This window comes from Benincasa hispida, chromosome 9 (genome assembly GCF_027475165.1).
Source record: "Benincasa hispida cultivar pf3 chromosome 9, pf3_genome.v1.1, whole genome shotgun sequence".
In the NCBI taxonomy this organism is placed as follows: domain Eukaryota; kingdom Viridiplantae; phylum Streptophyta; class Magnoliopsida; order Cucurbitales; family Cucurbitaceae; genus Benincasa; species Benincasa hispida.
The window spans coordinates 74,294,584-74,438,762 of record NC_143486.1 but is presented as its reverse complement, the minus strand read 5'-3'; the positions used below and the strand labels follow the sequence as shown (position 1 = coordinate 74,438,762).

The 144,179-nt window shown below is 35.1% G+C and overlaps 5 protein-coding genes and 2 long non-coding RNA genes across 15 annotated transcripts; 3 read left to right on the top strand and 4 right to left on the bottom strand.

Moving 5' to 3' along the window:
• Positions 1-45,779: 45,779 nt before the first annotated feature.
• AFB5 (auxin F-box protein 5) lies at positions 45,780-49,262 on the top strand. 2 transcript variants are annotated; one of them, XM_039042248.2, is made up of 4 exons: positions 45,780-45,987; positions 46,112-46,772; positions 47,109-47,610; positions 47,684-49,262. In XM_039042248.2, the coding sequence occupies exons 2-4, from the start codon at positions 46,165-46,167 to the stop codon at positions 48,461-48,463; spliced, it is 1,890 nt and encodes a 629-aa protein (XP_038898176.1). In that variant the 5' UTR covers positions 45,780-45,987; positions 46,112-46,164; the 3' UTR covers positions 48,464-49,262. The 2 variants fall into 2 exon arrangements, with proteins under 2 accessions (XP_038898176.1, XP_090174311.1); XM_090318185.1 differs by lacking the exon at positions 45,780-45,987 and having other exon boundaries at positions 45,990-46,772.
• Positions 49,263-59,590: 10,328 nt separating this feature from the next.
• LOC150034072 (uncharacterized) lies at positions 59,591-60,338 on the bottom strand. The gene is made up of 2 exons (XR_016531968.1): positions 60,199-60,338; positions 59,591-59,816 (listed from the first exon to the last, which is right to left on the bottom strand). It is a non-coding gene; the product is annotated as an uncharacterized LOC150034072 (long non-coding RNA).
• A 111-nt stretch (positions 60,339-60,449) lies between these two features.
• Positions 60,450-70,555, bottom strand: LOC120085976 (pyridoxin (pyrodoxamine) 5'-phosphate oxidase). Of its 4 annotated transcripts, none has more exons than XM_039042337.2 (14): positions 70,284-70,555; positions 70,024-70,191; positions 69,833-69,871; positions 69,152-69,319; positions 68,960-69,065; positions 68,204-68,370; positions 67,840-68,082; positions 67,589-67,677; positions 65,951-66,001; positions 65,765-65,855; positions 62,645-62,749; positions 62,493-62,563; positions 62,158-62,278; positions 60,450-60,700 (listed from the first exon to the last, which is right to left on the bottom strand). In XM_039042337.2, the coding sequence occupies exons 1-13, from the start codon at positions 70,527-70,529 to the stop codon at positions 62,164-62,166; spliced, it is 1,659 nt and encodes a 552-aa protein (XP_038898265.1). In that variant the 5' UTR covers positions 70,530-70,555; the 3' UTR covers positions 60,450-60,700; positions 62,158-62,163. The 4 variants fall into 4 exon arrangements, with proteins under 4 accessions (XP_038898265.1, XP_038898263.2, XP_038898264.1 ...); XM_039042335.2 differs by having other exon boundaries at positions 62,183-62,278; XM_039042336.2 differs by having other exon boundaries at positions 62,183-62,278; positions 70,024-70,179; positions 70,284-70,550.
• Positions 70,556-87,545: 16,990 nt separating this feature from the next.
• LOC120084922 (bet1-like protein At1g29060) lies at positions 87,546-95,665 on the top strand. Its single transcript, XM_039040731.2, has 4 exons — positions 87,546-87,857; positions 88,048-88,171; positions 94,661-94,717; positions 95,268-95,665. The coding sequence occupies exons 1-4, from the start codon at positions 87,790-87,792 to the stop codon at positions 95,427-95,429; spliced, it is 411 nt and encodes a 136-aa protein (XP_038896659.1). The 5' UTR covers positions 87,546-87,789; the 3' UTR covers positions 95,430-95,665.
• A 5,211-nt stretch (positions 95,666-100,876) lies between these two features.
• Positions 100,877-104,718, bottom strand: PEPKR2 (phosphoenolpyruvate carboxylase-related kinase 2). The gene is made up of 4 exons (XM_039043304.2): positions 104,247-104,718; positions 103,230-104,033; positions 101,797-102,093; positions 100,877-101,585 (listed from the first exon to the last, which is right to left on the bottom strand). Exons 2-4 carry the CDS (start codon positions 103,981-103,983, stop codon positions 101,218-101,220), a joined length of 1,419 nt encoding a protein of 472 aa, XP_038899232.1. The 5' UTR covers positions 103,984-104,033; positions 104,247-104,718; the 3' UTR covers positions 100,877-101,217.
• An 8,423-nt stretch (positions 104,719-113,141) lies between these two features.
• On the top strand, positions 113,142-126,731 carry LOC150034071 (uncharacterized). 5 transcript variants are annotated; one of them, XR_016532256.1, is made up of 7 exons: positions 113,178-113,739; positions 113,911-113,966; positions 114,581-114,760; positions 115,742-115,830; positions 116,177-116,243; positions 124,882-125,030; positions 126,371-126,731. It is a non-coding gene; the product is annotated as an uncharacterized LOC150034071 (long non-coding RNA). The 5 variants fall into 5 exon arrangements; XR_016532257.1 differs by having other exon boundaries at positions 113,215-113,739; positions 114,581-115,171; XR_016532255.1 differs by lacking the exon at positions 113,911-113,966 and having other exon boundaries at positions 113,142-113,739.
• Positions 126,732-129,099: 2,368 nt separating this feature from the next.
• On the bottom strand, positions 129,100-130,684 carry LOC120084862 (RING-H2 finger protein ATL11-like). Its single transcript, XM_039040676.2, has one exon. The coding sequence runs from the start codon at positions 130,377-130,379 to the stop codon at positions 129,279-129,281; it is 1,101 nt and encodes a 366-aa protein (XP_038896604.2). The 5' UTR covers positions 130,380-130,684; the 3' UTR covers positions 129,100-129,278.
• Positions 130,685-144,179: the final 13,495 nt, after the last annotated feature.

Here is a 144,179-nt window from a genome sequence, read left to right as displayed (position 1 = left end):
CAGGGGCAAAATGATAATTTGACCTAACTGTACTTACGAGCATATGTGAAAGGTTATCGTACTCGTGATTGGTTATATCCAATGGACACGGAAATATATCTGTGATAAGAAGAGTTCAGTTGTCGGTCTTTAGTGGAATGCATGGTAGTTAATGGATGGTGCATATCGTTACTAAAGAGTTTAGTCAGCTATTCACGTACCGTTAGAGCTTCGAGCCATAGGTTCATAAGGTCCCCTTGGTAGCTTGGATAAAAGTTGAGAATAAGTTTTTGGGTCAATTTGAAATGTTGCAATTTACAAGAGGGAGTTTAATTATATATGATATAATTGAACTAGTTAATTATATATGATATGATTGACTAAGTGTATGAGATACATTATTTTGGAGAATTGGATATAAATATGATTTTCAAGTAGAGGAGAAAACACTATAGTTGATATATGATATCAAACTATAGGTGAATAATGTAATAAGATTATATTCATTATTTAATTAATTAGGCGGTTATAAGATAATTGACCGAAGTTTTCTCCGAATTTGTTCGAAAGTGGGATGTTGAATTCAGTTTTTGTAACTGAAGAATAAAATGAAAATAGTTTCATTTTGCATGTGATACGGAAAATTTGCTCACAGTGTGAAAGCCTTCAATCGCTTAGCGTTGAGAGCCTATACGATAGCGTACACCTTCCTAAACGATCGCACACCCGCATAGCTAAACGATCACCCACGATTATCTAAATGATCGCTTACCTTTGCTAGACGATCGCTTAGCACGCCGAGCGTAACTAAACGATCGCTTACCTTTTGATTGACGATTGCTTAGTGTTTACTATACGATCATGTACCTCGCTCTATACGATCAAGCACACCTAACTATACAATAGTCTTATCCTTTTTCCCATTTGCTTGTTCATAGGACATGATCACTTTTCCTCTTCCCCTCTACCAATTTCATCAAAGTCCACCCTTTGGATTTTTACTCTGAGAATACCAAGGGCTTTGAGTGGTGGTGTCATCCTCGGTTGCTTGTTATTTGTGCGCTGCTGATCGTGTAGACGACCATGGTGTTGCTAGGTGACTGATTGCTGGACGAGTAGGAACGAGAGGAGTTCATTCACGTTGGACTGAGTTCGATTGAAGAAAGTATTCAACTGGTATGTTCTCTCGATCTTTTTTATTTATCTTTAAAAGCATGTCAGTAATTAGTGTTTTCAATGCATATCTGTTTGTTAGAATGTGTGTGTGAAAATTCTGTCACAATGAAATTGGAAAGATCCGCTTCCGTTGATAGGTACTCTTGTATAAGGGTTCCTTCAACAACAACAAGAGATAGAATCCAATCTGAGATGGAGGATATGAAAGCTATGCTCTTACAGCTTATGAAAGATAGATCAAACTAAGTATGAGCTCTTCGACTTTCGTAGTAAACCTAATTATAAGATTGTATATGTTGTTATTCTACAGTTATGGTAACAATATAAACGTATAGTTATGTAAAGTATAGTTAACGTTCTGAAGTTGAGTTTGAATTTCATTTTATGCTAAATTAGATGATTGTGTATGTTGTTATCCTGTAGTTATGGTAACAATATAAACGTATAAATATGTGTTTCAGTTGGTTTGTATATTATAATTGAGAATAATTTTGGGGGGTGAGGGGTAAGGGGGTGTCTCAGTTGAGTGTGTAAGTTAGTTTGTTTCAGTTGATTATATAACTTAGTTTGTTTATTACGATTGGGAATAATTTTGGGGGGTGGGGGGAGGGGGGAGGGGGCATTTAAGTTGATTGTGTATAAGTTAGTTTGTTTGATTGTGTAAGTTAGTTGAGTGTCTCAGTTGAGTGTGTAAGTTAGTTTGATTGTGAAAATAATTTGGAAGGGGGGGGGGGGGTGTTTCAGTTTATTGTGTAAGTTTATTTGTTTGAGTTAGTTAGTTTGTTTCAGTTGATTGCATATCTATATTTAAATACAAGTATGTTTAAGTTTAAGTTATGATTGAGTTGGGTTGTTGGGTTTGTGATTAAGGTAAGTTGGTTTCTTTATGATTTAGGTAAGTTGGTTTGTTTATGATTGAGTTCAATTCATTAATGTTCTTAGTTGGTTTCTTGGTTTTTTGGTTTGTTTATGATTGAGGTAAGTTGGTTTGTTTAGTTGAGATTGGTATATAGTATATTGAGCATTAAACTTATTTAAATTTGTATTTTGTAGGTATCTGGAGATTTTTGTTAAAGATGCATCTCTCGGCAAGCGTATTTAGGTTGTAGATTTTTGTTAATGTTGTTTTGGATTTAGGAATTGTACATCTCCCAATATTTACTTTGTTATCATGTAAAGTTTTTTCCGATTAAGAAATTATGGATGTTATAGAAACTCTTGGATTAAGGTTGTAGATGAAGGATCTTTTATCAAAGAGTACCTATGAGCGAAAGCAAGATCGTTCCAAAGTCATTGTGATAGAAATACTGCATTCACACACATACATACAAGTATGCATTTACTAACAAATTACGGCATGCTTTTAACTTAGAAATATAAAAGACTGAAAGATTCACCTTTGAAGAACACTTCTTCTGCCTTTCTCTTGCTCTCTTCAAAGAAACACACCTCTCGTTGTCCTTGTGCAAGCCAAGCCAATCGTCTACCAAATCTCGCTATCGCTTACCACCGAATGGTCTTCTACACGAACAAGCAGCAAGGAGGATGCCACCACCCAGTAACCTCAGTATTCTTGGAATGAGAATCCAGGAGGTGTGGGCTCTGTTGGATTTGGTAGAAGGGAGGAGAAAACTACGATCATTTACAACGACCAAGCAAGTGGGAGAGGTTTGGAGTCTATCGTATAGACGAGTGCTTGTTCATTTAGAAACAAGTGCACGATCGTTTAGTAAATCAAGGCTGATCGTTTAGACAATCGTTTAGGAAAACTCGCTCTTGCACGCGATCATTTAGAAAATGCTATACAATCGTTTATGTAATCTGCGCATGTACACGATCATTTAGGACAACTTGAGCTATCGTGTATGCTCTCGTTAGCTAGATGATGGATAGTGTACAATTCGTGAAGCGATTATCCGATCTCTTTTGCAAAATAAAAACTATTTTCATTTTATCCTTTGATTATGAAAATTGAATGCAACCTCCCACTATCTCGTACGGTTATGGAGAAAAACCCACAAAAAAATTATCTCATAATTTTTTAATTAAAAATAAATATAATCATATTATATTTATAACCTATAGTTTGAATATCACATCATATGCAACATATAAACCATAGTCCTTTTCTCCTCCAATAGATATAAATCATATTTATATCATTTTCCTTCAATTAATGTATCTCATACATCATGTCAACTATATCATATATAATTAACTAGTTTAATCATATCATATATAATCAAACTTTCTCTTGTCAATTTAAACACTTCAAACTGACCCAAAAACTGATTCTCAACTTGAATCCATTGAGCTACCAATGGGACCTTATGAACCTATGGCTTGAAGCTCTAATGGTACGTGAATAGCTGACTAAACTCTTTAGCCACGAGATCCACCATCCGTTAACAGCCAAGCATTCCACTAAAGACCAACAATTGCACTCTTCTCACCACAGATATATTTCTATGTCCATCGGATATAACTAGTCAACAGTACGATAACCCTTCACAGATGCTCGTAAGTACAGCTGGGCCAATTGATCGTTTTGCCCCTGTAGTTACATCTAACTTCTTAAGTATCACTAATCCCTCTAATGAACAATACAACATAGTCCTACTATGTGTGGACAACTCCCGCGCCATGAGAAGGCGTGTAGTGCGCCACATCATTCAAGTCCAGGAATCAGCCCTTAAGGGAGTAATCTATCTACTTACCTCTGCTTCGAGGAAGGAGATAATTCCATCTTGTGTAGCTGAGTTCCCAGCTCCCAAATCAGATGAATCCCCAAAGTGATAGGTTTGAGTCGGCAATCTGGCCACTGGCACCTATGCAAATCAAAGGACCGCCCTCAAAGGCAGGAGTTCTCAACTCACTCAGGATTAAGGTCATATTACCTATGGTCATCCTAGTGAAGTGAAGTCTTTGTCATGAACGACGTTATATAACGAGACTATAACACTTTGTGGTCCGGTCATATACAAACTCTTTTGTATAGGACGCACCCACTCGCATGTCTCCACATGAATGATCAAGATTGGACCATCTGTAGCAAGTCACAACACTTGTAACTATTCTACAAAGTCGGCCGCATTTGTAGTGTCACGAGGATAAGGTTCCCCTCCTATATCCATATACTAAAGACCATTTTGGTTATCACTTAAGGCATGATCCGCCTGTATATGTCTCCACATATATGCTTAACTTACAACGACAACCAAGGATCTTTTTTTTTGCTTTGTGGTAAAGCAAATAAAACATCCCATGTTTCATAGACAATAGTGAAGAAAATATCATATATTATTACATCACAAGCTTTTGTTCAATACAGTGTTTACAAACTACAGGACCCAATAATTTAGGGCATCATCCCCAACTGTAGATTCAAACGTGTTTTCTATATATTATTGATCTATTATTGACATTTACTTCATTTTGGCAATCTTATTTTAGTTTGATTGATATATGTAAGATTCAAACAGGTATGACATTTGAGGAAAAAAAACAGATATAAAAATAAATAAATAAATAAATTTAAATAGGTATTTAAATATGTTTATTTATTTAAAGAAATCCTAACGGTCTCCCGACGGTAAAAGGGTCGGGCAAAGAACTCCCGTTGGTGACTAGACACCGTCGGGCTTTAAAGATATCCCAACAGTGGCTAGAGACCATCGGGGTTAAGGATATAGCCCGACAGTCCCCAATCATCGGGCGATAGATATATCTCGATGGTCCACGTCACCGTCAGGCGAAAGTAAAATACTCGACGACACCCTCACCGTCGAGATAAATTACCTCATCTCGACAATTCAAAGACCGTCGGGCTAATAGTACCATCCTGATGGTATATCGTCGAGAGTTATGCCATTTTCCCGACGACTTTCTTCAGGGTCAGGGAAAAAACCCCATCCTTCTCTGTCGAGATAATTCTTTTCCCCTACAGTAGGGCTTCCAAATCGTCGGGAAAGGTTTTTCCAACGAAGTTTCCCCGACGGTTCAGGCAACAACATTTAAACCGTCGGGAAAGGTTGTCCCGACGGTGTTCTTAGCTTCTGTCGACGACCCCAGCGTCGAATAAACCCAAATTCTTGTAATGTCTTACTTTGAATTCACCAACTTCCAACACTAACAAACGTTAAAAGAGATGAGAAACAATACTAATACTAAAAAAGAAAAAAGAATGAGAATAAATAAATAAATGACCTATTTATTTGTTAATCTTTAAAAAAAAAATCATTTTGGAGATACTCACTTAACTACTCATGAATATATCTGTTGATACCAAAATTTTGTCAAGGCCTTTGATCTTTGATGGACAACAACAATAAATTTATTTGAATAGAGAAGAAAAATAGCCTGCAAAACGAGAGGAATTATCAAGTGAACTGTCATCAAATAAAACTTACTTCCTTTCCACAATACGCTCATGGTTTATTTATAGATTGCTATGACCTAACATTTTAAGGATTATGTTTCCCAATCTATCTAGGAGAAGTATTAGGGTTCTTTTTTATCATCCAACATGTGAGGAATCGATCTTGGATCGAAATGGTAGGGTAAACCTCGACTGTATCCATTATGGAGGTTTTATTGAACATTCGACATGGAGAGAATCAACCATAGTCAAACGACCAGGCTCAGTCTCGACCTTAGGCCAAGGCTCTTGGGATAGGCTTCGGCTCATTCTTACCTCACCTTCTATTATTTTCATTGGATTTTGTACATCAAATTGGGCCCAACCACTTTCCATTACTTGTTTAAACCTTAGTTGAGCCTCTTAAAATAATTTTACCTTAGGTCCAAATTACCCATAACAATATCAAAGATTTAAAAAAAAATCAAAATTTAATTGATTCGTTCATCATTTACTTTGACAAAAAAGGTCAAAAAAGCAAAAGAAATGGCAAATATTATTAAAAAATAATAGATGACATACTTTATTTTATAACACATTTTTCAATATCAATTGTGAAAAAGAAAAACCTAGTAATTAAAAACAAATATATATCAAAATAACAAATAAATTTCTTGACTAAATGATTTTTTTTAGATATAAAATCTGTTATCAAGATTTGAATATTCATAAAACATATACAAATAACAAACACATTCAACTAAATCTCTATGAACGTGAATTCGATTTCCAACACAAACAAACCTCATAAAGATGAGAAACAATACAAAAAAGAGATAAAAGAAAGAAAAGGAGATAAAAAAATGACATACTTTGATAATTTTTAAAAAGAAATACTTGTGAAGATTCTCCAACATAACTACTTTTGAATATATCACGGATTTAAATAAAAATATCAAATTTTAATCTAAAAAATAACGGAGGCTAATCAAATCAAGGCAAACTCAGTCTAATCTTCATTTTACGATCAAACATATTTTAATTACTATGAAGTAATTCATTCATCACTTACTTCTTGAAAGGGAAAAAAATATTTTATACTTAAAAAATGATGTGATGCACCCGTAACATGGTATAGTCAGGATCTTTCTATAATAAAAAAATGAATACATACATAAAGAGTGTCTATTATCTCATATGAAGCTAATATCTATTAAATTACATATTTATTCACATTGATGAAATTGTAACGATATTAAATAACTTAACTTTTCACAAATAAATAACATAAAAACAAAATGATTATCAACCATCCTCAAACATTAGAAACTACTAAAAATGATATTCTATACTTAAAAAAAATGATAATAACGTCGCAAATCTCAACATAAAAGCAAAAAAAAAAAAAAAAAACCACATGCTGACCTTAACATAATTTTATTGGTTGAACATATTGTAGATTCTAATCTACTTTTCCATTATCTTTTCGTATGATGTAATATTTTAAGATAAAAAAGGATATTTCTGATATTTTATGAAAATCAACTATACGTATGCAAATGCTAACGACCGACCGTCACTCGTTAAGTGGAGTGCCGATTTAAAGCCCAAGCTTAAAGCAGTTACGAACTTTGTAATTTTATTAAATCTCAAGCTTATTATTTAAATTTTAATACGAGGTTGAAGTGATTTTGAAATTGTTAAAATTATTTTTAAAATTTTTGAAATATACTTTTAATCATTCAAAATTTACTCAATGTTTAATTTTATAATTCTAAATGTTGTTATAAAAAAATATCATTAAAAAATTAAAAAATGCATAATTTGGTATATTTGAGAGAATCTGAACCCAACAACTTCACATCACCTTTTAATACAATTTTATTAATTCTAGTTTCATGAGTAATTGTCTTCCAAAATAGAACATATTGTCTTTCTTATAGAAGCAACATTGTGTCCATAAGATTTAACAAATTATATTTTGTAGAAGTAAACTAAACTTGAAAAAAAAAATCATAAAAAGTAGAAAAGTTTTATGGGAGAAAAGTGCTTATGAAAAGGTTTTCAAATGCAATTTGGATAAGAGACATATTTAGTAGTTATGTCGCTTATTCAAATTGTTTAATTACGAAAAGACATATTCATTCATAAAACAATGCAACTCTACACGAATAAACACATACTATTTATTCCAATATTTTTTATATTATTGAAATTAATTTTAAATATTAAAAGCATTTTCCGAGTGATCTTACTCTTTTAAATTCATTATATTTCATTAATAAATCAAATTGTCTTTGTAAGCTTCGCAAGTTTGCATTTCAGAACCTTCCTCCTACCTAAAAAGTAATAACAATATTTAGAGACATCTCAAAACCGATTGCAGCTCAGCTTTTTTTAAGTGGTTCATGTTTTGTTTAATGAAAGTTAGTCTACACTTGAGTATATTGTGGAGGGTTCCTATACAAAAATGAGAATTCATGGATAAATTAACTACAAAAAAAAATACACAAAATTAGGAAATTCAGACCCCAATAGGAAAAGAAATCAAACATACCTCCAAAATAATATTATCGAGCGGTTCGTCGCTACGCTACTTTGCTCACTTATGAATACTATTAGCCTATCTTATTAAGTCAAAAGTGGATTTGGAAGCTTTGGAAGCGGTCTGAATTGACCTCCTATTATCATAGCTCATTTCTCCATTGGATAAATCGAAATGGTTTGTTTTTAAAAAAAAAAAAAATTAATAGAAGATATTTAATTGAAAAATGTTAAAACATTACTTTTTTTCAATAAAAAAAAAAGTTAAAATTAAAAATTTTAAAATGTACACTCGAGACTAACACATGTTGGCCTAAAAATTAGGCAAAAACTCATTTTTATATTTCTATTTAATCTCGAATCAATTTTTACCTCATGAAACTTTTAATTTTATTAAATTAATTCTACGCTGAAAAATTATTATTGCCTCAAACAAATTAGATAATGGAAAACTTAGTCGATGCTAGTTAAAGATTTAAAGTATTTAAGAACAAGAATATAGAAGTGAGTATTTTTTGTCATTATCATCCTAAATATTAGGAGCGTAGGTTGGGTTGGATTGAACAATTTTTAGACCCAACTCAATTGTTATTGTAAATTTCTTCGATCCAAATAATCCTCATTAAAAAATGAATTCAACCCAACCCAATCATGAAACATTTGGGTTAGGTTGGTTCGAGTTACTCGGGTCTTACTTACATAGATAGCCACGTCAGTTAGTCTGAAGACTCACTTATAAATATCATTATCGGACTGTTTGTCGACGTTAGTTTGTTCACAATACTCTTAGCCTATCTTATTAGGTCAAAAGTGGGCTTCTCCTATTATTCTTGTGCTAGTTCATTTGGGATTGGATAAATTGAAATGGTTTGTTTCTAAAAATTAAAAAAAAAAAAAAAAAAAAAAAAAAAAAAAAAAAAAAAAAAAAAAATCTAATAGCGGATGTTTAATTGAAAAATGTTAAAACATTGACTTTTTTTTTAAATAAAAAAATTGAAATTAAAAAATTTATAATGGAAATCGAAGATTAAAACACTATTTCTTCGTGGTATGTTTTCGATTCCGCCATATTTGGCCTAAAAATTGGACAATGGAGACTAAAACTACCCATTCTTCTTCCCGATCTAGTGGTAACTATCTTTATTTGTTCTTTTCTTTTGTTATTTTGTTTTTTTTTTTTTTTTTTTTTCTTTCTTTCATTATATTCTCATTTCTCCGTGCATCCCATCCTTCTACTAATTCTGGTAATTATCTTTATTTGTTCTTTTCTTTTTTTTTCTTGTTGCTTTTAAATAATTTCACTCCATTTTTTGCATTCACTTGTCTTTTCGAGAGTTCCATTCGTTCAAGATCTTCGTTTGGTGTATGTCATCTTAGGTGATAAGTAAAAGTTTGTCTTTAATTTTGTTTTATTTTTTTTTAAAAAAAAATTTACAAACACTAAATTTCTTTTTTCTATTTTTAGCACATCTCATAGATCAACGTGATTAGCGGTGGAGTTCAATAGTTTGGAAACATATTTTTAAGGTAATAGTTTTGAAACATATTGTTTTCTATTTGGAAACATATTGCTTTATATTCAATAAATAATAATACAGTATTGAACAAATTCATTGCCCTAAATCTCGTAGGATCCTATAGTTTGTAAACATTATTAAATAAATTCATTGTTATTTAATAAAATATATGATATTTTTTTTCAAATCCATTGTCTATAAAATATATGATATTTTAGTTGCATTAACTACAAACCAACAAACTAACATCCAAGGTTATCTTTGTAACTTAAACATGTATATAAAGACATACGAGTGGATGGATCATGTTTAAGTGATAACCTAAATAGTCTGTAGTAGATTTATCCGGCTAAATACCTTATCCTGATGACACTATGAGTTTGATCCGCTTTGTAGGTGTTACAATTGTTATAAAGTGCTAGAAATAATATGATCCTCATTATTCATGTATAAACATGTGAGCGGGTATAATATATACAAAGGAGTTTGTATAAGACCGGACCACGAAATGTTTAGTCTCGTTATATAATGTCATTCATAATAAAGACTTACATTTCAGCTGGATGACCATAGGTAACATGACATGAATCCTGAGTGAATTGTGAACTCTTACCTATGAGGGTGATCCTTTGATTTGTATGAGTGAGAGTGGCTAGATCGTCTAATTGGGGAGCTGGGAACACAGCTACACAAGAAGGAATTCACTCCTTCTTTGAGGTCGGAGTAAGTAGATAAATTTCTCCCTTAAGGGCTGATTCCGGGTCTTGAACAATGTGGTGTCATACCCTCTCCTAGCCTGAGAGAAATTTAGTCATAGTTGGATTATGATCTATTATTCATTAGAGGAATCAATGGTACTTAAGAAGTTAGGGGTAAATATAGGGCCAAAATGGTAATTTTGGCCTAGCTGTATTTACAAGCAATTTGTGAAGGGTCATCATACTGTGGATTTATCCAATGAACACAAAAATATATTTGCACTACAAAGAATGCAACTGTCGGTATTTAATGGAGTGCTCGATGGTTAACGGATGGTGAATAATTTAATTAAAAATTTTAATTGATTATTCATGTACCATTAGAGCTTCAAGCTACAAGTTCATGAGGTTCCCTTAGTATCTCAATAAGATTAATGGAGAATCAGCATTTGGATTAATTTGAATTGTTCAAATTAGTAGGGTCCTTTTTAAAAATAAAAATATTCACACTTTATAGCAAAAAGTTCCAAAAATACAAAGCACTTTTAGAACTTTTGCTATAAAGTGTAAATCTTTTTGGGATTTTTCTATTGATAAGAATTTCCCAATTAGTGGAGAGATTTAATTATATATGATATAATTAAGTTGTTTTAATTATATGTGATATAATTATTATAATGTATTTAATACATTATAGCTTAATGAGAGGAAATAAATATTTGAATAAGATTCAAATATAGATTCTATGAATTGGATTCATAGTTGTTAAATTTAATATAAATGTGATTTATATTAAATATCATATAAGAGAGAAAAGAAACTATATGTTATATTGTATGTGATACAATATTAAGTCTATAGGTTATATGTTATATTTGATATAACATATAATTTAATAAATATATTAAATATCATTTTTATTTTAAATAAAAATGAGGAAGAGAGTTACAATTCCTTCCCCCTATTTTCTCTCCACGCCATAAGTGGGTGGTTGTAATATTTAGCATGTTGAAAAAGAAAATTTTTCTTCTTCTTGCAAGGTTGATCGATTGAGATAGTGAGAAAAGACAGAAGAGTTTTATGTGTGTGAATTGGATTTTGTTGTTGAACAATTTCAATTCCTTATTCCTCTCCACAAAATACCCTCAAATCCAAAATAGCCAGAGTCTACCATTCCTGGGTTCTCGACCTGAGAATGTCGAGGAAGTCTTTGTGGTCGTGTTCTAACTTGTTCGAAGTTTTCTTGAAGAAAGTCTTCAAAGGGTTCATAGTTGTTCAAGGGAATCTTGAAGAAAGGTCTTCAAAGGTAGCAGTTCTATCAGTCAGCCACTTCTCATACCCTCAGAAAGTTTGAAGTTTAGGTTTTTCATCATGTTTTATTAATCTAGTCTTTATGTTAATTTCATGGGGAACAAGGCAAACTTATGTCGAATAGTGGTTGTAATAGACTTGGTTTCCTGGAACTATTATGCATGTTGAAGTTGATATTTTGGTTAATAGTAATATGTATGCTTTAAGTTGTTGTTGAGATTGTGTGCTAAAGTGAATTATTGAATTGCTAATCAGGTATAACAGGTGTGAAGGACACAGGTTTACAGAAGTATGTTGAGCAGTAGTTTCCATAAGAGGGTTAGCAACTGCTGTCTTTACATCTCTTCTCGGATTAGGAGGGTAATATGGGGAAGGGTGTGACATAAGACGTACTTGACCTTCACGTGACAAGAATTGTAATTATTTAATTCAAAGAAGAACATGACCTATATAATAGAAAGATCCAAACACAAGTGTAATGTTTGCCACACTAACGATGTGTAAGTTAGAAATGTTGGGTTGTGTGTCCTAAAACTGCGGTTTGTGAACTTAAACACATTCTATTAACAATAAAGATGTTATTCAATATTTCTTCAATAAAGTTGTTATTGAATCTTTAAATTGCATTCATACAGTCTAAATCCAATAAACTAAGATTCATGACTGTTATATGAATACTTGAACTTTATGTAAAGACATAAAGATGGATCAAAGTTCGAGTAAATAGTCAAAACAGTCTATAGTACATGATTAAGGTTGGGTACCTTATTCTAGTAACACTGTTGGATGCGGCCTACTCTACAGTTATTACAACTTGTTGTAAAGGTGCTACAAAAGAAATGATTCTGATTCGTTCATGTATTGACATGAGTAATGGGAACGTCCTATGGAATGAGTTTGCGTAAGATCAGACCAAGAAATAAGTCACTCTTAATATATAATATTGTTTACTAATTAAGACTGACTATTTCACTTAGATGACCTAGGTAACTCGATCTTAATCCTGAGCTAACTATGAACTCCTGTTTATTTGAGATTATTCTTAGATTTACATGGGTGAGGGTTGATTCACATCGCCAGCTTAATAAGCCTTCCATTTTAGGGGTAAGACCAGATAGATAGCTGGGGGCATAGGGTGCAAGATGGAATTCGCACCTACCCGATTTAGAGATAGGAGAAAGGTTGTTCTCTTAAGTACTATATCCAGGTCTTGAACAAGGGGCCCCACCCTCTCATTAGCCCGAGAGGGATTCGATTTAGTGATTAGATCATAAATCAATTATTCATTAGAGGGTCAGTTGGAACTTAAGAAACAAGACATAATATCGGGGGTAAACCAGCATATTGACCCAGTCGTTATTACGAACAACCTGTGAATGGTCGAATTACTGGTTATGGTTAAATCATATGGATACAAATATATTTATAGTGAGGAGAGTGCAACTATCGAGCTATAGTGGTGTGACTTGATAGTTAACGAATACCGATTAATTTGGTCTGAAGAGTTTTAGCCAATTAATCTTAAATCGTTGGAGCTCATGATCTGTAGGTCCATAAGGTCCCTCTACTAGCTCGTAAAACATGAAAACCTTGAATTATTAAATTGAGTGAATTTGGAATGATATCAATTTGAATACGTTCAAATTGAAATTAGGGTTTGAATTTAAATAGGTTCAAATTTGAATTAGGGTTTGTATAATTATATATGATACAATTAACGTTTAATTTATTGAAATTAAACAAAATGGAGATTTTATAATATTTAAATGTTGGTTTAAATATTAACTACATGAATAAGATTCGTGTTTAAAATTAGGTATGTGATTAATTTAATATTTGATATTAAATTAATTAATTAATTAATTATGTTTAGTTAATTAAAATTAAAATTAATTTTCAATTTTATTTGAAGTAGAGAAATTGGATTTTGATATTTTAGATTTGATTAATTATGAATTAATTAAATCATTTTTAATTAATTTTTGAATTAATTGAATTTTGAAATGAAAAATTGAAAATTTTGGATTAAGTGGTTTTACCCACAAACACCTCAAGTAGGAGGTGTTCTTCCTACAAGCATACACAAATCCCACCTTTAGTTGAAATAGGTGTTGGCCATTTGATGGCTGAGGAATGCTTGCATGCTGAAGAAATATAAAACTCTCTCAATTTGCTGAATAGAAGTAGCTAAGAAGATATTCAGCTGGAAAAATTAGTTTTCTACTACTTCATTTTCTTACTCACAAACTCTCTCAATTTCCTTCACCAAATTCACTCATATTCGAGTTCCACCACTCAAATTCAAGGCTGAGAAAAGTAGAGAAGATCTCTTGGTGGTTCACTGTCACACCCCCTCCCAGATTACCCTTTCAATCTGGAAGAGGATATGACCGTGGTAGTTATTAACCCTACTGCCAGCACCCACCACCCAAGCCTTTTAATCTAAATACCAACCCGCTGAAAACATTAGTAATATACGCATACAACAAACCTCCCTTAAGGTTCTACAAAGATTACATAAAAACATGCATACAGCCAAGACATTACTTTTACAGAAAAATATTCACAGATGGCCCAAACGTTCCTAAAGAAGCCTTAGTCCCTCTCGAAACATGTGTACATAAACAGGTCATCAACCTAAGTCTTCTTAATAAGCCGAGTCTTTCAATGGCAAGCAGCAGCAGGAATCAACCTTGAGGAAACTGACTACTACCTGAGAAGGGAAAACACAAAGGTTCCATGAGCTTAAAGTCCAGTGAGTGACTATAACATCGTATAACATTATGCATTACATTACTATAAACATGTAAATATATTAATGAGTGTTTCAAACAATTGTCACTAAATGTAGCTTTACACCATTCTTATATATCATCAAACATCATTATTTCCTAGTTGAGAACGAGCCTAAATGCTCTAACTCCCAACGTTTATTACTGACCAAGAGACCTATATTTCGGCCTCTCATTCAGAACTGCCTATGTGCACGTGGCCATACTAAGTACCATCATATCTTAGGTGCTTCTGTTCAGATACCTTCTCAAATTTGTCCTTCAGTATCAAGCTACTACGATACCTTCTCAAACGTCCTTCGGTATCAAATTGGCCAGATACCTTCTTAAATGTCCTTCGGTATCAAATTGGCCAAGTACCTTCTCAAATGTCCTTCGGTACCAAATTGGTTAGATACCTTCTCAAATGTCCTTCGGTATAATATGTGTATTTTGTAACATCAAATTAAGTTCCATTGCCTAGTATTTACACAAAAACTGTTCCATTGTCACTTATTTACACAAGAACTCATTCTCTCAAAGCCTTCCTCTAGGAAGCATATATCAAAATCAAAACATAGCTTTTGTAACAGTTACACGACATACCTTGGCCTGTGTTACACACATATAAGCTGGAAACATGCATTAAGTTATTCTCCCACCATTTGTTGATGAGGAAGTATAATTTCATCATTAATGTCATTGTGCTTTACTTGATCATATATGTATGAGTATTGGAAACCTTAAGTTTACTTAGTCACTCACTGCTCGTCAGGCTCTTAATGGTTTGTACACTTCCCCTAGCTCTTTTTGGCCTGAAAAGATATAATTCCCGATTAAACTACTTAGAATTCTTAGTAAAATACCTCAATTAATTCATTTATTGAGAGAACTTTCATCAACACAGACAACTTTACTGATGAGATCCCCCTGAGCGAGGTCAGCAAGATCCCCCTGAGTGATGCTAGCAAGATCCTCCAGAACGATGCTAGCGAAATCCTCCAGAGCGATACTAGCGAGATCCTCTAGAGAGAGATCAGGCTTTTCCTGCAAATTTCATCCTAGCGATACTCACCCCAATTCCTAGCGAGATTTCCTTCTAGAGTGAGATTGGCGAGATTCTCTAGAGCGATACCAGTGAGATTTCCTCTATAGGCGAGATCCTCATCCCTACATCTCGCTATAACTCCCACGGTGAACTGGTTGCTTATTCAACCCAAGCAGTTGTTTGCTTATGCACCGTTTCCCTATTACAACTTTAAAAATACATAACTCGAAATTCAGAGCTCTTTTCAAGAAACTTCCTTCTACAAACTTGTTTAGAATTGAATTAGCCAAGAATTCCTTCTAGTTTGGCCTGGAACTTCCAAACTTTACCTCAGGCTCTGATTAACCCAAGATTCTGCCTTCTCTATTCTTTCTTCACTTTTTGTTCTTCTCCTTGTGCAAACTTCCTCCGACAACACAACCTCACAAACTAGCTTCTCTCGGTTTTCGAATGGAACTGATTTTACTAAAATTTGCTCATGTCAATTGCCGAAACTATGCTTTTGAAGTTCTTCTTCCAAAAACTTCCTACTGCCTCCAAAGTTCAAGGATTACTATCACGTCGCCCCTCATTTAGTATGTTTTTCCCTTCCTTTCCATCATAACTCCTATAGACAAATAGGAATTTCTACTTAATAAATATATATTATGACATTCCTTTGGCTAAGCATGCTTATCTAGGAAACCTAGAGTTCGAGGTTTACAATCATTCCCCCCTTAAAAGAAATTTCGTCCTCGAAATTCACCTGATATGTTATTTGAAAATTTGAGGATATCTCTTCCTCGTTTGCTCTTCAGGTTCCCAGTTAGCTTCCTCGATTCCATGATTATGCCATAGCATCTTCACCAAAGGAATCGTCTTATTTCTGAGTACCTGGTCTTTCCTATCCAAGATCTCGATGGCCTCCTCCTCGTAAGATAAATCTTTTTTGAGTTGTACTATTTGTGTTGCTAGTATGTGCATGGGATCAGCACGTATTTCCTTAGCATTGACACATGAAATACGTCGTGAATACGAGCTAGCTCCATCAGCAACTGCAGCTTATAAGCTGCTGGACCAACCCGTTCCACTATTTCATATAGTCCGATGTATCGTGGACTTAACTTCCCTTTTCTCCCAAACTGGAGAATTTCTTTCCATGGGGATAGCCGGAGAAATACCTGTTCTTCAGCTGCAAATTTTAGTTCTCTTCTTCGCTTATCAGCGTAGCTCTTCTGTCTATCGCGAGCCATCTTAAAATTATCCCTGATAAGTTTCATATTCTCTGTTGTTTGTTGAACTAATTCTGGACCCAATAATTGTCGTTCTCCGACTTCATTCCAGCATACTGGGGTCTTGCAAGGTCGGCTGTACAATGCTTCATAGGGAGCCGTTCTAATACTATAATGATAGCTATTGTTGTAGGTAAATTCAATCAATGGTAGGTGTGTATCCCAACTTCCTTTGAATTGTAATACACAAGCTCTTAACATATCTTCCAGTGTCTTTATAGTTCTTTCCGACTATCCATCTGTTTGCGGATGAAAACCCATACTGAAATGAAATTTAGTGCCCATAGCCTTTTTTAAACTACGCCAAAATTTTAAAGTAAATCTCGAGTCTCGATTCGACACTATCGACATTGGGGCTCCATATTGACTAATTATCCTATCCACATAAATCTTAGCTAGACGATCTAGTGTAAAATTAACTTTTACTGGTATGAACTTAGCCGTCTTGGTTAGTCTATCGACTATTACCCAAATGCCATCAAATCCTGAGGGTGTCTTAGGCAATCCAAATAGAAAATCCATTGTCACATGCTCCTATTTCCACCCAGGCACTGGAAGTGGATTGAGTAATTCTGCTGGTCTTTGTCTCTCAGGTTTTACTTGTTGACAGACTATACATCGGTCCATATATTTTGCTATGTCTCTTTTCATCCCAGGCCACCAGTAAGATTTCTTCAAAGTTCTATACATCTTAGTGCTACCTGGATGCATGGCATAAGTGGAACTATGTTCTTCCTCTAGAATGGCTTATTTAAGCTGTAGCTTGTTAGGCACACACATTCTCCCCTCCTTCTTTAATACATTGTATATTCCCAGTTGAAAGTCAACCCCGATGCCCTTACTTACATCATCAGCAATCTTCTGAAAATCAAGGTCTTCCAACTGATCCCGCTTAAGGTTTTCTACTAAGGTCGGCCTTATCTAAAAAGTAGTTATCATTCCTTCTGACGATTTCACTGATAAAGCGGTTCTGGAATTCATGAACTCTTGCAATGGCATTTCTCTTATTGAACCAATAATGGCCTTGGGTCCCGAGGATTTCCTACTTAGTGTATCTGCCACAACATTAGCCTTAGGGTGGTACTAGATGGAACAGTCGTAATCTTTAATCAATTCAATCCATCTTCGTTGTCTTAAATTCAACTCTTTTTTATCAAAGATATATTTTAAGCTTTTGTGATATGTAAATATCCTGCAGTGCTCTCCAAATAGGTAATGTCTTCACAACTTCAGAGCCAAAACAACTGCTGCCAACTCCAGATCATGCGTGGGATAAATGCCCTCTTGTTTCTTAAGTTGACGAGAGGCATATGCAATCACCTTCCCATCCTGCATCAACACACATCTTAATCCTTGTCGGGACGCGTCATAATAAATCTCAAATTCCTTACCTGGAATAGGCAAGGTAAGCACTGATGCTGATACTAGTCTCTGTTTCAGCTCCTGAAAACTATGTTCACACTCCAACGACCATTCAAACCTCACGCCTTTCTTGGTCAGGTTCGTCAATGGAAGGGTTATCTTAGAGAAACCCTCCACAAATCTCCGATAATAACCTGCTAAACCCAGGAAACTGCGTATCTTTGAAACAATCGTGGGTCGTTCCCAATTAACTATTGCTTCCGTCTTCTGGGCATCTGCACTAATACCCTTTGCTGAAACAACATGCCCAAGAAATACCACCCGATCTAACCAAAAATCACATTTACTGAATTTAGCATACAACTGTTTATCTCATAACATCTTCAATACTATCCTCAGATGGGTTGTATGACCCTCCCTACTACCAGAATACACCAGTATATCATCAATGAATACTATCACGAACTGGTCTAAGTAGGGATGAAATATCCTGTTCATAAGATCCATGAATACCGTAGGGGCATTTGTTAATCCAAATGGCATTACTAAAAATTCATAATGTCCATATCTTGTTCTAAATGCGGTTTTAGGAATGTCAGCTAACTTCACTCTCAGTTGATGATAACCTGATCTCAAGTCTATCTTTGAAAACACCGTGGCTCCTCTTAGCTGATCAAATAAATCATCAATGCATGGTAACGGATATTTGTTCTTAATTGTTACCTTATTCAGCTGCCTATAGTCGATACACAATCTAAGTGTACCGTTTTTCTTCCTCACAAACAATACCAGAGCTCTCCAAGGCGATACACTAGGTCGAATGTATCCTTTATCAATTAACTCTTGTAACTGAACCTTTAATTCTTTCAACTCAGTCGGCGCCATTCTATACGGTACCTGCGATATAGGAGTTGTTCCTGAAACTAAGTCAATAGTAAACTCCACCTCCCTGTCGAGTGGTAATCCCGATAGTTCTTCAGGGAATATATCCCGAAACTCATTTACCACAGGGACATCTTCTGGGTTCAGCTTTTTCCCTTGAACAACCACTACATGAGCCAGATAGGCTTTATATCCATTGCTTAACAGCTTTCGAGCTTTCACTATTGATATCAAATTCCCTGCGACTAATCGTTTGCTCCCTGTCAGCATTGCATCCTGGCCATTTGACTCTCTGAGCACCACCTCCTTCTTGTAACAGTCTACTAAAGCATGATACTTACTTAGAAAATCCATCCCCAGGATAGCATCAAACTCTAACAATTCTAAAGGAAGTAAATCAGCATAGAAGTTTTGACCATTGATCAGTTACCTCACAATGATTATAGCATCTATCTACTACTATCACATCTCCCAAAGGGGTAGAGATAAATAACTCTTCAGGCATAGGTTCAACCAACCTATCTATACTAGGTGCATACATGCTAGATATAAATGAATGTGTGGCATCAGGATCAAATAAAACATAAGCAGACAGTCCATATAACATAACATTACCGGTCACAACATCTGGAGACTCCGCTACCTCCTAGTGTGTCACAACATACACTCGCCCCTGCTGTTAGGGTCGACCTACAACATTCTTCTGCTTGGCACCACTCGACCCTTCGCCCCGATTTCTAGCACTCTTTGGTTGGTTAACTTTCTGGGAGGTCGGCTATTATGCTGTTGGAATGTGCCTGTTCATCTGAGGACAGTCCCTCTTGAAATGCCCTGTTTGTCCGCATTGGAAACATGTACCTCTGCCACTATTGCATGCCCCAAAAGACCTCTTGCCACAACTAGGGCATGTTGGTTTCCTATCTGTGCTGGCTACCGACTTATCAGCTCGTGGCATCTCTGATCGGCTAACTACACTGACCAAGGGTCTCGTTTTCCTTTTCTTGGATCCCTGCCAAATGGTTCCCCTGGAATGGCTTTCACTAGTCTGGGTTGCAACTGGAGATCGGAATCCTCTGTCTTTAGGCCCTACTACGGCCTCACTACCTCTTGGTAATTGCTCAACATCTGCCAAACTCCGCTCGACTCGTATTGTCGTTTCTACTAACTGTTTAAAATCTAGCCAATTAGCCGTAGACGTCACCGGAGTTCTAATTTATTTCCTCAAACCTTGTTCAAATTTCCAGCATCTATCTCTTTCCTCAACAATAATCGGCAGAGCATACTGTGATAACTTTGTAAACTTCTGCTCATATTCTGCCACCGACATCGTTCCCTTTGTTAATCTAAGGAACTCATCCTTTTTTGCATCCCGGAACGAGTTGGGGTAATACTTATCTTCAAAGGCCTTCCTGAACTCAGGCCATAACATCACATCTGTACTAGCTAATCTGGCGGATATCACTTTCTACCATTTCTCTGCTCCTTTCTGTCGTAGAAAGGTGGCTAATCCTACTTTTCTGTCCTCTAGACAACTCATAACATTGAAAAAATTTTCAATTACATCGAGCCATAACTCAGCTTCAGCCGGATCTATTGTACCTTCAAATGTCACAGCCCTTAGGGCTTTAAACCTCCCAATACCATATTTCTTCTCTGGGTCGGCTAGTACAGAGCCCATACTGGCTGCTGATCTCTGTACTATCCTGTCAAAAACTACATCTTCTAGCTGAAAATCTGCCCTTGCCTGAGGGGTACTAGACTCTCCCTCAGACATCATTTCCTGACCTACTGGATCATTCACCTTCTTTTTTGTCACCGGTGAGTTCTCTCCAACCTCTGGGCCCCTATTGGTAGGGTCAGTATTCCTGCCACCTGTCTGATTACTCGGTCTGCCACATTGCCTCGGCATTTCACCTAAATCAATGTACACATGTTAAGGACCCACACTTAGAGACTTAGACTTATGCATGAACTACTCCTCTCATTCTCAAAATCTTATGCTCTGATACCAACTTGTCACACCCCCTCCCAGATTACCCTTTCAATCTGGAAGAAGATATGATCGTGGTAGTTACTAGCCCTACTGCCAACACCCACCACCCAAGCTTTCTAATCTAAATACCAACCCGTTGAAAACATGAGTAATATATGCATACAACAAACCTCCCTTAAAGTTCTACAAAGATTACATAAATACATGCATACAGCCAAGACATTACTTTTACAGAAAAATATTCACAGATGGCCCAAACGTTCCTAAAGAAGCGCTAGTCCCTTTTGAAACATGTGTACATAAACAGGTCATCAACCTAAGTCTTCTTAATAAGCCGAGTCTTTCAGTGGCAAGCAGTAGCAGGAATCAACCTTGAGGAAACTGACCGCTACCTGAGAAGGGAAAACACAGAGGTTCTGTGAGCTTAAAGCCTAGTGAATGACTATAAAATCGTATAATATTATGCATTACATTACTATAAACATGTAAATATATTAATGAGTGTTTCAAGCAATTGTCACTAAATGTAGCTTTACACCATTCTTAAATATCATCAAACATCGTTATTTCCTAGTTGAGAACGAGCCTAATGCTCTAACTCCCAACGTTTATTACCGACCAAGAGACCCATATTTCGGCCTCTCATTCAGAACTGCTTACGTGCACATGGTCATACTAAGTACCATCATATCTTAGGTACTTCTACTCAGATACCTTCTCAAATTTTTCCTTCAGTATCGGGCTACTAAGATACCTTCTTAAACATCCTTCAGTATCAAATTGGCAAAATACCTTCTCAAATATCCTTTGGTATCAAATTGGCCAGGTACCTTCTCAATTGTCCTTGGATACCAAATTGGTTAGATACCTTCTCAAATGTCCTTCGGTATAATATGTGTATTTTGTAACATCAAATTAAGTTCCATTGCCTAGTATTTACACAAGAACTGTTCCATTGCCACTCATTTATACAAGAACTCATTCTCTCATAGCCTTCCTCTAGGAAGCATATATCAAAATCAAAACATAGCTTTTGTAATGGTTACACGACATACCTTGGCCTGTGTTACACACATAAAAGCCAGAAATATCCATTAAGTTATTCTCCCACCATTTGTTGCTTGAGGAAGTATAATTTCATCATTAATGTCACTGTGCTTTACTTGATCATATATGCATGAGTATTGGAAACCTTAAGTTTACTTAGTCACTCACCGCTCATCAGGCTCTTAATAGTTTGTACACTTCCCCTAGCTCTTCTTGGCCTGAAAATATATAATTCCCGATTAAACTACTTAGAATTCTTAGTAAAATACCTCAATTAATTCATTTATTGAGAGAACTTTCATCAACACAGACAGCTTAACTGGTAAGATCCCCCTGAGTGAGGTCAGCGAGATCCCTCTTAGCGATGCTAGCGAGATCCCCCTAAACGATGCTAGCGAGATCCTCTAGAACGATGCTAGCAAGATCCTCTAGAGCGAGATCAGGATTTTCCAGGCAAATTTCATCCTAGCGATACTAACCCCAATTCCTAACGACATTTCCTTCTAGAGCGAGATTGGCGAGATTCTTTAGAGCGATACCAGTGAGATTTCCTCTATAGGCGAGATCCTCATCCCCACATCTCGCTATAACTCCCACGGTGACTTGGTTGCTTGTTCAACCCAAGTAGTTGTCTGCTTATGCACCGTTTCCCTATTACAATTTTAAAAATTCATAACTCGAAATTCAGAGCTACTTTCAAGAACTTCCTTCTACAAACTTGTTTAGAATTGAGTTAATTTCTTACCATAAAATTCAGCAAGGAATTCCTTCTAGTTTGGCCTGGAACTTCCAATCTTCACCTTGGGCCCTGATTAACCCAAGATTATGCCTCCTCTGTTCTTTCTTCACTTCTTGTTCTTCTCCTTGTGCAAACTTCCTCCGGCAAGACAACTTCGCAAACTAGCTTCTCTCAGTTTTCGAATGGCACTAATTTTACTAAAATTTGCTCATGTCAATTGTCGAAACCATGCTTTTGAAGTTCTTCTTCCAAAAACTTTCCACCGCCTCCAGATTTCAAGGATTAACTGCCACGACACCTCTCATTTAGTATGTTTTTCCCTTCCCTTCCATCATGACTCCTACAGACAAACAAGAATTGCTACTTAATAAATATATAATATGACATTCCTTTGGCTAAACATGCTTATCTAGGAAACCTAGAGTTCGTGGTTTACATTCACTGTCGATTTGGAGCTGAATCGGAGTTAAGAGCAACTTGGAATTCAAAGGTTTCATCAAGGGTAAGTTCAACTTGAAACCCACTTTAGTTTTTTTTAAATATCATGCTTTAGAGCTCAAATTAAATGTAATTAGAGTGCTTAATGATTTTGTTTGCTTTTGTTGCATGCTTGTGTATTCCAATCAAGAAAGCAAATAAGTTAGTCGAGGATTTTAGTGTCAAAATAGAATTACCTCTCACTATAATTATTATTATGTATATATATAGGTGCAACTGACCTAAATCCTTCATAATAGGATTCTGGAGTTGCATTGGGATTATCCTTTCATTCACTGGGTCGAGACATGTGAAGGGTGTTCCCTGTTTGACATTTTATTTGGCTAAGGTTGAAGACCTTCCCTTGGCCTATTTTGGTCCCTAAGTGATCATTTGGATCGGGGCATGCGTGGGGCCAAATCCATTAGGTACCTTTTAGGCTCGGTTTGACATTTCTCGGGTCCATTTTGGTTCTTGGATACCATTTTCGGCCTAAATCTTATTATATTCTTGTTTAATATTGATTATGTTATTTAATCCAAAATCATTCAAAATTAGTTATTTAACTTTCTTGATTTCAGAAAAAAGTTGGAGCGAATAAAAGAAGAGGGGAAGTTGAAATTTGTAAATAAAAGAGTAAGAATCAAATTGAAATTTAACTCATACTATAAGGCCAAATTCGTAATTTAGAAAATAAAAATTATTTAAAATATTCTGCTTTATGTTAAAGTTAAAACAATGCCTATTTGGTAAAAAAATTTGGACTTTTATGTTTTCTAACTCACTGAATTAATGGGGGGTGTCTAACATTTCAAGGAGAGCATGTTTAGTGGAAAACGATAAAACTTGGATAATTGATTCAGGTGTCGCTAATCATGTCTATACTTTCTCATAGAAAACAAGTTCCTGGAGACAGTTGACAAAAGACAAAACAATCTTTAAGGTAGGGACTGGGAGGTTGTTTCAGCTAAAGTAGTAGGAGATATGAAGTTATCTATAGGAGATAAATACATTTATCTAAAAAATGCTTATTACATTCCTTCTATGAAAAGGAATCTAATATCTATCTCTTGTTTGCTAGAACAAAATTATAAAGTTTCTTTCGAAAATGATGAAATGTTCATCAATTCAAGAAATAACCAAATTTGTTCTACAAAATTAGAAAATAACTTGTATTTGTTAAAACTGGCTGAGGTTAGAGCCGTTTTGAACATAGAGATGTTTAAAATTGCTAAGACTCATAAGAAAGGGAAAGTTTATCCAAATGTCTATCTTTGGCACTTGAGATTGGGTCACATAAATCTCAACAGGATTGAGAAACTGATTAAGAACGGTCATCTAAATAAGTTAGAAGAGAGTTCATTACCACCTTGTGAATCCTGTCTTGAGGGTAAAATGACAAAAAGATCTTTTTCTGGAAAAAGTCTTAGAGCCAAAGAACCCTTAGAACTCATACATTCAGACCTTTGTGGTCCTATGAATGTTAGAGCTAGAAGAGAGTATGAATATTTCATCAGCTTCGTTGATGACAATTCTAGGTATGGACATATTTACCTAATGCACCAAAAGTCTGAAACATTTGAAAAGTTCAAAGAATACAAGGCTGAGATTGAAGACCAATTAGGTAAAAAGCTTAAAATACTTCGATCAGATCGAGTTGGTGAGTATATGGACTTGGAATTCCATAACTATTCGATAGAACATGGAATCCAATCTCAACTCACAGCCCCTAGCACACCTCAACAAAACGGTGTGGCAAAAAGGAGAAATAGAACCTTGTTGGACATGATTCGTTCTATGATGAGTTATGCTTAGTTACCAAATTCTTTTTGGGGACACGCAGTTGAAACTGCAGTGTACATTTTGAACATGGATCCCTTGAAAAGTGTTTTTGAAATATCTTACGAGCTCTAGAAAGGACGTAAAGGAAGTTTACATCAGTTCAGAATTTAGGGTTACCCAGCACATGTGTTGGTGCAAAATCCTAAGAAGTTGGAACATTGTTCAAAAGTATGCCTACTTGTAGGCTACCCAAAAGAAAAAAAAAAGGTTATTTTTTTTATGATCCTTAGGAAGACAAGATATTTGTATCGACAAATGAAACCTTCCTGGAGGAAGACCACATGAAGAATCATCAACCCCACAGTAAGCTAGTAATAGAAGAAATGTCCAGAGAAACAACAAATACATCAATAAGAGTTGTTGACAGAGTAGGTCCATCAACAAGAGTTGTTGATGAAACTTGTAAAACCCGCACCTTACTTTCTTTTTTTTTTAATTTAGATTATTATTTAAGTTAAGCAAAATCATGGGTTAAATATTTAAGTTAGATTGGATTTGTGCATTTTGAGGTAAAAGGTGAGTTGAAGAAGGAAAATGTTTAAGTTTGGAAACTTAGCTCTCAGTTACTTATTAATCTGGCTTTACAAAGAGAATTTCTGGCTAAGTGTTGATCGTGTTGAAAGGTGATTGAGCGTCAAGTGAGCACAAGGAAGGTATCGAGTAAATGCACCCAAGCGTCGAGTACAAATGATCGAGGAAAGGTCAGGCATCGAGTATAAGGAATCGATGAAGGGTCAAGCATTGAGTATAAGTGATCGAGGAAGGGGTCGAGCGTCAAGGGTAAACGAGGAAGGGTCGCACGTTGAGTGTGAGCAATCGAGTAAGGAGTGTGCATCGAGTGAGCTTCCAACACTGAGTTTCCCATCGATATCGAGTCTTTCCATCGAGTATTTAACAGAGAGCGTCGGAATTTCCATCGAGTAAGGACCTTCCTCCATTGAGTTTCCCCAGCGAGGATCGAGTTGCACGATATGATCAGTTTTAAAATTCTCTTTTAATTACCCAGACAGATGGCTTAATCACAACCCTTAATCTCCACTAGTGGGTGAGGTGGCCTAAGGAGATTTCATGCAATGGGTTGGACAATAGTATAAAAAGGGAAGAGAACTTCAAGGGCTCGTTTTGGAAATTTTGGTTGAGCAAACTAATGATGGAAAATTAGAAGTCAATTTTACTCGGCAACTAAAATCTCATGGATGCAGTTGCGATGCATGTTCTTAAGATATGCATTGATAGTCGTGCATCAATGGTTATGCGTTGGAATGATAATGCGTTAATGAATATATGCGATGACCATGAGTCCTGTCACAAGTTTTCTTGCGCTCGCCCCAAGTATAACGCGAACGTAAGTTTCTCGGGTGATCCGAGGTCGAACTCAAGGACTTGTAGCAAAATGACTATGGTGTTTATGCATGCGGCAGATTAAATAAAAGAATGTTGGAGGGGATGCTAAGTTAATCCTACTCCTACTTCTAACTAACAGACGCAATGAGAATATGCATGAGAGGTAGAGATACGACAACTCCTAACTTGAAACAAATGAATGAAAAAACAGATAAAATGTCGAGATGTTTTCATTGCAATACTTAAGGGTGATCGCAAGAGCAACCTTAGTCAATGCAAGCCATACAATCATGCCATACACACGTGAACCTAACTCTAGGACGTATGCGATGTATCTGAGATAGTACCGAGAAGCCTATGCCAGCCTAAACCCCTATAACCCGTTCACGTGCTTCCGTCGCATGAGCGTGCTAGCCGCATGCCACCTTATCCTACTTCCTGGATGCATGCAATATCTTATATGTAGGGCGCATACGCTGTGTCATAGCAAACAAAGCTTATTCCTAAGTTCCCCATTCTTGCTTATGCAAACCTAATCTAGCCCTTCCGAGCATTGATTCTAACCAGCTCTCTCGAGTCAGGTTCTTTCTTTAGACTCTCTCCCGAGTAGCTCTAAAGGTGCAATGGACGCATATGCATACACAAGACAAGGTAACCGCATGAACTTGGCTAACGTAAAATTATTCCTATTCCTAGTGAACAATGCATACATTGCTTAATACGACCAACAACTTATCCTCCCAGGCAGTTAGTTGTTGCTGACTCTACTTATGGACAAGCGTGCTACAGCTTCACACTAAGCAAATAAGGTTACTCACACACTCATGCAACGCATACCTCTCGGTGGGCTGCTACATGCTTCATATCCCTAATCCACATGATTAAGTATGCGATACCCAAGCAATCTCACTAAGTGTTACAATGAAATTAAGGATGCTAAGCAAAGATGACGGAGATGGAATCGAAGGAACACATAAATGCATTGAAAATAAATTGTATTAATTCCTTAATCACAAAATGTCATACAATACAATATAAGAAAAGAAAGGAAATGAAATGATCGACTGGAAGCAAAAACTTGCTTCCAGCGGAGGTGCGTCAAGGCTGTCGGTGGTGCCATGGATGGGAGGTAGAGCTGACTCTCCCGAGATCTAGTTCCAGTCGAAGGCTCCGGTCGTCACTCGGAATGGATTAAGGAGGTGAAGAACTCTCAAGCGTCTTCTCACGCATTTTGTCTGGATCACGGGAAAAATCCTCGGATAACTTGAATTTATGCTCACCAGCTTTTATTATAGAGCTATGGTCGCCGACAACATTAATCGACTGCTTTGAGTCTGACATTCGGTGCGTTACTCCTTTCTGAACCTCTACCACTAATGGCGTGGTAGGTGAAATGTCAACATCATCTTTTGGTTTTCTCGAGGTAGATGCATTGATGCGTTCATTCCACCAACCTTGCATTGCTCCCATTAGTATGCGTTGTCGCATAGCCGCAATCATTCGATGACCACATTCACTTAATACTGCAACTATACACGATGACTGCAATCGCTAGGCGAGTGCAACTCCCATGCGATGGATGCATACGGCTGATTATCGCAACATCCATGCGTTGATCGATGCGTTTGCCTTTATGATGGAGAGTTTTTCCGTATGCGGTCGTCTATGCGGTGGTCCTGTTTCTGTGTTTGCGTTCACTTCCTGTATTAGCTACAAAAATAGAACATTGAACGCATAATTATGCATAATAATGGGTTAGCCGAGATTCATCATGCTGATCGACGCAAACTCATTTTCTCATGAATTCCTAACATGATCGTTGCATATTCTGCTTAACAACCTTTATAATTCTAAGTAAAAGGCCTAAAATGACATGCATTTCTGCATGTCATCACACCCTCAAACTTAAAATCATGCTTGTCCTCAAGCCTTAAAATCATGCTTGTCCTCAAGCATACGTTATATTCAAGAAATTCTAACTTACCTTCATGCTTTCTTTTGCAATGACCAATTTTTCATAATATAATTTCCTCATACCTCTGACCATCGCTCCAAGGCTCTCATCCACTTTGGCTGTTTCTTCAAAAAGATCTTTTCTAAATTTAAATCCAGCAAGCCTTTGCTCAAAAAATTTTTATTCATTCACCGCAATTTTACGTTTAGCTTTTGAGAACGCGTTCGTCAAAATAATTCAAAACTTTGCGATGACTTATTCAAATGCGGCGTTGAACTTGGTTACGCCCTTCGTTTTGGCTTACCCCCATGTGTGTCATGCGAGCTTCCAAATTCGGTTGCGTTCCATATTCAACTCAACTCTTGTCTCGCTGATCCTAGCGACTTGCCTTCGTTTTGGCTTGCCTCCATGTGTGTCATACGGACATCCAACTTCGAGCAAGTGTCTTTCACGGCTTAACTCTTATCAACATGGGTTTCCCTATTCCGTTGATAGTGGAGTTATTATTCTCAAAAAATCGCTTCATTTTTTTTAAAAGAGATCGCAATATAATGAACACACTTCTCCGAGACCGCTGCCACCCCCAAACTTAGAGGTTGGCAGCGTTCTCACCGCAAAGCTAAAAACAAAATTACAAGAATGCGATAATAAATATTTGAACAAAGGTTTGCACAAAATAAAACTTAAGACTTTCAAAATTTAAAGAAGCTAATAAAAGTAAAGAATGTCTTGTATTGATTAGCTAGAAGATGCGGTGAACTATACGTACCATCATAAAAACATCGCAAAACAACGCAATCGGGAAAGAAAGAATTTCAAAAGGATAAAGCATATAAGATAACAGGAAAAGACCTTAGGCGGAACAATGCATGCGATCATATGTTGGAATCCACGCGATTGAAGCCATGCGTTGAAGGGTGAAAGGAATTCTTCTGTTGAACTACGAAACGAGGAGACTTATTGTTGCACCTACAAGAGCAAACGTACCACAACCAAGGATGCAGCTATATATTCAAAATAACACTGAAAATTAAAAAAAAAAAATAACCCATACTAAGAAAGCAAAGTAAAGATATAGTAGAAGACGTCCCTGGAAAAGTAAGAGTGTTGTCACTGCAAGGAGTCTTCCATGCAGGAGATGGTTCTCAACTGCTTGGGTCAAGTTGCCTTGACCATTGGAACTTTGAGCAATTGTTGGGCGCATGCGGCCGTCATGTGCTTAAAATTACCTTCAGCTCTTTTGCGACTGATTGCCCTTCTACCTTGGGGTCAATACTGGCTTTTAGCGCATCGCCTACACTTCAATACTGTTTGCAACCTGGTCGCACAAGCTACAATACTCCCAAGATAAAAAATTTGCTCGCAGAGACACAAAACTTAACAAACATTTAGCTGCCAAGTCCCCGACAACGGTGCCAAAAACTTGATGACGGGAAATTAGAAGTCAATTTTACTCAACAACTAAAATCTTGTGGACGTGTTATGCTATGCATGTTCTTAAGATATGCGTTGATAGTCATGCATCGATGGTCATATGTTGGAATGATTATGCATTAATAAATGTATGTGATGACCATGCGTCCTGTCACAAGTTTTCTTGTGCTCGCGCCAAGTATAACGCGAATGCAAGTTTCTCGGGTGATCCGAGGTCGAACTCAGGGACTTGTAGCAAAATAAATGTGGTGTTTGTGCATGCGGCAGTTTAAATAAAAGAATGTTGGAGGGGTTGCTAAGTTAATCCTACTCCTACTCCTAACTAACAGACAACGCAATGAGAATATGCATGAGAGGTAGAGATACGACAACTCCTAACATGAAACAAATGAATGGGAAAATAGATAAAATGCCAAGATGTTTTCATTGCAATACTTAAGGGTGATCGTAAGAGCAACCTTAGTCAACGCAAGCCATGCAATCATGACACACACATGTGACCCTAACTCTAGGATGTATGCGGTGTATCTACGATAGTGCCGAGAAGCCTATGCCAGCCTAAACCCCTATAACCCGCTCACGTGCTTCCGCCGCATGAGCGTGCTAGCCGCATACCACCTTATCCTACTTCTTGGACGCATGCAATATCTTATCTATATGACGCATATGTTGTGTGATAGCAAACGAAGCTTATTCCTAAGTTCCCCACTCTTGCTTATACAAACCTAATCTAGCCCTTCCGAGCATTGATTCTAACCTAGCTCTCTCTAATCAGGTTCTTTCTTTAGACTCTCTCCCGAGTAGCTCTAAAGGTGCAATGGACGCATACACAAGACAAGTTAACCACATGAACTTGGCTAACGTAAAATTATTTCTTTTCCTAGTGAACAACGCATACATTGCTTAATGCGACCAACCACTTACCCTTCCGGGCAGTTAGCTGTTGCTGACTCTACTCATGGACAAGCGTGCTACAGCTTCACACTAAGAAAATAAGGTTACTTACACACTCACGCAACGCACACCTCTCGGTGGGCTGCTACATGCTTCATATCCCTAATCCACATGACTAAGTATGCGATACCTAAGAATCTCACTAAGTGTTGCAATGAAATTAAGGATGCTAAGCAAAGATGACGGAGATGGAATCGAAGGAAAACATAAATGCATTGAAAACAAATTGCATTAATTCCTTAATCACAAAATGTCATACAATACAATATAAAAAAATAAAGGAAATGAAATGACCAACTGGAAGCAAAAACATGCTTCCAGCGGAGGTGCATCAAGGTTGCCGGTGGTGCCATGGATGGGAGGTAGAGCTAACTCTCCCGAGATCTAGCTCCAGTGGAAGGCTCCGGTCGTCACTCGGAATGGATGAAGGAGGTGAAGAACTCTCAAGCTTCTTCTCAGGCATTTTTTCTGGATCACGAGAAAAATCTCCGGATAACTTGAATTTATTCTCATCGGCTTCTATTTATAGAGCTATGGTCACCGACAACATTAATGGAATGCTCTGAGTCTGACATTCGGTGCGTTAGTCCTTTCTGAACCTCTACCACTAACGGCGTGGTAGGTGAAATGTCAACATCATCTTTTGGTTTTCTCGAGGTAGATGCGTTGATGCATTCATTCCACCAACCTTGCATTGCTCCCATTAGTATGCATTGTCGCATAGCCGCAATCATTCAATGACCGCATTTGCTTAATACTGTAACTATACACAATGACTGCAATCGCTAGGCGAGCGCAACTCCCATGCGATGGATGCATACGGCTGATTATCGCAACATCCATGCATTGATCGATATGTTTGCCTTTATGATGGAGAGTTTCTCCGTATGCGGTCGTCTATGCGGTGGTCCAGTTTCCGTGTTTGCGTCCACTTCCTGTATTAGCTACAAAAACAGAACATTGAACACATAATAACGCATAATAACTGGTTAGCCGAGATTCATGATGTTGATCGACGCACACTCATTTTCTCATGAATTCCTAACATGATTGTTGCATATTCTGCTTAACAACCTTCATAATTCTAAGTAAAATGCCTAAGATGACATGCATTTCTGCATGTCATCACAAACCAAATGAACTTGGTACCATTGGAAAGCTCCTCGAGTCTAGTTTTTGAAATCGGAAGGGATTTCTTGCCGGAAATAGGGCCGGTTAAGGAAGGAAGAGTCGAAGGTTCATTTTCGGGTGTTTCCGGGCACTCGAAGAATAAATGTAGATCTAGACTGAACCACTTGGATTTTCAAGCTGAAACTTTAAGGTATTATCATGAACACCATTTCAAGTAAGTTTGTAGAAGGAACCTTGGCAAGAAAAGGTCTAGGGTTCAAGGTACATATTTTGGAATTTAAACCTAGTATTTTTACAGAAGCAGGGAGTTAAGGTTAGGGATTTCAGGAAATATTTGAAGGCCCAGGTTAAACCACAAGGAGTTTCACGCTAAAACTTTGAGTAACATTGCTCACAAAATTCTGAACATGTTTGAAAAAGGAACTTTCTTAGAATGAGTTCTAGTTTTCAAGTTATTTACGTTAGAAATTGAATCTAGAAATATTGGGAGAATAGGCAACCTCTTACTAAGTATGAGCTTGGTTAAAAGATTAGTCTCAAAAGGGAGGCCAAAGTAGCAATTAAACTCTTATTCTTTTATGTGTAGGAGCTACGTCCATTGGGGAGGCCTACAAAGCTTAGGAAGAACCAAGCCCAAAGATCCGTGAGTGACTAAATGTTTTCAAATATTTTCACGAAAAGGAATATGTGTTCCAAATAAATTTCATGCTAATGTTCATGGGTGTTCCAAGCAACTAAAGTTTATACTTATGTTTTAAAGAGTTCATGGAATTTCCTAAGCATGACGTCTCAAGTTATTTAAATGAGTTTTACTAATCCTAATGTATGCTAAGAATGTATGGAAGAGTATTGCAACTACATGTTTATGATTGTGAAGTATGCATATTGAATGGTAATAATGCTCTTAAGGCGAAAGCTAAGTAAGTGCTAAGCCTAAAGTTTATGATGCTTGAATTTCCTATGAATGTTGTGCTTCTAATATACCGGATACCGAAGGTACAGAAGGTATCCGAGGAAGTACATAAGTTGTTGACGTCCATGTCCACGTAGGTAGTTCTTCATGAGAGGCTGAAGTATGGGTCTCCTAGTTACAATCTTTATAATGGGACTAAAGTATGGTTCTCACGACCATGAATGGACGTTAGGAGCTATGAGAGGCTGAAGTATAGGTCTCCTGGCTACAGTCTTTATAATGGGACCGAAGTATGAGTCTCACGACCATGAATGGACATTGGGAGCTTGAGCTATGAATGCTCGTTCTCAACTAAGGTTTGATAGTATGATTGATTATAACGCTATGATTAATGTATGATAATATACAAGTTACTTGAGATTATTTTCCAGCATGTTTATTTATTTATATTAATGCATACGAAAGGCTTGAGAAGATATATATTTCTATGAGTCACTCACTAGGCAACTAGTGATGACATGCAGAAATGCACATCATCTTAGACCTTTTATTTAGAATTATGAGGGCTATTAAACAAATTATGCGTCAATTATGTTAGGAATTCATAAGAAAATGATTTTGCGTCATTCAGCGTTGAGAATCTCGGCTAACCCACTATTATGCGTTATTATGCGTTCAATTGTCTATTTTTGTAGCTAACACAGGAAGTGGACGCAAACGCGAGAGTCAGGCTATCACATAGACGACCGTATGCGGAGAAACTCTCCATCGCAAAGGCGAATGTATACGATCAATGCATTGGTGTTGTGGTAATCAACCGCATGCATCCATCGCATAGTCAAGCGATTGCGGTCATCATGTAGAAGTTGCAGTAATCAAGTGATTGCAGTCACTACATGATTGCAGCTACACGATAACCATAATAGAGGGATGAACACAAGGTTGGTGGAATGAAGGCATCAACGCATATCTCGGGAAAACCAAAAGATGATGTTGACATTTACCTACCAGGCCGTTAGCAATAGAGACTCAGAAAAGGACCGACGTGCCGCTAATGTCAAAATCACAGCGTATGCACCCTACGGAGAGAACATTGCATGAGTCCAAAAAGTAGGATACGGTGGTGGTATGTGGTCATCTCGACCATTTGCATACACATCGCATACGTCCTAGAAATAGGCTCAAGTGTGTGTAGCATGATTGCATAGCTTGCATTGGCTAAGGTTGCCCTTGCGGTCAATCTTAAGGGTTGCGACGAAGACATCCCTGCATTTTATCTATTTTTCATCCATTTACTTCACGTCAACAGTTGTCGTGTCTCTATCTCTCATTCATACTTCTCATTGCGTTGTCTGTTAGTTAGGAGTAGGAGTATGTTGTAGCTTAAAACCCCCCTATCATTCTCTTATTCAACCGCCGCATACACATTATCGCATACGTTTTGTTACAAGTCCCTGAGTTCGACCTCGGATCACCCAAGAAACTTACGTTCGCGTTGTACTTGGCGCGAGCATAAGAAAACTTGTGACAGGAATGCATTTTCATCGCATACATTCATTAACACATAGTTCATTGCAATGCATGACCATCGACGCATGATAACCAACGCATACCTTAAGACATGCATTGCATATTGCGTTCACCTAATTTTAGTCATTAAGACTTTGACGGCTAATAATTTTTCGTCATCAACTAGCTCAAAACTTTCAAATGTTTTCCTTTTTCCCAGGTAGTGGTCAATTCCCTTGCAGTTGAATCTACTTTAGCTTGCCATCCAAAGTTTGGTGACATTAGGAAGAAGCTTAGGTTAAGCTTGTTTTGATGTACACATATTTGGAAAAGAGTCGGGGATTTGTGAAACTTATTTTCTTCTGGAGCCCATGTTTATTCTTATCATTTTATTTCGTTGGACATATATTTGTTTTTGGAACTATAATTAAGTCTTGCACTGTTTAACTTCATGATTGTGCTTTTGCCAAGTCGTTTTGCATATTGAGTTTATAAGCAGGTTACTTAAGTTAGGCAGTAAGTGCTGGCAAGTAGGTCGGTAACTGTTGCTGTCATATCCTCTTTCGATTTTAGAGGGTAAACCGGGAGTGTGTGTGACAAAACTGGTCCTTCACATCCTTCTCAAGAGTTAAGAATGCCTCATCGTAGTAGAAGGGCTGTGCAACAGCCTGATCGGTACATGGGTTTAATTGAAACTCAAGTCATCATACTAGATAATAGCTTAGAGAATCCATTGACTTTTAAACAAGCAATGAATGATGTGGATAAAGACCAGTGGATTAAAGCCATGGACCTTGAAATGAAATCTATGTATTTCAATTCTATATAGGATCTTATAGAACAACCTGGAGGGGTAAAACCCATCGGTTGCAAATGGATCTACAAGAGAAAACGCGACCAACCTGGTAAGGTACAGACCTACAAAGCTAGACTAGTGGCAACAGGGTTTATCCAAAGAGAGAAGGTAGACTATGAAGAAACCCTCTCTCCAGTTGCCATGATAAAGTCAATTAGAATACTCTTGTCCATAGTTGCATTTTATGATTATGAAATATGGAAAATGGATGACAAGACAGGCTTTCTGAATGGCTATCTACGAGAATGTATCTATATGTCTCAACTAAAAGGGTTTATTGAACGGGGTCAAGAGCAAAAGTTTTGCAAGCTTAATCGATCCATTTATGAGTTGAAACGAGCATCTAGATCCTGGAATATGAGATTTGATTACTGCAATCAAATCTTATGGCTTTGAAAAAAATGTTGAAGAACCTTGTGTTTACAAGAAAATCGTTAACAAAATTGTCATTTTTCTGGTGTTGAATGTTGATGATATTTTACTCGTTGGAAATGAAGTAGAATTTCTAGCTGATATTAAGAGATGACTGGCTACGAAATTCCAAATGAAAGATTTGGGAGAAGCATAGTATGTTTCTCGGGATCCAAATAGTTTGGAACCGTAAGAACAGAAATTTAGCACTATCTCAAACATCTTATATAAACAAAATGTTGTCTAGATATAAAATGCAAAATTCCAAGAAAAGAATGTTGTCTTTCAAACATAGAATTCATCTGTTTAAGGATCAAAGTCCTAAGACACCTCAAGAGGTTGAGGATATGAAACGAATTTCATATGCATCAACAGTAGGGAGTCTTATGTATGCCACGTTATGTACACGTCCCGATATATGCTATGTAGTTGGAATAGTCAACAGGTTTCAGTCCAATCTTGGATATGATCATTGGACTGCCGTTAAGAACATCCTCAAGTATCTTCGGAGAACGAGAAATTATATTCTCATGTATGGTGTTGAGGATCTGATCCTTAGTGAATACACTGATTCTGACTTTCAAACCGATATTGATTCAAGGAAATCAACTTCGGGGTCAGTATTCACTCTGAATGGAGGAACAGTTGTATGAAGAAGCATCAAGCAAAGTTGCATTGCTGACTTTACAATGAAAGCTAAGTATGTAGCTGCAAGTGAAGCAACAAAAGAAGCAGTATGGCTCAGAAAGTTCCTGACTGACCTAGAAGTAGTTTCTAATATGTACCTGTCTGTCACCCTCTATTGTGACAACAGTGGAGCAGTTGCAAATTCAAAGAAACCTCGAAGCCATAAACGAGGAAAGCACATCAAGTGGAAGTACCATCCCATCAGGGAGATTGTACATAGAGGAGACGTGATCATCACGCATATAGCCTCACAACACAACTTAGTTGATCCATTTACAAAATCCCTCTCGGCTAAAGTGGTCGAGGGTCACCTAGTAGGACTAGGTCTACGAGATATTTGTTACTAGGGCAAGTGGGATAATTTATGAGTATCTGATGCGCTAGTTTAATGTATTTATACCTTTTATTCTCTTAGTGTAACTCAACATTGTATATTTGAATATATCGATCCACTAGAGTTTTAGTCCAAGTGGGAGTATTGTTGGGTTGTGTGTCCTAAAACTCGCAGTTTGTAAACTTAAATACATTTTATTATCAATAAGGATGTTATTCAACATTTCTTCAATAAAGTTGTTATTAAATCTTTAAATTGCATTCATACAGTCTAAATCCAATAAACTAAGATCCATGGCTATTATATAAATACTTTAACTTTATGTAGAGATATAAAGATGGATAAAAGTTCTAGTAAATAGCCAAAACGGTCTATAGTACATGATTAAGCTTGGGTACCTTTTCTGGTAACACTATTGGATGCGGCCTACTCTGCAGCTATTACAAGTTGTTGTAAAGATGCTACAAATGAAGTGATCCTGATTCGTTCATGTATTTACATGAGGAGTGAGGGGTCCTTGGAATGAGTTTGCATAAGATCGAACCAAGAAATAAGTCACTTTTAATATATAATGATATTTATTGTTTAAGACTGACTATTTCACTTAGATGACTTAGGTAACATGATCTTAATCCTGAGTTAATTATGAACTCCTGTTTATTCGGGATTATCCTTAGATTTGTATGGGTGAGAGTTGGTTCAACAACGCCGACTCAATAAGCCTCCCATTTCAGGGGTAAGACTAGATAGATAGCTGGGAACATAGGGTGCAAGATGGAATTCATGCCTACCCGATTTAGGGATAGAAGAAATGTTGTTCTCTTAGTACTGTATCCAGGTCTTGAACAAGGGGCTCCACACTCTCACTAGCCCAAGAGGGATTCGGTTTAGTGATTAGATCATAAATTAATTGTTCATTAGAGGATCAGTTGGAACTTAAAGAACAAAACGTAATATCGGGGGTAAGGCAGCATATTGACCCAGTCGTTATTACGAACAACTTGTGAAGGGTCAACTTACTAGTTATGGTTAAATCATGTGGACACAAATATGTCTACAGTGAGGAGAGTACAACTATCGAGCTATAGTGGTGTGACTTGATTGTTAACAAATACTAATTAATTTGGTCTGAAAAGTTCAATTAATCTTAAATCGTTGGAGCTCATGATCTGTAGGTCCATAAAGTCCCTCTACTAGCTCGTAAAACATGAATACTTTGAATTATTAAATTGAGTGAATTTGGAATGATATCAATTTGAATTGTTCAAATTGAGTTTCAATTTGAATATGTTTAAATTGAAATTAGGGTTTGAATTTGAATAGGTTCAAATTCGAATTAGGGTTTGTACAATTATATATGATATAATTAACATTTAATTTATTGAAATTAAACAAAATTGGAAAGTTTATAATATTTAAATGTTGATTTAAATATTAACTACTGAATAGGATTCATGTTTAAAATTAGGTGTGTGATTAATTTAATATTTGATATTAAATTAATTAATTAATTAATTATGTTTAATTAATTAAAATTCAAATTAATTTTCAATTTTAATTCAATTTGAGAAATTGGATTTTGATAGTTTAGATTTGATTAATTATGAATTAATTAAATCATTTTTTAATTAATTTTTGGATTAATTGAATTTTGAAATGAAAAATTGGAAAATTTGAATTAAGTGGGTTTTGCCCACAAACACCTTATGTAGGAGGTGTTCTTCCTACAAGCAGACACAAATCGCACCTTTAGTTAAAGTATGTGTTGGCCATTTGATGTCTGAGGAGTGCTTGCATGCTGAAGAAAATATAAAACTCTCTCAATTTTCTTCACCAAATTCACTCAAATTCGAGTTCCACTACTCAAATTCAAGACTGGGAATAGTAGAGAAGATCTCTTGGTGGTTCAATGTCGATTTGGAGTTGAATCGGAGTGAAGAGCAGCTTGGAATTAGAAGGTTTCATCAAAGGTAAGTTCAACTTGAAACCCATTTTAGTTTTTCTGAAATAGCATACTTTAAAACTCAAATTAAATGTAATTAGAGTGCTTATTGATTCTGTTTGCTTCAGTTGCATGCTTGTGTATTCCATCAAGAAATCGAATAAGTGTAATAAGTTAGTTGAGGATTTGAGTGTCAAAATGGAATTACCTCTCACTATAATTATTATTATGTATTTATAGGTGCAGCTGACCTAAATCCTTCATAATAGGATTCTGGAGTTGCATTGGGATTATCCTTTCATTCATTGGGTCGAGACATGTGAAGGGTGTGCTCTGTTTGACATTTTATTTGGCCAAGGCCAAAGACCTTCCCTTAGCCTATTTTGGTCCCTAAGCGATCATTTGGATCGGGGCATGTGTAGGGCCAAATCCATTAGGTACTTGTTAGGCTTGGTTTGACCTTTCTCGGGTCCATTTTGGTCCTTGGATACCATTTTCGGCTTAAATCTTGTTATATTCTTGTTTAATATTGATTATATCATTTAATCCAAAATCATTCAAAATTAGTTATTAAACTTTCTTGATTTTAGAAAAGGGTTGGAGCGAATAAAAGAAGAGGGGAAGTTGAATTTGTGAATACTAAGAGTAAGAATCAAATTGAAATTTAATTCAAACTACAAGATCGAATTCGTAATTTAGAAAATAAAAATTATTTAAAATGTTCTGCTTTATGTTAAATTTAAAACAATGCCTATTTGGTAAACAATTTGGACTTTTATGTTTTCTAACTCGCTGAATTAATAAGGGGTTTTTTACAATCCAAGGAGAGTTGGGTTGAGTTGGTATTTTTTACAAATCAATGTTTGACAATCAACTTTAAATGTTGATGGGGTTGAGTTGGTTATTTTACTAACTCACCCTAACCCTCCCCAATTCTCTCTCCCTTTAATGTTTTTAATGGTTCCACCCATCGGTCTCCATTGGCAATTACCGCTATCACACTCCAGCGACATACTCCAATGACCACCTTCGGATGGCCAACTCCGACGACCAACTCCGAGCTCCGACAACACTCTAACAACCAATTCCGACAACCACCTTGATACAAAACAACTCTGACTTCCACATTCGCACGACCAACTTCAACGAAAAACTCCGAGCTCCACCAACCACCTCCAACGACAACTCTAGCAACTAACTCCAATGTCTACCTTCGCACAAGCAACTTCAGCGACATACTCCGACTACCACCTTCATGTGCCCAACTTCGACGACAACTGATAAAAATAAAATGGTGAATTTAAATATCCACTATTTTATCACTCTCCCTCTCACCAATTTTCCCATGTGTTTTCATTACTCTCCCAACTCCCTCAATTGCTTTGTCATTTATCTCTCTCTCATGCGTCTCTTCACATTTACTCCCCTTCTCTCATCTTCTCTCTTCTTTCACCTTCTGGTTCGTCTTTTTCATTTTCTCTTTTTTTTCTCGTTTGGCTCGTATGGGTTTTATTTTCCCTTTTCTTTCTCAACTCCTCCTTTTTCTTTTTTATTTTCTTTTTTTGATTGTTCTTCTAGATCTAATTATTCTTCCTCCATTTCATTTTTTTCTTAAATCTAAAAGATATTATATAATTCTAATGAAATAGTAAAATTTAAAATTATGGCTCAAGTTTTTTTTAAAAAAAATGATAGTTTGTACACTGATTCAACATAATAGTAGAAAAATAGAAATCAATATTTATAAATCCATATCCCACAAATTGGTCAATAAAGACTATCTAATAGTCGGTTTTATGTTTTAAATGATAAGATTTATTTTTTTTTTAAGATTAACATTTAAGTGTCACCCCTTTTATCTAAAATAATGCCAATAATTTCATTTGATGGCACTAATCCTTTCAGTTTTTTTTTTTTTTTAACTTTGATGGTAATTAATGATAAGTTGGATTTTTGAATGGAATAATCACTTCTATTTGAGTGTTTAAAAAGTTGAATTCAAAATTTTGTGTTTTGTATATAGAGATGTCCACGAGGCGGGGCCCCCTATTCCATTTCCTAACCTCGCGAATTTCCCCACAGGATTTCTCGGGGATCGGGTTCCCCACGGAAAAAATTTTCTCGCATCATTTTTTATCAATTTTTTTTATTTTAATTCAATATATATTTTTAACAATCCCTTAATCATATCCAATACAATTTTCATTTAAATAAAACAATAGTACACATTCAATTTCAAAAAAAATAATAATAAAATGCTAAATTCTAATAAATTTTATAAATTAAAGGGGTCATTTTAAGTATATAAAAAAAATTAAAAATATTTACACTTTATAACAAAAAGTTGAAAAAGTATTTTGTACTTTTTGTTTTTGAACTTTTTGTATAAAATGTAAATATTTTTAGGATTTTTCTATTTATAAGAATTTCTTTAAATTAAAATTCAACAATTAGACATCTTACATTAAATATTATAACATCTAAAGAATTAAAGTAATAAAATCTTAAACTTAAATAATTAAAACCTCCATAATTATCTTAACAAAGTCTACAATATTAATATTAATATATATATTATAAATTTATAATTTATATACAAAAATCGGGACGGGGCGGGGTCTGGTAATATATTCCCCATTCCCGACCCCAAATTGCAAACAAAGAAAAAAAAATTCTTTACTCCCTCCCCCATTCCCCGTGTATTCAGGGATCTCCCGCCCTATTCGGGGATGGGTCTCCCCAGAGCCCCGACCCCATGGATTTTTTTAATATCTCTATTTATGTATGAATACTTTGTAGAAAATTTGTTATGTTTTGAGAATGGAAAAGAATTCAAAGTTTTTCTGTTTTTACCGTAGAAAAGTTAGGAAAATATGTGTATAGTTGAAAATTAAAATCAACAATAGCAAAAAAACAAAACAAAACAAAATAAATAAATAAATAAATAAAACAAAATCAATTTCATTTACAAAAACAGTACCAGATACTCTAACTCAACTCAACTCAACTATGCCTCCAAACACAGACAATACTTACCAACTCAACTCAACTTTGCACACCAAACACAGACAATGTAACTCTCCAAATAATTTAACTCTCCATATAATAATTATCAATTCAACTCAACTCAATTCTCTGCTTTTACGTCAAACGTCCCTTAAATGTGTATAGATGTGTTTTTAATCATTGTATTCGACTTATGTGATCCATCCAAGTGGCAAGAATCTAAAAGCAACACTTTTATGACTTTTCGTATTTAGATCTCGACTTTGAAAGATTTTAAAACGCATAATTATATATAAAAAATAAAATAAATATTATATTTTAAGTTAAAATTATTCAATATATATCATTATCTTCCCAAATCTTTGTAGTTGGTTTTATTTTATTCTCCGAACTTTATAGTTGTTTAATTTCTGTCATTGGTTTATTTTAATTTGTTAGAGGGAAATAATGAACTCTAAAATATTTATAAAAAAAAAATGAGATTGATAGTTATATAACTACTTTATTTCTATAGTATGAATTGCGATTTTATTGAATTTTTTTTATGCAAGTGCCACGTATCAAAGGTTAGATATTTAAATTAGGTATACTGTATGATTTCTTTTACATAAAAAAACACAATCTTTAAACATTATAACATTTAATAGACTATTCAAGTAGTGTATTAATTATATTCATAAATGTGTAAAAAAAAAATCCTAATCAATTATTTTTTTTAGAACAAAAACTATCCCAATAATGGTACTAAAATAACAATATCAGTAATAATTTGACTAAACACGTTAGAGATGCCATCGTTTTTTGTCTTTATTTCTTTCTTTTTTAAGGATAAGTGGCTTTTGTTAATCCAATTGCTTCCTATTCAAATAGTTGATATATAGTCCATTACCAAAAAAAGCTTTACATTGCATGTATAAGCTGAAAATTATTCTTGTTTGGCAAAACTAAAGAGTCACACTTTTTTTTAAAAAAAACATTAGTCACACACTCTTATTCAATGGCATATCCAAGATTTTTTTAAAATGACATGTTCGGTGAAAATTTAACTTTCAAAATTAGAGGGAACCAACTTTTTTTGCTAGAGAATTTCACATTGGAAAATTTGGTGTTGGAAGTCTCTTTTATGTACTCCAACCTTGTGTTTTGGGTTTGGATCTCAAGGATACCCATGTTTTGGAGAGAGTGAGAAGATAGACCAATGTTGGAAGTCTCCTCCATTTTAACTTTCCGAACAGTGAATTTATAAGGGGTTTTGCTCTTCGCTTGACCATCGTACATAACACAAGTTCATATAAATATAATTTAGATGTATTAATAAAATATTTAAATTATATAATATTACTAAAACGAGCATAACTAACTTATTTACAAACAGTGGTAGCTTCGTTTCATGTTAGATGACACAACTTTATATAAGGTTAAAATTTTAACACATTAACATCTCAATTTGTGTCATATATAGTTATTGAACTTTAAAAAATATATACTTGATCATTAACATTTCAATTGTGTGTCTGATATGTAATATTAGACATTTTTTCTAAATAATAATGTGACTATTGACTACAAAATTGAAATCTTGAGGTTCAGTCTAATACAATAGTTAATTTTTTAAGCATTTTGTATATTTTATGAGATACTTATATACTAAATTGAATCTTTATATCACTTTGTTTATTAGATGCATTTTATAGTTATATTGTTGGTTTTTTAGTTTAACAACTTGTTGAGGTTGAGATTCGAATCTCTTAAATTTTTTGTCAATAATAAATGTTTTAACCAATTGAATTATATATAGTCTAATCTAATCATACCTTCCAATTATAAGACTTTCTTTCTTTCTTTTTTTCTTTTTTCAAATTTTGATGAAGATATATCTTGGTTCATATTTGAAGTTTATATTTTGTATTCTACATTTGGAGCACAATGTTTGCATGGAAGAGAGCCCTTTTCAACCATTTGGGTATACATTTTTATATGTTTATAATTATTATCATTATTATTATTGGTTGTTGTTAATAACTTGAGTAGATCCTCAAAATTGTAATGAAAGTTTTATTTATGGGTTAATTATAACAAATATTTTTTTTTAGCTAACAATGTAGAAATAACTAAACTACCAAACTAACTACTCCCCCACCTCCCATCACAAATGAAAACAAGGATATAATCGAAAAAAAAATCTTTTTCATATCAAATAACAACTTTGAGAGAAAGCTAAAATTGCAGTAGCATAAATATATTTGTTTTTCTCTCTAGGGACATAACAAAAATGACGAGTGTTTACTAGAATCCCAACAAAAATATTATCCTTAATGAGAATCCCGATTTATGCCAACAAAGAATCCTTTCTATTAAATAAATTAATCACTTTCAATGCATCATATTCTACCTCAAGTGGCAAATTACTTCCAAATCTTTCTCGCTCAAATCGCAATCACTTATCTAGCATAGCTTCAACTTCCAGTATACTAATGCTCCAGAACTTCTTGATAAACTTGCAACCCCCAAGATCGATCAACCTTCGTGATCACAAACAATCTACTCAAAGCCTGCTTAAACATCTCTTAGTAGACCAAGCAACATCCACGTTCAGCTTCCAAAAACCCAGCTTTGATGGAGACCAATGAGGACGAAGGTTGGTCTGAAAGGGAAAAGTTATGACGAATACTCTTGAATTATGTCCCTTGTGTAAATAATACTCACATACTTTCAAAAGCTGAAATATTATCTCTCAATTTACATAAATATTTCAAAACTATCCTTGAACTATACATTTTTTAGAATTTAGAATAGAAATTGAGGTTTAGAATTATGTGACAATAAACTAAAATCATGTGTTGATCAATTTCTTTGTTCTAGATCATTGATATACCATTTCTATCTAAATTTATGCTCTAGGTCATTGTCACGCCATTTCTATCTAAAATTTTGTCCAAAATTCTAAAGCATCATTTGATAACCATTTGGTTTTTAAAATAAAGTCTATTTCTTCTCAATTTATCACTGTGATACTCATCCTTTTCGAAAAACAAAAGTTGATTCTTAACTAAATTTTAAAAATAAAAACAAAAACAAAACTTTGATTTTTTAAAACTTGACTTGGTTTTTAAAAATATTAATAGAAAGAGATAATAAAATAAAGAAATTCATAGGTGAAAAAGTTGTTCATAAACTTAAAAAAAAAAAAAACCAAATGATTATTAAAGAGAACCTAAGGGGGTGTTTGTTCTAAGTATTGGGCTTGAGATGGGTTGGGCATCCTAAACCCAACTCTTGTTTGGAACTAGAGTTTTTTATGAAGCTAAGTTTTCCTACACTATTTTTTATAGGTGTGAATAGTAAAAACTATTTAAACCCAGGAGTCATATTTTTTTTTTCTAATTTAATTTAGAAAGTTTGTCGACCAACTCCGACCATCATCTCCGACACCGCCACGGGCCACCTCTGATCTCAACTTTCAGTAGTCATGCCTGCGAACTTCCGGCCACTGACTCTAGCCAAACTTCGGCCGTCACCGACCAACTTCAACTACTACCTTTGACGACTGCTGTCGCTAACTCTGATTGCCACCTCCGACAATCGCTACCGACCACTTTTGGTAGCCACTTTCGACCACCAACTTTGGCCAAACTTCAGCTGCCACCGATCAATTTTGGAAAATATTAATAAAACCACTTGTAGTATATAACAAACTAAACGACCTTGTATAAAAATACTTTTAAGAAATAGATGCTAAACACGTGTGTTTTTATTTTAAGGAGTTTTTTCTTTTTTAATCAAAAGTATTTAGATAAAAATGCTTTTTTGAAAAACAAATTTTCTAAGTCATTCCAGCTTAATTACAATAATAATTTTTTTAATATAAATTTTATCTTTCTTCTAATTCTTTTTTCATTTGGAGATTTTTTAATTATTATTATTTATTATGTTATTTTTTTTAATTCTTTCTCTTCCTTTCTTTGTTTGTATGCTTCTTTATTTTAGGAGATTTCATCTATTTTCTTATATTTCTTCTAGTTGTAAATCGACTACTACAAGAAACATCTCTTATATGCTTTTTTTATTATTATTATTGTCGTTATTATTATTATTATTATAATTATTTAAACACATTTTTAATTATGAATTGATATTTGCCAAGACTGAAGAGTAGTTGTTTTAAGGCAACTAATATTAAGAATTATAATTATAATTAATTATTTGAAAAAAGTAATGAGGTGTGAAATGAAAGGACAAGATTGTTGAGAGGAAAGCCCCTAAAATAATAGAGCAGGTGTGTGGGGAGCCATTTTGAAACAAGAAAAAGAGAGAGAAAATTTTCAAAAAGAGAAAAAAATAATTAATAATAAAAATAAATAGAGAGAGAGGCAAGAAGAATCCCAATGCCCAGAGATACAGACAGGAGAGCCTACTGTTTACACTCCATTGTCCTTGTGATCAGTTAAACTAATCCCTCCAAATTTCCATATCATTTCACACTCCTCTCAAATCACAGGTATGCACTTTCTCTCTCTGGATCTTCATTTTCTCTCTCCCCTTCTTCTTTCTAAACCTAAATCCATTCACTTTCCAACTCTCCTTGATCTGATTCACTGTTGGTTTTCTCCATAATGATTTAGACTGGTTTGTTCTTGACGAGTTTTCAAGAAGGAGGGACTCTGATTTGTTGCACATGAGAGTGGATCAAGCTGAAGAAATGTCCGAAGACGAAGATCGGTCTTTACCTTCGGATCTAGGCGGCGGCGGCGGCGGCGACGCCATCGCTGAATCGGCTAGTAAGACTCGCAATTGCACAGGGTGTTCCGGTGATGTTACGGCTTCTGGTTCTGCTGAGAATATACTTCATAATGTTCTTGAGAACGTGCTTCACTTTCTTACTTCTCGTCGTGACCGGAACGCGGCTTCACTTGTTTGCAAGTCGTGGTATCGAGTTGAAGCCCTTACTCGATCCGACCTTTTTATTGCAAATTGCTATGCGGTTTCTCCTCGCCGAGTTACGTCGCGGTTTAATCGAGTTCGGTCAGTGACCATTAAAGGGAAGCCTCGGTTTGCAGATTTTAACCTGATGCCGCCCAATTGGGGAGCCCACTTTTCCCCATGGGTGGCGGCCATGGCTAAATCCTACCCTTGGCTTGAGAGAGTCTATTTGAAGCGCATGTCTGTGACTGACGACGATCTGGCCCTGCTTGCTGACTCTTTTCCTGGCTTTAAGGAGCTTGTGTTGTTTTGCTGTGAAGGATTTGGCACCAGTGGTATTGCTGTTGTTGCCACCAGATGCAGGTACGCCTTTAGATTTCTTCTTCGTCTCTTTTCATTTTCTCAATGTTCTGAGCTCTGGAGTCTGATTCCTTCAGTTTGCACTGTCAAATGTACCTTCGTTAGTCTTTCTTTAGGGATCGTTTGTACCTTAGGAAAGGATGTTTGAATCTCTATGTTTTGAAATCCATTTGGGGTCTTTGTTTTTTTTTTCCCTCCTAATAAAAAAGAAGAAAATCTGGGTGGTTGGATTCTTTGAATAATGCAGAGTTTTGATGTTCTAATGGCGAGCTTTTGTTGAAGTTTCTGGTGTGATGGCTTTTTTTCCATTCAACTTAGACTGATTGATTTGCTTTTTAGGCACCTTCGAGTACTTGATCTGATTGAATCTGACGTAGCAGACGATGAAGTGGATTGGATATCTTGTTTCCCAGAGAAGGAAACCTGTCTTGAATCTCTGATCTTTGACTGCGTAGAGTGGCCCATTAATTTTGAGGCACTAGAGAGGTTGGTGAGTAGATCCCCATCGTTGAAGAAACTTGGGGTGAATCGCCACGTTTCCATTGCTCAACTATACCATTTGATGATTCGGGCTCCAAGTCTAACATATCTGGGAACCGGTTCGTTCAGTACGTCAGAGGCTGTGGTTCATGGGGAGTCAGAGCCTGACTATGCCTCTGCTTTTGCTGCTTGCAAATCCTTAGTTTGTCTTTCTGGATTCAAGGACATTTTGCCTGATTACCTACCTTGTATCTATCCAGTATGTGCTAATCTCACCACTCTGAACTTGAGCTATGCAAATATAACTCCTGAACAACTCAAACCAGTTATAAGCCACTGCCACAAGCTCCAGACTTTCTGGGTATGTGATCTTTGAGTAGAGTGGGAGGAAATTTGGCATGCAGTGCTTACATTTTTTCCCCCTTTTATTGCAGGCTCTTGATTCAATATGTGATGATGGACTTCAGGCTGTTGCTTCCACCTGCAAGGAATTGCAAGAACTGAGGGTTTTCCCTGTTGATGTTCGAGAAGATGGAGAAGGCCCCATTTCTGAGGTGGGCTTCCAGGCAATATCTGAGGGTTGCAGGAAATTGCAATATATTCTCTACTTTTGCCAGAGAATGACCAATGCAGCTGTGGTAGCTATGTCACAGAACTGCCAAGATCTTGTGGTGTTTAGACTGTGTATTATGGGACGGCACCAGCCAGACCATAAAACTGGAGAACCCATGGATGAAGGATTTGGTGCCATTGTTATAAACTGTAAGAAGCTAACTAGGCTTGCGATATCTGGATTATTGACAGATCGTGCTTTCAGCTACATCGGGAAGTATGGGAAACTGGTACGCACCCTGTCAGTTGCTTTTGCTGGAAACAGTGATTTGGGATTGAAATATGTGCTTGAGGGCTGTCATAGATTGCAAAAACTTGAGATTAGAGATAGCCCATTTGGCGATGGAGCCTTGCGATCTGGTTTACATCATTACTATAATATGAGATTTCTCTGGATGTCAGCTTGTAAATTGTCTCGCCAAGGCTGCCAAGAGGTTGCCAGAGCCATGCCTCACTTAGTGGTTGAGGTGATGAGGAGTGATGAGGAAATTGAAAACGATGTTCAGGTGGAGGGTATGGAAGACCATGTCCAGGTGCTATATATGTATAGATCTCTTGAGGGGCCGAGGGATGATGCTCCAAAGTGTGTTGACATCCTATAGAATATTGGACTACTAGAAGATTCAACTGTCAGTGAGCACAGTCACAATTTTGTGCGATAAGTTTATTACTTCTTGTTAAAGGCTTATCCTTCAATACCTAAAAAAACCCATGTTTACCCACTTTAGAAAAGTTGGATGCCTGTTTTTTCATGGGGAAGATTATGATGGTTTTGGGAGCCATCCATGGAGTGGAAACATCTCATTTGAGAAATGGAACTTCCTGAGACTTTGAAAAGTGTAGTTGCTGAGGATTAATCTCCTTACTGTTCATCAGGAGGCTAATCAAGTTTTCATAAGTTTGTTTCTAATTGTTCCGTTTAATTTCTTCATTTCAATATTCGGTAACTGTAAACTAGAGCTGCTGGAGGAGACATGGGTCGTAGAGAGTTGCCTTAAAAGCTTAGATATCAATTATTGGTCATTTGTCGATTGAATCAAAAAAAGAAAAACATTTGTAAGAATTGGAGGATCTGTCAACTGCAAGTTCTATGAATATCTCTCCAACCATCAGGCCACCAATAGCAAGGGGATGACACAGGTACTCTTACTCAGTCCTACAATAATCATTAGTCCATTTATTTTGATTCAAATGGTTAGTAGATGTGAGAATTGAAAGACTCGGCCTCTCTAGCTAAATGTTGTTTATTTCTAATCAGATGTACCAGTAGTGTAGGCCCCAGATTATTGAGTTTACTATTGTTGTTTATTAGAAAATGTGAGATGGATGGGGTAATAAATGCCACAAATTATTCATGGACAGAATTTCCATATAATAATGGTACTGTCTCGTCCTTTTTTTCCCTCCTTTCTCCTCTCCATTTCTTTGTGCTAGCTAAATTAATCAGTCCTCTGTGATTTTATGCCACTGCACATTAGAAGTTTGCATATTTGAAGAATGTATAGGCACTTCAGAGCTATCTGAACTTCCTAGATTAGGTAAAAAAATTTGCTAGTTTTTGTTTGCTGAGTAGACTTTGTACGGCCGTTTTCAAATTGGTCACTTCAGGATCAATTATTTGATGACTTGTCACATCCCCTCCCTGAGTTTGCGTTATAAAGCAGCCATCCATTAATGATGAGCTCTCTCTCTCTCTCTCTCTCTCTCTCTCTCCTCTCCTCTCCCTTCTCTCTTCTCTCACTCATAATGAGGAGAGGCTCCTCTTCCTGGCAGGAGGTAAAAGCAAAGTTTATCGTCTTAAGTGGGATATGAGTCATATGACTATGCTATTGAATAAGTATGGGAAGAGAGGCTTTTCTTTCTTGTCTAACCTTATGTTGTGGAGGCAAGTTGGCAACAGCATATGTTTTGTTTTCTTTCTCCCACCATCTCATTCTCATCCTTCCCCTTTGGATCTCTCTCTCTCTTGGTATGTTTTTAAAGAGAGAGAGAAATAATCGTGTGGGAGGTATTCACTTCCAATGGAGTTGATTTATATTTCTTTTAGCAATTTTAGCAATAACTTAACTGCTAGTTGAACTGCAGTAATTTTTCTTTTGCAGTCCAACCGTGGCCCAATCGCATGGTGCCACATGTCGAGCTATTACATATGCAGCCATTTTTTCTCTCTTTTGTCTTTTCTTTTTTCTTCTAGTTTTTCCATTTAAAGAATAGGATAATTGCATTGGGTAACACTTAATTAAGCGTACACAACATTTTTATAGAATTACAAATATAGCAAAATCAATGATAAACTCTATCGTTGATAGACTCCTATCAATGATATGATTTATCATTGATAGACAACTCCTACTTGCAATTTAGTCTATCACTAAAGTAGACTTCAAAAGCAAAATCTAAATTTGTTATAACAATTCTTTTGTATTGTGCTGCATTTGCAAATACTTTGCAACCGCACTAAGGAATATATATATTCTAAATTTGAACTTACTATTTTTTTTCTTGTTATTTCTTTACTTAAGTTTCATTATATTCGTTATTTTCTTTTGTCATCTACACATATTTTATGGAGGGAGTAAGACTAATTTGGATAAGGAAGAGTATAGTAAAAGGAAATGTTATTCCCATGATAACCAAATATATTGAATGAATGTGTAGAAGGAGAAAAGATATTGAGTGAAGAGGAGTGATACACTACTACTACTGCTCTGCAACCTTGTGCTTTTGTTGGATTTCTATTTGATTCCCTTAGGGCACACCATTCTCTTCCCAACTCCATCAAGTGCAGGAATATTACTGATGGGATACTTTGTAAAGTGCCTTTAAAGGATCTTCATTTCTTTTCTTTTCTTTTTTTTTTTTTTTAAAGAAAATGTGACATTTTGTTTCGTATTTGAAAATATTATAAACTATTCTAAAATGCTTTTAGGATTTTGGAAAGTATATGCTTTTGAATACACTTGCTTTATTTGTTTATTTATTCCTTGGTATTTTCATTGAAATGTTATTGAACGTGAAAATAAAGGGAATTGAAGATACGTGTGGTGAGTTTCTATTAATATATCTAGTAAAATAAATGTGGGATATGAAGATTTAAACTTTTAACTTCTAGAGAAAAAACTTAAGTCAATAACCGATGAAATTCATGTTTGATGAGTTTTTAATTAAGTTAATAACATATTGAGATTGATTTCGAAGATTTACCTACTTTTATTTTCCTCTTACAAGTTTGAAATCTTCATGACTATCATTGATTTTTTTTTTTTTTTGAATTTTAGTTATAATTATTCAATTTTCACCGAGTTTTAAGTTTTATTACATATTTTTTTCTTTTAGTATAAATGAGGATCGATAATTCAAACCTTCAACTTCGAGTTATCAAAAGTCTTAAATTTGATTGATTAAAAACATCATTTTAATTCTAATGGCAATGTGATTTGATTTAGAATTTACTACTATTATATTCTTAGCGAGCAATATTAAGGGAAAGGAATTCGGGTAAAATGAAAAAAAAATAAAAAATAAAATTGGGAATCAAAATCATATTTAAATCAAATAATAAAAATGAAAGTGCATAATGATGCATTTTGGTAATGATTATTGGGCCAGATAAGGTTCAAATTTAAATTTAAATGATAAAAAACGAATGTAATTTAATCAAATCCCATCTCAAGTATGGGTATAGATATCCATATTAAAAAAAAAAAAAAAATGAAATTATTGAGATAATGAGACAAAAGAAAACATTGTAAAAGACAAAGGGAGAAAATAGGCATATGAGTTATGAGAAGTGGGAAGTAGTGGGAAGAAAAGTCAGTGTATGAGCTGTTTTCCACTATAATTACTTACCAAAGTACACTCATGGCTGAACTAAGCACTCAGATCAACCACTAAAGTCAGCTGCTTTCCCATCCCATCCTTTACCAAACTTCATTTCATTTTTCTAATATATATTAGTCCAGATATACGTAAATCGATGATAATAAGATATACGTAAATTCATAATAATAATAACTGTGTACGTTAGAAAGAAATATCTTTTTATTACTATTGACTACCATTTTGTTTTTTCAATTAAGTTTTTGTTAAGTTAAGTTACAAATTTATCCCCAATTTTTAGGTTTTTATTTAATTGGAAGTGTGTAATAAATTTTTAAAATTTTAGTTTTGAGCCAATATGTTATAAAAATTTCAATTTTCAATCTAACAAGTTTTCCACAACTTTTAAAATTTGGCTAAAAATCATCTTTGGTCCCTCAATTTTTTTAGGGTGACAATTTAGTTCATGAACTTTGGTTTGTAACGATTTAGTCCATGTACTTTCAATTTTATAACGATTGGGTCTCTGAATTTTAGTATGTAACAATTTAGTCCTTATACTTTCAAAATTGTAACAAATTAGTCTCTCATGTAAAAAAATTCATCAAAATTAGATATTAATTTTTAATATTTTATGAAATAAACTTTATATTTTGAAAAAATATTGAGTTTCTAATTAGTTTAACGGTTTATTTATGCATGAAATCTCATTGAATTCTACGAATAGAGATTAAATTGTTACAAATCAAAGTTTATGGACCAAATCGTCACTTCTATAAAAGTTTAGGGACTAAAAGTGAATTTTTAATCCTAATTTTTTTAAAAAAATCAATTGCAATGTTAGATACAAATTTGAATTTTATATTTAATGAAACTATAAATTTTTAATTTTGTGTTAGTAGATTGTGAATTTTAAAAAACTTGAAAATTTAAAGAGTAAATTTATAATTTTGAAATTTCTAAGATTAAATGGATTTAGGAGCTATATAATATGAGCAAAATGTTAATCAGAAGTTTAAAATTGTCATTTCTTTTAATGAGATGGCTTTGTTAATTATACACTATAAAGTGTTCTCATTAAAGTCAAAGAAAAAGAAAACTTTATTAAGTTAATTTGTTAATCAATCTAACTTTGAAATAAGTTTGACTCAACCAAGATTTTTTGCGATGAAACTATGTATTTTCACCCTTTAATTTTGAATTTAACTATGGTAAAGATGGAAGATTGAATAATCAATTTTTAGGAAGATAATTATCTGTTAACTATCTATGTCCAATATTTTTTTAATGATTAATTTTTCTTAGAGATTTTTTATAAATAGAAAAGTAAAAAAAAAAATTATTTACACAAAATAACAAAATTCAATCGTTTTAGACTTCTATCAATTTCTAAATGATAGACTTCTATAAATTTCTATCGATGATAGACGTTAATAGAAGTTTATCGATATCTATCAGTATTTTTTTTTTACTATTTTTATAAATAATTTTACATTTGGGAAAATTTTTCTTTTTTCTTTTTTTCCAATTTCTTGTCATATATAAAGTATTAAACGCATGCTAAAAAAATACTGTTTCAAAAAAGAAGTTGATCAAATCTTGACTAAGCTAACTCTTTCAAAATTTGAGATATATATTTAGTCAAAATCAAACGTAACTTCAAAGTACAAAGCTCGATAATTCCACCCAAATCTCATCTTATCCCCCAATTATAAAGCAATGTAAATAGAATCAACCAATATTATACACACAATTCAATGAACTTAATCATGAAGTAAAAAAAAAAAAGTGTCGAGAAAAAATATTTCGATTCAATTTCACATGATCCATGTTTGTGTATTCCACTGATCGGATGCTTTTAAATAATTCCTTCTCTTTTAAAATTCTTATAAATTGAATTTGATAATTGTTCTATGTCAAACAACCAAAATGACCATTTAGCCAAACTCCTCCGAACCAAACTATGTAATGTTGGAGTAAAATCGCGACTAATATTTTGGAATATAACTTCTTAAAACTTAGTAAAAAAAACAGTAATATCAGAGATCCATGTATACACTTCAAAAAGGGTTTCTTTTTCCTCATGCAATATATGCATAAAGTGAAGACAATTTGAATGGACTTCAATATTCTAAAGATCCAATTGCACCACCAAACGGAGACCCTCAAATAAAGCATCCGATTCCACACATACCAAAATTTAAGATACTTTTTAAAAATCATACATTGTAGCAAGTAATTGATTCGACTGATAGCCAATAACTTTAGCGTATCATATTCTCTCTTTATGTTGAAAAAACAAGTCTTCTTTTAAGTAATCAAAAATTAAGTTTAATCAAAACGATGTAGATTGAATTACCTTATTATTTCTCGTTTGAAATTTATAAATTTGAAATGATTTAACGAAGACCGTCGAATTAAGAATAGACAACCTTATAATCAAAGAGAATCATAATCCTCTTAAAAACATGTGATTCCAAATCAAATAATTTTATCAAAGTCTCTTCAATGGTCAAATTATGGGCCATAATGGAAAAGTTTCTGTGGGAAAAATCTGGTTGAAGGGTTTATTGCCATTCCTTTAATATCCCATGGCCTATATGAATTGAATGCTAGTGGAGTGGGTGTACTAAATAATTTTTTTAGTTAACTTAGGGGAAAAAAAGACATGATTTTTATGAAGAAAACATAAAATTCAACTCAAAGTGTGACTTTGGCACATCTAATTGGTAAGAAGTCTCTTCCTTAAAAGCTGAGACAAATAATATAATGGTCCAAATCTAAATCTCCCTTTTGAACAGTTTGTGATTTTCAAGGCTTATTTATAATATAAACATTTCATTTCGGAAAAAAAAAATGTAATCATGATATTGAGATTGAACTCAAATGAAGTGAATTAAATCCCGTCTTATAATTATTTAGTTTTTAAAAATTAAAACTATTAGATATTCTTTTATTTATAAATTTTCATCTACTTTCTATTAATATTTTAAAAAATAAAGTCACCTTTAATTTCAATTTTTTTTAGAATTTAACTAGGTGTTCAAGTTGCTTCTTTGAAGAATGCGAAAATCATAATTGGAAAATTGAAATAAACCAAATATAAATGTCAAACACATATAACTAACAATGAAATTGTTACCAGACAAGACGTTAGATATTTAATTGAGGTTGTTGTAAAAGTAGCAATCATATCAAAAGTATTTGTAGATATAACACAATGCAAATTTTGCTTTCGAAATCTATCAATGATAAATCATATCACTAGTAGAGACAAATCAATGATAGATTATATCATTGGTAGATATCTATCATAGATCTATTTTGCTACATTTGTATTTTTTAAAAAATTTTACTATAAACATAATTATTATCCATAAAAATGCTATCCAATATTATTCCATGTAGCACAAATGCCATGCATGTTTGGCTACAAAGAAAATATACCAAAATCTTAAATAATTTGTATATTAATTGAATAGTCATGTAGCTTAAAACCCATAACCCTCAAACACTTGCTTTCTTTTAAAGGAAGTGGGATCTTAGAAAGCTATAGAGTCGAGGAATTTTAAAATTGTTAAAATTATATTGATTGAAATATTAATTTGGTCTCTAAATTTTATTTTTTAAAAATTTTATTCAGGTACTTGCAAATGTTCAATTTTAATTTCTATATTTTTAATAAATTTTAAATTTAGTCATCGAAGTTAATTTTTATATAAAAAAATAGTTAAATAATAATAATAATTTTTATTTAAGAAAATATATTAATATTTTTTTTTCAAAATTGATAGTGAAAATACTAATATATAATAAAAAATGAAAAAAAGTCAACAATAACAAACATTAAAGACTGAATTTAAGATTTATTAAAATCACATAGACTAAAATTGAACATTTAAAAGTACAAAGACTAAAATTAAATAGAATTCAGAGTACAAGAACCAAAATTATATTTAACCCATATTTATCATTTTAAAAAACGTCACTCTAAAAATGTGCATTTAGTCCTTCAAAAATCATATTTGATTGCATGAAAGTCCCCTTAAAAGATGAGAAACTAAATATTAAATTGATTTTGAATAATTAAATATATGTGTTTGAGATAGTTTTAAACATAATAAAAGTGATTTTAATAATTTTAAAAAGCACTCCCAAACATATCATTAATATCTAAAAACCTTGCAATTCAGCCAGTCTTACAAGATAACTATGCATTTGATAACGAGAAACTCATACGAACAATCGTGGTTTGAACTCTCTAACTATATGAAACGAATTAAATTTTTATAATAGAATCATTAGACCAACCAATGGTGGTTCGTTCATCATCGAGAAATAATTACAAAGTAACTTTTTGAAAACTTGCAAAGGAAGTGAGGATTTGGGGGGGGGGGGGGGGGGAGTTGGGTCAACCTCCATTAATGGTTTTATTAGAAGGTTGAAAGAGTTGAAAGAGATGTTGAAATCATTCAACTTCACATAATTGGATTAAATCAATCTCTGTTGCAAAAGCTCCAACCACTTTGGTGAGATTGACCCAACATCTCCCACTTGTGGAATATTAAATAACATTGGCCCAAAATCCATTCAAAAAGGGCCATTTTTAAAAACAAGCTTTTATTTATTTATTTATTTATTATTAATACTTATATATCATAATTTGTGAGAGTGATGGGTAATAATAAAAGGCCATGCCCATTTTGAAGAAGGGGGGAAGAAAGTGGCTCAGTCAACTTGGTGTCAAATTTACCTTTGAAACAAACATAAAGAATTTTCTTTTTTTTTTTAAAAAAAAAAAAATGATTTTCAAATTGAAGTTGAAGCTAGTCAAAAGAAGCTTAAAAAGCAACTTTCTGAGTGATAATGCAAAGAAATATGAAGTCAAGTGTAGAGAGAGGATAGGGATAGGGATAGAGATAGAGATAGCAACCTTTGTGATTCCTCTCAATTTCCCCACATTTAAAGTTGTTTCAACTGTTTTGTAGGGTTGTCTATGTTGGGAGAGCATCAAATTACTATTTACCTAATTTCTTCTCAATTTTGCTTTTTGAGAGGGTATTTATATATATATATATATATATGAAAAATATTTAGGTCTTGTCTGGACTGCATCTATCTTCATGCAATCTAATTGTCCAATAAAATTTGTCATGTGACAATTTTTTTGAGAAAGTATTTTTTTTTCTTTTGTGCCTAGAGAGTATGAGGTTAGGTGCAAACTAGGTGGCAATAATCATTACTCTCTCTTCTCTTTCTTCTCTCTTGGGTTGTTTGGGGGTCAAGATGATATATCCCCACATCCTATATCATCTCAGTGTTAAGAGATCTATTATCATATCTTTTTAATTGTTTGTAGGCCCATTTTTTTTCCATGTATTGTATATCATCTCAGTGCTTGAACATACTTGATTAAACTCGATCAGAACTCCCCAGACATCAGAATTCCTAACATCTTATATTATCTCAGCGCCCCAAACAGTCCCTATGTATATATTCAATAACATGTGGATTTGAAGTTGGTAAATTCAAAAATTTGACCTTTTTGTTGAAGGCATATGCTTGAACAAGTTAAATTATGTTAGATTAACTTGAGTCATAATTTTTTTCAGTATAACAAGTGTAGAGTATGGGAATTTTAACATATGACTTCAAAAGAAGTACATGTTAATTATTGTTAAATTATGCTCACATTTTAGTAAGTTATTGGGTAATTAAAATTTGATAATTTGTCCAAATATTTACACATTTTAATTAAAAAATTATTGTTAAAGTCGCATATGATAGCTTTTTTTTATTTTTAGAGAAATGATCTCATGACTTGAGATTTTAATACTCAGCCAGTTTTAGATTAACTAAAAAATAATCTCCTTTTGTTATAAATTTGACTGATTTTTAAAATGGGGACTAATCTCAAATAATAAAAATACAACAACAAACAAACATAATTGTTTTTCGGTCTCTTTTTTAAAATGAAAAAAAAAAATGTTTATTAGACTCTAGTCCCTATCTAAATAATTAAAAGAAAGGCCACCTTTGAGTTTTTTAAATTTTAAATATAATTTTCAAAACCATTTTAAAATGTAAATATTTAATTTAAAATACAGGGAAGAAGGGGAAAAAATTAATATGAAAATCTTAATCAGTGGCCGTCAATATCAATATAAAAGGCAAAGATCTTAAGAAAATCAGAAATCCACATCCTAGAAAAACCTTGCCATTTTCTACTTGTTAAATGTAAACCTCAAAAATATGATATTATTTTAAAACACATGCTATGCCTATTTTATTTTATTAAATTTTTATAAATTTAAATATTTTATTTCAGTTCTTCAAATTTCAGATATTTAAATTTTCACTAAAGCTTTTAGAAAAGGACGATTAGTTAAGTTATATAAACTTGGCTTTCATATTCATGTGCTCATATTAAATCAGTTAAATAATTTTTAGAAAATTAAAGGCCAGAACTAAAATAATTTTTTTTAATGCAATTATATTAAATATTTTCCTTTTTATTTGTTTTATAATTTTTTTTTACAAAGATACATAATACTATTTTTTGTATCATAATACGATATACAAGGATTTAGTTAGCTAATTAAATGTATATCACTTATTCGAGTTGTTTTCACCGTGCATTTGTTCTTTCCTCGTTGAACCAATTTCATCCGATTCGACTATTAGATTCATGTTCATCTACAATTATTTCAATCCTTAAAATCTAATTTGATAAAGACTTTGTTTGAAACAATAAGATTGTTTTTCAATCATCACATAAGTTTTGATTTTCACTTCTTGAAACTTAAACCAAAATTCAGAACTAAAAGCCAATATTTGAAAACAAAATGACATTGACGAGTAGTTTGAAACTCAAATTCACAAGTTTTAAGCTAAATTTTATATTTCAGGGAGGTCAGCAGTTTGTATAATTTGCAATCATAAAGAACCTAATGGAAACAATTTCATATGTTTTATCAAGTTGAAAATGTAATTTGTGATTACAACGTATTTGATTTTTACAAATTTTACTAAGGCTACATTTACCTCAGGAGAAACGTAATAAATTAATGATAATCTAAAAAATAGATCCTATTTAATTATGTTTGTTATTGTTTACCTGTATTCCGTAACCTTAATGAAATGTAGGACTCGCTTCTAAATATGTAATCGAAGAACGAAATCCAATTGAGGCCCATAAGGTAATCAATTTAATTGCGTTTCAAAATTACATTAGACTCACAAGCCGATATCATCACAGTTATCGCTATGATTACCATTACTGTTACAACAAGACAATTATGAATTGTCACATTTTCTGACGTTTGACCATAAACAGTAACAGTAAATGTGACAGATTCATAATTTTAAGTAAACAGAATAAAAAACAATCCAATTATATTTGTGATCATGGCCCATTCCGATTAGTAAACATGACCCTTTTTTATTTTTTATTTTATTTTTTTAAAAAAATCAAAATCAAAATCAAAATCATCAAGCAGGTCCAAAAGGGTCTCAGTTTAGCAGTGCTTTGCATCGGACCCCTTCTAGCCTGGATGAAGCCAACCTATCAGATTTTATTTAGCAGTACAAAAGACAATATGACATGATACCCAGACTCCTTTTTTATGCCCAAGGCTATGGCTTCCCGATTCAAGGAAACCTTATCAATAAGTTACGACCATTTTTCTTTTTAATATTCCACACACTTTCAAAGGCCAAATGGACTAAACCCTTACAATCAAAATTCATCATCAATGGTTATCTGTCTAAGCAAATGTGTTCACATTCAACTTTTATTCCACTCATTACATTATCCCTTGTGGTAAAGGAGAGAGGAAAAAAAAAAGAGATTAAACTACAAGTTTAGACTTAAAAGTATATGAACTTTCAATTAATTGCTTTATTAGATATAAATTTGAATTTGTAAGTCTTATATCCGGTAAATCTATGATTTTTTTTAAACAAAATTAAAAGTTGAAAAACTAAATTTGTAATTTTGAAAGTTCAAATACTAAACAGACATAAACTTATAAAACATATGGTAATAATGAGATGAGAATATAATACCAAAGGTTGAGTTATGCACCATATCTCCAACCCTACTTAATCATTTAAAATCCTCGTCGTCGCCCGAAGCTGACCTCGAAATGGATAAAATAGTCATGAGAATAATGCAAGGAGTAAGACATCAATATGCCAATTAAAAGGTAGTTTAAGGTGGGGTTAAGAGAATTCAAACTATAGATCTCGTGGTTACTAACACATCATGTTAGATGATATAATTAAATTTATCTTTACCCACAAGTTTAAACTTTGTAGGTGATTTAAGATGATACCAGAGCAGATTGTTCAAGCCTTCACATTGTTGTTTCCTTTCAAAAACTTTAGTTAATGGGTAAAGATAAATTTAATTGTACATCATCTAACACTCCCTCTCACTTGTGGGTTTGAAATATGAAGAACACCCGACAGAAGAAATGAGGAAATAACTATACAAGGGTTTGAACACAGGACCAACCTGCTCTGAAATCATCTTAAATCACCGATTGACCCAAAAGTTTAAGCTAGTGGGTGATGTATATCATCTAACACATCCATATGCCAATTGAGTTATGCTCACTTTGGTGAGTTATACACCTCTTCCTAGTCTATATATATAAATTTGGATATAGTATTAGAAAGTAGAAACTCTATATATGCATTTGAATATAGTAAAGTAGAAGACCTATTATTTTATTTAAAAAATATGCTTCCTGCTACTATGGCAAATAAGAAATTCCATGAACATATCATATAGATTGAAATTATTCAGTGAATCAGCAACTGTGAAATATTAGACAGCAACCTTGACGTTAAAACACAAAAGCTGGACAAAGAAATAGAAAAAGAGCATGATATGTAAAATAAAAAACGAAGGTACGTGAAGGATGGAGGAGCATCAGCCAGTTCCCAATCAGGGAGCCAACCGTTCTACTTTCCAAGCTTTTTTTCCATCTATCTCACAAGGGGAATATTGCAACCTGTCAAGAACAGAACCATACAATACCGGTGAATATCAAGTGTTTTAGAGAAAGTGTAATGTAGGCCTCGAACACTATTAATATTTCAAGACTGTTTGATAATCATTTAATTTTTTATTTTTAATTTTAAAATTAAACTCATAAACATTATATCCATCTATAAGTTTCTATATTTTGTCATCCATTTTCTATTAAGATTTTCAAAAATCAAACCGAATTTTGGAGGCAAGGAAAAAAATATTTTCAAAAATTGTTTAGTAATTTAAAGGTTTCTTTTAACAAAGGTGAAAACCATAATTAAAAGAATGGGAGAAACCAAGCATAAATTTTAAAAACTGAATTAAAAACCAAATTGTTATCTTAAAAATTTAGCTATACACAAATTTTCAGTATTCTATAAATTTAATGATAGAGGTCGTATATATTAAATCTTCTCCATACTGAAGGGAACATGCATGGGCAATAAGTATCATAACGAATCTAAGCTTTTCTTTACCAGTGATCAGAATCATCAGTTGACACCAACAATTTATGTAGAATTTCTTTTTTAAGAGAATAGGAACTAAGGAATAGGCAGATAAAAAGATCTTCCAAACCTAAAAGAGTTTACAAAACAGAAATAAAAAAATAATAATTACAATGATCTTCAAAAATCAGACACCAAGTAGACAAAAAACCAACCCTCTTCCTAAAATCTGAAAAGAACCTTTATCCCTTTAAAAGTTCTTTAAAAAAATTCTTCTACTCCTTTCAAGCTGAAATGTGTTCAAAAAGCATTATTCAACAGGGTCTCGGCTTTATTCTCAAAAGGATGACTAGTCAGAATTTTCTATGTGAATTCTTTTCAAGCACGACCACACATTCTGAAGGTTCCACCAGCAAACCATGCAGGAAGACAAGGAAAAGGTAGATACATATATATATATATATATATATATATATATATCACCCGAGTCCTAGAAATTCTGAATGCATTATTTGTTGGAAAGAAATTCCAGGATTTTTTAAAGCTTTCTTCCTAGAAATTCTGAATTCAAGAATCATAATGCTTTGCAAAGAAATAAGAGGATTTCTGAAAAGCTCTTCCTAGAAAAGGGGATACTGGAGAGGATATCATTCTCTGAGCGTACCATTTCCTCCCTCTCTAGTGATCTCTAGAAAAAAACATGAGACATTTTAAAGTCTTCCAATTTCTTTAGAATTAATTATTTATGAACCAAGAACTCCCTATCAACACAGCCGCATTAGTCTTCATAGATATTTCTGAAAGCTTGAAATGAAACTATAAAATAACCAAAAACCCAGTGAAATGTTCCTTGTTAGTTGTTCTGATCGATAGACAATCAAAGCACTAACTTTATCCACTCACTGGACCAAAAATATTAACAGAGCTTGCAAGGCTGCAACACATCTATTGTCCAATGACATGCACCACAATTAGAGTATTAGTAAACCACCTGCCCTTAGAGGGATGAAAATAACCTGTCGTGCAACCGAGATGGCTGCCCCTGCCAAAACTCAAAAAGTTCTGGTTTAAGCCTGTATCCTCCCCAGTGTTTTGGTTTTGGAATCAAACTTCTGCAAACAGAAGAACGAAGTATCAACTTTACATCTTCCTTATCAAATTATTAAAAACTATTTGTAGTTTAAAAAAATGTCTTCCAGCGTTTGAAATACAAATGTTTGCTGAATCATCAGTCGATGTGTTTGGATGCATGTAGAAATATTGGAAACAGTTAATTTGATTCATAATGCTTTCTTTGTTGGTCGCTCGAGATAAAAGAGGACATACCCATTCGGGTATTTATCCTCCAGTTCCTTGTACTTATCGATGAGAAAATGTCTTCCAGGAACCACAGAACTCTGAATGAGAAAGCAGCATCATAAATCTAGCAATATGAGCATTTCAATTATCCACAAAATGAAGCATGCATTGATACAGACCTGTGGGCTAACTATTGCACCGAGCTGGCTTCCCCGAGGACGGCTGTGGAAATACTGCTCAGATTCCCCTTCAGAAACTTTCTGTACAGATCCTTCCACTCTTACCTAGAAAGTAACAATTAGATAATATTTATTATAGCAAGTATATTCATTGATATTTCCTTCGTCTAAAAGCGAGATATGAAGGTGCTGACAATTGCCACGATAGTCGTGAAAGCATCCCACATGAATATTATGGAGTATAGAAAATGCTAAAAGCCAATGACTTAGTGTAGAACATTTTCTTATCAAAATTATTTCTTCCTAGAGAATTCATTAACTTCAAGAAAATATTCAAAGATACATCTGAAACCAGAGGAGTTTTGCCATGTAAGTTATAATCATCCAAGGCTTTATTAAATATACACTTAAAGTACCAATGGCCCCAAAGCCAATATACTTGTTGCTGCCCTTAACAGACCGCCCAAAATGACAATGATTATGAAAAAATTAGAATATGTTTGATAACCATTTGGCTTTTATTTATAATTTTTTAAAATTAAACTTTTAAATACTATTTTCATTTTTTTTTTTTTTTTTTTTTTTGTTATTATCTAGTGAGTGTTTTCAAAATCCAAACAAGTTTTTAGAAATTTGTTTTTGGAATTTGACTAAGATTTCAAGTCTGTCTTTCAAAAAGGAAAAAACTACGTTAAAGGATTTAAGAGAAAAAAGTATAAATTTGACTAAGACTTCAATTCATGTATGCTGTAGGATTCATAATAAAGGGAAAAGTTATTAGTTTTGAACTTAACTACGTGCTCAATGGCAGAAAAGATCATAGTGAGCAAGCACAAAACCCATCCTGATTATTAGGATTCTAATGAGGAGTTTAAAGTCAATTTAGGAACTCTTGTGATTTCTATCTCTCCCACTCGCTTTCTTAGTTTTACTGTTTCCTATATCAAGAGTGAAGCAGAACCAGAGTATGAGAGAACCAGTAAACAGATTATGATGATCGCTATCATGTTTTATGCATCTATATTCTTTATCCTTGCTAAAACATTACCCAATAGTTCTGCTAATTTATCTGGAGGAAACCACTTTGAGATTTTCGTTTTAGATTTGACCCTTTCTGAGAGTTAGTTTATGTCTCAAGTCCAATGGCTATCATATCCAGGCCATGAATTCCTCGGCCATTTTCTCTGGCAAGTCTGACTACTTGACTCGTTTTGCTTCCTTCTGTATCATTCTCATCTCACTTGTTCTTCACTAAACCTTAAATGGTCAAATTCCAAAAAAAAAAAAAAAAAAAAAGTGAAGTTTTTCACTTGGCTTGTTGCATAAGGAAGGACACTCATGATATTGTTCAAATTTTCCTAATCTCATCTTGGCCTGAAATGTAATCCCTACGTAAGAAGACAGTTAAAAGACTTGAATCGTGTCAAGGTGCTCTTTTTATACTGAGTACATACATATGTAAGAAACAAATTTCATTGAACAGAAGAAATTACAAATGCGGGGAGGAAAAACTTCAGCATACCCACTGTAGTAAAACGTCAAGGAAATTGTCCTACATCATCCTTTTTCAAGAGAGAGGGTGTGTATAATAACAGACATTTTTCTGGAGTATATGATTGGAAAATGATCTTCTCAAACATTAGGTCCTCTTTGGTGGATATTTGAGAATTCATCAGATTAATTGCCTCTCTTATTTCATACTTTAAAACTTTTTTCATAGTTATCCGTTATTTTTTACTACCATTAGTTGAGGTGCCTTCTGTAATTCATCTCTTTTTTCTTTTTACTGGAAAACCATGCTTTTGATTGAAAGACTACAAGTGGGCTAACAAAAAGAATTACCCAACACAAACAGAGCCAAAACAAAAACCTATGTATAGACATTCTTTCTGTGGCCTAGCCATCTGAATGAGCACTAATTATCTTATCAAAATATAACAGATTCAACTAGATGAAATAGAAAATGTAACTTTTATATATATATATGGGCATACAAAAAGTAAACCCACAAAAAAGAGAACTCCCTTTATAAGAAGGGACTCCAACTACGCAAAATAATGTCTATAGACAATCAAAATTCTTCAAAATTGAAGCCCATAGAGAAACATGAAAATGAACAAGGGATCAAACTTCCGAAGGATCCTTATCCACTCTCCTAAACACTCTACTATTTTGCTCACCCCATAAAACCCATAAGATCGCACGCACCCCAGCACACCATAAAAAGACGGCCTTCATCCCCAAAAGGTGGATCAAGGAGGAACTCCTCGATCATAGCATGACATCTCTGTGACGAGCATACATCAAACCAAACATCTAGAAAAATGAATCCCAAACACGGCTCGCAAACTCACAACTCCAGAGGATATGGTCTAAGTCTTCCTCTGCCTTCCAACAAAGAATACAACAAAAAGGCCCAACAAGCAAAGACATCTTCCTCACGAGCCTATCCAACGTGGTAGCACAGCTGTGATGAACCTGCCAAGTAAAGAACCTCACCTTCCTAGGGTTCTTAATACTTTAGAGAACCATAAAGACTGACACCCCTAAAGGAGAATGCTCAACTAACAATGAAAGAAAGACTTGCATGGAGAACCCTTCCAATGGATTAGGGCTCCAAAATCTAACCTCACTTCTCCCTCTTCTAAAGGCATGACTCTCAAGTAAAGAAAGAAGAGCAGTCACATTCATCGCTTCCCTATCGTAAAGAGAGCGACAGAACCCGAAATAAAAGGAATAAGCGCTCCCAAACCACATGAGAACGTTGCCAACAAAATTATTTTTGAGGGACGACAAATGATACAGACAAGGGAACAAACCACAAAGAGGTCTCTCTCTCACCCAACTGAGATTCCCTAACAATATGTTCCATAATAAGAGCAAATCGCCTAGCTGCTACCAAAACTGGGAGGCGAAAGCAAGTTAAGAACTTTGATTGACCACTAGGTTTCATCTTTCAAGCACATTCAAGGGCAGAATGAGATAGATCAACTGGACCTACTCAAGCAGAATCGAATGTTCCTCGAGGCATTTAATGGGCAGAAAAAATGACCTCCCTAATTATATTTTCAACTCATAGTAATTATAGAAATAGAATAAAACTGAAATTTGTTATTTCACCTGCCTATTGAGACCTTCCCAGAAGAAAACAAGTGAAGCACGTGGATTTTCAGCTAGATTATGTGCTTTCCGACTTTCATAATTTGTGTACCTGCAGACAACAATGCAACAATAAGAGGAGTTATTTTCAAGTGCAGGGAAAAAAATTATTTGCTTCAACATGGTAATAATCTAGCATATACTGACCAGACAAAACCATCTTCATCAACTCCTTTTAGCAAAACCATGCGAGATGATCTGAAGGGGCAAAGTGAACCACAAAGGTCAATCCCTTCTACAAATAATATTTCTTCTTTTCTTCATTTCTTTTTGGTATCGAAACAGTAGACTTTTCATTAAGACTAGAAATAATAATTTTAGATTCAGGTGGAACTTAGAGGCTCACTGCAAATAGGTTAATGGAGAATTTGCACGGGTTCCAATTATTTGATGCTACACCAATTATGTAAGGTCAAAAGCATTCAGAACGAGCAAATTATCAAGAGCATAAGAAAGCGGATGATAAAAAATGGTTTTCTGAGATTCTACAAAGTAAAAAATATTGAGGAATGCTAAGAGAGAGAAAAAAGATGGAGAGTATGTTTAATTATAATAGATATCAACTAGGCTTATATTGCCTATTGGAACTGGAAAACCAACAACTATAGATGATTGTTGCCCTCTCTCCCATTCTATTTTTTTCTTTTCTTTTTTTTAGTTCAACAATATGTGAGATTGGGGATTCGAACCTCTAACCTTTAGGTTAAGGATAATGTCTTAATCAATTAAGTTATGTTCAGGCTAGTTGATATTCTATTCCTATACGAATGGCTTGTGTTAATGGGGTGGGAAAGAGATTTCTCACTGCTTTCCCATCCCCACTCCCTGCATACCCTCCTCACACAAACACAAAAATTGTGACACTGAGGGAGCGTCTCAATAGGATTTTCTCTTTCCATTGGGCATTACCAGTTTCATCTCATGCACCTCAGCTAAGCATTAGGAGGAAAAAAATAATCCAGCTAAAGGCTAAACCCATGACCGTTGAGTTATAAATAACCCCTACCAGCCTCAACCCTCACCAACAGACCACCCCCTTCGGGAAACTCCATAAGATTGAAGAAAATGTGAGACCTCCAATTATGAAAGTGTATGAGAGGAAGAAGGTCAAAAAGGGAATTGTGGAAGCTGAAAGGAAGGAGGAGACCAGTGAAGGGGGAACCGCGGGAGGAATTAACCATTGGAGGCGGTGGAGGCGCGTAGTGGAGCAGTGTATGGAGGGGGGACCAATGAAAGGGGTTACTTGTAGGGTCTTGGGAAGGAGAGATGGGGGGAATGTTTTGAGTGTGAGAACTTTTGGGAGAGAGGACCTCTCGGATTGCTGATTATCTTTTTCTTTTGTTTGTTGCTTGTTCTTTCTTGTTATCGTGTATCTATGAGCTGGAGACTCTTGTTTCGGTATTGTTATTGTCTGATATTAATCTTATATCTCAGGGGAGTTGAATACCCTGATTTCTGGGCGTTGGGTATCTTGTTTGGAAGTGTTTACTGTTTGTGTTTGTTTCTTGTTCAGGTGAACCGGATACCTAACAAAAAACAAGTGGATGTACAATCCTAAAGCTTGAACTCTAAGGTGATGTCATTCCTATCCCCGAAAGACGACGCTCATGATTGATTGTTAACCCAAATTTCTGGGTTCAAGTGGTAAATAATTGTCTAAATCAGAAATATTTTTTTTACAAAAAAATAAAATTAAATATGAAGTAATATTGCATTCAAAAGAAGGGAGGGGAGAAAAAGATCTTCAATTAAGTGACTGTCAAAACAAAGAGAAACTGAACTCACGGTTTTCCATCACTTGTAGCTGTGGACAAAGACATTGCATTAGGTTCCCTTAAATTAGCAGCAATTGCATCGTCAAACCATTCGCGGAACTGCAAGATAATTACTGGTTCACTACTGCTAGAAACAATAAAGTTAACAAAGGATTTTTTTTGGAATAAAGAAAAGTTATAATTTCAGTATAGAGGATATATTCAATATAAGAAACATAAGAATAGAGATGTTTCATTAAATGACAAGAATCTAGTATTCACCTGACGAATAGGATCGGCCTCTACATTTTTTTCAACAAGTTCTGGAGAAATATAGTTTTCTCGAAGTGCAGCAATATCAACTTGTGGAGGCTTTCCAATTCGAACACACATCGCAGTGCCAGGATAGGGAGGAAGATGAAGGTTATATTTGTTCACAATAGATGGCGGTACAAATCTGCCACCTAAAAAATGATGTGGACCATCGAATTTCTTTGCACACAGCTTTGGGGCAGTTAAAGAAACCTAGCATAAATGATTGTTTGGCGATCGAGTTGGTTTATTTATGTAAAATTGGTTCAGGGAATTTTACAAATTTATGTCATAAAAATAATTAATTAATTAAAAATATCAAATGATATCATACCAACATATCAGGTTTAAAGCTGCTATCACTAATATCCCCTTCTTCAACATGCCATCCAGATGGAACATCTACAGAAACAATAACAGGACTTCTTTGATTTGCTTCCTTGTACTCATTTAAAGAGACAAGCCTTTGGATCAAATCATGGAATGGTGGCCTTGGAGCACCTAAAATCAAAGAAATAACAAAAGGCCATCAATATGATACATGGTATAGAGGAGTTATTCTGATTAAAATAAGGTATTGTGTTCAGTATCTTCTTTTTTGGTTTCTTAATTAGTGAGAAAACCATTGTCATCCAAGAAAAATGATAGACTTGAGACAAATATGCAAATTATAATGGGTGGTCATGGTTTGAACAAATAGCAAAACCAGTGAAAAGAAGTGTCATCCTATCAGTGAAGATGAAAAATAAAACAATTTGTAGGTCCATTATTTATATGGATGAGGCTTTTAGAATTGCTAGATAATAATTTATATACTACAAGTTTCCTTTACAGAATATGTAACATGTAAATTAGGAGTCAGAGATATTGGTATAGCCTTTGAGGTTGCTTCTGTAACAATCCCTTGTCTTTTCCATCAGTTCTGATGTACTACTTCATGAACAGTTCTCCTATCCCATACTCCAAATTTAGGACTGTCTTGAAAAAGAAATGACTAATTGATGGTAATGTTGGAGTTTTAGTTCTATGAAACAATAACTTGATAACTCAGAGCAGGAAGACGTAAAATAGAAAAACAGAAAGATATTACCATGAAAGGAGAACCCAAAGATTGCATCTATTATAATGTCAAAATCCTTTGACAAATCCAAAGGCAAGTCCTCCACTGTCAAGAAAGGAATTGACAGTGATTCCAGCTACAAAACCGCTAGATCGGATTAGAAATTCAGGCAAGCTAGTACTGAGCAGGGAAAAGATTTCAAACATGCTTTGGAAACTCAACCTGAGTAACCAAACCAGCATAAAGAGGCTTCGGAGTCTTCTTTGGATAGCAAATAGATGGCTTGTATCCAAAGTGAAACAGATGACGAGCAGCCACGAGACCATCTCCACCATTGTTTCCAGGACCACAGATAACAAGAACACGCTTATACTCACTGGCTTTGTAAACCTGTTGAAGACATGTATTCGTTCATATGAAGAAAAAAAAATGTGAGTGGTGATTGGATTGTTGATAAAATAGAATCCTGGGTCTCGAATTTTTTGTTCTAACAAAAGTTTTTGTCTTTGTTAAAGTTTATTTAACCTCCTTCATCCTACTTGGTTGAGCTACACAGAGATTTGTCCAGGGCACCTTCTAACTTGTGAGCAGAGATGCTCGTTAAGGGTTGAAATATAGAGTAATCAACAAAAGAATATGATCCATACACTAACAGTAGAAGAAAACAGTGGCTAGTGTACGTTAACACTCATACATCCAGCTGTTACCACAAAAATAACCTACATGCTACATTCCTACAAATTACACGCATGCTCCATTGAGCTCAATGCTCTATAGACGTACAAGGATACATCAATAACATTGATAAACAGCAATGAAATGGTTAGCAAAACACAATTCACTTTCACCGACTAGAAAGTGTCAACCATTTCTGCCCAAATAAAATGCCAAGAGGAAGCTTACCTCTGCTATTGAAGTGGCTACACTCAATCCAGCCAGCTCCTGAACCCAAAATATTTAAACAGGTTAACTTTCAGTAATGTTGAGTGTTGAATTAGACCAATTTTGGACCCAAGTAGAGAACCGAAACATTTATTAACATAACACCCAACAAAATAATTTGGAGAAGTGAAGCAAACAATAGCAACACTAACCATCAATTGGTCGACGCTGAATCCGAGAGGGCCCATGAGAATCTCATCGACCTCAGCTGCTTCCCTCTGCGACAGATACGAAATGGCCTCCGGATTCTGCATAGCTTCAATACGAGACTTCGAGCAAAACCAACGAATCTCAGAGCTCGAATTCGGCTGAAAAACACCCTAACAGCAGAATTTATTACACAAACCATTAAAAAAGTGCGGCAAACACATATGACAGCACAAAAAATATATAAGAGAGAGATAGAACTAACGTTGGAGAGAGGGATTTGGAGAGAGCGAAAAGATTGAGGTATTATGAGTGTTGAGTTCGATTTGAGAGAGAATGAGTGGGTGAAAAACAAGCGTGTCATCAAATGGGTTTTGCGGAGAAATGGACGCATTCCTATAGGTAGATTTGCAGGCTCAGCCCGCTTCGCATTGCTCGCGGTTAGAAGTTGCTGATGAACTGATGCTTTTTCTCGAGCTTGCGCTTTCGCGCTTGGATAGTTGGATTGCATGATAAAATTATGCTAAATTATAGTTTATTTTATTTTATTTTTTTATTAATTTATAGAGAATGCTGAATTTTTTTATTTTTTATTTTTTACGCAGTTAAATTTTAAGAGTTGTTTGGAGAATGAAAATGGGTTGAGTTTGAAAGTTCATGCTTGATTTGCTTGTAATCAGAGTCCGGTTTGTTCATGCTTGATTTGCTTGTAATCAGAGTCCGGTTTGTAATCCATCTCACTTTGTACTCTCACCAATTTCACTCCCTACTTCGACATTCCCACCGGTTTGTAATAAGTCTCCCAAATTGATTATGATTTCATACTGTAACAACCCGACCTTTTGAATATTCTGATAAGGGTTGTTACTCATAATTACACATTTACATTCAAAATATTTTGACCATTGAGGAAAATAAATTTCATTAAAATAATAAAAACAACTTTCCAAAATAAATAACAAATAAGTAAAACCTTTATTTGGGGTCCCCTAAAAATAAAATTTATAAAGAAAACATTCATAACATTAAAATTTGTTGTCTCACATTAAATTCTAGTTTCAAAATATTCAAATGACAAAAACATAGACTGAGTGGAAGCTATTTCTCTATCCCATATGACACGGTCACAGGTCCCTCTCGTCACCCGTCGGTCTATTCCTATCCTTACTGAAAAACATAAATTAAGAAAGATTGAGTATCAAATACTCAATAAATGATCCCACTACCGGGATCAGGCTATGCATCTACGAGTAAAGAATGATGGCATGTGGCTCAAACAACTACATCTATCTTGAATGATGAAAATAAACCAAAAGACGTACTGTCACTTGCATGTCTAGTGGCTTGGTGGCACATTATCAAACATGGAAAAATAACATGAACGTGAACCTGTAGATTCACGTATGTCTTGCGGCCCGTAGGCACACCGTCAAACATGGAAAAATAGCATAAACGTGAACCTGTCAACTCACACATATCTAGCGGCCCATAGGCACACCGTCAAACATGAAAAATAACATGAACGTAAACTTGTCGGTTCACGCGTGTCTAGTGGCCCGTAGGTACACCACCAAACATGGAAAACATGAACGTGAACCTGTCGATTCACGCATGTTTAGCGGCTCGTAAGCACACCATCAAACATGGAAAAATAACATGAACGTGAACCTGTTGATTCACGCATGTCTAACGGCCCGTAGGTACACCATCAAACATGAAAAAATAACATAAACATGAACCTGTCGATTCACACATGTCTAGCAGCCCGTAGGCACACTGTCAACACATGAAACTAGGCTCGTCAGTCCTCTAAAATAAAACATGTGTCAAGGCGAGACGGTAAACTGCCCTAATGGTCTAATCATGCACACATACTGATTAGAAATTCAAACATGCTCATAATAATCATAATTGTCCTGTAACAAGTATATCACAACGACAAAATCATGCTTCTAGAGTCCATTAATTAACTTTATAAATCTAATATAGGCCGCCTAGCACGAAGGCGTCGATAATAGTACCACTTACCTCAACTTGGTTACAAAAAATGGTCCACATAAATAATCTCCTTAAAGCTTTTGAATAAACTTGAATTAGCCCTAAAACATAAATTACCAAATTCAATTTAGCAACCAATGCCTAAAATAATGAGTCCAAGATTAAAATTAATCATTCGGGGCCTAAATCCAATGAACCAAAATTAGTCCAAATGCCCCATATTTAACTTACCGAACAATGAAGCTTGATCAACAAGTCACTTTCAAGATTTCAACTCCCAAATATCCTCTAAAATCAGGTTTTAATTCCAACGAACAATGGCTTTAGACCTTCAAAATGCGAGAGTTAAGCTAATATTTAATCTAGAAAGTTCCATAGTCTTAATACTCACCAATTATACATCAAAGCTCCAAAGCTTGTTGAATAGTACACCAACAACTTTCAAAAACTCAAATCGATGCTCCAAATCTTATAGATAAATCAAGTATGACCTACAATCCAGTGTGTACTAAAGAACCAGTCAAGAAATCTAAAAAAAAATCATCAACAACTGACCAAATAAAAATTCGGTAAGCAGTAGTGACTAACAAACGCACAACAGCGAACGACTAAAAAAATATGAAAGTAACATAGATTTTTCTCTCTAATTGACCTATTTTAGAATGAAGTGAATGGTTTTGAATGAAGTGGATGGTTGTATTTATAGAGGACAAATACTCCTAATCCTAAACCATTTGGGATTTCATAACTTAGAACTAGTAGATATATTAGATTTCCTTATTGAATAAGACATTTTCTCTAATCAGGACATCCATATTTTAATTAGTTAGAGAATCAATGATCTAACTAAATTGGGAATCCATATTCTGATTGAATTAGAAATTTCACCATCTAACTAAATTAGAAATTCCATAATCTAATTAATTTAACTTAAATCCAAATTTCTCCTATCAACTCAATTAAAATAACTATTTTATTTATTTTGGATCCAAACTCCAAAATTAAAGAGGATGAAATTTAAAACCAATTTCCCCTGTTTCTTCTTAAATTTCAATTTTTTTTTTAATTTCCAAAATCGCAATTCTTTTCATTTTATTTATCCAAAATAATCCAAAAATTTCAAATCTCTTATGAAATTAATTCCAAACTAATTAACTGCTCCAATTAACTTAATTTTGGGTCCAAACCAAAATTAGAAGGAATGTATCATCCAATAATTAAGATAAATTACGTCATTTCAAATATTTAATCAATTTAAAAAACCACACTTCCCCCAAGTAATTAATCCAATTTTTCCTTATATTGAATTAAAATTCCAATTCTTGACAAATATCTTTTAAATTAATTATCTTGCCTTCCAAATTATTTTTTTTATTGCCCCAATACCCAAAATAACGTCCAAATATTTCAAGATAATTTAAACAAAACTATATGAAAATTCAGGGTGTTACATTCTTCCCTCGTTAAGAAACTTTCGTCCTTGAAAGTTTTAAATCAAAACAAATCCACACATACTAAATCCTTACCTTGACCTTTCGTCCCCAACTACCTTTATCAAACAACAAAAATATTTCTCAAATAGTTTCATTTTCCCTTACCCCTATCTTTTCCAAGACCAATAAATCCAAGATACTCTTTTCCACTTTTCTAGTGATATATATCTGTACCAAAACTTATGACTATTCGAATTCCCTTTCACGGTCTATAATCCAACAACCTAAGCAAGCTATATATATATATATATATATATATTCCGAATAAAGCCTATTGCAGTCCAAAATTCCAAATGGTAATAAGAGATTCCTCCTTTACACTAAAACCAACGTCTTGTATCCACCCATATCATGTTTTAAAATCCAAACCATCCTTAACTATTTGAGGGTCTTGAACACATTAATTTTCATTTATCTCTTCAAATTAAAGGGAAAAAAAACTTTTCTTAAATACTTTTATTTTTCTTTATATTTATCCTTGCTTAATCCAACAACTTGAAGGTGCAGTTTTCACTTCAATAGTGAAACATAATCCCTAAATCAAGACATATGACCCTTTATAACCTTTTCCATAAATCTAAAATTCTATTCCAAACTTGGAACTATAGTAGGGTATCCCCACAAGATAACATTGCTTTTAAACTTCAAAACGTTTATCCTTCCTCTTGGTATGGTTAATTAAACTCGAACCTTTTCATTGCAACAAATACATAGTTCAAACCCAAGCACCTTAAGAATTTTCAATCCAATAACTTGTTTTCTCCTATCTAAAGGCAACTATAATTTCAACCATCTTGGCATTCCTTGACCAATTCATCTTACCTAGGTCTTGTAAAGAGTTCCTCATACTATCACTTTATGCTCCATTTAGTGATTCTTCTTCCTTTTAGACACGTTACGTAAAGAACCAAAACACCATACATTACTCGCTCTACCAACTTCGATACCATGAAAGTGATCATGACCTATTAATCCTTTCAAAAAATTTCTTGGAACATTTTGACTTTAATATATAGTAATCCTTAATAGAATTTATAATCTCTTCTTCATCTATTTCTTACCTTATAAAGAAACTTTAATCTCGTAACTAAGAATGTGTGCCTTATGATAAAGTTCCTTGTAGCACCACTAGTTTTATTCTCGTAATGCAAAACTTAATATTATTCCTCAGTGAATTTCCAATTCACCTATCTTATTCTATAGCTCAACCAAATACATCCATTTCTTTCTTTCATGTCATAAGTGCATAACACTTCATGGTTCAATTAAGTTTCAATATCCCTGAACATAAATATATGTCTGTTTCTAACAGTCCTTCCATGAATTAAACTAACACCAAAACAAAATAGACATCTCATACTAACTTCTTTCAGGTCGTTAAACTAGCAATAACAACTAGTCAATATATAAAGCTTAGACATGAAGGCTTTTAAACACATTTTCTATAAAATATTTAATGAAATAACATACTTGGCGAGGATGAAGGATCCGTGAATAGCCATAAAGGACACAAAACGAAGACTTACATCATAAGTCAGTCTACAGAACCTAAAACTTTAGGCTCTGATATCAACTATAACGACCCGATCTTTTGAGTACTCTGATAAGGGTTGTTACTCATAATTATACATTTACTTTAAAAACATTTTGATCATTGAGGAAATTAAATTTCATTAAAATAACAAAGACAATTTTCCAAGATAAATAACAAATAAGTAAAACCTTTGTTTGGGGCCCCTCAAATAATGAAGAAAAAATAACTTAAACAGATAAAATTTTGGCCAACATCGAGTTTCAAATCAAAACTTTTATAGCTTGAAAACGTAAACTGAGCGAAAGCGATTTCTCTGTCCCATATGGCACGATCACAGGTCCCTATCGTCACCTGCCGGTATGTTTCTTTACTTGAAAAACATAAATTAAGAAAGGTTGAGTATAAAATACTCAGTAAATGATCCCATTACCAGGATCAGGCTATGCATCTACGAGTAGAAAACGATGGCCCGTGGCTTAAACAACTACACCTGTCTTGGATGATGAAAAGAAACCAAAAGACATCCTGTCTTGCCTTGACTCGCATGTCTAGTGGCCTGATGACACACTGTCAAACATGAAAAAATAACATGAACGTGAACTTGTCGATTCACGCATGTCTAATGACCCGTAGGCACACGATCAAACATGAAAAATAACATGAACGTGAACCTGTCGATTCACATATGTCTAGCGACCCGTAGGCACACTGTCAAACATGGAAAAATAACATGAACATGAACCTGTCGATTCACGCATGTCTAGCGGCCCGTAGGCACACCATCAAACATAGAAAAATAACATGAACGTGAACCTGTCGATTCACGCATGTCTAGCAGCTCGTAGGCACACCGTCAAAACATGAAACTAGGCATGTCGGTCCTCTAATCATGCATCACATACTGATTAGAAATTCAAACATGCTCATAATACTCATAATTGTCTTGCAACAAGTATATCACAACGACAAAATCATGCTTCGAGAGTCCATTAATTAACTTTATAAATCTAATCTAGGTCGCTTGGTGTCACAATTGCCCTTTCGGAAGCTTCTCTTTGTGCGACACTTGTTCCCGCTCACGAACAAGTCAGCTAACTAAACTAATACAATACATGACATGAAAACATGATAAAAAGGGTTGGATCGGCATGCGACCATGGGCAACAGGCCCTGAACAAGCATGACCGTGACATTCTCCCCCACTTAATTGGTTGATATCCCTGTCAACCGACCCTGCTCGAACTTGGCGATTGCTAGAGCTGCATTCTTCAAGTCTTTCGCACGCTCCCAACTAATTTCTTCATCAGGGAGGTCCTTCCACTTTACTAAGAACTCTGTCAGTTCTCATCTTGGTCTTCCGATACGGCGAGTACGTCTGTCCAAAATTTGTACAACTTCCTTTTCAACTGAATTCTTCATCATGACAGGTGGGCGCATCAACATATTCCGCTGCTCGTCATCGGGATCGGGGTGATAGAGCTTCAGGATACTCACATGGATGACATGGTGGATTTTCATCCATGAGGGTAACTGAACCCTATACAAGGTTTTCCCGACCTTCTCAATCACTTTCACTTACCCTTCATATTTTTATACTAGACGTTGGTCTCTCTGGCCTAAAAAATGGAACTGTTATGGTCGCAGCTTGATCAACACTTTATCCTCAACTTGAAACTCGAGGGGCTTACGCTTCTTATGAGCCCACTTCTTCAACATCCTTGACGTTTTTTCTAGACAGGCGCGAGCTATCTTAGAGGTTTGGCTCCACTCCTTGGTAAAATTGTGCGCCTGAGGGCTTTTGCCCGCATAGGGATGGTCCACCAGATGTGGCATGAGTGGTTGTTTGCCGCATACTACCTCGAAGGGCGTCTTTCCAGTTGCGAAACTTTGTTGATTGTTTAAGCTGAACTGAGCAATATCTAACAACTGGACCCAGTTCTTCTGTCTAGCGTCGATAAAGTGACGCAGATATTCCTCGAGCATGCTGTAAAAGCATTCCGTCTGGTCGTCTGTTTGAGGATGGTAGCTAGAGGAAATGTTCAGCGTAGATCCCAATATCTTGAACAATTCTGTCCAAAAGGTTCCAGTGAATCTCCCGTCTCGATCACTAACAATGCTCGCGGGAACGCCTCATAATTTCACAATGTGTTTAAAGAACAGTTAAGCAGTCATCACATCTGTACACATCTTCGGCATTGGAATAAATGTGGCGTATTTTGAGAACCGATTGATGATAACAAGGATCGATTCAAACTCTCCAACCTTGGGCAAATGGGTGATGAAGTCGAGGGACACACTCTCCCATGGTCTAGAAGGCATAGGTAGGGGCTCCAACAGACCGCTAATTTTGCCATTTCGACCTTATCTTATTGGTAGACAATGCAAGTCTTGGTAAATTACATGACGTCGTCTCGAAGGCTCAGCCAAAAAGTAACCTTGTTTTAAGAAGGCATAAGTTCTCTGCCAATTGTTATGTCCTGCCCATGGTGTGTTGTGACACTCTTTCATCAATGATCTTCGTAACTCCTCAGATCGGGGAATGTAAAGGCGATTGCCCTTAGTGTACAGTAGGTCATCTTCCACCCAAAATTGACGTGTCTTCCCCTATTTGGCCAACTACATAATGGCCTGCGCCAATGTGTCATTTGTCGAGTGTCTTGACAGTTTCTCGCACTGTTTTCATTCAACGTATGGTGTACAAACATGCACAGGGTCGTATGTTCACTCTTTCAGCTAAGAGCATTGGCCGCTTGGTTGCATTTCCCTAGTCTATGCTCAAATCGAAAATCAAACTCTGCTAAACACTCCTACCACCGTGCCTGCTTTGACGATAACTTCGGCTGGTTTAAAAAGTGGCAAATGGAACTGTTGTCGGTCTTGACTACGAATTTGGCCCCTAAGAGATACTACGAATTCCTCTAATGTCAGCAAGGGTCCAACCAATTGCTCGCACATGTTTCTTGAGAGTGCTCATCAATGCATTCTCCTGGTCTTCGTTGAGTGCAGAGGAAATGATCAATGACAGCTTCTCATTCTGCCTAAAAATACATACTTTAAATGGGTTGGTAGGGTTTTCAATTCAAGTATTGGTGGTTCCACTATGGAAGGTTGCGTTGTTTTCCTTTCTTCCTTTTCTGTTGACTCTTCTTCTTGCTTTGCGGTCATTTCTTCTTCCTTGTTTGTTTTTGTTGTGATCGCATTATAGGCAGCAACGGATGTGGTGGCATCCTCTTCTTCATTCTCTTCAATCGAATTATGGTCGTCATTTGAATCATGCAGGTTATCTTCATCCGAAAACTTCATGGCACGAATTATATTAAACTTGAGCTTCTGTCCGTTGATACTCAAAATGATTTCCCCTTTATACACATCAATTTGAGCACGGCCCGTTGATAGAAAAGGTCGCCTCAAAATGATGAGCACGTCTTTGTCGGCCTCGTAGTCTAAAATGATGAAGTCAACTGGCAGAATAAATTTGTCAATGGTTATCAGCACATCCTTCACCTTTCCCTTTGGGTGCACCAGATATCTGTTGGCCGGAGAGTCACTATTGTGGGCACAAGTTGCCCCACATTCAATTGTCTAAAGATTGACAGAGGCATCAAATTTATGCTGGCTCCCAGGTCACACGGGGTTTGCCCAATGTACAGTCCTCCTATGGAGCAAGGAATATTAAAGCTCCCAGGATTGCTCATTTTCGGTGGAATTATTGATTTGAAACTTTGCGTCAATGCCACCGTGGCAAATTTTCCAGCTCCCCTTTTTTTAGTTACCATATCATTAAGAAACTTGGCGTAGTCAGGCATTTCCTCAATCGCTTCACTGAAAGGAATATTAACATGTAATTTCTTTAACATAGATAAGAAGCATTGGTACTATACTTATTCGTTCTTTTTCTTCCTTAGTCTCTATGGGAAATGGGGTAACTGAACTTTCACGATTCCCATTTTTGTTGGCTTTGAGGTCGATGTAACCTTCAGTTCTACTGCTTCTCTTTCTCTTTCTTCTTTTTACGTCACCGCAATCTCAGGTTCAGCCGCAATGGAAGTTGTTCTACTAAGCTCCTTCTTTTCTCCCTCCACAGTCTTCCTATTGCGCAATGTCACAACCTGACATTGCTCTTTAGCTGATCACCCCGGGTTGCGTGGAAGTTCAGTTGAACTTGGCAAAGCCCCTTGCGGTCTACTCTTCAGCTCACTTGTAATCTGGCCCATCTGTAATTCTAGATTTCGGATAGACGTAGCCTGAATGTGAAGCACGGTATCGTTTTTCTCTATGTATTGTTTCAGTAGGCTTTCCAGAGAAGAGGATTGCGGTGGTCGTGAATTACTTGCCTGATTGCTTGTTTGATCGTTGTTGCGAGGGAAGAATCCTGGTGGCCCTTCTTTCTGTGCGACAGGTTGGAAATTTTGTTATTGATTCTTCTAAGCAAAATTAGGGTGGTTTCTCCATCCGGGGTTGTAAGTATTCAAAAAAGGGTTATTCTTTACAAAGTAGACAAATTGTGGATTTTACAGGCAATCTTCCATCGCATGCCCATCACTGCAAGTCGTACACCTTCTGTATTTTTGACTGATTGCGTTGATTTGCCCAGTTTGTAGTGTTAGGTTCCTGATCGCTATTCCTTAGATTAAATTCATCATTGCAGTCATCTGATTTTGTAATGAAGCAATAACACCGTCATTTGCGTTAGTGTCTTTGAGTCTCAATCTCCAGTCGTTCTCTCTCCAATCTTCATGGTTCTTAGATATACAATCCAAGATATTCTTCACCTCATAGTACGTTTTATCAAGCAGACCACCAGCGGCTGCCGCATTGGCAGCGGTCTGCGAAATGAGGTTCAAACCATGATAGAAAATCTCCATTTGAAGGCAGTCTGGCAACCCATTATGTGGACAATCCCGGACCAACCTCTTAAACCTCGGCTAAGCATCGATGAGCGATTTGTCTATGTCTTGTTCAAAATTTATAATAAGTTTCCTTCGTTTGGCGTTCTCGGTAGGTGGAAAATACTTTTTCATAAATTTCTCCATTACCTGTTCTCAATAAGTGATCTTTCCTGGCTCGAGAAAATATGCCCATTTCCTAGCCTGGTCACAGAGAGAAAATGAGAACAAAGTTAGTCGAACTTCTTCGACAGAGATGTTCGAGAACACAAAAGTATTGCATATTTCAATAAAACTTCAGAGGTAGGTGTGTGGGTCCTCACCATGCCTTCCTCCGAATTGTCCTGCAGTTTGGATCATCTGCAACATCACCGACTTCATTTCAAAGTTACTTCCATCGAGGGTAGGCCTCACAATTCTCGGAGAGAAATCATAGAGGCGATCCATAGTTCCTAATGGGTCTATTGCGATCGTTTGCTAGCAGAATTGGATTCACCATGACATTGTTATCATTTGGTGCTCCGTTTCCAGGTAGCTCCGCCATCTCTTCTTTATCTAACTGTGATTGCTGTTTGCAGTCTCTCAGTCTCTTTCTAAACATTCTCTCAATCTTCGGGTCGTAATTTGCCAGAGATTGAGAGTCTACAAAGAAATCAGAAAAATTACCGTTAGCACTTTATTTTGTCGAAGTCCCCGGCAACGACGCCAAAAACTTGATGCTTATTTTTTTTGAAGTGGAAATGTGGATGATATGCGTTGGTGGAATTGCGTTGTGCACTCAAGTTTTCCCGGCAGAATCTAAGTGTAAATTCCTCTGAGTTTCCTGGTAAGTCCATGGTCAAACACAGGTACTTGTGAAAACAGATTTCGTTGGTATTTTTTATGAAAACCATACGGTAACCAGGTAAATAAATTGTTGGTTTGTTGTTGATTGCATTAATGAGAAAATAAACAAATGCGGCAGATTTGAGAAAAGGAAGTTGTGTGATAGATACAATGAGTATACGATGAACGGGTTAAGAAAATCTTTATCTAGCGTTACTTGGGAATGCGTTAGACTATGCGATCATGTTACAACCATACACAGCAAATAATTTCCCAATGTAAATGTGATGCTTCTAAGTCTAGAACGCATGTGTTGAATGCAAAAGTATCTATAGAGCTTATTCCTAAGTCTATACTCTTGTCCTATGCAATGATGCAAAATGCATGAAAGCAAAGTGACCACATACAATCATATCTCATCTCTAGGATGCATGCGATGTGCTAATAACAAATAGTGCTCATTCCTAAGCGTCTATCTCTTGTATTATGTGTTCTAATCTGACTCTCCCGAGCCTAGATTCTAACCTGACATTCCCAAGTCTAGATCTTGTCCTTAGGCTACTCTCCCGAGTATCTCTAATGGACGAATGAGCATACATAATACAAGATAATCGCAAAGAATGAAGATTCCTTAGTTTGCTAGCTAAATGCTTCTCAACCCATTCAACTGATTTAGCTACTCATGCGTGAATAACAGAGAGTGAACAAATATAGAGAAGGAAATTCCATTTTTATAAATGAGTTGAGTACAAAATGACAATGGAAGTTAAAGATAGAGAACCTGGTAACAATTCCTTGCTAACCGAGGCTTTTACACTGAAATATCTATTATGTTCTAAAGATGTTCCACTTCCACAGGCATCGGCCCTCTCTCTGCCCTTGAAGCTTTCGGTGCTCTCTCAAGCTTACCGGAACGATCTGCCGACATAGCCTCTTTCCTTGCCTCCGCCTTAAAATGAAAGAAATCTATGAACAAAGGCATATGAATTGATTAACTTATGGAACTCGTAAACCCCTTCTTTGAAGAATGCCCTTGGTATTTATAGAGCATCCATGGTGAAAGGCGGCTTCTCTCTCATGGTTATACAGATGAAACGGCTTTAATTCCTAACTGATGCGCCGAATAATTTTCACCGAAAAGCTGAATGTACTTTATGACCGTTATCGGCTGTCAACTTAATTCAGATTCGACTGCCATCAGTTTTCTGTCCCATTGCGATTGATTAGTCTTTCACCTAGATGTGCCCACCATGTTGCGCTGACCAAGTCGCGGTAATCCTTCTCGGGCGAATGTTTGCGAACACAACCATCGCAAAGTCTTACGGTGAAGTTGCGCTCGACTAATGATTTTCTATGATCGCAATTCTTGCATTGCGTTAACGCATATTCTACACAAAAAATACAAAAATCAACTGTTCTAATGTGTTGAACACATGCGACTGCAATATTATGAAATCGATGTTTAATTGACGCAAATTAATATGTTTCATCAATGCAATCCAACATTGTTTAAAAATTTAGCACTATGATAGCGTGCATTTCTGCCCGTTAACACAATCCTACATTGTTTTATATCTTTGCATTGTAATAACATGCATTTCTGCCCGTTATCATAGAGCATTTACTCTTCCATCTATAGCAGTCTGTCCATATGGGACTTATTCAAGTTCTTTGTTGTCGACATGTTTACTGATTTTTCCCTCTGTGAGCTGACTTGGCTCTGATACCAACTGTCACAATCGCCCTTTCGGAAGCTTCTCTTAGCGATTGTGTGGCATTTGTTCTCGCTCACGAACAAGTCAACGACCCGAATACGGACCGCCGATGGCTCTCGCAACCAATTTTAGAAAACAGGTTTGGAAAAAAAAGGTTATTGTAAGCATTTTTGAGAATATGAGTAGAGAAAGAAATATTGTAGTAGACTAGAAAGCAATGAGTAATAAAAAGGGTTTTATGGCGTACTACTCCCGAGTATGGGAAAGTGATGATTAGTCTTATCCCCACATATGTATTATGAACAAAAAGCCAACTGACACCCTTGCATATGCAAAAGGGTGAGCGGTCACTTACAACAAAAATATAGGGAAAGCAAGCTAACTAAACTAATACGGTACATGACATGAAAACATGATACAAAGGGTTGGATCGGGCATGTGGCCTTGGGGCAACAAGCCCTGGACAAGCATAACCATGACACTTGGCACGAAGGTGCCGAAATAGTACCACTTACCTCAACTTGGTTACAAAAAATGGTCCACATAAATAATCTCCTTAAAGCTTTTGAATAAACTTGAATTAGCCCTAAAACATAAATTACCAAATTCAATTTAGCAACCAATGCCTAAAATAATGAGTCTAAAACTTAAATTAATCATTCGGGCCTAAATCCAATTAACCAAAATTGGTCCAAATGCCCCCTATTTAACTTACCGAACAATGAAGCTTGATAAAAAAATCACTTTCAAGATTTCAACTCTAAAATATCCCCTAAAATCAAGTCTTAATTCCAACGGACAATGGCTTTGGACCTTCAAAATGCGAGAGTTAAGCTAACATTTAATCCAAAAAGTTTCATAGTCTTAATACTCACCAATTATGCATTCCAAAGCTCTAGAACTTGTTGAATAGTACACTAATGACTTGACTCGAATCAATGCTCCAGATCTTATAGATAAATCAAGTATGACCTAAAATTCAGTGTGTACTAAAGAACCAGTCAAGAAATCTAAAAAAAAATCATCAACAACTGACCAAATAAAAATCTGACGAGCGGTAGTGATTGACAAACGCATAACGACGAACGACTAAAAAAATATGAAAGTAACAGGGATTTTTCTCTCTAATTGACCTTTCTTTAGAATTAAGTAAATGGTTTTGAAGGAAATGGATGATTGTATTTATATAGGAAAAATACTCTTAATCCTAAACCATTTGGGATTCCATAATTGAAGTAGTAGATAGATTAGATTTCCTTCTTGAATTAGACATTTTCTCTAATTAGGAGATCCATATCTTAATTAATTAGAGAATCCATGATCTAATTAAATTGGGAATCCATATTCTAATTGAAATAGAAATTCTATAATCTAATTAATTTAACTTAAATCTAAATTTCTCCTATCAACTCAATTTAAATTAATTATTTTATTTAATTTGGATCAAAAATCCAAAATTAAAGAGGATAAAATTTAAAACCAAATTCCCCTTTTTCTTCTTAAATTTCAATTTTATTTTAATTTCCAAAATCACAATTTTTTTTTCTTTTCTTTATTTTCAAATCTTTATCCAAAATAATCCAAAAGTTCCAAATCTCTTATCAAATTAATCCCTAACCGATTAACTTCTCCAATTAACTCAATTTTGGGTCCAAACCAAAATTAAAGAGAACATATCATCCAATAATATAGATAAATTACATCATTCCAAATATTTAATCAATTTAAAAATCACACTTCCCCCAAATAATTTAATCCATTTTTTTCTTATATTGAATTAAAATTTCAATTCTTGACAAATATCTTTTAAATTAATTATCTTGCCTTCTAAATTATTTTTTTTTTCTTGCCTCAATATCAAAAAAAAATGTCCAAATATTTCAAGATAATTTAAAGAAATTAGATGAAAATTCGGGGTGTTACACATACTCATCTCTCTCTCACTTTTTTTCGTCTTCTCCTCTCCACGAGCTTTCTCCTTCTTCCATCTTCACCCTCTCTAAAATCCTAATCAATGTTCTGAGTTTCACCATGAATGCTCATTCGATCTTTGTTTTCCTCATTGATATCGCGTCCTTTATGTCTCTGAAACCCTAATCTATGGAATCATTAATGCAAAAAGAGCGTCGAATTTCTCCCTTGTTGTTCCAACGACCAAAAATTACATCTCTCGTCGCCATCAAAAGCTTGGTAGGAGGGGGTCTTCTGGCGATTGGAAGCTTGGTAGAGGAGGACTCCTTCTCGAAAGGTAAGTTGGTTATCTTTGAGATGATACTGATGATGGTTATGTTACTGCGTTTATGCGATCTCAATCCTAGTATTCATTAGTCTTTATTTGGTTTTGATTGACTTGCTTCAGATCTGTTTTGATCTGGTGTTGATGCACTCATTATGCTCGATGTGAATAAGTGTTGCGTTCATTGAGTTTTTTTTTAGCATGTTTATTGTCACGAGCAAGTCAAAATTTCATACTAGAGGCCTATTGTTTTGTTTCCAACTTATGTCAATGGTATGATTATGGATGGTGTGATGACTTAGTTTGATTACTAGTGCATGGTCAACCTGATTAAGGTATGAGAATGTTCTATCCTTTGTATTTTATTATAGATGCTAGTTTTATTGCCTTGTGAATGATGTTCTTATTATTTCAACTTGTGACATTGTAGGTTGGGAAGTTCGTGGTATTGGTCTTCACGTATCACATAATTCATTTGTACTTCTCGTGATAAATATATTTTTAATATTTTTTGTTTATGGTTCTCTTGCATGTAATATACATTTTTACAAATACTTTTTAGACATTATATTTAGGTTATTCTTGACTTTATACTCTTTTTGTAATTGTGGTGATGCCTAAATGCTTTGTTTATTAATAAAAAATGACATTGTTAGTTGATTTTTTAGTAATCAAAATATAGCATTATTTGATATATATATAAAAAAAACTTATCTATGTAAATCTTTGTTGTACATCTTTTAAATCCGTGATCATTAAAGTGGTAATAATAAATAGAGTGTTCAATGCGAAACAAAAAAGTAGCTAGTCAATTTTAACTTCTCTCTCATTTGAAGAAATATTTTTATTATTATGTCTTCTCCTTTGTGAAACCATCAATGCTCCGGTTTTTTTCTCAATACTCTTTTGATTTTTTTTTTTAGAAAGTACTTTAAAATTTAGAAAATTATAATTTATATGTGATAATTTTTTTAAATCTAGAGAGTGCTTATATAATTTAAGAAATTGTAATTGTATGTGACATATATATAATTTGGAAGGTACTTTAGAATGTAGGAAATTACGGTTTATATGTGATGTTTTTTTTTTTAAAAAATAAAATTAGAATGTACTTTAGAATTTAGATTATTATAATTTACATGTGATAATTTATTTATCTAGAAAGTACTTACATAATTTAAGAAATTATGATTTGTATGGGATAAATTTTTTTATTTAGAAAAGTACTTTATAATCTAGGAAATTATGATTTATACATGAGTTTTTTTAATCATTTAGAAAGGACTTTAGAATTTAGAAAATTATGATTTATATGATATTATTTTGTTAGCATGATCAGAAAATGGATTTTAAAAATAGTAAAAATAATAATTAAAGAAAAACGTAAAGCACAACCCAATTCCAACCCTGCAATCTAAATACAGTAATCAACAACACAACAAATTCAATATTGCACTCCAATTATTGATTCCTAGTAATCACGATTACATCTAGCAAAATCTGATCGTAATATGATTTTCAGTAATCCTAATTACATTTTAGCATCCCAAACGACCCCTTAAAGTTAGTGATGATGTAATACTTGAAAAAGAACTGAGGAGATTAATATTATTTTTGAAAAATAATTATAAATGTACTTGATGAAATATATATGCGTATATTATTTAATAAATTTTATTTTTTAAAAAAACTTTTCAAGTATAGAGTCTTCAAAATTTCAATCAAATTATTTTAAACCTCACCTGGTAACCATTTCGTATTTTGTCTCTAGTTTTTGAAAAGTAAACATATTTTCTCCCAATTTCCTTAAGTGATTCACATATTTTTTAAGTACAATGATCGATTTTTTAGTAAAACTCAAAAAATAAAAACCACTTTTTAAAAGCTATTTTTGTAGTTTTTAAAATTTGGTTTGATTTTTTAAATCAATTGTAAAAAATAGACAACAAAGAAATAAAATTTGAGATGTAAGTAGTATCTATAAGCTTTATTTTAATAAACAAAAACATAAAACCAAATAATTAACAAATGAGACCTTAATATTTAAATTTTCAAAATTTTGTTTAAAACGTCTACGTTCTCATTCACTATTATTTAGGAAGTTTTAATATTGCATGTATTTAAAAAATGAGAATATAACTTTTTAAACACGCCTTTTGAAACATTCAAAATCAATTAAATTTGAAACAAGATAGCTTGACTAGGATTTTAAAAAATTCAACACTGTCTACAACAATAATTTTTCCTTGCAAAAACGAGTATAGTCGCAACATTACTTCATAAGGGGAGTTTGTGTGTGGGAAAGAAATGTCTTTTAGATTTAACTCAATTATTCATATTATAAGTTTATTCTCCCAAACAATTCTTACTAAATATCAAACCCAACCAAAATATGAAATATTTTTGTTGGATTGGTTCAAAGTACTTGGACAATCAAATTTTTTCGTTGTTATTCACTTTCTATAAATATTTTAAAAAACTAAATTATGTTTCAAAAAGTTGTTATTAAGTTTAGAATTTAGTTAGAAGTTTATGTGTCTAAATTTTTAAATTAGAAAACTAAAAATAAAATTATTATCAAACGAGCTTAAAAATAAAATTACTACCAAACGAGAATTTAGTTCACAGTCGGTTGTAAATTTAAACTTTTTTGAAAAAAATTAGTTGATATATCGAAAGTAAATTTGATTTTTTTTTAGAATAGGTAAAGTAAATTTGAATTTTAGGTATAATAAACTACCTTACCTTCAATTTTGCATTTAATGAATTTATATATTTTTTTAAAATTGAAAGTTTGAACACTAAATTTGTAATTTAAATGTCTAAAAAAAAAAGTTGGATTTAAACGAGTAACGGAAAAGGGAAAAAAAAAAAATTGCACCCAAATGCGTGTTAGAATTTTCAAAACTAACATAATTATTAAACGCCTCACCAACGCGGCTCTGATAAACGGGATCGGAAAATTCCCTATTTGCTTCGATCTCTTACCTTCCGATTGGACCGAGGATTCTGAATCTGGTTATAGCGATTCGCCTGGTTCCCATCGATCATTTCTTTCGGATTAGGTTTCCATTCTGTATTTTAATGGCGTCCAGTTCGTTTCGTGGCGGTAGTTCCTTCTACAACAGCAACGCCGCCGCATATCGCTCCAGGTATTTATCGTTCTCTGTCATGTTAAATTCCCAGTATATTTCCAGGAATTAATATGGATTTTGCAAGGATTACGAGTTTGTATCATTTGTCTAGTGAATTTGTTCAAATCATTTATATATTTACCGGCGTTAAGAATGATGGTTACTCAATTCATGTCACTCAAGTTGAATCGTCCTTTGTTTTCTTCAGGGAGGGGCTTAGCACGAGACCAGCGGCTGCTTCCGATGAAATTCAACTTCAGATCGATCCAATGCAAGGGGACTTGGACGACGAGATCGTTGGTCTCCACAGCCAAGTTAAAAGGCTTAGAAATGTGAGTATAAAGTTTTTTCGTTAATCTATGGTAAGCTTTGTACTTAGGTTTATTGAATTTCAAACTAGTACTCGCAGCTACCCGATGCTAGTATCTTCATCGGATAACTAGAAATAAGGTACTCGACAGAAATCGCCAGATTTCTTTCGGTGCTCCTATAATAATTGAATTTAGCTAGGTTCGAGGTTGATCTATCTGTATTGGTACTCTTGGAACTTGAATTGCTCGTGGTTCCTTTCTTATTTGAGTTTATGAGCTGTACGCTATGTATTGATACATTTCATGTGGTATGGCTGTATGCTGCGTGCTTATATTTGGATTTCATTATAAAGGCAGTGACAGCCACAGGTGATAGGCATGGTTTTCTTTTTGTGAAGTTTCGTGATTTTCCTCCATTCTTTTTTATAGAAGATACCCAACTTCTTGTTATTTAAGAAAAACAAGATATATGTGACATTGGCGTTCAACCGGTGCAAGCAGAATCCAATTTTACGTGTCTTCGTTCTTGCATTTCTAGTTTATTGGCTCATCACCATTCAAAATGTATCATAGGCAATGAAAGAAATGCATAGTAATAATGCAACAATCATATCAAGATAAATTATAATTGTTGGAAGAATTCTATTGGGTATGGATTTCCAAGATAAGCATCTCTCTGAGAGGATTGATTGACTACTACTACTTTTAGCCAGGAACATTGGATGATGTCAACCTTAAACAGAATTTATTCTTGGTACTCTGCAATTGGAAGTTTTGTAATTGACCTGGAGGCTAATTCTCTGTCATTCTATTTGGGGGGGAGGGAATTTCATTGATGAATGAAATAAGGGAAAAGACCCCAAAGTACCTGAAGGTGAATTACATGAAAATTCTCCAATTAGAAATCAGATGTTTTTAAAGTCATAAGTTCAATCACCGGTCTGTAGTTGTGCTTGGTGTGTGCCTTTTTACCGTTTTTCAAGTCTCCAAAAATGTCCGACGATTGTCTACGACCTTAAATACACCAGGGTTAGACCATAACGATTACTCGATTAGCCATTTGGCACTGAACATGCATTAAGAATTTTTTGTGCTTCCACTTTCTAAAGCTCTAGTGCGGTTGTGCCAACGTGCTGCTGTTTTGAGGCTTACAACTTGGCTTCATCCTTTCCCTTTTCAACATTGTGGTCAGGATTTAGGGATACCATATCTAGTGGTGCAAACTACAAGTCACTTTTTTCCTATGAAGTACAGATATAGATACGGGTACACGATACGAATACGATCGGATACGGCAATTCGTCAATTTCTAAAAAACTAAGATACAGATACGTTTAAGGATACGTCATTTTTCTTATATATTTTTTTAATATATATATTTCTAAAAAATGAGGATACTGATACGTTGAAGATACATTTTTTTTTCATTAAGAAAATATAGGATATAGATAAATTTAGCATACAAGTTAATAACAATAGCACAAAATAGAATACAAACACTAAAATACAATACACTGAAGTACAATAGTTAATAAAATGCAATAGAAAAATGACTCATATTACAAAGAAGAAGAAGAAGAAGATTAGAGGGAGAAGTATGAAAATAAATGAAGAACTTCTTCATTGAATTGTTGAAGATATCTAAATGGTTTATATTTTGGTGGACTTTGTGGGAACTCAAATGTGAAGGTGGAGATTATATGATTCTAGTCTAGGGTTTGGTCCGTTATTTATTATTTTTTTCTTTTAGTTTTGGACTCGAGTAGTGAGCTTTTTTAATAGGTTGACTAATTTTAGATTGGGAAAAATTAGACGAGTTACTTGTCTTTTTTATTTTAAAAAAAGTACGCATAGAAATAGATACATCAAATCGCGTGTTAGATACATATCTGAAAAATATAGATACATCAAATCGCGTGTCAGATACGTATCTGGGAAGTATCTAGAAGTATCGGTATCCGATACGTGTCTGATACTGGTTCTTTGCCTCGCATAAAGTATATGTGCTTCATAGCTTTTTTCTTACGGTCCTATAAAATGAACTAGGATACAAAAATTGAACTGATAAAATTCTTTACAACTAACTATGCCTATAGAAGGATATCTAGTTGTTGAGTGTATTCTTTCACTTTTCCTCAATAAAAGGTTGTTCATTAAAAAATCTAGTTGTTGAGTGTGAATCTCACTTTTGGTATTAGCATGTTGTGATTGTGCACTTAAAATTATGATATATTACATATCGTAATGAAATCAATGGGTTTTTAAATATGAATTTTCTTTTGGGTAAAAAATCGAGCTTTCACAAAGAGAAATGATAGAACATACAAGCGCATAAAAAAACAAGCCCAACAAAAAGGGGAGTTTGAAACTAAACTAAAAAGGACTCCAACCCAACCAAATAACACCTAGCTCATGATTACCCAAAGAAAGTGTGATGGGCACCCCCAAGGATGCATTAAACCTAACAAAAGGTTTTTGAGGGTTTGATAATTGACGAGCACCCCCCCTCAGGTTTTTGAAAACGAGATTGAAGGACTTCTTTGATGGAGTTGGCTTTACCATTGAAAATCCTAGTATTTCTTTCGTCCCAAATTTTCCAAGTGGATACTGAATAACCCAAATGGGTTTTGAGAGTATATTCTATATTTCATCCCTCAGGTCATTGTAGGATATACTACGAGGTTCTATAACCACCTGATTTCTAAAGCACCCACCATTGTACTCAGGAGCTTGACAAGCCATCTGGAAAATAAATCATCCTAAGAATAGTTTTTTCTTCGAGTTGGTGTAGATGTTATTGTCTCCTAAATAGTGTGTTGTATACTTTCGAAATCAAAATGTGGGGCATCTTTTCTTGACCAACTAATTTGCTTCTTTTTTTGGGGGGGAAAAAGAGACATTTCATTGATGAATGAAATAGGAGTTACAAGAAATCTCTCCAATGGAAGAGGAAGAGAGAGAGACCATAAGAATTTAAAGGAGGCTCAGAATTACACCAGTTGAACGCATGAGTAAGCACCGTATCAAAAAATCTATCGAAATTAAAAGATATTTCACGGAAGATCCGACCATTACGATCACCCCAAAGAGTCCAAAGGAAGCTTTGCATGATAGCCAACCAAAGGATTCTTCTAGAACCACCAAAAGGATGCCCCACAAACAGAGAAGCCAAAAGATCAAAAGTAGAATTGGGGAAGGCCAAAGACCAACTAAAGGGATCAAAACAAGATTCCAAAAACGCGTCACAAAGGAACAGTGAGCAAACAAATGAGCCTGAGTTTCAGCATTATGGCAACATATAGGGTACCAAGAGGGGGAGAGGTGCATGTAAGGCATATGATGTTGCAAACGATCAGCTGTATTAATAGCTCGAAGGCTGAGCTCCCATAAGAAAATTTAATTTTTTTCGTGTAGGAGTCCTTCCAAATAACAAAATAGAGGTCTTTCCGATGTGGATCAATAGAATCAATCAAGTCAACCATAAGAGATTTGACAGTATAGCAACCAGAAGAGTCTAAAGGCCAAATTCAAGCATCAGTGGAAGGACGATGTCTAACAGATGAGAGATGATGAGATAAACAAGCTCATTCAGCAATTTCCAGCTTATTAAGATTGCGATGAAGGTGAAGATCCCAAGAATCAGTTTCAACAATCCAGACATGGACCACCATATCATTAGGGCGAAGGGCAAGGTGAAACAGATGAGGAAAAGTAGTAGATAAAATACCACAATTGAGCCAAGGATCTTTCCAAAAAGAGGTAGTAGATCCATCCCCAATACGCCGAAGAATGCGACCGTCAATCAGGCCAATGTTCTGACAAATATACCTCCAAGGGGAGAGATAGGAACCCTGATGTCTAGATGAAGGCCAACCCCTCTAATTCAAGTGACGTTTAGCAACAATAACTTTCCGTCGTAAAGCATCAGTCTCAGTAAGAAAATGTCAGATCCATTTAGCCAGGAGCGTAGAATTGCGATGGTTGAAATTACCAATATCAAGGCCACCCATTAATTTTGGACGTCGAGTAAATGCCTAGTTCACATTATGCAAACCACCTCATCACAAGAGTCTTCCTAGAAAAAGTCTCGAACCATCTTATCCAACATAGAAATGACAGAGTTGGGGGCGCGAGATAAGGATAAGTAGTAAGTACGTAAGTTAGACAAGGTAGCCTAAATAAGAGTATGTCCACCACTTGTGGAGCATGTGTTTAATTTTCTCAACAACAAGGAGCCAAAAAACCATAGATTTGGAATTTCTGGCAAGAGGCAAACCTAGATAGGACAACGGCCAGGAACCCTTTTTGCAGCCAAAAAAATTCAACATCCATTGTAAGTTGGAATCAACAACATGAATGCCAAGCAACTCACTTTTAGAAGATTGATTTTTAAGCTAGAAGTATGCTAAAAAATACCAACCACATCAAACAGATTCTGTAAATTAGAAGGATCCGTAGTAGAGAATAATAAGGTATCGTCAAGAAATTGAAGGTGATTTAAAATAAGAGATGAAATACCAATAGGATGAGAGACAATACGTCCCAAAGATGAAATGTGATCCAAGAAACGACTCAGACAATCAGAAACCAAGATAAAAAAAGACCTGGGGAGAGAGGGTCACCTTGTCGGATACCTCGAGATGAAATGATCTTCCCGCGAGGACGACCATTAATAATGATAGAATAATTAGCACTAGCAACACAACCTTTGATCCACCGATGCCAGGCAGAACCAAAATCTTTTGCCTGTAGCATAGCATCCAAAAAATCCCAGTCCACAATATCAAAAGCCTTCTCAATATCTAATTTAACAACCACACCAGCCTTGTTTGTAGAAAATCAATTATCAATAAGCTCATTGGCCATTAAAGAGGCATCCAAGATTTGTCTGTTAGCCACAAAGGCAAGTTGATCTACAATAATAGTATGAGGGAGGACAAGTTTTAACGATTAGAGAGCACCTGAGCAATAATTTTGTATGCACAAGAAATGAGAATGATAGGCCGGTAGTCGGATACAGTCTTCGAATAAACCTTTTTAGGGATTAAGCAAATATATGTCTCATTCAATGATGCATTGATGATACCAGAGGAGAAGTTATTGACCATAGACAGAATATCCATATTGATAGTGGGCCAGAAAAAATTTAAAAATTTTACTATGAAACCATCAGGACTAGGAGATTTAGAGGAATCCAAAGAGGAAACAGCAAGAAATACCTCTTCCTCAGTGGAAGGACGCTCAAGGTCTAAAGTGTGTAGAGGTAAGAGGAGACCAATCAAGTTTGGTGGGGATAAAACGTTGGGCCATATCCTTGCTAAAAAGCTGCTGGTAGAAATCAAGGAATTCCTTTTCAATAGCAACCGTGGATAACAAACTGTGCCCATCTTTGGAAAGAATTTCAGAAATCGAGCACTTTCTCTTACGGGCAGCAACAATATGGTGGAAAAAACGGGTATTTTCATCTCCTCTTTAAGCCATTTCAACTTACAATTCTGGTGCCAATAGACATGTTCTTTCAGTCTCAAGCTCAATCTGTTCTCGAAGTGTACGGCGAGAGGATATCTGTCAGAAGAAGAGACGGGAGTCCTCCAAATTATCCAAAGCTTGCAATTGTGACACAAGAGATGGGATAAATGAGGCCTCTAAGCGCTTGGTACGATGCCGAGTACAGAAAAGATTTTAGATCTTTAAGTTTCATCATTATACTATGTCCTACCAACGCAAGGATGATGAATCCACCAATCTTCCACCAAAGATCGAAAGGAGGGAATTTTAGGCCAAGCATTCTCAAAACGGAAAGGAGTGGGACCCCAATCAATATTTCCAGAGGTTAGAAGCAGAGAAAAGTGATCCGATGTGACTCTATCAAGCCACTTTAAGATTACATATCCAAACTTGTCAAGGCACGCTTCAGTGAGAAAGAATCTATCAAGTAGAGACAGATATTGGGTAGGGCCCGAACTAGACCAAGTAAAACGGCCATTACTGAGCGGGATGTCACGTAATTCAAAATTGGCTATCCAGCTAGTTTGCTTCTTAATAATATTACTATTATCTGTAGTAAGATTTGCTTCTAAATGTTGTCCTAAGCGTTCTAGTGAGTTTGGTTTAAGCTGTTGTACACCTCATTGAATAGTGGTCAATGTTGACCACCTCCTTCTGCTTCATATTATCTGCTTAAGCTCCTCTTGTTCTTATTGAGGAAAAAAGAACAGATTATGCATTGTTTTCTGTGGTCCCGAAGTCAAATGTCCGGTTATGGGCTACTTGAATAACAGACACGTTAATATGTTATTCATCTTTCTTTTTGTTTTTTTCTTGCGTTGGTAGGACATATTGTCTCTCATCCCCGCTGTGACCTATGAGTTCTTGGGGTTCTTCAAAGTTTTATCATAATTGTAATCTTATTGAGATCATGTACAGATTATATATGCTAGTTCATTTACTTATTCCAGATTAATCTTTTGATCTTTACTTATCGGTATCTGGTGTAATCGTCCCGTGCAGATTGCTCAAGACATTGGGACAGAAGCAAAGTCTCAGCAAGATTTTCTAGATCAGTTGGTATGCAATTGTTTCCTTAATACTGTTCATAGTTGTCAAATTTCTACTTGTATTTTGTATTTTGATTTTAATTGTTGGTTTTTACTTATTGATGTTCGTCGTTGTGAGAAAAAAAAAATCTTTAGGTCGTGATTACTTGAGAAAATAGAAATGACAGATAATTGGAGTAGAAGAAGTCAACAGGGAAAGCAATAGAATGGGAATTAAAATTTGTATATCGCATTTATTAAAATTATTTTGGAGCAAGGATCAGAATGCATTTATTGCTTTTTTTTTGGGTAATCCTTTTTAATTTTCTCTTCTTTTCTCTCGTCATGAAGTTTGTATCTTTAAAGTATTAGTCTCCTTTTATTATATCAATAAAGAGTTAACAAAATAGCAGGTTGCTCAATAACTTCATTCTACATTGCATAGAGCTCTATCAGATTAAAAGAAACTAACTAAAGAAAATCAGTCTCATGATGATTTGTATCAATTCGAAACATGTGGATTTGCCGATACCTCTTTTACTTCTGACAGATTCAAACTTCTGTTTTCTGTCTTGTTGCAGCAAATGACATTGATTAAAGCTCAAGCGGGGGTGAAGAACAACGTAAGAAGATTGAACAAAAAAATCATACAGAATGGGTCAAATCACGTCGTCCAGGTTGTCGTATTTGCGTTGATCTGTTTCTTTATAGTATATATGTGGTCGAAAATATCCAGAAGGTGAATGTTTTTCCTCATTATGAATGGAATAGCAGTTTGCTGGCCAGCGAAGAGGGAAAAGAAACAATAATGATGTGTTTAATATATAATCACTGTCACATCTCAGGTTAGAATACGGGACAGTGAAAATAGGCTTTTGTTTTTCTCTCGTAGGAACTTGAGTATACTTTCATACATTGTAAAGATTTGTATTGTGCATCATAACTATAGTATTCGTTAATCCAGGCCTGAGGTTTCTAATTTCTATCGACTTTTAGGAGAAAGAAGTACTCTACCTTCTGTGGACGCGACTAAATGTCAAAGAATCATACGATGAAAATAATGTAACTAATATGTATTTTGTTATGTTAAAGAAAGTAATAATTTGGGTTAATTAAGTTGATGATATATGTGAAGAGTGTCAAAGTTCGGAAGTTGAGTATTAGGGGTGTTAAAAAAAACCAAAGACCCGAAAAAATCGAGCAACTCAACCCAACCCAGTTGGTTTGGGTTGGTTTAAAAAAAATTTGGTTTGGTTTGGGTTTTTTTTTTTAATAAACCTGAATAGGTCGGTTCAGTTCGTGGGTTTGTAGAAAAAAAAATCGGTTCGAACCGAACTGACCCAAGATTGTAGACCCAGCGCTCAACCGTAGATTTTCCCTTCAGTTCAGCCCAAGAACCAAAAGGCCCAAACTAGCATCAACTTCCCACTTCTCGGTAGACGACATTCCCTTATCGACACGTGGCCCTTGGAGATTGGAGGTCATTTTGATTTCCTTCTTCTCCACGTTTCAACTTCCCACTAGACGGCAGACAGAGACAAACAGTAGGTCAGTGGCACCATTCGTCCCTTTTCGTCACACCATTCATCACTCATCCGTCGACTCCGTGAGAGTTCCGACTCTTCCTCTCCATCCGAGTCCGTCACTCCTCACTCGTCCATCCGCCATTCTCTTTTTGTCACTCGTCACGCCAACCTCTCCGTCTGTCACTCCTCTCCGTCAATGTCATCTTTCGAGTCACTCCTTTTCATCACACGTTCGAGTTTCGACTCTTCCTCTCCGTGAGTGTCATCTTCACGTTGAAATCTCACACTTTCACAGCCTCATTGGTTACTGGTTAGCCATTAAACTATATATTTTTTTTTATTCCCCATGGTTCACCTATGCACACAAATTTTTTTTCTTCATTTTTTTAATATTGTAGATGCAAAATAGTGAGTTGATCGACAATGAATCACCACCTATAAATATTTCCGTCCCCGATGCATGTTTTAAACCATCGGAAGTCATTGGCAAGAGAAAAGGCCATCATCTTCAGTGTGGGATCACTTTACAAAGATGGAAAGATCTAACACCGAAGGTATAAGATGTAAATTTAATTATTGTGATAAAGATTACACTTGTGACACTTCTTCATGTGGAACTAGTACCTTATGGAAGCATTTATGAAAACAATGCAAAAATTATCCATTTAGAGAGCAACATAAAGGGCAAACCATACTAAAATTTCAACCGAATGAAATTGATGCAAAATGTGCTATCAATATGAATTTTTTGTCTACTGCCTTTAGTCAACAAAGAGTTAGAAATGCATGTGCTAAGATGCTAGTATTGTCTGAGGTACCACTTAGATTTGTAGAGACAGAGGGGTTTAAAGAATTTTGTAATATTGCATGTCCTAAGTTTGACATTCCTTCAAGAATCACAATTGCTACGGATATTTATCAGTTGTATGTGGATGAAAAAAATTGTTGAAATCAACTCTAATCAAAAGTTGTCAAAGAGTGAGCCTAACAATAGATACTTGGACTTCCTTACAGAACATCAACTATAAGATTCTTACAACACATTTTGTTGATTCTGAATACATAAAAGGATATTGAATTTTTGTCAAGTGCCTAATCATAAGAGAGAGACAATTGGTAAAGTAATTGAATGTTGTTTATTGGATTGAGTATTGATAAAGTTTTTTTCAATTACTGTTGATAATGCAACTTCAAATGATTCAGCAATTTCATATACGAAGAGAAAACTAAAGATTTGGAAGTCTCTTATTTTTTATGGTGAATTATTGCATATGGGATGTTGTGCTTATATTATGAACTTGATTGTCAATGATGGATTGAAAGAATTGCATGATTCGATAGCTAGTGTACAAAATGTTGTAGGATATGTTAGATTTTCTCCTAAGCGATTGAAATTTTTTTTAGATTGTATTAGACATGAAAAGATTGAATCTAAAGCCCTTGTTTGCCTGGATGTGTCTACAAAATAGAATTCAACATATTTGATACTTGATCATGTTTTAGAATTTGAAAAGGCTTTTCAATGCTTAGAAGAAGAGAATGAAGATTTTGTATATCACTTTACTAAAGATGAGAATGGAAAGAAAAGAAAGGGACTACCGACCTTAGCCGATTAGAACCATGTTCGAACATTTGTCAAATTTTTGAAGATGTTTTATGATCTTACATTGAAGGTTAGTGGCTCAACTTATGTCACTTCTAATACAATTTTTCATGAACTTTGTGGGATTCAACGATATTTAATAGGTTGGAGCCAAAATGTAAACAGTGTGATATATACTATGGCTTCCAATATGAGAATGAAATTTGATAAGTATTGGGGATCTCTTGACAAGATGAACAAAGTGTTGTTTTTAGCTATTGTGCTTGATCCACGATATAAGTTGGATTATATGTCCTTTTGTTTCATAAGTATCTATGGGGATGGAGTTGCTAGAACAATGACAGATGAGGTGAAAGTTAGTTTGATGCAATTGTATGAGTTTTATAAGACAAGTGATTCAAGCGGTCATGCCTTTGAATAACCATGTCACATAGTTGAAATAAGTGAGGATTGTGATGACATGGAAATGGATTTACAGTTGGAATACAAACGAAGAAGAAAAGAGAAAATTTGAATGAAACAAGAAATGATGTGGAGATGCTAAAGTCTCTTCCTCATCACTCATCAATTGCATCCTTCTCATTGCCTCATGTTTGGCTAAATGGTTAATGAATCTTTAATAGTCAAAAGGCCTAGAAAGGACGGACCGGACGCAGTTGGCATTAGGATCTCGAGAGCAAAAGGAATGAATCTAGTGTACTTAGTAAAGGCAATCACAAACAAGAAAGCGGTTAGTCCTTGAGATATTTGTCAGAACCTAATGAAGATCTGATAGAAATTTTTTATATTTTGAATTGATAGAAATTAAATGCTCCTAAATACAAAGTTTTATCACAAGTTACTCGAGATGTCTTACCTGTACCAGTGTCAACAGTTGCTTCTGAATCAGCATTTAGTACAGGAGGTAGAATACTTAACTCTTTTAGAAGTTCTTTAAGTCCTAAGATTGTGGAGGTTTTAATATGTACACAAAATTGGCTACGTGCGAAGCCGGCGTTATTAGATCTTACTCCACAAACTGAAGAATTAGAAACTTGTGATCAAGTTTTATCAGGTAGTGTTATCTTTTATATATTTACTCTATAATCTATATTAATATATTGAAATTATGATAGTATTCTTATATAATTTATTGTTTAAATCTTGTTTAGGGTTCTTAAAGGAGCAAGTTTTGTCAGGATCATGAATGGGTCGTTGAAAACTATTGGATTTTGAAGACTTTTGTAGACATTACATTATGGATTTTGTAGACATTTGAAAACATTGTTGCCTATATTTGAATTTTGTAGACATTATGGTCTTTTTTGTGAATTTTGGAGACTTGTTTTGTTATAATGGATTTTGGATATTGTTCTTGTGGATTGTGGAATCTTATGTGTTTTTTATTGGTGATTCCAAGTTTTTTTTTTTAAGAGAACCGATGGAACCGAACCAACCCAACCCATTTTTTATGGATTGGTTTGGTTTGGTTTGGGTTCATAATTTAACAAGGGTTAGTTTTGGTTAGAAAAATACACAAACCGAAGCATAGAGTTGGACCTAAAATATCCCTAAACCCAACCCATGAACACCCCTATTGAGTATTGCAGAAAGCTTAGAGGGTTCATTGATACTCAAATGTTGTAGGGTCAGGTGGGCTGTCTCGTGAGATTAGTCAAGGTGCATATAAACTGACCTAGACACTCACGATTATTAAAAAGAGAGAGAGGAGCTTTGAGGGTGTTTAAGCCACCAACTTTATAAGTTGATGTTAAATAACCAACTTAATAAACACTATTGAAGCTTTTGACACCCAAATATTGTAGGGTTAGGTGGATTACTCCGTGAGATTAGTTGAGGTAAGTATAAGCTGGCCAAAACACTCATATATATAAAATAAATAAATAAATAATATTGAAGTTTGCACCTTCATTTAGAATTTCATCTTCCACTCTTCTTTATTTTATACATTTATTGAGAAATATTTTATTTTGACTCATCACAAATACAAACTTCTTAATTCTAATATATTAGCTTTAGATTTCATATAATTCAATTAATGTCTCAAACACCTTTTCAATGTTTTGCATACAGAAGAAATTCGGTAAAGAACATTTAGGAATAACAACTTAAGTCTCATTTTGAAAAGTAGCAAATAGATTAGGAAAAGTAGCAAATTAATCTTTGAATTAATTAATAAATAATTAATAGATTACAAATAAAAAAAATCCTGAAAGAGCATATAATGATTTATTCTAAAAGGACAAAGTTTTCTAAAATCATCTAGAATCATACTAACCAAGATTTTATCTAAATAATAATTTTCGAATAATTTGGAGCCGCTTCAAACTTTATCAAGATCGCATGTCAAGAAAGTCAACTCCTCTGCAAAGGAAGTTTTTGTGAAGTATTTGAAGGGTAAAAATGATAAATATCAAATAATGAGATTTGATCTAATCTCAAATTTATAAATAGGAGCGATTTTGTAGGCTATAATCAGATGAAATTTGCTACAATTCTGAAAATGAAACATCAAATGTTGCTACCGAGTCCCATTTCGAAATGAGGGCTCGAAAGTGAGGTGCCATTTTAAGCGAAGCAACAGCACAACCTACCCTTTCCAAAGCTCTACCTTTGTCCATTGTTGGCAGCTAAGTTATGTGCCTAGCTCATGAGCCAGCCCAATGGCAGCTTTGAATTTTGAGAGAAACTTCGAAAGTGGCATCTGGTCCTGAGGATGGGCATCTAGATTTCGAATAGTATTTTAATTTCTTCTTAATTTGTCAATTTCTCATTCAAAGCAGAAAAAAAAAAATCAAATTTACTCCTCTACTGTATCTTTTAAATTTAAAGCCAAAGGATCTACTCTCCAACTTCAATTATTGAAATTTTTCTAAAGAAAAATACCAATTTATACAACTTTACGATGGTATCAATTTAAAACCTCTTTCATTTGAATTTGTTTCTGGATATCAAATATCTTACATTTTTCTTGATGAATGAAATTGAGATAACAGAATCAATCGCTTAAGATTTGCTGTGTAAACTGCAGCCAATTTGGCTATTGGCCGACACATGAGAATATCAAAATGCACTCTTCGTTACTGCTGTATTTACATAATATGTACATCAAATTTGTCAGTTCACGTTAAGACAATTATTAGAATTAAAGCACAAAATCACACGCTACTAATCAGATTTAATGCACCTCAGGCATGGACTACTAACACATATTGCATATTAAAAGAAGAAAAAATCATCTTGTGGATTGGTTTCATCGATGTTAGCCTGGAAATCACCTTCTTAGCTACTTGGAGGAATTCATCATCCGGGTTGTGTTACCTGTAAGTAGTAGTTCCCCCAGCTCAGGAAAAAAAAACAGGAGAGAACAATATCGACGATGTCATTGGCCTGTCAGCAGGATCAAAATGCTTTACAGAGATTGTTAGCTTTCATGTTAGAGGAGCTGTGCTGCTCAATAGGACCCGTAGGAACACACACCCTACTTCTCTTTGGTTCGGAAATTCTCACGTGGGAAATAGCCGTAGCAAGTGCATCCACCAGAAAGCAATCATCGACATCATCAACATCAGCATTGCAACTTTCAGATGAGGAAAGGTTAGAGACTTCGTTAAGGGACGTCACATTAGCTGCACTATCAATCCTGATTCTGTCACACTTAATTTTGGCTGCAATGGGAGATTGTAGGCAAGATTCTTGATTCTTCAGTTTTAGTTTGATCGGAAGCGTTTTCAACGTGCGTTCGGTATAAAACAATATCCAGGGATGCCCTGAAATATCACCATTAGAATCCAAATCAGATTACACTAAGAAATAGGGATTGACATCGATCTGGTTTAGGATCTTGGACTCTGTAACATAAACGTAGTAAATAGTAGTTTATGCTTATTTCAGAATTTCAAAATATTGATAACATATTACTGATTATGTATTTATTACTTGATCATCAGGGCATGAAATCAATTAGCAAAATAAACTTACTCAAGACTTCTTCCGCTGTTATCCTAGCTGATATATCTCTTGTCAGCATTCTCCCAATAAGATCGCGGGCAGGTTTAGATATGGACTCCCACATCCCTGAGTGAAAGTCGAGCTTAGAGTTCTTTATTGCTTCAAAAACTGATTCTAATGAGTCGCCTTGGAAAGGAAGAGCGCCAACCAAAAGAGCATGAAGGAGCACACCAGCACTCCAAATATCCACCTTCTCAGAGTACTTTCCTGACAACACTTCAGGGGCTACATAAGCTGGGCTCCCAGCCAAACCAGTTAAACTCTGGCCTGCAGAAAGCAATCAAATAACTTAAATAGGCAGATGTTTGGACCTTATTTTAAATGTAAAAGAAAAAGGAGAAAGAACATCAAAATTTGCACACCATTCATACCAAAAATAACCAAGAAGTGGCAGTACAACAAGAAAGTAGAAGCAAGAAACATAATATATAATAGAAAGAAAACTATGAAGTCTAAAATCTAGGTAGTGCTGTTTTTACAATGCTGCAATTGACAATATCATTATCCATCCAATTAAGTCTTACCTCACAGGTTTGTGGTACCTAACCAGTTTATATTTTATATTTCCTCAAGATGAGATATCACGAATACACTAAACTCACTTGGCGAACTTGTTTTTAAAATGCATTGTCAAAAACAATAATATATTTAGGCCAGCTTTTGGAAACGTGATCTTAATAACAATACATCAAAGTTGTGAAAGTGTAACACTATTGTAGCTAAAAACGGCAATGTGGCCGCTGCTAAAGTTAAAGACCAGCATTGTGGGGTATGGTCCAATCGTTCTTTTATTAGCTACATACTCTGAATCTGAATGATGGTTACCCAAGCAACTTCATAAACTCACGGGACAGGGTTAAGCCACGCGAAGTAAGATTAACAACTGTTTTTTATGACTATAGTTCAACTTCTATTTTTGCTGATTGAAATTTTTAGCAACTTCTTTAGTTTGATCGTAGGTTTTCTTTCTTTCTTGAGCATATTTAATTTAAAAACTTTGCCATGCTGTTTTTACAATGCTGCAAATACTACTAAGTTGCAGAGACATTCCACACTTATTTCTTTAGAAGACAATTTGCATGGTCACAGAAAGATACCAGCAAGGCAACAAAAAGAACAACAAAATGTGAACACCTCAATAGGTGGTGATTGATAAACATTGGATGTCTACAAAAAGGTTTCAATGTATGAAGCCAAAAGAAGACGTCAAAAGGTGCCAATCTTAACACCTCCATAGCTTCTAAGCCCAAGAAGGTTCTCCATTTTCCCACATCTTGTCAAAAAAACTTCTTTATGCCATTAGTCATATTGTCAATTGAAGACTACAAGGAAGGTCAAGCAACTAATACTTAAAGAGAAACATACAAACATGCACTCTCTATTACAGATTAAAGAATGCATACCATATGAAATCCTAGTGGCCAGGCCAAAATCTGCAAGCTTTATCTTTCCAGATGTTGTGAGAAGAATATTTTCAGGCTTTATGTCTCTATGTACAACCCCCATATCATGACAATACTTAATAACCAACATCACTTCCTTGAGTATATTAGCTGCTCGATGCTCTGAATATTGGCCTTCACTGACCATCTGATCGACCAAACGGCCTCCTCGGCACAGTTCCATAACTAAGTGAAAACATTCAGCCTCCTCGTACACTGCCAGCAATGTCACAACACCTGGGTAGCCAGATAAGTGCTGCATTATCTCCACCTCCCTATGTACGGTCTCTTCTCCTTTTTTCAAGGTCTTGCAAGCATACTCAGTTCCACTAGCCTTACATTTACAGAGCCAAACTGAGCCAAATTTTCCATGGCCAATGGTCTCACCTGAAACATAATCATTCTCAATGTTATGTTTCCGCCCGATTTGAGTAGCCATGTCTATGCATCCAATCTTCCTCTTCAAACCTCTACCAGGAAGAATCAAAGACGAACTCCCACTAGGTGGAGCTGTAGCTATGCCTGCAAATCTACTTTTACATGAAAGAACCGGTTCAATACCCACATCTTCCTTGCACCTTTTATTCAACCTCGTATAATCTTCTAGCGAGTAATGAGCCTTCAGTTTAGAAGATCGCGAATCGTGAGATTCTGTCACATTGTCTGGTAAATTTGATGGTCCATCAGTCTCACTTCCTTTCCTTTTCTTCCTCATCAAATCAGATTAAGCAAGAGCTCTAACGTGCGAATTCGTACAACTGAAAACTGCAAGAAATTTACAGATTCTCAACTTACATTTAAAAAATGCAAACGGATCAATGATTGCATATCCTAACTAACATTACAGAAGCCAAAAAAACGGCATCATAATCAATTAGCCGCAAACTCTATCAAATTCCAGTTCATATAAAGATCGACATCGTCAAATTCCATAAACTTCAAAAGAAAACAAGAAAGACCCAGATGATAAAATTCCACCTTGAAAGCCCCAGATATCCTTCACCACTCGCATATCATCAAAGCGCCGGTTCCGAGAAGCGAGACAAAACAACCAGTGCCACCATTAACACAAAGATCGATCCGTCACACAACTAGATGATAAAGAACACAGAATCCGAAACCCTAGCAATCTCCGATCACATTTCCTCTTGGGAGAAAATCCAGCAATTCCCCGATTTATAAACGACAATAGAAAAATATAGGTATATAGCCAAAATATCCCCCAAGAGAGAGAGGAAAAAGAGGAGAAAAATTAAAATGAATGAATAAATAAAATCAAAAGCAATTTAGGGGTTTTTTCTTTGGTCACCAAAACTTTATGTCCAGCCAACGTGTCCACTCCATACTCCACTGCACGTCACCGAAAAGCTACCGGTTCTGCTCCTCATTGCCGAACCGGGCACGACCCGACCCGGAATGGGAGCAGATAAATTATAGCGTGTAATGCAGCAGAATGATGTCAAATGCAGCGTCGGGTTTTATAGACGTAAACGTGTCTAATACCAATCGAACGGTTGCGATTTTTCACGTATACGGCACCATTTGCGCTAGTATTAGTTTTCTCTGTGGATGTGTGCGATGGATTTGATTAGACATGTCCACATGGCAAGGTGGAACTGTCATTTTTCGTTCCCATCGCACACTTCATTTCCCATTCCTGGAATTCTCCACGGGATCATGACAGAGATTTTTCACCAAAATTGTAAGAATCGGATTCGGTGAATTTTTTTTAAAAATAAAATAAAATACCGTTAATTATTTATTAGGATTAATTTTATATGGTCATTTGAATTTAAAGTGCTCACATTTTCATCTAAAAAAAACTAATCACTTTTTTAATATAAATAAATAAACATGAATCCAATTATTCATATATATAATCTAAAAGGTAAATATTTAATCCAAACATATTCATTATTTTGACCCATAAACAATCAAACTTAAAATTAAATAATTATTCTAAATACATAATAGAGACTAACCGAGGTGGGGAAGGGAGACGAGGAATCCCAGTCCCGTCCCCGTTTAGAAAATTCTTTCCCCACTTCCTCTCCATTTCCCGCCTAATCAGGGCCCGTAGGAAAATTGGACATCTTTAGATTAGATGGTTTTGGTGTTATATTTGAAGTTGTTTAAAATAATTGCTATCAACGGTTTTTCTATATATATATATAAGTCAACTGTTAAATAAAATAAATCTGTGTTAGGTAAATTTCACTTTAAACTAAAAGAAAAAAAGTAAGTTACAGTGTTTGGTAAATAAATACAAAATAACTTATGATATAATAACTAAAATATATTTATAAATAACATTTCTTTGTGATTTAAAATTTTAAATTATTGTTTAGAGTGTTCTATTTTATTTGTTATAGATTGATTTTTAAATATTAAATAAAATAGTTTTATTTAATACAAAAAAATATGGTATTATTTTGTTTAAATCAATACATTCGATTCATGAAAAATAGAAAATAGGTTTGATTAAGTGAGAAATAGATAGATATATAAAATAAATCATAATTTTAAAATATACAATTGAAAAATAAATATTTATTAAAAACTATACCTGATTTTAGAATAATCTAAAAAATAGTATGATGCTACTCTTAAAATAGACGTGAATTAAGAATATGTTCTTAAAAGTAATTTTAGTTCAAATTTGTTTTACCAAATGTAAGGCAAAAAAGGTCAAGTGTCTGTCTTGATTGACTTAAGAAAAAAAATGTTTTTCAAAAATTTATTTTTATTTGATCATAAGCGTTTAAAACACAATTTAAATGTTATTTTAAGTGATTGTCAAACACGCCAGTTTGTCTAAAATGACTTATTTTTTAAATTAAACACTTGAAAATGTATTCCAAATGCATCATAAGTCTTTTCTATAATCACTTTTGTATCTCCCAAAAGTAATTATAGAGGCATGCTTAGTCCTTAAACTTTGATGGAAGTAATAATTTAGTCATGTACTTTGGTCTGTAGCGATTTAGGATGTAATACATTTCTAAGCATTTATTTTAAAATAATCATTTTAGGCAAAAATTGAGTGTTTCACAACCATTAAAAACAGCTCTTGAAGTATATTTTAAATAATTTTATCAAAAGTATTTAAATATAAGTATTTTTTTTAAACACAATTTTCTCAAATTGATCAAAAGGGGTTATTGGTTATTGTACTTTCAATTTTGTAACAATTAAATCTCTAAACTTTGCTATGTAACATTTTAGCTATCGCAAAAAATTAGTATTTAAATTTAATAAGATTTCTTACATAAATAAATCAATAAACTAATTAGATACTCATCATTTTATAAACTACAAAGTCAACGTCATTAAATAATAAAAATTGGCATTTAATTTAATAAATATTCTTACATTAAAAAAATAAATTGTGGTAAATTTAAAAGTATAATAACTAGATTCTTATATTACAAAAATTAAAAATACACCAATTAAATCGTTGTGAATAAAAATTTGTGGACTAAATTATTAAGTTCGTGAAAGTTTAACAAGATGTTTCAAACCTTTTACATTTATACTGATAAGTGATAGAAGCTGCGGCACGCGTGCGTCACGTGGGATGTCTTCTTGCGCAAGTCTTGCGGCTTTGTCGAGACATTTCCCAAAACAGGGGTTTTGAAGCCTGATATGGAAATTGGAAATGATGAAAAAAGGAACCATTGAATCAGGTCAATGATGGTAAATGCCTCTGGTTTTGTTGAATACTTGGATGGAAGAGAACATTGAAAAGCTTATTTTACAATGATAATGTTTTCTTCTTCTTCTTTTTTTTTTTCGACAAAATAAATTTTTTTAAGAGAAATTTATATGGATGACCTAAAAATTGGGTCCAAAATATCAAATGATCGTCTTTTAAAAAATAATGTCAATTACGTCATCGCCCTATCAAATTACTTAATTTGCTTTTACTTCGTGTTCTTACCTTTTTATTGAGAAAACCTACCAAAACTAAACTATTATTCATTCAAATTTTCCAAGGCTAACGGCTGTATTGCTCATAAACGGAAAAAAACTATTTCCGATTTGCAAACGATTCTACTTCCGGCTTTCAATCGAATCTTATCGGTAAATCTTTCTTTCAATATGGTTTTTTTTTTTTTTTTGGTTTGGATGTGTTATGTGGTTGAAAACGAGTAGAAAGAGTTTGTAAGCGAGATAAGTGAGAGTGGAATCGGTAGAGCGACGCCGGAGAGAGCGACACTGAAGAGATGAGTGAACCTATGGTTTTTTGTTTGTTTTTCTGGTTTTCGATGTGTTATGTGGTTGAAGACGAGTAAAAAGAGAGAATGTGAGGGAGATAAGGGAGAGCGACACCAGCTAGAGCGATGCCAGCGAGATTTAATCATAATGTTTTTTTACATTTTTTTCTGAAGGATTTTACTGATTAAATTTTTTAATAAATGCATAAGTGATTTAAGATGGCTACACGTTTCATAATAGCTGAAGGTAACAGATTTCCCGGTCAAGTAACCAGCTTGGCCCACATTACCAATGCAAACAAGATTATCAAAGAGAAGCCCACGCCAACGCAGTTGGCCATGTTCGAGAGAACAGTTTTTGGGCGATTTGTTGACGTTGATATGGTGTTCAACAGCCCAATTGTCCATCACATGTTGCTCAGAGAAGTGAGGAGGATAAGTGTATTTTCTATTCTTTGTAAAAACGTTATTTTATTTTTTATGTATGTAAAAACATTCATTGTATAATTGAACGTATATTTTTTATGAAAATTTAAAGTTTAAAGTTCAAAGTTCAGTATCAGAATTTTATCAAAACACCTAGCTACTGCTCTTTTCATTGTATAGTTGAATTTTACCAGTAACAGAATAGAGCACATCCAAAACCAATTATACAACACATCCAATTGAAAGAACATTCATTGTATAATCTTTGTTTGTTATCCATTTTGTTTCAAGTATGTGTCCTGTAAAAACATTCATTGTATAGTCGGTTTTGGATGTGTTATGCTACTGCTCTTATCAGTATCAAAATTTTACCATAACATGCATAATTAAGCTTAGAACATTATATGGTTCAAAGTTCAAAGATTGAGAGAGCAAGATGTTGAGAGAGAGCGAGATTGTAAGAGAGAGCGAGTTTGAGAGAGCAAGATGTTCAGAGAGAGCGAGATTGAAAGAGTATGAATTATCCATTTTGTTACAAGTTTGGGGATTAAGAAAGTATGAAGTCATTGTAACAAAATATGGATGTAGTTTGGAAGCTTCTCAAGGAGATTTGCCCGTGCTTCTCAAAGCCATCATAAACACATCATAATTTTAACATCCTACCTATTGTGACATTCAAATTGATTAAAAACAAAATAATGATAAGAAAACAGACATGAAAGTTTTGAGCGGGCAGGTAATAGCTTTACACATGAAGTATCGAATGAATAACGCTCGTGGAAGCACAAGACCATTTCCAATCAGGGCAAGAAGCATTGTGAGAGCTGATAAGCCTTTAATGTTCCTAGGATTCAGATAATTAGTCCACCGAACAAACAGCATATAATGGTTAGTGGTAAAACAAAGATGAAGATATATACTTTTATCATTCTAAGAGTTCAAGCAGGATAAATACCATTTGCAAAACCGACATCCACATAAAAAGAAGGGTTGTTGTCCATCCCGATAATGCTCCGACAACTTTCACACCTTTCTCATGAAGTTTTCCTGCTCATGCCTGTAAATCTTACAATGACACTTTTAAGGGATGTTGAACTAGATCGGAGTGATAACGTTTTTAACAACACCATGTGGAAAGATAGTAATCTTGGTATCAGATCTCAATTTCACACTATCCCATTTAATAACTATATACATCTAAGAAAATTCATAGAATTTGGTCTAGTTTTTATATCATTATTGAAAGAGATTCAATCCTCGAAACATAAGATTTTTGTGTTGACATATTTCATCAAAAGATTAGCAAATGCAAGAAAAAAACAAAATATAGGCAAGAAAAAATCTACCAAAGCAACTGCTAGCAGTGCTGCAACCAAAGCAGTTACTCCAGGCAAGATACTATTTGGTATGAATGGAACAAAAGTAAACCACATAACTTGCAAAAAAGAAAAAATTGCAAAACCAAAATTTCATCTCTTTAAGATAAATTTTACTATTAAATGTCATCATCTCTTGAATGAAGCTAGGGCTAGAAGAGAGATTACATGGGGGAGAATAGAAAATCCAACAACAGTGATAGAGTCTTCCCAAAATTTCAAGATTTATACATAAAGAACATTAAAGTAATTCATAAAGTCTATAAGAAGACCAAAAGCCACAATAGCCGACGTGGCTGCAAAATAAAGCAGGGGCATTGCCCCTGCCATTGCAAGTTGGGCAAAAACTATATATGTTGTTACACATATCTCAATCTTCATACATGTAAAAACAATGACTTCATACTCTCTCAAACCTCATACTTGTAACAAAATGGATAATTCATACTCTCTCAATCTCGCTCTCTCTTACAATCTCGCTCTTCTCATAATCTCGCTCTCTCAATCTTTGAACTTTGAACCTTGACCCATATAATGTTCTAAGCTCAATCATGCATGTTCTAATAAAATTCTGATGTTGAACTTTGAACTTTGAACTTTGAAATTACATGTTCTGATAAAATTATGATACTGATTAGAGCAGTAGCAGAACACATCCAAAACCAATTATACAATGAATGTTTTTACAGAACACATACTTGAAACAAAATGGATAACAAACAAAGATCGTACAATGAATGTTCTTTCAATTGGATGTGTTGTATAATTGGTTTTGGATGTGCTCTGTTCTGATACTGATAAAATTCAATTATACAATGAAAAGAACAGCAGGCAGGTGTTCTGATGAAATTCTGATACTGAGCTTTGAACTTTCATAAAAAATATATGTTCAATTATACAATGAATGTTTTTACATACATAAAAAATAAATGAATGTTTTTACAAAGAATAAAAAATAAATTGTCCTCTTCACTTTTCTGAGAAACATGTGATGGACAGTTAGGTTGTTGAACACCATATCAACGTCAACAAATCGCCCAAAAACTGTTATCTTGAACATGGCCAACTGCGTTGGCGTGAGCTTTTCTTTGACAATCTTGTTTGCATTGGCAATGTGGGCCAAGCTGGTTACTTGACTGGGAAATATGTCACCTCCAGCTATTCTGAAACGTGTAGCTATCTTAAATCACTTATGCATTTATTAAAAAAATTCAATCAGTAAACTCCTTCAGAAAAAAAAAATGTAAAAAAACATTATGATTAAATCTTGTTAGAATGGATCTCGCTGCATCGCTCTCGCTAGAATGGCTCTCGCTGGTGTCGTTCTCTCCAGTGTCGCTCTCTCTCACAATCTCGCTATTTCCGGTGTTGTTCTCTCTCACAATCTCGCTCTCTCCGGTGTCGCTTTCCCTTATCTCCCTCACATTCTCTCTTCGTACTTGTCTTCAACCACATAACACATCGAAAACCAGAACAAACAAACAAAAAAACCATAGGTTCACTTATCTCTCCGGCATCGCTCTACCGATCTCACTTTCACTTATCTCGCTCACAAACTCTTTCTACTCGTCTTCGACCACATAACACATCCAAAACCAAAAAAACAAACAAAAAAAACCATATTGAAAAAAAGATTTACTGATAAAATTCGATTAAAAGCCGGAAGTAGAATCGTTTGCAAGCCAGAAATAGTTTTTTTTTTTTCGTTTATGAGCAATACAGCCGTTAGCCTTGGAAAATTTGAATGAATAACAGTTTAGTTTTGGTGGGTTTTCTCAGTAAAAAAGGTAAGAACACGAAGTAAGGGCAAATTAAGTAATCTGGTAGGGCGATGACGTCAGTATAGTGTCAATTGACATTATTTTTTAAAAAATGATCATTTGACATTTTGGGCCCAATTTTTGGGTCATCCGTACAAATTTCCCTTTTTTTAAGGTCGTATTATGTAATAATCTTGTTTTTTTTTTTTTAAAAAAAAAATTAAAATCATTTCATCTATATTTCTTATAATGGTTTATATATTTTTTTAAGTACAACGTTTGAATTCTTATCCGAATTTCAAAAAAAGAAAAAATTGAAAGTCACTTCTTCTAGTTCTCAAATTTTGACTTGATTTTTAAACCATTTGTGATAAGTAGATAACAAATGAAGAAATTTGAAGTGAAAATAGAGTTCATGAGCTTAATTTTTAAAACAAAAAAAAAAAACAAAAAAAAATTGTTACCAAACGAGACCTAAATAATTCAAAAATAATAATTTAACTGGTAGTTGGCTAATAGAAAGTAATAGGTAGGTTTCATTGTCTGTATCGGTAAGTCGATAGTTTTATTTATTTGTCACTATTTTTTAATAACATTCAAGTGACTTTTTTTATCTAACATTCTCACCAGTTTTATATTTTAATTTTAATTTTTAAATGTTTATAAAACGTTGGAATAATATTGCAACATTTAAAATGATATAAATATTTTCATTCATATTAGAAATTGAGAGGGATAGTTAGAAACTTTTGTCATATTTATTTCTTCAATTATTTCTTAAATTTTCTAAATGTTATGATATGCAAGATTATCATTAATCAATAGTCAATATAAAATATTAATTGACTGGCTGACTGCAAAGGATTAAATTGAAAAAGACAAAAATATGAATGTTTATATGGTAAACTTTTAAACAGAGTTGGGAATATGGGGGTCATTCAAACCGCAAAAATCGAATAAAAAAGAGTAAAATCGAACTGCTTTTAATTTAAAGAACAAAATCAAATTTAAAATCGAATCGAACCGAACCGAACCGTTTTTAAATTAAAAAAGAATATAATATGGATTTTTTAAAAATGTCAAAACCGAATTTGAAACCGAACCGAACCACTTTTAACTAATATATATATTTATTTGTTTATATATTTAAAAAAAGAGTAAACTCGAAATTAAAATCGAACCGCTTTTAATTTAAATAACAAAACCGAATTTAAAATCAAACTGAATCGAACCGTTTTTTAATTAAAAAATAATATAACATGTTTTTTAAAAATGCCAAAACCGAATTTGATACCGATGTGGTTCGGTTCGGTTCGAACCAATAAACCTGTTCGATTCGATTTCACATTTTAAAAAATTTGATTCGATTCAGTTTGATCACCAAACTGATCCTATCTGAACCGTTTCCATCCCTAGTTGGGAACAAAACATGTATTTAGTTTACGTCTTTTATAAACTGGGAATCCCCTTAGGTTATTCATTATTGTAAAAAATGGACTTTTATGTTTTGTTTTTTTTTTTTTGGATAAGATGGCCACTTTAGTGTTTGGGAACTTCTTTGATTTTTAAAATGCAAAATTACATTTTTACCGCTGGTCATTAAATCTAAAAAACAAAGCAAAACTACAACTATTTTTCTAAACGACTTGAGTTATCAGAGGAAAAAAATTGATTAAAAGACTCATTTTCAAAATCTAAAATGATCTTTGTCGTACCTTTTAAAGTGACGTTTAGGGCACTTGATTGATTATTATAGGCCGTAGTTATTATAGTTGAGTTATAATAGTTTGTGTTTATGATGTAGATTATTCTAGTATGAGTTATAATAGTATGTGTTTAAAGTGTAAACTATTTTAGTTTGATGAGGAAATAATAAACATTATAACAAATAATAAAAAACAATGAATATAGAATAATAAATATTGTAACAAATGTGGAGTTTGAAATAGTGTTGATTGTAGTTAATTAGAATCGCGTTGTAATAACGGATGGTTTTTATAGTTGGAGCCCAATTGGATGCACAAACGACCCATACACTAGCAATTTTACAAAATCACCCTTATATAAGCACCTACGACCATCTTCTTCTTTTCTCCCTTTATTAAGTGTACGACACTGTAGAGCTAGATTAGAAGAGTGAGAGTAAGAGAACGAAAGTGAAACGATCTATTCGAGAAGGGAGTGAGAGTAAGAAAGCAAAAAAGTTCATTTGTGAGAAGTTTCGTGTTATAATTTCACCAAAATTTGACGTAAATGAAAAAAAAAAAAAATCATTTTCAAAATAGGGCAAAACCCATTTCCTCCCCTCCCCTGAATTTGGGTCATCATCCGGCGAACCCGTTACCAGGGAGAGCGATCAAAACGGCTCAACAGTCTCGCGCGCGCGCGCGCTTCCTCTCTTCCACAACGCAACATTCCGATCAATATCTGGGAATTGTTTTCTTCCTTTTTCCCTATCTATCGCATCTCTCCCTCTCTTTCTAGCAAAGGCCGTTCTTCATTTCTCCGATGAAAGATTCATATTGTTCCCTCAGAGAGTTGTATTTCTTCGTACAACTTCACTACAGCGCACAGCCACGTCGATTACCACCGGCGGATGTTTCCAGTGATGGCTACGGTTTCCGTGGGCAAAGGAGGATCGCAGTGGTTCTACACGTTTCCAACTTCGTTGTAGTCCCTCTCTTTTCCACAGGTATACGTTCGGTAGTCCTTTATTTCTTTCGCAATCTCATTCTTATTCTTATTTTCTGGCTATTTTCTCTCTACCGCCTGAATCGTAGTGGCTGATGAAACTACAGTTTTAATGCATTGCTGTTGGTTATTTGTAATTATGTCTTTATGGGAATGGCAAGTGAATTTCCAGGCATTCAAGAGATAGTGAAATCGAGAAGGTTTTGGAGATTTTCACAGGGTCAGCGGGTATAACATTGTTCTATTCACTCGTTACTATATGTTAATTAGTTAGAATTATAAAAAATCTTGTTTGGTTCTTTGAGTGGGATTGCTGGAGGATGCGCCATTATCGGAGATAAAGCTTACATGTTGATGTATCAGAATTTTGGAGATATTTGGACGAAGAGTCGAAAAGTCGGTGGATGATATCTAGCATGTTAGATTATATTAGATGTTATAGATATTATATTATTAGATTATTTGATTTGTTTTACCTTTTATTATGAAGAAGTCATTGGGTTTATATTTGTTTATGCTATTCAATAGAAACCTGGACAAAACTACAATGCCCTTTCTGTATTAATTATAACGACACAGTTGGACATACAAAAGAAAAAAAAAAAAAAAGAAATAACCTGGACATACAAAAGAAGGTTGTGATGATTGTTGATTAGAACAAATTTGATAAAAGAAAGGTTTCCCTAAATTTAACAAAACTATAGGAAATAACCTGGACATACAAAAGAAAGGTTTCCATGAAATACAATTGGAAATTCTCTGTGGCTATTTGTGGAGAATCAACGATGAAGATCACAGTATCAGAATTATTATTATTATTTTAACTTATCATTATTGCGCAGGGGACATGACCGTATTTGTAGACAACTATTCAAATTATGGAAAATGCAGGATAACATTCCAAACACGTAGTAGGTTGTAGTAATGAGTACAATAGCTGTGGAGCGGAACCGCTCTAATATTAGTTCAGATATAGAACACAAATTGGCATGCACTGGTGTGCAAATGGGGCCTCATTCAAGGTTATTATATTTACTTCACCTAAATGCTATATGTGTGTGTGTGTGTGTATTTCTCGTATATGGTTATATGTGTTTGCCATATATATATGTTGACATTCCTATAGACGTTTCTCTTAGCACAATATTGAAGACTTTAATCTGGTTTTACTCTTATGCAAGGAAGTAATCATATGTGAATCAAGGACCATCGACTCTTATTTATTTACATTGGCGTTCACTCTATTTTGGTGCAATTATGATGATTGTTGATTAGAACAAATTTGATAAAATATTAGATGTTCCTTTTGCTTTTACTTTCAGTTCAACGTTCAAACATCTTTTTGACAACAATTTTGCTTATTATGTGCCCTTTACCTATCTATAAAATGGAGCCACCGACATGAACGCTTGCTATTGATTATATATGAGATGGTGAGTTGATGTATATTAGTTGTTACTTTCTGCATGACCAAATCGACTCTTCTTCTTCTTCTTATTCCTTTTTATTTTATTTTATTACGTGTTTTGAAACAGACCAATTTTCTGACATTTTTTTTAAAAAAATCTAATTGCATATAAAGAAACTTTGCTTATATTCTTTTCAGGGGTCTAAAACCTTTTCAATAACGAGAGCTTTTTTTTTCTCCTTAAGGAAAATTCTTGGCCCTTCCACGCTTAATGCATGGTTTGTGTGTATGTGAAATTTTTGATAGAGAGAGGACGATCCGCACTTAGTGCATGAGGATAGGGCAATGATATGTATTTTAAGTTTCATCAGTATATCTTTATTACTTCAAAATAGACAATTGACTCTTTCATAAATTCAGTACTTAAAGTGGCATCATTGATTCATATTTTTATATACCTTTTTTCATCATTTGTTTGATGGTAGCTGATACTTGATAGGAGGGATGATCCTTTGGCTCTCCTATCAAATTAATGGACCTACGAGAGTTTTGGCTTATGAATTTACTGTCGGTCATTTGTAACTATGTTTCCTAGGCAATGGTCCATGAACTGCTAAGTATTCAAGAGAACAAAGTGGAGTCGTCGACTTGAAGAGGACTGGGGAATTTTTAAAGGACTACCAGGTATAAAGTTTATGTTCGATACTTAATTTTTTTTCACAATTCTCACGGGCTTCAGAAATCCTTCAAAAACACTCATCTTATGTTTAGCCCATAGCTTATCTATCCAAATTGTAGCAACCAACACTTACGAAATATGAGATGGTTAGTTGATGAGTATTAGCGATTACTTTCTGCATAATCACCTTTGCTTGTGTAATAAAATTAACTGTAACATGGCTATGATACCATGTGAACTCAAAAGCTATGGTTTATGATAAATTTAATAATATCACTAATCTTTGAAATGAGAGCATTTCTGTATAGACCCAATTACATCCTAGTGTTTTTGTATACTTTGTCATACAAGAAAGAGAACCATGTCCAGTTGATGCGGCTTTCAACAATTTGGCTTCTTCTGCAGAGTATAACTTAAGGTATACACGTTTGTTCTGCCAAGTGTCAAGTACAGAATAAGTTTTTAATTTTTAGATGTTAAAGTAAAGCATTAAAAGAAAAAAAGCCAATATTTTTTTTTACGTGACAGCACATGTATATTTGAGAATGTTTGTGTTAGGAACCCTCCTAACAAGAACAGTACTAGAAAATATAGAAAAAACTAAAGGACAATTCAATTATAGAAATATATGAAAATGTATTAAAATATGCTATAAACTCACAAACTAACAAGATAAACCCTAACCTTTCGAGAGGGAGAGCTAGTCTCTCCCAAATTCCCCAATGGAAATTTCCACCAAATTCTTCCTACCTCCTCTCAACCTACTCCCTCTATTTATAACCAAAAGCCCTAACTAACTCCTTATCTAATTACTAATTTACCCCTTCTAATACTTATCCTAATATTTACTAGTAATCCTACTATTCCCAAAATAAGGGGTCTTATATTACTCCGCCCTTCGAAGACACCTTGTCCTCAAGGTGTGCTTACAAAACACAAAACAAAAATTAAAATTTAAGATCAGATTTTTTTTTTTTTCATGCCCCTGTCTTCATATACAATTTTCTTCCAGTCTCAAAAACAAAATGGGCTTCCATTGATTCCGTTGACTTCAACCCATAAAACAGCCCAAGAACACAAAATTTCCCACAATCAATTTTTTTAGACATGTGAACGGGCCCATCTTCACACTATCTGTTTTTGTGTTTAAAATTGAAGTTTCCCCTCACTTCAGTTTCGAAAAGCCATGGGGCTTTAACTAATGCACTTGGATTTGGCCCAATAAGCAGCCAAGGACCCCATAAACTTGCATAATCTTCTTTCTTCTCACAAAGTACGTGGCCCCAATTAACAAGTTGCAAACCTCTGGGCAAATTTCCAAGCCATTTGTATTGGTCTTTAAATTTGAAGTTCTCATCTCATGGGCTAGGCCCATGATCCACATGTTGGTCCAGCCCCATCTGGGCTCATACCTCATCCTCCTTAAAGATAGCAACTAGCTTCAAGTGAATCCAACCCAAAATAATGCAGCCAATCTTTCTGTTCTCTGGTCTCGAATTGTTTAGTTGATGTATTGGGCCTTTTTGTTGCATTTGAAGCCCATATTGGATGACAGAACAGGCCATATCCCTAGCTCCTTTCCTTAACTCTATTTCTTTTTCTTTTTTACACGTGTTTAACCTTTCTAACCTTTTATTGTTCTTCATATACGAGAATAGATGGGCCTGTTTACCCAGCCCAAAAAGGCTCTCATGACGTGGGTAAAAGATTCTTCTTCCATCTCACCCCCTTTTCCTTTTCCCGAGCCTTATTCTCTGCCCATGGTCTTCCGTCTCCCTCTGCAAATCCCAACCCATCTTTCGTGAAGACTTCCCACCTCACTTGCTTCTTCGCTGCCACCCGCATTCCGATGACCGCCATTCGTGCACTTGCTCCTTGACCTTTGTTGCACAGCATCTGCTCTTCCCGAGAATAGTCTCTCCGTTTACACGTCTTCTTCTCCCACCACCGCCGCTCGTCCTCTTCGGCCATATACATTATTTCCGTCCTCCTCGCCTTCCCGTTTTCTTCTTCTGGCATGATCAGAAATGATTTCGTTCGCCGGACTTTTCGCCATTTCAACCCATCCTCCGCCCGCGTATTCTCCGTCCTTTGCTTGCCATTTTGTTTATTAGAGTAAGTCCAATCAGTTAAGTTTGTACCTCGTCGTTTCTCTGTCCGTACGCCACCACGCTGGGAAGTTCTTCTTCAAGACTTTTTCTTTCGCCACACCCATTCTTACCATTGGTAGTGATCTCCTTCGTTGGTTCCTTCATGGTTATACCTTCCCGATCCCTTCTCTCGCTTTTCTTGGAACTTATATCGGTGCTTTTTAAGAAACTTCATCTCTGACCCTGCTGATTTGTGACGCTTCTTCCACTTGCCCTTTTGTCTTTTGGCCGGTATGTTTCTCCTTCCTCTATTCATCTTCGCCTTTCGATTCATTTTCTCCCTGAATGTGCTATCGAATTTGTTCTCTCGGACTCCCTGATCCTTACCTCCTCTTTTATTGTTTTGAAATTGTTCCCTTCCAACAAGTTTGATCTTAGGTCTCTGTTCTGATTTTGTCTTTCCCGGTGATACCTCTTTCTTTCCTTCCCTCTTGGTTTGTCGATTGACTTTTGCTTTTTCGGAGGTGTTCTCAGGTACGATCGTTGCCTTTCAGCCACTCTTCGAACTCGTCTTAATAGTTTCCGAACAAGGTTTTCCTTCTCTATTTGGGTGTCTGCCAGCCTTCTCTCTTCTCTTTCTCTATCTCTTTGCAGAGACTCCTTGATCCTTTGTTGTATTGCCTTTTTTTTCTTTTTGTATCTCCCACAGCCTTGAATCTAGCCTTTGACCACGATCCATAGCAAAAACAATTCTCCAAGAAAGAACGGCTCCGATGCCAATTTGTTAGGAACCCTCCTAACAAGAACAGTACTAGAAAATATAGAAAAAACTAAAGGACAATTCAATTATAGAAATATAGGAAAATGTATTGAAATATGCTATAAACTCACAAACTAACAAGATAAACCCTAGCCTTTCGAGAGGGCTAGTCTCTCCCAAATTCCCCAATAGAAATTTCCACCAAATTCTTCCTACCTCCTCTCAACCTACTCCCTCTATTTATAACCAAAAGCCCTAACCAACTCCTTATCTAATTACTAATTTACCCCTTCTAATACTTATCCTAATATTTACTAGTAATCCTACTATTCCCAAAATAAGGGGTCTTACAATTTGTTTCTTCGTTGATGAAAAACTAAGAATAGAACTTAACATCCCCGGCCTAGTTCTCTCTTGTGTTCTCCTACCCCCAAACCTTAACCTTCGTCCGGTTGGTTTCTTATTGGATTTTTCTTTAGAGTTAAGCATCATCTTCTAGTTTCATCTCTCTCCTGTTAGTAAAAAAAAACCAAGCCCCCCAAAAGGAAGCACCCTAGAGAAAGGGACTCCAATCAAGCAAAATGAGACCAACCAAATAGTTGCAAAAGAAATTGTCTCCGAAGCCCAAAGAGAAACCATAAATCTCACTAGGGCCTGAACATCCACAGACTACCTCTCAGTCCCCCCTAAAATTCGTGTTCTTGTTCACTCCCCAAATACTTCACAACACATCGCTCTCCCAAACTTTCAATAAAAAACTTTCTATAAAAAACTATTTTTCTCGAAATGGTCGATGGAAGAGGAACACCTTGACCATATCTATGTGATTTTTAGTTGGTTTGTTCTTTTTTGAGTTTCATCTTCTAGTAAGCAATTTCTTCAAATGCTCAAGTCCTTCCTTTCTTCTTCTTCTTATTTTTTTTTCAGTTATGGCCAGCATGGAAAGTAAATGTGGTATTTTAAACAAATATATATTTTTTTGTTTGTTTGCTTCATGAGAATTATTTGCTGGACGAGAGAGAGAGGAGAAAAAAAGAAGGAATGGTACTTTTTTCATCAAGATTCAATGTTTATTTTTTTGGTGGATTTTGCAAGATGATTGAAGATTTATTTAAGGCATGTCTTGGCAGCAAAGACTGCAATGGATTTTACTTTCCCCTTGACCTTTCAGCTTCTTTGTGAAGCAAGGTGGAGGTTTCCAATAAGTGATTTTGCAAAATAGAGGAGGAGGAGGTGATTCCAAACTTCAGGAAGGTTTTTGTTTCTAACAAGACTTCATTCTTTTGAAGATTGGGGGTATATTTCTGAAATTCTGAATATATTGGTGAAGAACTAGAATACCTATTGACACGATAGATGGTTGGTAATTATATATGTATATATTAAAGACAAAATATATAACGAGGGCAATGTAGTTGGTGGCCAACTTGGTGGGCTTTAGTCTTCGAGGAAACAATTTTTTATAATCATTTTTGCCCATTCTCCAGTGCAAAACCATTCAATCAATCGGGCCCACTTCTCCAATGTCTTCACTCGGAGAAAAACATTCTTCAAAAATAAATGGACAGGGCTTCAAGACAGGCCCCTTGCGACAGAAAATGAGGCTTCTGATCCCTCCATTTTAGTGCAGAGTGAAAGTAACCATGATTTGCTAGAGGTATGTTGCACCAAAATCCAACTCCCCTCTCCAACTTTAAATAAAACCCTCCCCAGCCATCAAACTCTGCTTTTCAACCACTCTAGTTTCAAAATTCCAGAGTCAAACAACATTTTCATTAGGGGGTTACCCTGCACCCCTCGAAAACCAAGAAGTTTAGAGATTCGGGAATTTGACTCACCTTTTAGTGTAAGCAGTGCTGAATTGGAATTTTGCCCTGTTTCGAATCAAGATGAAAAGCCCCAAGACTCTGTCCTTGGATTAGACCTCCAGACTTGATTCTCTACTGAAGAAAAGGATATATCTTTGAAGCTTTGTACCCCTCACTCCACCTCAGTTCAGCCTCTAGAAATTCCAGAGCACCTTTCCTCAATAGTTAAGGATTGCGGATTCATTTTGGCCTGAAAACCCCTTCCCTGACAGCCCCCTCCCACTTTCCAGCTGATGAAGATTCTTTCATGGAATACAAGGGGTCTTAAAGATCTAAATAAGAGAATTGCAATTAGAAGGCTGCTTAAAAGCATACATCTAGATGTAGTCCTTATTCAGGAGTCAAAGAAGGAGAGTTTAGATGCTGCCTTCATCAAATCTATTTGGAGTTCAAAGGAAATTGGGTGGGAATCAGTGGATTCTTTTGGAAAATCTGGTGGTTTATTAACAATGTGGGACAGCAGCAAAATTAAAGTTGTAGAATCCCTTAAAGGGGGATACTCTCTAACAGTCAAATGTCGTACCTTATGCAAGAAAGTATGCTGGATTACCAATGTTTATGGATCGGTTGATTATAAGGAAAGAAAACATGTATGGCCAGAGCTCTCAGCCATTGCAGGTTACTGCACTGATGCTTGGTGCATGGGAGGGGATTTTCACCTAACCCGTTGGAGTCATGAACGATCACCAGTTGGAAGATATACCAAAGGCATGAAGCTTTTTAATGATTTCATTGATTCAGTCAACCTGCTAGAGATTCCCTTATCAAATGGGAAATTTACTTGGTCCAGGGGAGAAAATTCCACCTCAAAATCTCTGCTGGATAGATTTTTGATTAACAAGGAATGAGATGTATTGTTTACTAACTCAAAGGTGATCCGCCAGGTATGACTTCTTTCTGATCATTTCCCTTTGCTCCTAAGTGCAGGAGCTATTAATTGGGGCCCATCTCCATTCAGATTCTGTAACAGCTGGTTACTTAACAAAGAGTGTGTCTCTTCCATTGAAAAATCATGGAAAAACAGCAAAATTAAGGGATGGCCAGGTTATATCATCAATGCAAACTTAAGGCTGGTCAAGGAAGCACTAAAAACTGAATACCAAGAAGCACAAAATAGAGATGAAATGGCCCTGTCAAAGGAAATAGCCGAAAAGGAAGCTCAGTTTGACTCTTTGGGAGGGGACTCAGTGTTAGCAGTCAACATAGCCAAGTTAAAAACAGAATTTCTAAGGATATATATGCTGAAAGAAAGGGATCTAATACAGAAATGTAAGTTGAATTGGTTGAAATTGGGAGATCAAAATTCTAGTTTTTTTCATCGATTTTTGGCAGCAAGGAAAAAGAAGAATCAGATTATTGAGCTACTCAATGACCAAGGGATGCCTACAAACTCTTTGAAGGAAGTTGAAGAAATTATCCTAAACTTTTATGATTCTCTCTCTCTAAATTCCCAGGTGTTAGGTACTTACCAACCCCTTTAGATTGGCCCCAAGTCTCACAAGTTCAGAATGCTATGCTCACTACAGGTTTCATGGAAACAGAAATTGTTTTGGCCATCAAATCATTGGGAAAAAACAAAATACCTGGTCCAGATGGCTTTACCTCAGAGTTTCTCTTAAGATTCTGGCCTTTAGTCAAGGATAATTTCACTAAGCTCTTCGAGGACTTTTACTCTAGTGGCAAATTGAATGCGTGTGTAAGAGAGAATTTCATTTGCCTTATCCAAAAAAAAGAAGATGCAGTCTCCATCAAGGACTCCAGACCAATCAGCCTTACTACCCTAACTTACAAAGTAGTGGCCAAGGTTCTCGCAGAAAGATTGAAAAGAGTAATGAATTCTATTACCAACCCATCTCAGAATGCTTTCATCGAAGGAAGACAAATTCTTGACGCCATTTTGATCGCTAATGAAGTGGTGGAAGATTACGGAGCAAAAAAGAAAAAGGGATGGATATTAAAGCTCGATCTAGAGAAAGCCTTTGATCGGGTGGATTGGTCATTTCTAGAGAAGATTTTAATTTCAAAAAATTTAGACTCCTGATGGATCTCATGGATTTTGGGCTGTATTAAAGACCCTAAATTCTCAATCATCATCAATGGTAGACACCGAGGTCGTCTTCTTGCTTCAAGAGGTATTAGATAAGGAGATCCCTTGTCACCTTTCTTCTTCATCTTATTAAGTGAAGTGCTCAGCTCAATCATTGAAAAGTTATATGTTAATGGTGTATATGAGGGTTTTGTGGTCGGTAAGGAGAGGATACATGTTCCATTGCTCCAGTTCGCGGATGATACTCTCATTTTTTGCAAATATGAGAACGAAATGCTTTTAAAGCTTAAGGAAGCAATCAGTCTCTTTTAAAGGTTAATTGGGAAAAATCAGCCCTCAGTGGAATTAATGTAGCAGAAAGTGACTTATCAACAATGGCTGGTATTCTTAATTGCAGGGCCGAAGCTCTCCCCATTTCTTATCTTGGTTTACCCCTTGGAGGTTATCCTAAGCAACACTCTTTTTGGCAGCCAGTGGTTGAAAAGGTCCGTCGGAAGCTGGATAAATGGAAACGCTTTAATCTCTCAAGAGGGGCTAGGGCAACTCTTTGTTCTTCCGTCTTAGCAAACCTCCCAATATACTACATGTCTATCTTCTCAATGCCGAATTCAGTGGTTTGCTCCCTAGAAAGATTAATCCGAAACTTCTTTTGGGAAGGTCATAAAGGAAGCAAAATCAATCACTTGGCCAAATGGAGTTTAGTCTCTCAATCTACTTTAAATGGAGGCCTTGGTTTGGGAGGACTCAAAGCTAAGAACACGACTTTGCTTGCCAAATGGGACTGGCGGTACATGATGGAGGAAAATGCATATTGGAGAAGGATCATTTCCTCCAGCATCCATGACAAAGGGCCTTTTGATTGGCACACTTCCGGGAAGTATGGGAATAGTTTGAGAAGTCCATGGATAAACATTTCAAAGAGCTGGTCCAAGTTTGAAAACTTAGCTCCCTTTACTGTTGGAGAGGGGAATAGAGTCAGATTTTGGTCAGATCCTTGGCTCTCCCTTTCTCCTTTGTCTTCTCAGTTTCCATCTCTTTTTAGGATCTCCTTATTACCAAGGGGTTCCATAGTTGAGCATTGGGATCACTCTTTACACTCTTGGTCCATCACCATTCGAAGGTTGCTAAAGGAAGAAGAGATGGCTCACTTTCAAGCACTGCTACTTGCTTTATCAGAAAAGACAGTTTCTTCTAACCCGGATAGTCGTCATTGGTCCTTGGAAGCATCGGGTTTTTTCTCAGTTAAGTCCCTCCCAGCCCACCTCTTTTCCAAACCACCTATGGAGATCTACCTCTTCAAAGCTCTTTGGAAATCTAAAAGTCCAAGGAGAGTAAACATCCAAATTTGGATTATGCTGTTCGGTCTATTGAATTGCTCTACGGTTCTGGAAAGAAAGCTTCATTCAGTCACCCTACTTCCCTCGGTTTGTCCTCTATGTTATTCGGCTAGTGAAGACTTACAGCATCTCCTTTTCTCATGCTCATTTGTAGAAAAGTGTTCCAATTTTATTTTTTCGTATTTTCACCTCTTGTTCGTAAAAAAAATGTGTGAGAATTCCGGAAATTGCGTATTCAATTCAATAAGGTCTTTTTTCCAGATGTTTAATTTTGTTATCTCCTCCCGAGTCCCTTTCTACCAAAAAAGCCTCGGCTCCTTTGGATCAACATGGTCAAGGCAATTCTTTCTGATATTTGGTTCAAAAGAAATCAGAGAATTTTCCATAATGCTGAGAAAAATTGGGATTTCGCTTTGATTTAGCTAAAAGGAATGCGTCGGCTTGGTGCTCTTTGAACAAAGATTTTGATGGCTTCTCAATCCAAGACTTTTTTCTTAATTGGCAGACTTTTATTTTTCCAGCATTTTAACTCTTACCAGTTTACTGTCTAGGATATCATTTCATTTCTAAAGTGGTACTCGTTTTTCTTTTCAAGTAGGCTTGGGTTTTTTCTTGTTGTCTGCTCTTTAGGCTCTTTGTATAAATCTCTTGTACTTTGGAATACTAGTCTCTACTTATATTATAATAATAAAGAGACCCGTTTTCTTTTTTAAAAAAATAATCATTTTTGCAAACTATTTGAGTGTTTACTGGTATAATTTATGAAATTTGCAACAGGTTATTATTAATTACTATCCTTATAGAGGAGTGCCAAGTCGTCAAGTCTAGAAAATCAAAGCCTTTGTTTTTTCTTATGTTTTTTCAATAACACAAAGGGTAGAGAAGAAACATTATCATCATCAAATTACAAATCTTTCAACTCCTTGTCGCTATAGGTTTGCCTCTTTTCAACAGGGCTGAGGCGGCTATGACTCTACGGTTGACTTCATCTGCCCGATGTTGCAGCCTTGCAGGATAAATAGTGTTTTAGCATTATATTATATCTATTTGTGTTCAAATAGGGTTGGACGTTGGCGAGATTCAAACTTCTGATATTTAAAAGAGTAAGTAATATCTCCAATAGTTGGGCTATATATTTATGTTGGCTAATTTACTCTCTATCTAACTAGCTAGATCTATTAGAACTCTATGAACTTCTCTCTTTCTCCATTTTATTTCTGTATAGCATATGGCTTTAAAATAAATCTAGGCCTTCGTTTGTCTGGTTATGCATTTTTAGATCATGCTACTTTCCATTGCCTCAGAGGGTGGAAAGTTTCAAAAAGGAATTGGAAAAGTTTTATTTTAATGCTTTACTCAGTTTTATCCTTATTCTTGTTACTCCGTCAACTAGTCTTAACATAAATGGCTAGTGTAATTGCTATTCTGTTTTTCTTATTACTCCTAAGATTTGTGGCCGTGAATTTTAGTGGGACTAAGATGAGATATATTATTGGAAAATTATTTCAAATGGTAAAACTGTTGAAAATATTTACAAAATCTAGCAAATTTTAGAACTTTCAATGATAGACAGTACTGTCTATCAACGTCTATCATTGAAAGTTCTAAAATTTGCTAGATTTTGTAAATATTTTAGTTTATTTTTCTATAGTTAAAAATAGCCCTATATCATCATCATTATGTGCATTAGTTCTTTTGGTGGGTGGGTACCATTTAATTGGATTTTGACATTTTTATTGAAAAGGCTGGATTTTTTAATGTTTTTTTGAAAAAAAAAAATATTTTTAGTCAGTTGGTTCTTTAGCAGTTTATGTTCCCCCAGATTAATGAGAGGTAATTTAATTGGAATGAAACTGAAGATAGATTAAAATTGTCTCACCTAAATCAATGTTAGCATATCTTAGCGGTGATTGATATATGTTTTGTCTTTCAAAGTCAAATGTTGAAATCCCGAGATCTTCACTTATTATACTATGAAAAATTGTTCCACTTAATAATGAAATTTACCCTTTTTGTAAAAGGAGAAATATCATGGCTTTTATTTAATATTTTTTTTCGTATAGGGAGTTTCTGCTCTTGCTTTTTGATCCTATTTCTTTGTTATTATTTTCTCGCTATCATAATGTGCTCTATGAACATATTCCATGCTCATCCCATCTCCTTGTTATCTTCCTTGACCCTCGTTCTTCTGGTATGTTTGCTGCATCCGTGTTGCTTGTTTATTGATTTCATTTTGATGTTTAACAAATTTTTTTAGTATAATTTTAGGACATGTTTGGATTGACTTATCAAGTGAAATAGAAAATGTTTTTAAGCGCTTAGAAAGTTCATTCAAATATGTCCTTAAAGCATTAAAAAAAGAACAAACATCCTTTCTTTATGTGGCAGGCACGAATATTTTATATATTAATTTCTAATGTTTGATGTAATACTTTGAATACAGATTGACATGTTGGGTGGTTGGCAATTATATATAAATGTGTGATTGATGTAACGTAGGCAATGGAGTTGGAAGCTTTCATTGGGGAAGGAGGTATGTTGGCCACTAGTTGTATTCCCTATAGGATATTCTTAAGTTAAATGTCTTAGTGAGCGTAGCATCGAAAGTTGTCTGTATTCAGACAAAAATTAAAATATTACCTTTAAGAAAAAGTAGTACCGAACTTTTAAGCCATCTATTGGATCTAAAAAGGTAATATGTTCTCCCATAGGCTGTCACTTTTGTCTATGAGAGCGTGTTGATCACGAGTGATTTTGTTGAGTGGAGATTTTAGTTAGTTTAATTTCATTGCATGTGTTCTTAATCTTTAGTATGAACCAAATCTTTAAGCTGGAATTTGTGGAAATTGACTCTATCTTCGTCGCTCTTTTGTCATGTAAATATTATAGTGGTATAGTTTGCTCTTGGATGTTCATTGTTATCATCTGTGGATAGGATGCTAGCTTGTTTTAATTCTGAGAAGGTTCAAATGAGTGGAAGGTGGCATGAGCATTATTAGTAGGTTCATGGCTTGAAAAATTGGGTAAATTTAAGAGCTCGTTTGTTTCCTGGGAATCTCCCATGGAATGAGCATCTAGATTATTGCGTTTATTTTATAGTAATGTAAGATGTCCAGACATCTAGAGATTTTTAGGCATTCTAGGACCCTCTTATGGAGGGTATCATAAGTGTTTTGGATTCCCTTCTGAAACATGCGTTTTCTAGATTCCCTTGTTTAGGTATCATCTTTTTACATTTTTTACCTTTTCTTTTTCATATATATATATATATATATACTCTTCTTTATTTTCATTTTATAATTAAAATAAGTATTATCATCTATGTACTTCATTCTCTTTGGTTATATTATAGTAGTTTTTATTTTTTTTAGAAAGATATTACAATTCAAATTTACATTTGTATTTATTTTATAAAAAATCTTAAATTAACATATATTATTTTGTTGAGAAAAATAACAAATAGAACCGTAAAATGATGTTAATTTTTTTAAAATTAAATAATAAAAATAAATATCATATAAGTTCAAATTAAATCAAGTTAATTATAAATTAATGAATAGTCGTAAGGACGTTATTAGAACATTATGTAAATTTAAGACATTTCCGATTATAAAGTATTTCTAGATATTTTAGAAATTGTTCCTATAAAACAAGTATGGTTATCTAAAAATGTTGAAGATGTGTAATTTTGGGTGATGAGCATCTAAGTGGCCATATGCTTTTGCTTGCTTGTGAACTTAGAAAAAGGGAACTAATTACTCATTTTGATGTTGTGCTTTCATAGGTATGTATTATTTTTTAGAAATGTTTGTTATTTTGTATTTCGTCAGTGTACTATTGTTGCAAGTATGTTCCTCGATATATATTTAAAAGATGCGGTTGATTTGGGATAGTTTCATTTAGAAATAGTTAAGAGGTACTAGAGATTTTTCCTTTTTTCTTTCTTTTTTTTTTTTAGTTTAACAAGATAGTGTGGAAGATTTGAATCTCTTGTACAAATTTTATGCTAGGTAATCTATGTTTATTTTTGTGAGGAAGTTTATTTATTATGAAATATTTCTAGTCATTTTAATATATTTTTTATATGCCAAATATATGCGACTTTTCTATGGTTTTATTTTGGTCTTGTACCTTTACGAGTGTAACTATGTGGTTCTTTAACATAAATTATTCATTAAATTTTTTAGATAAAATTCAGTGGTGTATGTGGGCTTTTTTCTTTTGCCTTTTCATTTAAATTTTTTCTTATCAATCACAATGAGGGGATAAGGGGGAAAAAGTAAAGCCAGACCAAGAAGAGTTTTGTCCCAAAAATCAAATATAGGATTGTTGAAAATAATTGAATAATTATAGTTTGTTTTACTCTATAACATTGTTATATAGTGATGAAGTAAATATTCACTATAAGATTTGACCTCAGTTTCTTCTCTTAATAACTAAAAAATATTTTTAACTACATTAAAAAATAAACCATAACAACTATTAGTCTACTAAAAAAATATGGAGTTTGAGCAAAGTAAAAGATATTTCGATGAGTTCACACTCCATCTTAAAATCAATCTTTAAAGTTTTTTAAAAAGTCACAATACTAATTACTAAATTAGATCGAATAAATAGTTCTTTCCCTCTTTACTCATCATTGGGCAAAATAAAAGATTCCAAATCATAAAAATCATTCAAAGAATATATAGTTGGCAATTTGGTGGGTTTTAGTCTTCAAGAATCAAAGAATATCCTCTTGCTTTAATGGGTAGGTAAATATCGAGACAAAGATTCCTCATTCCTCTTCATTTCCTTGAAATAACATAAAAATCTAAAAAAGGTAACATATATATATATATATATATATATATATAGAATATTGAATGTCTAATTTCTTCATCTATTATCAAGAAAATGACTCAGAAAAATATAGAAGTTTCTCTCTTTTGGTCATGGAATGAGAAAGTTTTAAAACTTTAGACCTGACAAAATTGATTTATGGATTTGAATGAGTAGTGAAAGGAATATCATTTCCAAAATATAATAAAAAGAAAGTTAACGAATCACTAGAACGATACCTCTTTGGTCCCAATTTCAATTATGAATTTATAATTTTATAACATATCACTTCTGGGTTCAATTTTAGCATGCATTTTCTCAATTATTCTACTAAAAAAAGATTTGTTAGGGTTATTTTAATTTTAATTTTTACTCGGACAGTAAATTTTTAAAAAAATTTGAAATGTATATTTACAAATTTCATTAACTTTCAAAAAGAAAAGAAAAGGAAAAAGAAAAAAAAAACCCAAAATCACTATGTACCAAATGGATTCTCGAGTCTTGACCAGTCAAAACCTCAAACTCTAAAGCTAATCCGCCGCCGTACTCGGACCATTTCCACTCGGCCTCAGCCGGGCAAACGACCGTTCGCCGAAGTCCTCATCCACCGGAGACCGCCCGGCTCCGGCAGCCCTTCCGACGATAGGAGCCGGCACCGAAAACGTCCGCTGTAGGAAATTCCTCCACCCGCCGTTTTCTCCGGTTCCACCTCGATATCCCCGTCGCAAACTCTGCACTCTCGGCAACTCCGCCCAGCTTCTGGTCCGGTTCAGCGTCGAGTTCATTAGCTGACTCCGAACAGGCTCCGGCAATCGCAAAGTGAACCGCTCATGCCCGGTCGAATTAGACCGCTGGAATATTCCGCTCAACCGCCATCCCAACGACCTCGACCGAGTCGGAGTACTCCGGTTCGCCATCGGACTTGGATTCGTCACATTTGTCGTCTCCGTTGCCACTCCTTCCCCGGCACGGCGGTCTTCGACGACCGGAATCGACACGTGGTTCGGCGTCGGCGATGGCGACGGCGTCGGCGACCGTTCGATTCCGATTATTTCTGAGCCGGTGGACGGATCAAAATTAACGATGGACAATGTCACTTCACCAGGTTTAGGACAGAGATTAGCTCTGCAAACAGGGCAAGTCGAGTGTGAAACTAACCAAGCATCAACACAATCCGAGTGAAAAACATGGCTACACTTTGGGATCAATCGCAACATATCGCTATTTTCAAATTCATTCAAACAAACGGCGCATTCCAGTGAGCTTTTCCCGATTTTCAGCCCTTTCACCGTCGAGTACACAAAAGTTGGAAATGTTGCAATGAATGCCTGATCAAGTCCACGCGACGGCCTCCACGGCACGCCACCGCCGCCACCTATTCCGATGCCAACATCTCTTAACCTCCTCTCTCTGCAGCGGCGCGTGTAAATGGAAACGATGCCAAGTATAAAGAAGGCGGAAATCAGCGAAACGAATGCAATCGCCATGTTTTTACTAACCTCCGGCTCCGATGATACCGGTATGGTTCCAGCTCCGGTCTCCTGCGCGGCGGCCGGCGGCGGCGGCGGCAGTGGCAACAAAAGTAACAAGAATTGACAAGTGAGAACGTGATTCTTCTTCCTGATTGCCATAATTCGAATTATCAACAGGTCGGTTGATGAAATTCCAATTTCTTTTCAAATTGGTTAAAAAAAATTAGGGAAAAAATTGCGAGACGAGGAGGCTTTTGGTTGAAGGGAAGAACCAGAAATTTCAGTGGCGTTGGAGTTGACTTACGATTGAGAGAGATATGCCGGTGGTGGCCACGTTTGATATTATCTAATTAAACTTTGATTATGTTATCCATTATCATTAATTTATATTATTAAATTGATTAATTTCATCATTAGTCCATCAAAGAAATTTTATTTATTTTCTTTAAATGACGTTAATAACAATTTTCAATGCTTTCGAAAATTTATTCGGTTTTAAAACTGTAGAAGAAGATTCATATGATAAGCTGACCTTGACTAATGCTAAGGGCAAAATGTTTGTATAAAATAATCATCGACAAAACTTTGGTTTATTTATTTACTTATTCAACTTTGAATATGAGAAAAAAAAAAAAAATCCAAAAGTAAGCAAGCATGGTTCAGCATTGCATATACCTCTGTAAGAGATTTGAATCCAACAAAGTATTAAAATTTCCGCGACATTTAAATCTATGAGTTTAAATTTCTAATATTAATATAAGAGGTGAATTGACATTTTTATTATACCCTATAAATTCGATGAAATGTAAAGAAAAAAATGCAACCTACCGTTAATGTAATATTATAACTAGTATTTAAGTTATTTTAAAAGTGTAAAATATTTATTTATTAATTTAGATATTTTTTATTTCGTTTTATTTAAATCATAAATATATATCAACGTCTACATTTGTTGATAATTTCATCTATTCTTTCCAATTAAATTTTAAAATGGCATTATTTTGGTATCTAAATTTTATAGTGTATATTTGTCTTAACAGTTTAATAAAACAATTTTTGGCATAAGTATTTTAGGTTTATTTAATTTTAGTCATTTTAAATGTCCAATTTTTAATTTATGTGATTTTAGTACGTCTTAAATTTTATCCCTCGAAATTGACTCGATAATAATAATAATTTTCCCCTAAGTGAATATATTTTAAAAAACATGAGCATTTGAGGGGCACTTGCCCCAACTTCTTCATAGATTCGCCACTAGCAACTAGTAACAATATGGTGTCCATGTATTTATTAAAATATATTTAACTTTATATAACATGATTGTTAGTTAATTAATTAGTTACCGTTCTACAAAAATTTGAAGTTGATATATTAAAACATTAGAAGAAAAAGTGAGCTTAGCTGAATTGATAATTGACATGTCTTTCATCTTAGAGGTGGAAAGTTTGATCCCTCTTCCTTGTGTCCATGAAGTTATACTAAAATAAAACATTAGTAGAAGTAATAATAATAATAATTAAAAAAGAGTATCATTTTTATTTTTAGCTTTTGTTTCTCTACAAATAATTAAAAACTTCTTTTAATTTTCAAATTTTGATTTGGATTTTGAAAACGTACCAATAAGTAGATAGCAAACAAATAAATCATAGGTTGAAGTTGAGAGTATATCTTAATTTTATTATTATTATTTTTATAAAAGTGAACTAAGGTGACTTATTTCATGAAAATCCAAAATTTTCCATAGAATGAACATCTAAATTACCCATTTGTGTTGTTGTAGTGTAAAATGCTCATAAGCGTATCGATTTTGTTGCATGACATCTCAAGAGTTTTGGTTGCCTATTGGAACATAGGTTTTAAAGATTCCCATGTCGAGCATCTTCTTTTGACTTTTTAGTCAAATATTTAGTCCTTGTATTTTAGGCGAATTTTTGTTTAAAATAATGTTATTTAATATTTATTGACAAAAATAGAGTTTAATTGAAAGAAATGACAAAAATAGGGTAGTGAAATCGTGGGTCGGGTCCATGAGTGCTGAGTAAGCACATAACACGTATATCCGGTCTATGATTTAAAGCTAAATCGCAGTTGAGGTCCACGACTTCTCTCCACACATCACGTGACCATCTGCTGACCTGCCACCTGACGATTGTCACATGTCTAACATGCTGCATTAACTAGGAAGTCGTGGACTGGGGTCCACGACTTCATACTCGTATACCAGATACATGACTCAGTGGTCCCAAAACCCTCCTCTACCACCCTCCGAGTGCTTTCTTCTTCAACCTCCAACTTTTTTTCTTTCTTCCTCTCTCTCGTAGCTCACCACCAACCGCGCGTCCTGTTGGAGTTAACAATTAACATGCGGAAGCAATTAAGATATTGAAACACTATAATTCAATTAATCTTAGCAAACAAGCATGCATTTTCATAATTTAGCAATTATACGATAATATTAAAATTATAGGTTATATGTTATATTTGATATAATATATAGTTTAATATATATTATACGATAAGGTACTTATCATATGAATATATATTAAATAATTTATTAAAAAAATAAATAAATATTGATTTATTTATTTTTTGAATTTTTTAGAAAAGAGTTGTAACTTCCTCCCCGTTCTTTCTCTCTACTACGTTAGTGGGAAGAGTTTTTCTAACATATGGGTTTTATTCTTTTCTCTTCCTCTGGGTGCTCTAACAGAATAAAGTTTTTCTATAAATCTCACGTTCTCTCCCAATCATTTACTTCTTCCTCTTCTTGCTCCTTTCTTTTTCCCTCACCAATATTGTCAGAACCCCACTCCTCATGGATTCTCATCTAGAGAATACCGAGGTAGCCATTCATGGTGGTGTTCACCGGTTCGATAGAATCCATTGAAGATTGTTCTTCAAAGGTAAGGGTTATGAACCCTAATTTATTCTTCTTGTATTTTTGTTAAAAACGTGTTGTATTATATTTGTTAAATGTATAAATTTTTGTTTTGTTATCTATAAAATTAGTATTCTGTGAAATTTTAGGAATTGGGACGATTCATTTCCATTGCGGACCCTTCACATGGATCCTTCAATTGGTATCAGAGCGAGGTTTATGGCCCAATTTTTTTTTTTCTTTTTCAAAACTTCAAAATTTAATTTTACTTTTATGGTGGTTAATCATTATGTATATTTCATATGATGAATTCTTTGTTGAATGTGGTATGCATTAATGGATGTTTTCGGGATTGAGCATTTAGATTCATCACTTTATTTATAAAATTGGTTTTGTAAGGGCCCATTTTTGGGGCATTAATTGCGATAGAGTATGTATTTTTTGTTTGTTGAGTCGTTCGTGATGTTCCCGACCATTTTCTGGAGAATTCGAGGTGTTTTCCATGGAGTTCCGAAGTTGTTCGAAACTGTACAGTAGCATCATGACGCTGTGCCCTAGTGTCACAACGCTGCGATGCGACGAATGAAGGAAAACTTCATAGCATGATGATGCTAGGGCACGACGTCGTGACGCTCCGAGATCGAGTTTTCACGAGTTCCAGCTCTAGTTCAGCTTTGGTTCGTGCATGGTCCGTGGTCTGCTGATTCGGTTCGATTTGTGGGTTCTTCAGTTTGAGCTGTTTAGGTTCATTTGGACCGGTTCCTAGTATGGTTAAAACGGTTCAAGGCCCAGTTCACCTATTTCGAACCGGATGGATAATTATCTTGTAATAGTTAGTTTTTTTTAATAGGTGTCCAATCCCGGTCCATTAATTGCTTTTATATTATACATGTGATGTATGATTTAAGTTTATTATTATATGCCATAAGGTATGTCATATAGTATAAAATCCCACAATAGGTTATGCATTTAATTTCATGCATCATATTATAAATGTTACAATTTTAGATGCATGATTTAATTTTATAGCATGCTCATGCATCATATAATATAAATTTTATAATATATGCATGCATGCGTCAATAACATATCTATGTATCATTTATATTATAATTGTTATAATATATGGTTCAATGTATGTATGGATGTATGCTATAGTTGAAGGAACTCTTATTCAAGAGTACCTACGAGCGGAAGCGGATCTTTCCAATTCATTGTGACAGAATTTCCACATATACATTCGAACATACTAATACGCATTCATAACGCAAAATTATTGGTATGCTCAAAGAAACAATAAATAAGAGATCAAGAGATCATTCCAGTTGAAGACTTATTCTTCACAACAAATCTCGCTTTCGCCGAAACGGTAAGCTATCGCTCAACAAATCCTAATCGTCTACCTCGAACAGTCTCCACACGAATAGAAGGAAATGGGGACGACACAACCACTCAAAGCCCTCAGTATTCTTGGAGTGAGAATCTAAAGAGTGAGCTTTGTTCAAATTTGGTAGAGGGGAGGAGGAAGGAAGATCGTATACAATGATCAAGCAAGTGGGAGAAAGACTCGTCTATCGTATAGACAAAATGCTTGATCGTCTAGGTGAAGTATACAATCGTGTAGGAAAAGGTAAGCGATCTAGACGATTGCGTCTATACGATCGTTTAGTAAATGTCGGGCGCTAAACGATCACTTAGGAAAAGGTAAACAATCGTTTAGTAAATAGTGCGTGCGGGTGTAAACGTTAAGCGATCGCTCAGCACTATCATATAGGTAAACGATCGTTCAAGCATTATCGTATAGGCACAAGTTTTACTAAGCGATAACACACTTCAACTTCAATGTTTAACACACCGTGGGCTATTTAAGCGTCTCAAAGTGATTCTTTAACTTACTCATCCGTTATCAAAACAGAAGAGACGCCGACCTATTATCCCTTAACCGTCCAATCAATAGACAATGAATATAATCACATTATATTCATAACTTATGGATTATTATCATATATTAATCATAGTATTTTTCCTCCACTAGATATAAATCATGTTTATATCCAATTTTCTCCAAATTAATGTATCTCATACATAAAGTTAATTATATCATACATAATTAACTAGTTCAATTATATCATACATAATCGAACTCCCTCTTGTCAATTTGAATATTTCAAACTGACCCAAAAACTAATTCTCAAGCGACCAAGGAGACCTTATGGACCTATGGCTTGAAGCTCCAATAGTACGTGAATAATTGACTAAACTCTTTAGCCACGATATCCACCATCCGTTAATGCCAGGCATTCCACTAAAGACCGACAATTGAACTCTTCTTACCATAGATATATTTCTATAGCCATCGGATATAACCAATCATCAATATGATGACCCTTCACAGATGCTTGTAAGTACAGCTGGCCAATTTACCGTTTTGCCCTTGAAGTTACATCTTACTCCTTAAGTACCACTAATCCCTCTAATGAACAATACAACATAGTCCTACTATGTGTGAACACCTCTCGGGCCATGAGAAGGTATGTGGCACCACATCGTTCAAGCCTCGGGATCAGCCCTTAAGAGAGTAATCTATCTACTTACCCCTACTTCGGGGAAGAAGTGAACTCCATCTTGTGAAGCTAAGTTCCCAGCTCCTAAATCAGATGAATCCCCAAAGTGGTAAGTTTAAGTCGGCGCTCTGACCACTCCTACCCATGCAAATCAAAGGATCGCCTTCAATGGCAGGAGTTCCCAACTCACTCAGGATTGAGGTCATGTTACCTATGGTCATCCTAGTGAAGTGAAGTCTCTGTCATGAACGGAGTTATATGACGAGACGTTAACACTTCAAGGTCAGGTCTTATACAAACTCTTTGTATAGGACGCCCCTGCTCGCATGTCCCCTACACGAATGATCAGGATCAGATCATCTGTGACAAGTCACAATATTTGTAACTATTCCACAAAGCGGGTCGCGTCCATAGTGTTACCACGATAAGGTTTCCCTTCTATATCCATATACTACAGGCCATTTTGGTTGTCACTTAAGACATGATTGATGAACTCTCAGCGTCTTCTCACGCATTTTGTCTGGATCGCGGGGAAAGTCCCCGATTCACAAGGATCCTCCCTGGATGATTGGAATTATGCTCATCAGCTTCTATTTATAGAGTTTGGACCGCCGACAACATTAATTGGACTGCTCTGGGTTTGACGTTCGACGCGTTTGTCCTTTATGAACCTTTACCACCAACGGCATGGTAGGTGAAATGAACGCCACCCCCAAACTTAAAATCATGCTTGTCCTCAAGCATGCGTTATACTCAAGAAATTCTAATTCTCATTCATGCTTTCCTTTGCGATGACCAGCTTCTTAGAATATAATTTACACACACCTTTAACCATCATCGCAATGCTTTCCTCCACTTGGCTGCTTCTTCAAAAAGATCTTTTCCAAGTTTAGATCCGGCAAGCCTTTGCTCAAAAACTCTTTATTCATTCAATGCAATTTTGCGTTTAGCTTCTGAGATTGCGCTCATTCAAAATACTTCAAAAATTTGCGATGGCTTATTCAAATGCGGCATTGAACCTGGTTACGCCTTTCGTTTTGGCTTACTCTTACGTGTGTCATGTAGGCATCCAACTTCGGTTGTGTTCCACATTCAACTCAACTCTTGTCTCGTTTGTTTTGGCTTGAGTCGGACAGAGGAGTTGCACTAATGCGCTGATCCTGGCGACTTGCCTTCGTTTTGGCTTGCCCCCACGTATGTCATGCAGACATCCAACTTCAAGCAAGTGCCTTTCACAACTTAACTCTTATCAACATGGGTTTTCCCATTGCGTTGACAGTGGAGTTATTATTCCCAAAATCTCACTTCAATTTTTTTTTCTTTCAAATGATCGCAATATAATGAACGCAATTCTCCGAGACCGCTGCCACCTTCAAACTTAGAGGTTGGAAGCGTTCTCACTGCAAAGCTAAAAGAAAATTACCAGAATGTGATAATAAATGTTTGAACATAGGTTTGCACAAAATAAAACTTAAGACTTTCAAAATTTGAAGAAGCTAATAAAAGTAAAGAATGCCTTGCGTTGATTAGTTAGAAAATGCGGTGAATTATACGTACCATCATAGAACATCGCAAAACAACACAATTAGGAAAAAGAGAATTTCAAAAGGATAAGGCATACAAGATAACAAGAAAAGACCTTAGGTGGAACAACGCATGCGCTCATGCGTTGGAATCCACGCGATTGAAGCCTTGCATTGAAAGTTGAAAAGAATTCTTCCGTTGATCTACGAATCGAGGAGACTTATTGTTGCACCTACAAGAGCAAACGTACCCAAAACCAAGGAAGCAACCATATATCCAAAATAACAATAAAAATAAAACAAATAACCTATACTAAGAAAGCAAAGTAAAAATAGAGTAGAAGACGTCCCTGGAAAAATAAGAGTGCTATCACCGCAAGGAGTCTTCCGTGCAGGAGATTGCTCTCAACTGCTTGGGTCAAGTTGCCCTAACCCTTGGAACTTCCGAAAATTGTTGGGTGCATGCGACCGTCATGTGCTTAGAATCACATTCAACTCTTTTGCGACTGATTGCCCTTCTACCTTAGGGTCAACATTGGCTTTCAGCGCATCGCCTACACTTAATGCTGTTTGCAACCTGGTCGCACAAGCTGCAATACACCCAAGATAAAGAGTTTGCTTGCAGAGACACAATACTTACAAACATTTAGTTGCCAAGTCCCCAGAAACGGCGCCAAAAACTTGATGCATGAAAATTAGAAGTCAATTTTACTCGACAACCAAGATTCGCTGGATGTATATGCGATGCATGTTCCTAAAATATGCGTTGATAGTCATGCGTCGATCATCATGCGTTGGAATGAAAATGCGCCAACAATGTATGCGATGACCATGCATCCTGCCACAAGTTTTCTTGCGTTCACGCCAAGTATAACATGAACGCAAGTTTCTTGGGTAATCCGAGGTCGAACATAGAGGCTTGTACTATATGTTTGCGGTGATTGTGCATGCGGCGGTATAAATAAAAGAATGGAGGGGTTGTTGTTCAATTAATCCTACTCCTACTCCTATCTATTAACGCAATGAGAATATGCATGAGAGGTAGAAATGCGACAAACCTTGACATGGAATAAATGAATGGAAAATAGATAAAATGCGGAGATTTTTTCATTGTAACCCTTAAGAGCGGCCGCAAGGGAACCTTAGTCAGCATCAGACTATGCGATCATGTTACAACCATGCACGGTAAGTTATTTTCCAGTGCTCCTAATTCTAGGACGCATGTTGCATGCAAAAGTGTCCATAGAGCTTATCCCTAAGTCTCTACTCTTGTCCTATGCGTTGATGCAAGATGCATGAAATCAAGGTGACTGCATACAATCGTATCCTATCTCTAGGATGCATGCGATGCATTAATAACAAATAATGCTCATTCCTAAGCACCTATCTTTCATATTATGTGATCTAATCTGACTCTCCCAAGCTTAGATTTTGATCTGACTTCCCAAGCCTAGATCCTATCCTTAGACTACCCTCCCGAGTATCCCTAATGGATGAATGAAGCATACATAATACAAGACAATCGTATAAACTTCGCTGACCTACGGTTGCTACTATCCCTAGTGAACAATGCATACTTTCTTAATGTGTCTAACTACTTACCCTTTCAGGCAGTTGATTGTTGCTGACTTTACTCATAGACAAGCAATGCGTTAGCCCATAGACATGCGTTGCAACAGCTTCACACTAAGCAAATAAGATTACTCACATACTCACACAACGCATACCTCTTGGTGGTTTGCTCATGCTTCATATCCCTAATCTACATGACTAAGTATACAATACACAAGTACTCCCACTAAGTGTCGCAATGAAAGTAAAGATGCTAAACAAGAAGATGGAGATGAAGTCAAAGGAATAGAGAATGCATTGAAAACACATTGTATTAATTTCTTAATTCAAAATGTCATACAATACAATATAGAAAGGAAAGAAAAAGAAATGACCGGTTGGAAGCAAAACTTTGCTTCCAGCGGATGCGCGCCAAGGTTGTTGGTAGTGCCATGGATGGGCGGAGAAGCTGACTCTCTCGAGATCTAACTTCGGTCGAAGGCTCTAATCGTCACTCGAAATGGATGAAGGAGGTGAAGAACTCTCAGCGTCTTCTCACGCATTTTGTCTGGATTGCGAGGAAAGTCCCCAGTTCACAAGGATCCTCCCCCGGATGAGGGATAATCTCCAGATCCCCAAAATCCTCCCTGGATGATTGGAATTATACTCATCAACTTCTATTTATAGAGTTTGGATCGCCGACAGCATTAATTGGACTGTTCTGGGTCTGACATTCAGCGCGTTTGTCCTTTCTGAACTCCTGCCACCAGCGACGTGGTAGGTGAAATGTCAACATCATCTTTGGATTTTCTCGAGGTAGATGCGTTGATGCGTTCATTCCACCTACCTTGCATTGATCCCATTAGAATGCGTTGTCGCGTAGCCGCAATCATTCAATGACCACATTCGCTTAACCCTGTAACTCTACATGATGACCGCAATCGCCTGACGAGCGCAACTCCATTGCGATGGATGCATACGGCTGATTACCGCAACATCCATGCATTGATTGATGTGTTTGCCTTGCGATGGAGTGTTTCTCCGTATGCGGTCGTCTATGCGTTGGTCCGGTTTCCACGTTTACGTTAATTTCCTGCATTAGCTACAAAAATAGAACATTGAACGCATAATTAACGCAAAGTACTGGGTTAGCTGAGATTCAACATGCTGATCGGCGCAAACTCTTTTTCTCGTGATTTCCTAGCATGATTGACGCAATTTCTGCCTAACGACCTTCATAATTCTAAGTAAAAGGTTTAAGATGACATGCATTTTTGCATGTCATCAATGATCCACTCGTATGTCACTACATATATGCTTAAGTTACATAAAGGCAACCAGGTGTTGGGATTGGTGTTCTAATTCTCCCGAAGTCTCGTTGTTTGTAATGATACACATTGTTTGATGAATAAAATAAATATTATTTCATTCTGGCATTTACTCATATCCAATAAACAAAGCTCCATGGTTGTCTTATGTGATCTTAAGCATGTATATGTGATATACAAGTGGATCATGCCTTAAGTGATAAGCTAAATAGGTCTATAGTATAAGGATGAAGGTTGGATATCTGATCCTGGTGACACTACGAATACGGCCCATTTTGTAGAGGTTTGCAAGTATTGTAAACTACTACAGATGGTAGATCCTGACCATTCATGTGGAGACGTGCGAGCGGGGGTGTCCCATACAAAGAGTTTGTATAAGACCGAGCCACGAGATGACTAGACTCTGTATATAATGCCATTGATACTAGAGACTTACATCTCACCTAAACGACCATAGGTGACACGACCTCAATCCTGAGTGTTTTAGGAACTCCTGCCTTTGAGGGCGATCCTTTGATTAGTATGGGTGAGAGTGCCCAGATTGCCAACTCAACATGCCTACCTGATTTGGGACCTGGAAACTCAATTCACAAGATGAAATTCACTCCTTTCCGAAGCAGGGATAAGTAGAGAGATTGCTCCCTTAAGGGCTGATTCCGGGACTTGAACATAGTGGCCACAACTTCTCTTTGGAAGAGAGGACTCAGTGATAGTAGGAATATGACTTATGTTCATTAGAGAGATCAGTGGTACTTAAGGAGTTAGATGTAACTACAGGGGCATTACGGTTATTGGCTGAGCTGTACTTACGAGTGATCTGTGAAGGGTTGTCGTACTACTGATTGGTTAAGATGGACACATAATATATATGTGGTAAGGAGAATTCAGCTATCGATTTTTAGTGAAGTGTCTGATAGTTAACGGATGGTGGATCCCGTAACTCTTTTTTAGTCAGTTATTGACGTACCGTTGGAGCTTCAAGCTACAGGTTCATAAGGTCCCCTTGGTAGCTCAATGGATTCAGTTGAGGGTCAGTTCTTGGTGTTGATTTGAAATGTTCAAATTGATAAGAGGTAATTTGATTATATATGATGTAATCGGTATGATGTATGAGATACATCTAGTGAAAGATTAATGTAAATCAGATTTACATTAAGTACCATGGAATAGAAAAAGTGCTATGGTTTATATGTTTCATGAGATGAAATATTAAAACTATAGGTTATAAATATAGTATGATAAGTTAGTTATCATTTATATTTATAATAATATTAATTATTGGATAATTAATTCTTTTTCTTCAATAACCAATTGGGTGGGAGGTTATTGGTGGTTTCATGGTAACTGTGAGATAAAAGGAAAATTGTTTTCCTAATTTTAGTAAGGTTAAAATTTTTGTGACTTTGAGATTTTTTCTCTCTCGAAAAATTATCTCACGGAAGTTGTCAAGTAAATAGGATTTAATAAGCGACAACCTGAAGCAAGCTAAATGATCGTGTAGTGTTTGTAGGCGGCAGACACACAGCTAAGCGATGAGCTAAACGATCGCTTAGCTTTTGCTAGACGATCGTTTAGTTTTTGCTAAACGATTGGGCATCGACCTATATGATAGATTCAGCCTTCTCCCAGTTGCTCAATCGTTTACACGATTTTTGTTTCCTCCATTTTTGCCTCAAACCAAGTACACATAGAGCTCACCCTCTAGATTCTCACATTGAGAATACCAAGGTAGCCTTCTTGGTGGTGTCATACTCAACTCGACACCATCGAGGTTCTATGGAGGCTGTTTGTGCTGTTGGGGTGTTCGTAACCGAGGCAATCACTGAGTTCGAGTGCACGGTGTTCGTGCAGTGTAGCGATTGTGTTGGACGAGCGTTCGAGGTTGCTATGTTCGAGTGTTCGTGATCAAGGAGCTTGGCGATGAGTCTACAAATGTATGCAGCATTTCTCCTTGATTATTTATAGTATTATGCTGTAATTTCAATAATGAATGCATATTCGTATGTTTTTGTGTATGACTATAATTGTAAAGTTCATATATGATTGTAATTTGGAATGATCTTTCCGCTTCTCATGGAAATCCATGTGCACGATTTCCTTCACTAGGGATATTAAGTTTATTGGTTTGTGGTAAAATAAAAACATCTAAATGTGCAAAGTCAAGAAGTGAAGTAAATATCATATATATTATACATCACAAGCGTTCGTACAAAATTGTTTACAAACTTCAAGACATGAGACTTTGGGGCACAAACCCCAATAATCTCCCACTTGTCCCAAAGTAAATTGGGGAGTACAAAAACAAGTACAAAACAATAAACTAGGGCATAAAAATCCAGTACAATAAAATCTCTCATTTACCCCAATCCAGCCGCGGGCGGTCCCATGGACCCATGCTCTGAAGGTGACCCTTAAACACTGTAGCCGTGAGAGCCTTCGTAAACGAATCAACAATGTTTTGCTACGAGGCGATCTTCGTAACAATCACATCTGCTCGATGCACTATATCGCAAATTAGATGATACTTTCGCTCTAAGTGTTGGTCGTGCTTGTGACTCATAGGCTCCTTGGAGTTTTCCATAGCACCACTATTGTCACAATAGAGGGTGATGGGCCTAGACATATTTAGAACAACTTCCAGCTTTGTTAAGAATTTCCTGAGCCAGATGACCTCTTTAGCAGCTTCACAAGCCACTACATACTCATAAAGCAAGACCTCTTTCACATAAGAAAGTGGAGGCGAGTTTGGGTTCTCCATCGTGGAGTTGGTGATGCACCTCTGTTTAGTGCACCGCCACACTACAACTCCTCCATTAAGAGTAAAAAACTGACCCTGAAGTGGACTTTCGAGAGTCCTTGTTAGTATGAAAGTCAGAATCTGTGTATCCAGTAAGAATCAAATCCCTAGACCCATACACGAGCATGTAGTCCTTCGTTCTTCGAAGATACTTGAGGATGTTCTTAACTGCAGTCCAATGACCCTGGCCTGAGTTAGATTGATACCTACTGACAGACTAGCATTTTATTCTTACGATCCCGAAAGATCTATATACTGAGAACAAGCTGAGCCTCTCCCAAATCTTTCATTTGGAATTGGATCGCTAGCCAGTTCTTAACTGCAGTCAGTAGACCTACATCATTCCTAATGAGTAGTATATCGTCTACATACAACACAAGAAAACTACTAAACTGTTGACGATCTTCTTGTAGACACAAGGTTCATCCCGGTCAACATTCTCCATTACCTTTTGATAAGACAATAGATCCTCAACTTCACCATCAGCCACCATAACTAGGATTTCCGTGAAACCAAGATAGTGATCAGGCGGGTTCGTAACCCTCTCATTGCGTCGAGGTTCCCTCAACTCTTGAGGTGGAACCGACCTACCAGATGAGCTATTATCAACAATACTGGCTGACGAATCAGGTCATTCAACAACTCTTGTTAAAGTTTCAGTAGTTTCTTTGGAAAACTCACGTAACACGACTTTACTATGTGGACTGTGCTCCCTGATATGATCCTCCTCTAGGAAAGTAGCGTTCGTGGAAACAAACACCTTGTTTTCGGATGGATCATAAAAGTAACCCCCTCGTGTACCTTTGAGGTAGTCTACAAAGAAGTACAACCTCGATCGTGATTCCAACTTCTTGGCCTCAAGCACATATGCTGGGCAATGCGGAAGTGACGTAAACTAGCTTTATGCCTGTACCATAACTCTAGAGATGTTCTCGCAACACTCTTAGAAGGAACTCAGTTGAGTATATATACTGCAGTCTACATTGCGAAACCCCAAAACGAGTTCGGTAAGGAAGCGTAACTCATCATCGAACGAACCATGTCCAACAAGGTTCTGTTTCTCCTCTCCACTCATTTTTCTGAGGTGCAAAAAATTTAGACTTTCGTTGCATCAGATAAACATACCCATATCTCGAGTAATCATCAGTAAAACTGATAAAGTACTCATAGCCTCCTTGAGCTCGCACATTCATAGGACCGCAAAGGTCAGAATGTACTAATTCTAGAGGCTCTTTGGCTCGATAACCTTTTCTAGTAAAAGGACTCTTAGTCATCTTACCCTCAAGGCAAGATTCGCACACTGGTAAAGAATTTTCTT

Excerpts from the sequence above, each read along its gene's own strand:
- AFB5 (XM_039042248.2), top strand. The coding sequence starts at position 46,165 with ATGAGAGTGGATCAAGCTGAAGAAATGTCCGAAGACGAAGATCGGTCT. Across the intron at positions 46,773-47,108 it reads GTTGTTGCCACCAGATGCAG|GCACCTTCGAGTACTTGATC; the intron begins GTACGCCTTTAG and ends TTTGCTTTTTAG. Across the intron at positions 47,611-47,683 it reads ACAAGCTCCAGACTTTCTGG|GCTCTTGATTCAATATGTGA; the intron begins GTATGTGATCTT and ends CTTTTATTGCAG.
- LOC120085976 (XM_039042335.2), bottom strand. The coding sequence starts at position 70,529 with ATGCAATCCAACTATCCAAGCGCGAAAGCGCAAGCTCGAGAAAAAGCA. Across the intron at positions 69,066-69,151 it reads ATGCTGGTTTGGTTACTCAG|CTGGAATCACTGTCAATTCC; the intron begins GTTGAGTTTCCA and ends GCGGTTTTGTAG. Across the intron at positions 68,371-68,959 it reads CTTTGGGTTCTCCTTTCATG|GTGCTCCAAGGCCACCATTC; the intron begins GTAATATCTTTC and ends CTTTGATTTTAG.
- LOC120084922 (XM_039040731.2), top strand. The coding sequence starts at position 87,790 with ATGGCGTCCAGTTCGTTTCGTGGCGGTAGTTCCTTCTACAACAGCAAC. Across the intron at positions 88,172-94,660 it reads AAGTTAAAAGGCTTAGAAAT|ATTGCTCAAGACATTGGGAC; the intron begins GTGAGTATAAAG and ends CGTCCCGTGCAG. Across the intron at positions 94,718-95,267 it reads AAGATTTTCTAGATCAGTTG|CAAATGACATTGATTAAAGC; the intron begins GTATGCAATTGT and ends GTCTTGTTGCAG.
- PEPKR2 (XM_039043304.2), bottom strand. The coding sequence starts at position 103,983 with ATGAGGAAGAAAAGGAAAGGAAGTGAGACTGATGGACCATCAAATTTA. Across the intron at positions 102,094-103,229 it reads GGCCACTAGGATTTCATATG|GCCAGAGTTTAACTGGTTTG; the intron begins GTATGCATTCTT and ends TGCTTTCTGCAG. Across the intron at positions 101,586-101,796 it reads AACAGCGGAAGAAGTCTTGA|GGCATCCCTGGATATTGTTT; the intron begins GTAAGTTTATTT and ends GTGATATTTCAG.
- LOC120084862 (XM_039040676.2), bottom strand. The coding sequence starts at position 130,379 with ATGGCAATCAGGAAGAAGAATCACGTTCTCACTTGTCAATTCTTGTTA.